Genomic DNA, 144179 nt, shown 5'->3' with positions numbered 1-144179 from the left:
AGGAACGGCTCTTTCAGTTGCAGACATCCCAATGAGCTAGAAGGCTATGGAGAGGCCGGGACATTCTGGCGCACAGGGACGTGTAATAATACTCATATTGGCTAACATTTATGGAGGTTTATTGCAAGCCGGGCGCTGTGCTGAGAACATTACTCATTTGAACTTCACAACAGCCATAGAAAAGCAGGTGCTATTATTATTATCCTCGGTTTGCAGATGTGAAAGCTGAGACCAGGAAAGATGAAGTCATTTATCCAGGTCTTTTAAATGCCAAAGCCCAAGCTGCAGTCAACTATGGTGCTGCCTGAATGAACAGGTACAGTGTCATTGCAATGGGAAGAGGAAAGCTGAGACATGATGCCAAAATATCACTGGATATTTTTATAAATTGTTTGATTGAATCAACCAAATCACCTAGTTCCTTTTTTTTTTTTTAAGTGACTTGCTGGCCTTTTTTTTTTTTTTTTTTTTTTTTGAGGCGGAATCTTGTTCTGTTGCTAGAAAGTAGTGGCAAAATCTCAGCTCACTGCAACCTCCGCCTCCCAGGTTCAAGTGATTCTCCTGCCTCAGCCTCCTGAGTAGCTGGGACCACAGGCCTACACCACCATGCTCAGCTAATGTTTGTATTTTTAGTAGAGACAGGGTTTCACCATCTTGGCCAGGATGGTCTGGATCTCATGACCTTGTAATCCACCTGCCTCGGCCTCCCAAAGTGCTGAGACTACAGACGTGAGCCACCACACCCGGTCTTGCTGGCATTTTAAAAAAATTTTTCAGCTTTTATTTTAGATTCAGGGGGTACCTGTGCAGGTTTGTTACATTGGGTATATTGCATGATGCTGAGATTTGGGGTATGAATGATTCCATCACCCAGGTAGCGAGCATAGTACCAAATAGGTAGTTTTTCAGCCTTTTCCCCTCTTCCTCTCCCTCTCCTCTACTAGTCCCCAATGTCTATTGTTCCCATTTTTATGTCCATGTGTAGCCAATGTTTAACTTCCTGCTTATAAGTGAGAACATGCAATATTTGATTTTCCGTTTTGCATTAATTCACCTAGGATAATAGCTTTCAGCTTCATCCATCTTGCTGCAAAAGACATGATTTCGTCCTTTTTTATGGCTGTGCAGTATTCCATGGAAATCATCCAGTTTCAAGGGCCTCATCTAGACTAGCTTATATTCACTAGATAATCAGAAAACACTAATTTCACATGGCATTCACCTTCTGGACATGCCAATATCAGTGCTTGATAGGAGTGGATGCCAAGTTGGAAAAGAATCTCCAAGACAAATACGAGTTCCCTGTTGCAAGAAGCCTTGGCCTTTCCAAAAAGATCCCATCACTTCCTCAAAAAATCAAAAGTAGAACTACTATAGGATCCAGCGATATTTCTTCTGGGTATGCATATGAAGGAAACGAAGTTAGTATCTCAAAGAGATCTCTGCACCTACCTGTTTATTGTTGCATTATTTACAATAGACAAGATATGGAAGTAACCTAAGTGTCCGTCAATGGATGAATGGATACAATCATGGTCTTAGATATACAATGGAATACCATTCATCCATGAGTGAAATCTGCCATTTGTGACACGATGAGTCTGGAGGGCATTATACTAAGTGAAATAAGCCAGACACAAAAAGACAAACACTGCCTGATCACACTGATATGTGGAATGCAAAAAAGTCAAACTCATAGAAGCCAAGAAGTGGAACAGTGGTTGCCAGGGGCTAGGGTATGGGGGAAAATGGGAAGATGTTGGTCAAAGAGTACAAACTTTCAGTTAAAAGGTGAACAAGTTCTGAGGACCTAATATATAGCTTGGGTGGTGATGAATGTGTTCATTAATTTGATTGTAGTATTCATAACACAATTTATGCATATAAGAAATCATTGGCCAGGTATGGTGGCTCATGCCCCTAATTCCAGCACTTTGGGAAGCCGAGGCGGGCAGATCACCTGGGGTTGAGAGTTCGAGACCAGCCTGACCAACATGGAGAAACCCCATCTCTACTAAAACTATAAAATTAGCTGGGGGTGTTGGCAGATGCCTGTAATCCCAGCTACTGGGGAGGTTGAGGCAGGAGAATTGCTTGAACCCAGGAGGCGGAGGTTACAGTGAGCCAAGATCGCACTGTTGCACTCCAGCCTGAGCAACAAAAGGAAACTCTGTCTTTAAGAAGAGAAAAGAAAATCCTCACATTGTACACCTCGAATATATTCTGTAAGGGAAGAAGGGAAGCTTCTCTCTCAGCCTTGGACGGTTCACTGAAAAATCAACTCACAATTAGGTAGACTAATAAGAAAAAAAAAGCATACACATTTATTTAACCATGCGCGTGAGTCACAGGATGATAATCCAGTTTCCCAATGGGGCTCCAACACTTACAGAACTGAAACCACTTTTGAAAAATTACGACTGAGACAGTAAAAGACATCTAACCTAACCAACTCCATTTTGCCTCTAGCCTCCAAGCTGTCCTTGTTCACTCTTGGGTGTAAGCTGAACTAATTTTGAAAGGAACTTAGTTTACAGTTTGAAACAAAGACAATAACAGCCCTTTCCCAAAAACAAATCTCCTTCTTACCTGGGGACTAGACTGCCTTTGTAGGACTGAGAAATGAGCCACAAGATTAGAAATTACGGTTTAGGCGTCATACAGCTAGAGGCTACAAGATTCTGACCCTTCATGAACTGCTCCTAAGATCAGCGCTGGAGATATTTTGCAGACCCTGCGTCTGATGGGTTAGCTGGCACCACCCAGATCAATTAACTGGATCATCTGATCTTGCGGCCCCCGCCCAGGAACTGACTCAGCACAGGAAGACAGCTTTGACTCCCTAAGAGTTCATCGCTGACCAATCAGCACTCCCGGCTCACTGGCTTCCCCCGATCCACTAAACACTCCTTAAAAACTCTAATCCCCGGAGTTTTTGGGGAGACTGATTTAAGTAATAACAAAACTCTGGTCTCCCACACAGCCGGCTCTGCATGAATTACTCTTTCTCTGTTGCAATTCCTATCTTTATAATTCGCCTCTGTCTAGGCAGCAGGCAAGGTGAACCCACTGGGCAGTTACAGAACCTCCGTTCGAAAGGGTTATTCTGTTGAGGGGCATTAAACGATTAATTAATCATTAAATATTATAACAGATGAGGAATATAGGTAATTCTGTTGAGCGGCATGAAATGATTACCAAGATAAAAATGAATGAGTGTTTGGGAGAATGAATGGAAGTTGGGAAGAGAGATTGACTTGTAAATGGTTCTCTTTGGAAGCTGAATGAACCAGGGAGACAGGCATTATTTTGTAAAATGGTGAGGCCAGGTCTGGCTACATTCTTCCTTTCCTTTCCTGAAATGGATAATGAGATAGCAGAGAAGAGAAGGATAAAGCCATTGTTCTTCTTGGTGGGCCCATCTGATCTTTATGAAGATAAGGGAAAAGTCTTTTCCAAGTCCTGTGGATTTCGAAGGAGTTTTCAAAATTTTCATTACACCAGAAAGCCATGTTTGGGGGTGAAATTCTCAATGCTCCTTCAATTTGATCCTTGTCATTTTTAAAGAGATTCTATCACAACAGGTCGTTGGGGGTCTCAGTCTCAGAAGCTGAGCCTGTTTCCTTGCAAACCCCTTGCTGGCTTTGCCCACAGCTGTGATTCACACTCTTGTTCCTACCGTATTTTGTTTCTGTGCTCTTAAAGCAGTGAACTTGCCTCCCTGTCCAGGGACACCACCTTAATTGAGGTCACCATCATTCTCTCACCTGGATTATTTCTAAAACCCTCTAACAGTTTTCCACTCCAACTCTTGGCCTCTCCATGTTTCTGCCAGTGATCTTTCTACAAGCGGAGCTGCTGGTGTCATTGCCTGGTTAAAGCCCTGCAGAACTTCCCGTTCTTCCCAAGCCTTAGCCCAGGCTCCTCACCAGCTGGGCAAAGACCTCCTGGCTTTGTTCATTCCGGGTATGTGTCTCCCCAAGCCTTGTGCTCCATCCACCGTGAGTCATTAGCATTTCTACAAATGCACTGTAATTTCTTCAGCCACTAATTTCTTCAGCCACTGGACCTTGTGTATTCCATCCTCCTATCTTCTGCCAGATCAAAGTGCCACAATGGGAGGAAACGAGTTCTAAGTGTAAAAAGCAACGTAGAAGTTCCTCTTCAAAGACTTTCCTCCCCATCTAATTAGGAATAAATAGTAACTTCTCTTAGAAAGCGAAATTTATTCAAAGACCTGTGCTAACATTCTTAAATATCTGCTAGCCGTAATAAAGAAATCAATGTACTTTATATTCTTAGCTCTCACAATTTAGCCCTAAATATTTGCCCTGGCATGCCTATACTGGTCCAGGTAAGCATTAGGTCATATAGCCTGTTCCTCTTCCTTATTTGAAGGTGTTTTTACCTTTCTCAGCATTCCACAAGTTACTTCCTCTTTCCTTTGTTCTCCTCTGCCTTTGCCTGTTTTAAAAAGTTCTAAGTTGCTAGCCAATCAGGACAAACACAGAATGTGAGGTCCCGTTCCAACCAACGGAAACTGGTAACAGCAGTAGGGTGGACGCGTCAGGTTATAAATGACTGTCTCCTTTGTTCGGTGTCCTCACGTTGCAAAACTGCTGGTGAGGGTACCTTTTCTGCAGAAAGTAAAAATGGCCTTGCTGAGGAAATTAAATTTGGGTTCAAGTGCTATTTCTTTATGGCACCAAGGAGCAATCATTTCTAACATAAGCAAACTCATGTTCGTTCCCCAGCTCCCAAATCTGCATGTAGACACAAGACCAACTTATTTATTTATTGTGTTAAGAGACAGGATCTCACTATATTGTCCAGGCTGCACTCAAACTCCCAGGTTCAAGTGATCCTCCTCCTGCCTCAGCCTCTTAAGAAGTTGGAGCCACAGGTGCATGACGTCATGCCCTGCTAATCAACTTATTTATCTGAGCAATAAAATATGTGAAACAACTGCCTCTACCTTATGACTGCATAGGAGTTTCAGATACATGTGGCTATCGAAGTCCACAGGGTCACAAACACGTGGAAACAGCTAGCTATCCAAGGGTAAAGTTCACTACCAGGAAACTGTTCACTAACAACACGGAAACCACAGTTACAGTTGAAAGAAATGCTAATGTTGAGTCGCAAGTTGTGGCACTCTGGAACAGTTAACCTAGAATATATTTTATTCATTACCCAACTTTTGCTTCATTCACCCTTTGTGGGGTTTTTTTTCCTGTTTTTATCTGTAAACTTAGCTCAACCTCACTGAAACTGCCTTTGCAAAAATTGTATCAGTTAGAAGGTCTGGTCTGGCCAACCCTCACCTTGCCTTTGGCCTTCAAGCTGCTCTTAATCATTCTTGGATTTAGACCAAGCTAACTTTGGGAGACATTGAGTTTATAGTTTAAATGCTAATAGCCCTTGCCCCAGACTCAACCACTTTCATAAAGCCAGTGAGAGACCACCAGGCTAGGAAGATGAGTGGAGCCTGATTCCTGCTAAAGTATAGACATAAACGATTGCCAGCCATTATTCCAGAGGTCACAAGCTATGCAACCTCCCCAGTTACTCCTGCAGATAACGTCACTATTGCAGAACCTAAGATTGGCCTTTTGAGATATCTTCTCAGATTTTTTGCATTTCTGACTATAGATGGCCCCATCTGGACCCACCAACTCCAACCGCTCCTGTGTCCCCTCCAAGAAGTGACTCCGTATGTAGGAGGACCATTTCCTACACCCCTATGATGACACCTCCACCCAATCAACAGCAAGCACCCATTGCCTAGTCACCCCCAACCTTTCCCCCAAACTACCTTGGAAAAACCATAGCCCCCAAATGCTCAGAAAGATGGATTTTAGCAATAACTCGATTTTTGACATGGAGTAGCTGGGCTTGCGTCAATTAAACTCTTTCTTTCCTGCAATGCTATTGTCAGAGGCATTTGAACCAGAGCAACTCCATCTTGAATAGAAGCTGGATAACATGAGGCTGTGACCTACTGGGCTGCATTCCCAGACAACTAAGGCATTCTAGGTCACAGGATGAGACAGGAGGTTGGCACAAGATACAGGTCACAAAGACCTTGCTGATAAAACAGGTTGCAGTAAAGAAGCTGGCTAAAACCCACCGAAACCAAGATGGCCACAAGAGTAACCTCTGGTCGTTTTTGCTGCTACACTCCCATCAGAGTCATGATAGCTTACAAATGCCGTGGCAACATCAGTAAGTTACCCCATATGGTCTAAAAGGGGGAGGCATGAATAATCCATCCCTTGCTTAGCATATTATCAAGAAATAACCATACAAATGGGCAATCAGCAGCCCTCAGGACTGCTCTGTCTATGGAGTAGCCATTCTTTTATTCCTTTACTTTCCTAATAAACTTGCTTTCACTCTACAGACTTGCCCTGAGTTCTTTTTTTGCATGAGATCCAAGAACCCTCTCTTGGTGTCTGGATTGGTGCCCCTTTGCTGTAGCATTTTGGCTCAGGGATCAAGCAGCCTCTTCCTAAACCCCATCTTCAAAAGCACCAGCTTAAAAAAAAAATGAAAGCAAGATGTGTTTTCTTACATCTAATTTCCTAAAACCTAAATGGCAAGTCAGGAAACAGTGAGGATCTTAAGACATCCTCGACTGTTGGACCTGGAAAGAAGCCCAGAGAGGATTGACGAGGCGGGTGTGAGGCCCTTCCTGGGAAGTGAGAAGCACCCACTCGCCAGCTTCTCTCTGGAGCTCCAGCTTCTCCTCAGGTGGCAGGCAGCTCAGAACTCACTCTCCATCTGTGTGTGTCCAGAGCTTTCCTGGGTCTCGTCATGGGTCTCTGACTTTGCCAACTCATAGTGACATAGTGGCACGTAGGCCCAGGGCACCAACCCTGGTGAAATGCATTCAGATGTTCAGGGGAAGCATGTCTTAGCTTCAAGGAAACACAGAGAGTTCTTTATGCTCATGCTTGAAATGTTCACACAATTAAAATGCTTATGAAGAGATACATGCAGCTTGCATTGAAACATTAGAGATGGCTTTACCCTGGTTCTTTTCTTTTTTCTTTTTTAAATTTACATATATTTTTTATTTTTTATAGAGATCTGGTCTCCCTACATTGCCCAGGCTGGTCTCAAACTCCTGGGCTCAAGGGATCCTCCTGCCTTAGCCTCCCAAAGAGCTAGGATTACAGGCGTGAGCCACCACACCTGGTCCTACCCCGGTTCTTTTCTTTCTTTATTTATTTTTATTTTTAATTTGAGACAGAGTCTTGCTCTGTCACTCAGGCTAGAGTGCAGTGCTGCAGTCATAGCTCACTGCAGGCTTAGACTACTGGGCTCAAGGGATCCTCCTGCCTTGGCCTCCCAAAGTGCTAGGATTATAGGTATGAGCCACTGTACCTGGCCCCACCCTGGTCCTTTTTTAATTCTTTTCTTTTCCTTCTTTCTTCTTTCTTTCTTTCTTTTTTTTTTTTTTTTTTTGAGATGGGGTCTTTCTCTGTTGCCTAGGATGGAGTGCAGTGGTGTGATCATAGCTCACTGCACCCTCAAACTCCTGGGCTCAAGATATCCTCCCTCTTCAGCTTCCCAAATAGAAGGACTAAAGACAGCCATCACTATGCTGGGCTAATTTTTATTTTTTGTAGAGATGTGTTGGTTATGTTGCCCATGATGGTCTCAAACTCCTGGTCTCAAGCCATCCTCCCTCCTTGACTTCCCAAAGTGCTGGTTTTATAGATGTGAGCCACCATGCCCAGCCATGGCTCTTCATTAAAAAAAAAAGAAAAGAAGCCATGCAGATATGCCTCTCAGATCTCTTTCCAAGAATGAATTTGGGCCAGGCGCAGTGGCTCACACTTGTAATCCCAGCACTTTGGGAGGCCGAGGCAGGCAGATCACGAGGCCAAGAGATGGAGACCATCCTGGCCAGCATGGCAAACCCCGTCTTTACTAAAAATACAAAAATTAGCTGGGCGTGGTGGTGCATGCCTGTAATCCCAGCCACTCAGGAGACTGAGGCAGGAGAATCACTTGAACCCAGGAGGCGGAGGTTGTAGTGAGCCAAGATCGCACCACCACTGCACTCCAGCCTGGCCACGGAGCGAGACTCTGGCTCCAAAAAAAAAAAAAAAAAAAAAGAATGAATGAATTTGCCATTTAACTACAAAGACATTCTGACTGCAGCAGTTGAGCTGAGGCCACATACAGTGGCCTCATGAGTCTTCCCATACAGTGCCCAGTCAGTGACTGAGCTTGGAAAGGGCACCACGGCTTGGCCAGTCCCACACAACATGGGACACCTCTCTGGGATGTCTCTCTGCACTAGAGGTCCCCACTCAGCTTGCTTAGATATTCTCATAGTACCACCATCTCAGACTCTTGCTACTCCATCTCCCTTTCTTCCCCTTCTCCTTTCACAGGTACCAGGCTTGTACAATGATCTCAGGGCATTCCCTGCCCTGACAAAAACTTTTCTTGGTCAAACCTCAGTTAGGCCTTCGAATGTTCTGCTAGGCCTATCTGCGCACTTTCTTACACAATCCAGTTTTAGCAAGAACCCTGCTAAGTCAGTTTAGCAAGAACCCCCCTGACATAGTTTGGATATTTGTCCCCTCCAAATCTCATGTTGAAATGTGATACCCAGTGTTGAAGGTGAGGCCTAATGGGAGGTGTTTTGGTCATGGGGGTTGGATCCCTGATGAACCTCTTTGTGCTGTCCCAGCAGCAATGAGCGAATTCTCACTCTGCCAGTTCCTGCGAGTTCTGATTGTTAAAAAGAACCTGGCACCTCCTCTCCTCTCTCTTCCTTTCTCTCTCACCATGTACTGCTAGGGTTGGCTCTCCTTCACCTTCTGCCATGAGTGGAAGATTCCTGAGGCCCTCACCAGAAGCAGATGCTGGCTCCACGCTTCTTGTACACTCTGTGATAAGCTATGATGTTTGTACCACTGCATTCCAGCCTGGGAAACTCCAGCCTACAAAACTGTGAGCCAAATAAACCTCTTTTCTTTATAAATTATCCAGCCTCAATATTTCTTTGTAGCAACACAAACAGACTAAGACACCTTCCATCCTTGATATCTGATAATCCTTGATATGTGACCAGGTTTCTTATCCTCCACCATCCCTCAGGTGTGTCTGATCCTCCTGTCCTGTCTTCAGCAAAACTCCTGTTAGATCAGTTTAGCCAAAACTCCCTTTACCCCTGATGTCTTCTCTTAGTGAGTTTCCATCTACTAACTCACACCTTGCTCCGTGGCTATAAATGTCCACCTGCCCCTACTGGATTTGGAGTTGAGCCCAGTCCCTCTCTTCCATTGCAAGTCCCTGTTGTGGTGGTCTTCATTGCAGGGGACACCATGGTGCCAATTGTTCAGAGTTGAATGATAGCCAGGAAACAGGTGAATGTCCAGCCCTATTGCGATGGTCCTAAATAAAGTCTTTCTTATCATGCTTTAACAAGTAACATGGAATAATTTTTCTTTAACAACCCATACCATAATGGTCTGAAGACTTCACTGCCTCCTTCTCCTATTCCTATTTACCTTTCACATCACAGGTAAAGCTCTTGCATTTCTTTGTTTGTTTTTTGTTTGTTTGTTTGTTTGTTTGAGATGGGGTCTCACTCTGTCACCCAGGCTAGAGTGCAGTGGTATGATCTCAGCTCACTGCAAGCTCCGCCTCCCAGGTTCACGCCATTCTCCTGCCTCAGTCTCCCAAGTAGCTGGGATTACAGATGTGTGCCATCACCTCTGGCTAATTTTTGTATTTTTAGTAGAGATAGGGTTTCTCCATGTTGGTCAGTCTGGTCTCAAACTCCCGGCCTCAAGTGATCCACCTGCCTCAGCATCCCAAAGTGCTGGGATTATAGGCATGAGCCACCATGCCCGACCCAAAGCTCTTGCATTTCTAAATACATCTTGGCACCTGCTTCCCAGAGGACCTGAGCCAATACAGTATCATTCTACAGATTAGGATACTGAGATACAGAGAGACTAAAGAACATGCCATAGCTTGCCATTCAAGATAATAAAGAACAGATAGGATTTATATCTTGAGAGATGAATATCATGGTCTAACGCACAACAGCTCCCTCCTTGCTAGAGGATGAATTCTTTAAGATTCTAGATAAAGATGGTGGATACTGGACCTGGTGTAGTTTGGGCTGAAGAGACATGAAAATCAGAAATATTCAGGCCAGTGCCAGAAATCCACAAGCAGGCAGAAGGCCCAGTCTGTCACCCTGGGATGAGAGAGTCAGTACAGGCATTAGGAGATCACTGGGACTCATTGGGCAAGGAATGGTCTGAAAATTCTCATCCGTAGCGACAGTCTACAAATAAGAAGTAGGAAATAGCAAAATAAGAAAACAGTATTCTTCTAACTGGAAATACTGGCCAGAGTCTTTCTCATCTCATCTCAGGCTGCTTTTGAGAGGCATCCTGCCTGAGCCTGTTCCTACCCCATGACAAAACAAAGGCAAACCTGACAGATGGGACCTGAGAAAAGCCAATTTTCCTCTACCTTAATCCCTTCCAGTTAGAGCAGCAGGATTCAAAAGCACAATGTAGATTACCATTGCTAGGAAGACATTTCTTGGTCGTTTTCCAAGTTGGAGGAATGCTCAGACAAGTGTATCATTTATAGGCTCCTGGACCGTGCAGAGCAGAAAACAGAGACTGGCTTTATTCTTTAAAGAATCTTCAATGTTTCCCAATGTTTCAGAGTATGGTGTGCCCTTCTGATATGATTTGGCTGTGTCCCCACCCAAATCTTATCTTGAATTGTAACTCCCATAATTCCCACATGTTGTGGGAGGGACCCAGGGGGAGGTAATTGAGTCATGGGGGCAGTTACTGCCACACAGTTATCAGTAGTGAATAAGTCTCATGAGATCTGAGAGTTTTATAAGGGATTTCCCCGTTTTGCTTGACTCTCATTCTCCCTTGCCTGCCGCCATGTAAGATGTGCCTTTCACCTACCACTATGATGGTGAGGCCTCCCCAGCCACGTGGAACTGTGAGTCCATTAAACCTGTTTTTCTTAATAAATTACCCAGTTTCGGTTATGCCTTTATCAGCAGTGTGAAAATGGACTAATATACCTTTCTATCATCAAATCCAAAAGACCTTCTCCCCCAAATAGTTGCAATTATACTTTTCAATTTATTTTGGAGGAAGTGAATAACAACTGCTATAAAAAGATACAATCAATGAGGCAATTCCTTAAAATAAAAATGTATGTTATTAATCTCAACATTTTCAAATATTAGAAAATTAATCACACATAGATGTACAAGATGTCTTACCTATTTGGTTCATAAGGCAAGCCTTTTCTAAATGTAATCTTTACACACGTGGTGTCAAGTCCAATCCTGAGAACTGCCATTTGATAGAAGGGTTCTGATATTCCCCTGTTTCCAAGTTCTTTTCACTCTGCCACATTGGCACAATGTAATGTTTTTAACACCTTTCTGATCTCATGTGTAGAAAGAAATAGAATTTCTATTGCCTTAAATTATGTTCTCTGAATTCCTTTTATTTTCTCTCTTCTTTCTTTCTTTTTTTTTTTTTTTTTTTTTTTCATTTTGAGACAGGGTTTTACTCTGTCACCTAGGCTGGAGTGCAGTAGCATCATGGCTCACTGCAGCCTCAATCTCCTGGCCTCAAGGTATCCTCCTGTCTTGGCCTCCTGGGTAGCTGGGAATACAGGTGCACATCAACACACCCAGCTAATTTTTGTGTGTGTGTTTTGTAGAGATGGGGTCTTATTACATTGCCCAGGTGGTCTCAAACTCCTGGCCTCAAGGAATCCTCCCACTTTGACCTCCCAAAGTGCCAGGATTGCAGGAGAAAGACACCATGCCTGATCAACATCGTCTAAAGTCTAAATCAGAAAGTGGTCAATTTCCAAAGAGGAAACAATTCCAAAGCCTCCCCATCAATCTCTCCTACTACCCAAGCTGTGCTGGCTGCCTGCTGCTGAGTGCCTTTCTCTGTCTGTGTTTCCACGGAGCTCAGACTTCTGTGTAAGCCCCAGTGTGAGCTCCCAAAGGCTAGCAACAGTGACCTGTTTCGCTACATACCCTTAGTGTCTAGCGCAGAATAAGAACTCAATAAATGCATCTTGACTGTGAAATAAATAAGTCTGAGGAATAAAGTCAAGAGAAACTTTCCATGGAAGGGGACAAACATACAGTGTTCCAAGGGGACAAACGTGTGGAGTAAATCTTAGACATTAATTAAAGAAACCAAGTAAGAAACTCCTGCAGTTTGCTAAGACAGAAACCAGGAGACCAAGCAAAAGAATCCAGTACCGGCTAGGCACGGTGGCTCATGCCTGTAACTCCAGCATTTTGGGAGGCCGAAGTGGGAAGATCACCTGAGGTGGGGAGTTCGAGACCAGCCTGACCAACATGGAGAAACCCCATCTCTACTAAAAATACAAAATTAGCTGGCGTGGTGGTGCATGCCTAAAATCCCAGCTACTCAAGAAGCTGAGGCAGGAGAATCACTTGAACCCGGGAGGCAGAGGTTGCCGTAAGCCGAGATCACGCCATTGCACTAGGAGACAAGAGTGAAACTCTGTCTCAAAAAAAAAAAAAAAAAAAAAAAAATCCAGTCCCTGGCTCTGTGAATTGATCAAGTGACAGTAAGACAAGAACCCAATCTCACTGTGGTCAAAACCGCAGCAGATTTTGTTCTACATACAACAGCGGCACCAATTTTTAAAAAATGATTTCCAAACCCCCTGCAATACTGGGCTATGCCTACCAAATGCCAAGCAATAAATAACAAAATAGAGGGGGAGAAACATCAAACAAATGGGTGTTTGAGCACCATATAGAAAAAGTAATTAGATCCAGCCATATCCATCCGTGCATCGAGACACACCAACCTGTCCTGTGCTTTCATTCTGAGCAGAGGATGCTGATAAATTGCCAGGTTCTCAAGCTCTTTAAAGTCTGTTTTTAAACTCAAAGGTCTGACATTTTAAAACATGGATGTTGTGGGTTTTACGCATCATGGCCTGGTGTGTTTGTCGTGCACCAATTCCAGACACATCAGCAATCCCCCACAAAAGGTAAAAGTGGAAGGGATGGTTTTCTAGCCAAATGATTCCGCATTCATGTCCTTGCCTTTGGATTGGATATACCCTTTGCTGGAGGGTTTGGGGAAGGTGAAGCCACATGATCCCCTGTTTAGGAGGACACAGAGGCACCTGGGCTGCCACCTGGTCCCTGAAAAAAACATGGCGGCTGGGGTTCACTTCTCTTTACATTGTCGTCTTGTCTTCCTGGGAACTGAGTCCTAGGTGGGGGACTCTGGGCCCCCAGCAAAACAGAAGCTACAGTTCTCTCAAGACTAGTTGTCATGAGGAAAGATGTTCACTTTCAATGCCACAAAGAGATTTCATGGGGATTACAATTAAAAGATTCCATCCAGTGTGGATCTGCTTCCCTTTAGCTGTAAAGCTTCCATGCCCACTCTAACTGACACGCAAATTCGAGTGACTGTAACTTTATAGAAATAGAGCAGCCAGTTACACTGATAATAAAAATAGCTGACATTTACTGGGCACTTACCAACTACTGAATTCCTTCCACAATCTCTCAGCTACATGTAGTCCAGAAAACAGAGCCCGTGTCAAGGAGTGTGATCATGGGAATTAAATAAAGGGAAACTATATAGGAAGATGTGGAAACAGGGAGATGAGCTGTCCCGGAGACTAGAGACAGCAAGAAGATGCTGCTCCCTCCGACTTTTTCATTCAACCCCTCCAGCCACACTCACAGTAACTCAGGCCAATGGTAATATTGCCAGCTATGATCTTTTTGCAGTTTGCTGTTCATTACCTTCATAGTCCTGGCTGCCCCTTCTCCATCTGGAGAAATTCCACTCATTTGGGTTCCCCATCTCCTGCTTTCTTACATTGACTTAGTTTGTTTTCTGTCTGTGCTACCAAAATTCCCAGAGTTAAAATTCAGCATGCGGTCTTCCCACCAGAATAGAAGCTCCTTGAAGGTAAGTGCCTTGAATAAGTTATCTCTGGTTCCTTGAAGAGTGTTGCTTTGTTCAAATCAGGTGCTCAGTAAATACTACTTGAATGAATTGATGAACTATTGGCTATGGTATGTGACTTTACTGCTTATTTTAGATGTAGAAAAAAACATTCCTCTGAAACATTTTTTAAGCTCCAAAGCAATGCATAATTACAGGCTAATAAAAATTTAAATGATTGCAATAATGCCATATTAAATAATTTTTCTTCTTTGTGCCTTTCATCTATTTATTTTATTTTATCTTATTTTATTTTGAGGAGTCTCACTCTGTCACCCAGGCTAGAGTGCAGTGGCATGATCTCAGCTCACTGCAACCTCCGCCTCCCGGGTTCAAGCAATTCTACTGCCTCAGCCTCCTGAGTAACTGGGACTTCAGATGCACACCGCCACACTCAGCTGATTTTTTGTCTTTTAGTAGAGACAGGATTTCGCCGTGTTGCCCAGGCTGGTCTCAAACTCCTGAGCTCAGGCAGTCTGCCCACCTTGGCCTCCCAGAGTGCTAGGATTACAGGCGTAAGCCACGGCACCCGGCCTCTCTTCCTCTTTAGGGTGTGAGAAGATGCAACTCAACAACTACTTAATATATCAAATTTCTCCTTGGTATTCTTTTTCTTACCTTTGCTAATATCCTGGCTATTCATCCACATAAATTTATTTGAAAATTCCAGAATTCACTGAAATAAGCTAACAGCAAATAACCAGATAATAATGGCTGTTAGTAGTCATTGAAAGAGAAACTATATTTTTGGGGGTACTATTTGAAACTACTATTTGGCTTTTTGGGTTGTTTTAAATTTTTTTAGTTTTTTAGAGAATGGTCTCACTATGTTGCCCAGGCTGGTCTCAAACTCCTGGGCTCAAGTGATCTTTCTGCCTCAGCTTCCCAAAGTGCTGGGATTACAGACATGAGCCACCATGCCCACAAAAGGAAGCCATTGTTAAGCCAGTTTTAGTTCAGATTTTGTTGGGTTTCCTTGTTGTTTGAGGAGGCGGTCTGTACATATGTATGACCTCTATAATTATTCTCAAATGCAATTACATTTCCAAAGGGAAATTCTTCTCTAGCTTCAGCATCTGGACCAGCAAGTTCATGGAACACTGGGTGAGAAGGTCAAGAACTGGTTTCCATCACACTGATGACTGTGCAGCGAACATATGTTCCAAAATGTTAATTGTAGCAGGATTAGAGCTAAGCATTTTTTGTGTGTTTGTCTAAATTTTCCACTTTGCATGTTGTACTATCTTGATTGCAGATTTGATCATAGATTATACTACAGATACAGTATCCATTAGTGTATTATAGATACACTATGTACATAGATTTGGTTACAGATTTTACTGTACTATGGGTTATACTATGTATTTTGTAATTTAAAACATTCTTTGTAACCGGGTGCAGTGACTCATGCCTGAAACCCAGCACCTTGGGAGGCCAAGGTGGGAGGATTGCTTGAGACCAGGAGGTAGAGGCTGCAGTGAGTTATGATCATGCCACTGCACTCCAACCTGGGCAACAGAGTGAGACCCTGTCTCAAAAAAGAGAAATTAAAATTAAAATTAAATAAAAATTATTTGTCAAATGAAGAATTACACTTAAAAACATCATTTTTCTTTTTGTCTGAAGCAAGCGTTTTTCAAGTGTAGGTAAGAAAGACAAACCAGAGTCAAAACATAAAATAAATCCAGGACTGAATCTTAAACAAACACGCAGACCCCCAGAGACCGTGCATGTGCTCTGAGTAGACCATATATTTGACTCTAAGGTTTCAGCAGCCAAGTGAAAAAAAGGATACCTGAGTAGTTCCACAGCTCCAACCATCAGACAGAAACAGACCAATTATCCCAGAGAGGTATAGTATTTCTTGACTCTGGGCCCAGACAGAAACTTATCTTATAAACTCTCAGAAGAAGGCAGATTCTGCTAGGAGCAAGTTGCATTGTTCAAATCGGCTGAGCTTACAGGCCAAGTTGCTCAGACATCATCTCACCATTGTGCCTCTTGGGTTTGCCAAATCAAGGCCTAGTTGCTACAGGGGCCACCTTCTCCATCACTTGTACCCCACCCTGTTTTGCTGCTGTCTTTATGCTGACACTTGATCCTCCTCCTGGCTCTCTCCTGCCCAGTCCTCCCAGTTCCATCCAACGTTTAGCTACTTTCCCAGCTCCACGTGGTAGATTTGTTTCTCTGAACTCAGTGGAGCCTTTTCTCATCATAGTAGCAGCTCTGAAAACAACCAGCCTTCAAACTGCTGTACCTGTTTATGGCCTTCATGCTGGCTCACCCTAGGCGTGGCCCTGCTCCCTCTGCCCTCTTGACCTTCTAACCTGTCACCCATGGGTGAAATCAGAGAAAGCAAACAGCTACTGCCCGGCATAAGCAGACAGCATCTAGACCAGTGCCCCTCACAGCTGGTGTCAGTCCAAAATTGCTTGTTATTGGCCCACAAAGCAAAGAGCAGAAACTAATGGCAAGCATGTCAAACTGTGATGGCATTGCCAGCACAGCCGAGTGCAGAAACACCGGACTTGTCTTACTGTGCGAGGTATTGACAATTTCAGGTATGGCTGACTCAAGGTGAGTCACGTGTGGGCTGAGCTACCTCCCAGTTGTATCCGGGAGGACCACTTATCAGTGACTGATGGATTGGAGGTCCTTTTCCAAGTTGGCTTGGGAAACGTCACCTAGAGCCCTGCAATCACAGACAATCTCTTGTCTCACCATAATAGCTCTATTAATTATTGCCTTCTCATTGCTCTCCAGGCATTGTGCTAGACAAATTGCATATGTCCTCTCATGTAATTACACCAACTCTCCAAGATAAATGCTGTTGAAAACCCCACTTCATGATTAACACAATGGAGTCCCAGGGAAGTGCCGTAGGTTACCCTAGATCTTGCAGATGGCAATGTTGGTGAATCAGGTATTCAGACCCAAGAGTGTGTTTGAATCCAAAACTCATGCATTTACTATGGTCCTTCACAGAGAGGCACAGCGGCATCTGCCCAATATATGGAATTGGCAGGAAACCCCAGGCTGTTTTCTCCTAATGGGGAGGAATTGTGGGGTAGCTGTCGCCCCCACCTTCTCCACCTTAGCTCTTAACAGTTAGAGACTGTTATTCCTGATTTTAAAACAATTGTTCCCATGGCAACACCCTAGCAGTTTCTCTTAGCAACCATGGCTATCTTTCACAATTTTAACAAAGTTGGTTCCAATTGAAAATTGCATTTAGAAAGAATTGGCAGAGGCAAAACTGAAATGACCAGTTAACCAGCACTTAACTTTTTATACCTCTTAAGAAATTCATAGCGAAGTTTGAAAACAACTAGAAAGCAGTTCTGCCAACCTGTATGAGGCATGAAAAGGGAAAAGTCCAGGCTTGCAGAGTCCGGGAGAGTTTTAAATCTAAAATGCAATAGTATGGAAGCTTTAAAATGTGAATTGACAAAAGATTCACGAAAAGAGCATATTTAAGGTAGGTTTGTTCATTTGTTTGTTTTAAGACGGAGTCTCTCTCTGTTGCCCAGGCTGGAGCGCAGTGGCGTGATCTTGGCTCACTGCAAGCTCTGCCTCCTGGGTTCAAGCGATTCTCCCGCCTCAGTCTCCCAAGTAGCTGGGATTACAGGGCACCTGCCAACACGCCGGGCTCATTTTTTGTACTTTTAGTAGAGATGGGGTTTCATCGTATTGGCCAGGCTGGTCTCAAACTCCTGACCTCAGGTGCTCTACCCACCTAGGCCTCCCAAAGTGCTGGGTTTACAGGTGTGAACCACCGTGCCCAGCCAATTGTGCTGGTTTTCTATTGCTGTTGTGACAAATTGTCACAATTTAGTGGCTTAAAAAAATACCAGTTTATCATACAATTCTGTAGATCGAAAGTCTGCCTTGCAACTCACTGGGCTAAGATCAAGGTGTTGGCAGGGTGCAGTGATTTCTGGAAGCTCTCAGGAGGAGTCCTTTTTCTTGTCTTTTCGAGTTTCTAGAAGTAGCCAGCTTTCCTTACCTCACGGCCCCCACCTCCCTCTTCAAAGCAAGCAATGTTTAGCTGAGTCCTCAAACTGCCACCTCTTTGATAGCTCATCTGATTCCCTCTTCTATTGTCAAGGATAATCTATTTTATTTTATTTTTTATTTTTATTTATTTATTTATTTATTTATTTATTTATTTTTTAATTTATTTTTTTGAGACGGAGTCTCGCTCTGTTGCCCAGGCTGGAGTGCAGTGGCACGATCTCGGCTCACTGCAGGCTCGGCCTCCCAGGTTCACACCCTTCTCCTGCCTCAGCCTCCTGAGTAGCTGGGACTACAGGCGCAAGCCACCACGCCTGGCTAATTTTTTTTTGTATTTTTAGTAGAGACGGGGTTTCACCGTGTTAGCCAGGATGATCTCGATCTCCTGACCTCATGATCCACCCGCCTCCGCCTCCTAAAGTGCTGGGATTACAGGCGTGAGCCACCAGGCCCGGCCTAATCTCTCTATTTTAAAGGCAGCTATTGGCAGTCTGAAACCCATCTGTACTCTTAATTCCTCTTGGCCACGTAACCTATCATAGTCCCAAGTTCCAGCAGATGTTAAGATGGGGTTTTTTTGTGTGTTTTTGTTTTTGTTTTTGTTTTTGAGATAGAGTCTTGCTTTGTCACCTAGGCTGCGGTGCAGTGGTGCGAACTCAGCTCCCTGCACCCTCTGCCTCATGGGTTCAAGTGATTCTTCTGCCTCAGCCTCCCAAGTAGCTGGGACTACAGGCACCTGCCACCACGCCTGGCTAATTTTTGTACTTTTAGTAGAGATGGGGTTTTTCCATGTTGGCCAGGCTGGCCTCGAACTCCTGACCTCAGGCAATCCACCTGCCTTGACCTCCCAAAGTGCTGAGATTACAGGTGTGAGCCACCGTGCGTGGCCAATGTGCAATTACTTTTAATGGCAAAAACCGTAATTCCTTTTGCACCAACCTAATAGAATATGTCTGTCTTGGTGGAGCTGTTATTCCCCTGACCACAGTAGATACAGCAGCATAGGCAGATTGTTCCAATGAGGAAGATAATAGTGAGGTTTCTCCTATCATTTCTCCAGCTCATGTCCAGGAGCATAGCATGTCATCACCCTGAGGTACCATGTCTATTTGGTGTCTTCGTTTTGCCTGTTCTGGCTATTGGCTAAAGTCCATCCTCATGAAGAAAAACAAACAAACGTATGACCCGGAATCTTTTCCCCAATCTTTGCCCCAATTTAGTGCAGAGGAGGGTCTGTAGAATAAGGTTCAGCCACGTGAGGGATTGTTACAAGGAGACGGGGGGTTCTGATGTTAGGGAGACTGGCCTAGACAATCACATTCTTGTGGAAGAACAAGGATGCACTTGTCTGCCAGTGTGGGATGAGCCTGGGTGGATCACAATGGACTCAGAGCTGCTGATGTTTAACTGAAGAAAAGGGAGATGGAGGCCAAACAAAACAAAGGGCAGCTTTCTCCAAGAAGTGCCAACCTTCTCTATAACACTGCCCCAATTATTCCACAAAGACATTTATATAGAAGGACAGGAAACAAATCCCCGCGGTAATCATTTTATTGGCCCAAAGCCATCACTTACCAGGGAAATGGCTTCCAATGCTGGTTCCTTAAAGAATGAACAAGCACATCCTTGAATCCTGTGGCCAGCTATCTATGGGAACACCCTGGAGGGCATGATGAGAAAAAGAACCCTTATGAGCCTCATGCCCTAGCTGGAGAGGAGAGAAATGCACTCCCCAACAAAGTGAATTTACAATTGCAGACACGCTCTGTCATAGGCCAAATAATTGTGAGCTCCTTTCTTTTTCTTTTCTTTTCTTTCTTTCTCTTTCTTTTTCTTTTTTTTTTTTTTTTTTTCCTTTTTTGAGATGGAGTCTCCTGCTGCCCAGGCTGGAGTGCAGCAGCACCATCTCAGCTCACTGCAACCTCCACCTCCTGGGTTCTGCCTCAAGCTATTCAGTCTCAGCCTCCCGAGTAGCTGGGATTACAGGCACCTGTCATCACGCCGGCTAATTTTTGTCTTTTTAGTAGAGACCGGTTTCACCATGTTGGCCGGGCTGGTCTTGAACTCCTGACCTCAAGTGATCCACTCACCTTGGCCTCCCAAATTTTTTTTGTTGTTTTTCATTTTATTTTATTTTTGAGACAGAGTTTACTCTGTCACCCAGGCCAGGGCACAGTAATATAGATCACAGCTCACTGCAGCCTTGAACTCCTGGGCTCAAGCCATCTTCCTGCCTTAGACTCCCTGGTAGCTGGGACTACAGGCATGTGCCATCAAGCTGGGCTAATTTTTAAATATTTTTGTTAGAGATGGGGGTCTCACTGTATTGCCCATGCTGGAGTGCAATGGTACAATCAGAGCTCACTGCAGGCTTAAACTCCTGAGCTCAAGCCATCTTCCTGCCTCAGCCTCCCAAGTAGCTGGGACCAGAGGCATGTGCCATCAAACTGGGCTAATTTTTAAATATTTTTATTAGAAATGGCGATCTCACTATATTACCTATGCTGGAGTGCAATGGTATGATCATAGTTCACTGCAGCCTTGAACTCCTGGGCAGAAGCAATCCTGCCTCAGCCTCCCAGTGTGAAATGCTTTTTAAAAAGCTAGAGGAGTTTGGAAGAAGGCAGGGGTCCCTGTGGCCTGGGGAGAGAGGGAGAGAGGTCAGCAGAGATGGGTGAGAAAGCAGTAACGCATTGGGGGTAGGCTCGGCACTCACCAGCTGGGTGACTCTGGACAAGTGACTTAACTTCGTGTGCCTCAGTTTCCCTCTCTGTGGAAAGGCAAGGATGTTAGGACTCGGGTGATAGCTGTGAAGCAAGCCCTGTGCACAGTACCAGGAACATGTCAAGCATACTCCATGTCAGCTCCTAAGCTGCCGTTGTCACTCTGAGGACACTGAAGTCTTTGTGGAAAGAATGGCCTTGAAGCTAGAACTTAAAGGGTTGGCCAGGCAGGGATGAAAGCAAAGGTCATGACAAGGCATGAGACGTATTTAGGCTCAAGAACAGCCCAGCTGGCATATGTGGAAGAGCCTCAGAGCTTCTGTTAAACAAGGAGGCTGGGGTCAGATTTTACAGTGGTCCTAACGGCTGCCTAAAAATCCCCCAGAGAGTCTCCAAATGAATGGGATCAAAAGAGAGACCGCAGGCCATTTGCAGCTTGCAGGGATATTCTGGAATGTGCTGTTTTCTAGAAACAGGTCAGAGATCCTGGGTCCAAATCATGCCTTGACGACCCTCTGAGCCTATTTCCTCATTTTTAATAGAAGGGTGACAGTCACCTTCCTCCAAGAGAAGTGAGGAGCAAATAAGGGAATGACTTTGAAGTGCTCAGCACAGCGTCTGGGTACAGTAAGTGCTCAAAAGGTATTGCTATTACTATTCCAAAGAATGCATCTCATCTTGCTAGTGGTTTTCCAAACGTGTTTCTGATGGTTTTAGCAGATAAACATTTTTTTCTTAAAGAAACCTCATATGGTAAAAGAGGCAGGGCTGGTGGACTTAAGGGTTCAAAACCCAGAATCCTTTTTTCTTAGGCCTCTTGCTCCTCTGTGTTAAAAGAAAAAACTTAGCCAAATTAAATGCAACAGAGTTTAGTTGAGCAAAGAATGATTCAGGAATCAGGCAGCATCTCAAGCCAGAGTAGGCTGATAGAGGCTGCAATGCAGCCACGTGGTGGGAGATTTATGGACAGAAAAGGGAAAGTGATGTACAGAAAACAGAAGTGAGGTACAGAAACAGCTGGATTGGTTACAGCTTGGCGTTTGCCTTATTTGAACACCATTTGAGCCATCGGCTGCATTTGATTGGCCAAAACTCATTGATTGGCACAAGAGTAAGTTATAGTCTGTTTACACCTCCATCTAGGTGATAGTTCACTATGTACAGAGAAACTTTTAGGCCAAACTTAAAATATGTAAGGAGGCAGCTTTGGGCTAAACCTAACAAAACAAAACAATATTCTAAGCACCCCCTAGCTGACTGAACAGACCCCTTCTGGGCCAAGGGGACTGCAGAGAAACCTGAAAAACTGAATCCCCAGCCATGATGGGCAGATTGGACACAATTCATTACACCCCCTCCCTTTGGAGTTTAGGTAAAACTGTCCTGCATTAACATTAAAATAGAGATCATAAGACTGACAAAATGGACTCTTTATGGCAATAAGATACCAAATTCCAACTTGATTCTGGTATAGTATCACAGACCCTGAAGGAAATAAAACTATTTTACCCCAAAATATATTTCTTTGACATATTTTGAAATAGCCATGCAGAGCTGTCTTTGGTGGGGGAAATTTGCATTTGTAGAGAATCTCCATTAATGCAACCAAGTCTTTCCTGGGTCTAGGAGACATTAACTAAAATCCTGACACCTTTTTAAGTAAAAAAAATAGACATTTACCATCCATTCTCTCCAAAGCCTGCTACCTGGAGGCTTCATCTACATAGCAAGAACCTTGATCTCCACAACCTCCCTTATCTTAATGCAAACATTTCTTTCCACCGACTTCAAGACTTCAGATAAATCGTAACTCATCAAACAATATCTTGGAATCTACCTATAACCTCAAGCCTCTGCTTAGATGTTCTGCCTTTTCAGGCCTGAACCAATGTAAATTTTCCCTGTGTTGATTTATGTATTTTCCTGTAACTTCTATCTCCCTAAAATGTATAAAACAAAAGTGTAACACAACTGCCTTGGGCACACATTCTCAGGACCTTTTGAGACTGTTCCCTGGAGCCATGGTCACTCATATTGGCTCAGAATAAACCTCTTTAAATATTTCGTGGAGTTTAGATTATCCATCAACAACCTCAAGGAGCCTCCCTGGAGAAGGGTCTTTCAGTGGTCTTCCAACCTGGTCTAGTTCCTCCACTGTGGAGGCTCTCAGAGGAGGATGACTTGGCTAGAGCCACATCTTGTAGCCTCTTCACCTGGGACTAAGTCTGGTTTCTGAACCACCAGTTCAACAAACAGCCACTTCACTAAGTCAGTTCGATGAAAATCACTGCACTTTACATTAGTCATCAAATGACTAATATCTGAGTTTTCCAAATCATCAATAACTTGCTATTTAAACTCGATTAGGTTTGCCACAATTCATGTTGGACCCATGGACAGAAATGTGGGGAGCCTGCACTCAGTCCAGATACCTATAGTGACCCAGTGGGTTCGTTTGCCTGCTGCCCAGATGAAGCCAATTTGTCAAGATAGGAGAATTGCAATAGAGAAAGAGTTTAATTCATGCAGAGGGGGCTGAACAGAAGACTGGAGTTTTATTATTACTCAAATCAGTTGCCTTCAAAATTTGGAGACTAGGGTTTCTCAAAGATAGTTTGGTGGGCAGGGGACCAGTGAGTGGGGCATGCTGATTGGTTGGGCAGAGATGAAATCATAGGCAGTCAAAGCTGTCCTCTTGCACTGAATCGATTCCTGGGTGGGAGCCGCAGTACTGGTTGGTGAGTCCGGGTGGAGCCATTAGTCACCAGAAATGCAAAAACCTGAAAAGTCATCTCAAAAGGCCAATCTTAGTTTCTGCAATAGTGATGTTATCTGCAGGAATAATTGGGCAAGTTGTAATATCTTGTGATTTCTGGAGTAATGACTGGTAATCACCTAACTGTACTTATACCTTAGAGAATTGAGGCCCTTCTCATCCTCCTAACTTAGTGGCCTTTCATTAGTTTTACAATGGCAGTTTAGTTTGGGGAAAGGGCTATTTTATAAACTATAAACTAAGTTTATCCCAAAGTTAGCTTGGCCCATGCCCAGGAATGAGCAAAGATGGCCAACCTGTGAGACTAGAAGCAAGATGAAGTCAGCCATGTCGGATTTTGCTTACTGTCATAATTTTACAAAGATGGTTTCATACCTTCACATCCTCAGCATATCCCTTGGGTCTCCCTCTCACTGCCCCTAGTCCCACCCATTCTACCATTAGTGTCCCCATCCCTCAGTATCTTCCTCTACCATGAAAGTGCTGGGCTCCTCATTCTCTCCTCCAGCTCTATACTCTCCATTTACCCTGCCCCAGCCTGTGATACTGTGATATAATCAAAAATAGATATTTGGTCTTTGTCTTTGGTTCTTGGCACAGATCTTCTAAAACCCTTAGGATTTTCTGAGTGATGAGGCTGGGAGGAGCAACTTTTGTTATTCTTAGCAAGCCCTTCAATCGTACCTGAGTTTATGCTAATGAGGTGACTGTCAGATCATGGGAGCTGGTTGTCAGAGAAACCACCTATGTGATTGGAAGATTGGAACTTTTAGCCCCACTCCCCGATATTCCCCCAAATCATCATTAACTTGCTATCGGAAGTGGAGAATGTCTGGAGATTGAGTTCAATCACCAATGGCCAATAACTTAAGCAACCATGCCCACATAATGAAACTGTTACAGGACCACCAGATTCTGATGCACACTGCACAATAACAGATCAATACACTGAGACAGAAGGGTTTGCAGCAGAGAAAGAGTTTAATGATCACGGGGAAGCCAATGAGAAGATGGGAGGAACTTTCAAATCCATCTCTCCAAGGAGTTCTGGGCTGGTAATTTTGAGGGGACCATGGCAGGCAAGAGGCTGGAAAATTGGTGTCATTGACTGGTTGAGGAAAGGGGGATGAAATCATCAGGAAGTGGAAACCGCATTCTTTGGTGAGTCAGTTCCTTGTGGGATCCTTCAGATCAGCTGATATCAGTAGTTTCATTGGTATGCAGGATCTGAAGGAATATCTCAGAGGGAAAACGCAATGTTTCAGAATGCTTACGTTGTTATCTATAGAGCTGTTAAGAAGAGCTATAATCTGGTGACAGGGTCTGTGTGATTCTGGGGCAAGAGTCACCAAGCAATTATGAGGAAGCAGGTCAGAGAGCAAGGTGACCTAATGATGAATGCCAAAGGTGCTACCAACTTGGTTTATTTTCACTTGTACCCCTGTCTTCTTTCCTGATTAATGTTATAAAATGTATAGGGATGGTTTCAGAACTTCCATAAAAAACCTCAATGAACAGGATTCAGACAGCTTCTGGGCTGGTGAACTCATTGTGGTGCTGGAGGGTGGTGTGCCCAGACAGGGTATCGAAGCTCTGCAAACCTTCCCCATACCTTCCTCTGTGCACCTCTGCATCTGCCTGTTTATTGATATCCTTAATAATCAACCATTATATGTAAGTAAAGTGTTTTCCTAAAGTCCGTGAGCCTTTATAGCAAAGTTTCAAAACTGAGGAGAGGGCTGTAGGACCTCAATTTGTAGCCAGGTCAGATTGGAGATCCATTACTTGCCATTGGCATCTGAAGTAGGGGTAATCTTGTGGGACTGAGCCCTTAACCAATGGCGTCTGCACTAACTAAAGGTAGTCAGTGTCAGAATTCAATTAACTATAGGATACCAGTTGGTGTCTGGAGAGTTGGAGGCTTGGTTGGTATGGGAGGGAAAATCTACACATTTGGTGTCAGATGTATGTGCAGAGGTCGGGTGTGGTGGCTCACGCCCGTAATCCCAGCACTTTGGGAGGTCGAGGCAGGTGGATCACCTGAGGCCAGGAGTTCGAGACCAGCCTGGCCAACATGATGAAACCCCATTTCTACTAAAAGTACAAAAATTAGCCAGGCATAGTGGAGCACACCTGTAATCCCAGCTATTTGGGAAGCTGAGGCAGGAGAATCACTTGAACCTGGGAGGTGGAGGTGGCAGGAAGCCAAGATCATGCCACTAAACTCCAGTCTGGGCAACAGAGTGAGATTCTATCTCAAACGAACAAACAAGCAAACAAAAAAAAAAAAAAAAAAAAAAAAAAGAAGAAGAAAAGAAAAGAAAAGAAAAAGAGAAAAGGAAGAAGAAGAAACGTATGCAAAGAAAAAGCTTTCTTTGGAAGCATTGTCTCTGCTTACTCTCTGCTTTCTGCTCTTTAGTGACTTCCTTACTGGATCAGCAGCCAGGCTGTGTTCTCAGCTAACCATATTCTCTGTCTTCCTCTATCAGAGGATCCCCTCTCTGATCCTGGCTCACTAAGCTCCAGCCATGGGGAGGTAGGATGAAGGCAAGACGAATGGTCCTTAAAAGCTTATTCTGAAGGCAAAATGAATGCTGATCACCTAAAATGTCACTGAAATGTTCTAAAGCGTTAGAAAGAAAAAAAAAAACTTTTGGCCAGGTATGGTGGCTCACACCTGTAATTCCAGCACTTTGGGAGGCTGAGGAGGGCAGATCACCTGAGGTCAGGAGTTCGAGACCAACCTGGCCAACATGGTGAAATCCCATCTCTACTAAAAAATACAAAAATTAGCTGGGCTTGGTGGCAGGTGCCTGTAATCCCAGCTACTCAGGAGGCTGAAGCAGAGAACTGCTTGAACCAGGGAGGCGGAGGTGCAGTGAACTAAGATCATACCACTGTACTCCAGCCTGGGTGGCAGAGCAAGACTCTGTCTCAAAAAAAAAATTATCTAAGGACTGTGAGCCCCTTTAAATGATCAGGCCCAGAGCTGCATTTAAAATATAACAGCAATCACTGCCACATCACACTGCCCCTTGTGCTAAATAATTACTTCTTAAAGCCACTTGCTCTGTGGTCTCTGAACTAACTCATGCCTACTAGCCACACAATGTGGTAAACTAGACACTATAAAACTTACCCTATAGTTCAACAATATATAGCTCATCAGGAATCAATGTTCTTTCTGTAAACCGATGAGAATTCCTGTTAAACAGCTTTTGTAATCACCCCCTCTCCTGAATTGTCCTTTTATCTCTAAAGATTTGAGTCTCTCTTTTGTTCACTGGAACACTCCCCCAGGCAAATTGGAAGTGTGTCCCGGGCTGCAGTCCCTAAACTTGGCCCAAATAAACTCACTATATTCATTTTCCATTAGCATCTTCCTTTAGGTGGATATAATGTTAAAAAAAAAAATCATTTTGGCCTGGCGCAGTGACTCACTCTTGTAATCCCAGCACTTTGGGAGGCCGAGGTGGGGGCATCACAAGGTCAGGAGATCGAGACCATCGTGGCTAACATGGTGAAACCCCGTCTCTACTAAAAGTACAAAAAACTAGCCGGGCGTGGTGGCGGGAGCCTGTCGTCCCAGCTACTCGGGAGGCTGAGGCAGGAGAATGGCATGAACCCAGGAGGCAGAGCTTGCAGTGAGCTGAGATCATACCAAAGCACTCCAGCCTGGGCGACAGAGTGAGACTCCGTCTCAAAAAAAAAGAAAAGAAAAAGAAAAAAAAAAAACATTTTATCCAATAGTTTAAAATAAATACTATTTTTTTGTAAATTTAATAAATACTTTACATTTATTTGGCAAGTTGACCATATAGTGACTCACCCGACAGCAAATTGGTTATGGAAAACTGACCCAGAACTGGAACTCAGACCCTAGATTTCTAATCCAACTTACTTTCTTTGAAATATTTCTCAGCATTTCATTGTAAGCCAAGTATGCCTTTCATAGGATGGTTACATTTGGTTTCTCTTCTCTCTTTATTTTTGGCAACTTTTTTCCCCAAAAATTAAAAAAAAAAATTTCACTCTCCCAATTTTTTGCAAACTTGCTTTCTTTTTAAAAATGCAGTGTATTTAAGATGTTAATGGCCTCATTTTAATTTGCATATATTCTTGTTAACGATGAAATCTACTTAATGTGAGTTGAAACTAAAAGCCTGTCAGGGTAATTCACAAACATTTAAAAACTCTGTAGCAATTCTAGGAGGATTCCCTGTGATTATTCTTAAGGACTTTCAATGGATTTATTAAGTAGGCCTTGGTATTAACAGAAATAGCAAACAAATTAAAATTGGACTCTCGGTAACAATTGGGAGAAATGAATATTCACACACTTCAGCATGAAATTGAATCTAGTTGTCCTGGTGCCTCTTGCTCATTCAAGGAGAACATCTTTATTGAAGAACCATCATGTTAAGTGTCACTTAAGACTAGTATGGAGTCACCTGACTTCAGTACATTTCTTTCAGAAATGCGCAAGAGGACAACATCTATCAAATTTAAAATAATGCAGCAGGGCGTGGTGGCTCACTCCTGTAATCCCAGCACTTTGGGAGGCCAAAGCAAGCAGATCACCTGAGGTCAGGAGTTCGAAACTAGCCTGGCCAACATGGTGAAATCCCATCTCTACTAAAAATGCAAAAAAAATTAGCCAAGTATGGGGGCGTGCACCTGTAATCCCAGCTACTCGGAGGCTGAGGTAGGAGAATCGCTTGAACCCGGAAGGCAGAGGTTCAGTGAGCCAAGATGGCACCACTGTACTTCAGTCTGGGCAATAGAGCAAGACTCTGTCTCAAAAAAAAAATAAAATAACAAAATAAATAAAATAACACAACCCTTGTTTGCCATTGATGTTACCAGCAATCTCTGTTTGGAGTGTGTAGCACATTTTCATGTGGGCAATGTAATTTACAGGAATATACATTTTATTGTAATTCCAGCCCAGGAGACATCTCAAAATCCATTCTCAGGCCTTTGAGACTGTCCTGACGATCCATGAGTAATGTCTAAATGATCCCCCCATTTCCACAGTGGATTACAACTTCAAGAACAGTGCCTATCACTGTAAGGATAAATCCCTCTTCAGGTTTAATCTCTTTGAGAATTCAGTTTGTAGCAAAAGAAAAACACTTCCTTATGTATTTATGCATTAAAAAAATAAGACTGAAAGTGGAGCTTTAATAAGTGATCTCATTTAATCTTAACAATCTTTGGCAGTGGGTATCATAATCTCCACTCAGAGATGAGGGATCTGAAAGCTCAGAGAGGAAAAGTGATATTTCTAAGTCCACACAGCTAATGAAAGAGAGACAGGCATTACATTTGTCTCCAGGCTCTAAGACAATAATCAATAAGCTAAAGCAACAAACACGCATCACTCATCATATACAGAGACCCTTGCTGATTGGAATTTCTGGGGGGAAATGGGAGCTACACTGACTGACATTGATTTGACACCTCATCTATTACCTGAATCATTTCAAGTATTCTCTAATATATCGCCTTCCCTAAACCATCTTATTCACCCTTGGTGCCACATCAATCTCTATGAAACGTTCATGTCACACCCCTGCCTAAAATCCCTTAAAAGAATCCCAGCCATCCTTAAGAATAAAGTCAGTTGTCCCAACAGGACGTCCAAAGCCATTTGAAATCTACCCCCAGCCTCACACCCTTCCTACTCCTAAACCCCCTAGCGTTCTGCCAGGTCTGGTTTCTTCTACCTGAGGTGGTCTTTCACCCAAGGCCAACTCAACAGTTCTCTCTGCAAAACACCCAAGGCCAACTCACAGCTCTCTCTGCAAAGAACTGAAGGCCAACTCACAACACCCAAGGCCAACTCACAGTTCTGTCCATGAAGCTTTCCCCGATATCTCACTCATGGTCTCAGGCAGAATGTGTCCTCCCTCTCCTGAGTGACCACCTGTTATAGCATAGTCACACTGCTTTATAACCAGGTCTATTGTCCATCTCTCCAACAGCACCCTGAGCTTCCAGCTAAATAAATCAATAATTTAATTCATTTTTAGCATGTATGAGTATGCTCTCTTCCTACCAACCCATAACCCACTTGTTTCTTGGTATGCTAGAACAGAGGTCAATAAACTACACTCCATGTGCCAAATCTGTCCTGATGCCTGTTTTTGCAAAGTATTTTGTGTTGGAACACAGCCATGCTTACCTGTTTACATATTGTCTATGGCTGTTTTGCACCACAAGCCCAGAATTGGATAATTGCACGGAAACTACAGAGCCTGAAAACCTGAATGTATTTATGATGTAGATCTTTACAGAAAAAGTTTACCAATCTCTGTGGTGGAAATAACGTCAAGAATTAAAGTAAATATGTAGCACTCTTGAGTGGAGGAAAATAAAGACAAAATGGAGGTACTGGAGACTTGAGCTCTAATCTACGTTCTGGCACAGGCTTACTCTTTTATATTGGATAAATCATTTTCCCTATCTGGATCTCTGTTTCCCCATCTGTAAGGTAAGAAAGTTAGATGAGACCAGCGGTTTTTAAACTTTGTTTTGTTTTGTTTTTAGCCCAGAATTTTTTCCCCAAAAGTAGACTATGGCAAGCTCTATGCGTAAAGCAGATAAAGAAAGAGCTATTCTGATAAGGGACGGATGGGAGATGTATTAATCTGTTCTCAAGCTGCTAATGAAGACATACCCGAGACTGGGCAATTTATAAAGGAAAAAGGTTTAATGGACTCACAGTTCCCCATGGCTGGGAGGCCTCCCAATCATGGCTGAAGGCGAATTAGGAGCAAAGTCATGTCTTACATGGCAGCAGGCAAAAGAGCTTGTGCAGGGGAATTCCCCTTTATAAAACTATCAGATCTCGTGAGACTTATTCACTGTCATGAGAACAGCACAGGAAAAACCTGTCCCTATGATTCAATTACCTCCTGCTGGGTCCCTCCCATGACATGTGGGAATTATGGGAGCTACAATTCAAGATGAGATTTGGGTGGGGACACAGCCAAACCATATCAAGAGGCATGGGCCCTGCCCCACCATCTCTCACTCTGTTCCTTGCTTCGCAGGGGATCTTGGAGGAGTCCTTTAGATTCCCCGACAGTTTCAAGTATAAAGGCCACTGATCTAATCCCTTTCTCTGGTTCCTTCCACAGCATGGCCCACGTTTCTGTCTAAAGCACCATGTAAACTTCCAAGATTCAAAACCATCCAAAATCAAATCCATCTTTTAGAATGACCGATCGACCTGGAAAAAGTTAAATATTATCAGACATTTCCCCCATGTATTCACAGGAGAGCCTAAAGTATAGCAGAAGGTTGCTGGAATGAACTGGCGCTTTCTGTGATCTATCCTGAGCGTTTTAAAACACAAACACAGTGTGTCAGATTCTGGGAGATGTACAACATGAGGGACTGTCACTCCAGTGACGGAGCGCTCCTGGGAACAGTGCTGCTTCAAAAAGCATCAGGCAAGCAATGACATTGTGAGTTATTTGTTGCCAGAGCAGGGAATATTTTGAGTGACTCAGGAGTGCATTGGGGCAGCATCAAAGAAGATTTGGGTCCCTAGGTGGGAGGCTTCCAAAAAACAACAGCTGGTCAGAGGTCCTCAGCGTTTCATACTCTGGGCCAGGAGTCATGGCCTTTGGACAGTCTTCCCTTTGACACCCTGTGTGCCTGTGACAAGTTCCCTGGGTTCTCTGGGGTCTGGTTTCGTTGTCTGTAAAATGATTAGGTTGTACTAGATAATGAATGAACACTTACTGTGCATGAGGCTCTGTGCCTAGGGGCTTTGCAGACAATAAGTCAGTTGATACTTATACACTCTACACATAGAGTCTCCATTTTATGAAAAATGTAGATGCTAAGTCTCAGAGACATTGAGTTACCCAGAATCACACAGCTAGTTAATAGGACAGCAAGGCTTTAAACTAGCTATAGAAAGAGACTTTCAAAATGATTAAGGTATGGCTCTTTATTTTATTTTATTTTGTATTTTATTATTATTATTTTTTTGAGACAGAGTCTTGCTCTGTCTCCCAGGCTGGAGTGCAGTGACTATGATCTCAACTCACTGCAAGCTCTGCCTCCCGGGTTCACACCGTTCTCCTGCTTCAGCCTCCCAAGTAGCTGGGACTACAGGTGCCGGCCACCACACCCGGCTAATTTTTTTTTTAGTTTTAGTAGAGACGGGGTTTCACCATATTAGCAAGGGTGGTCTCGATCTCCTGACCTCGCAATCTGCTCACCTTAGCCTCCCAAAGTGAGGTATGGCTCTTAAGTCAAATAGCTTCTGTTTACATCTTGGTTCTGCCTCTGACAGGGTATGACACTAGTCAATTTGTTTCAATGCTTTAAGTTCAATTTCTTTATCTATAAAATGGGTATGATGGCACTGCCTCTACTTACTTCATAGAGTTGTTTGCAATCTACCCCCCTCATAGATGAGACAGTTTTCATAAAACACGTGGTAGATTCTGAGTCATAATTAAGGGTAACTATTATTGTCAACTGGCTAAATCCAAAACCCATGTTATTAGCCACTCTGTAAAAACCAGGCTTTCCCCTAATCTTTACTCTGTTAGAATTCCTGTCAATGTCAACGATGACCTATATCAGACCAAAGCCAGTGGTTGTCTTTTTTGTTTTTTTTTTTTTTCTTTTTTTGTCTTCATCATATCCCTTAATCCGTCAGTAGCATTTAACAGTGCTGAGCACCTCTCCTTGAAACATTTTCGTCTCTAGGCTTTGGGACATCACATTTTCCTGGTTTTTCTCCTATCTGCTCCTTTGCTAGGTTCTTCTCCTTCCCTAGACTCCTAAAAGTAGGCAATCCCAAGGTTCTATTCTGATGCCCTTCTTTTCCCCATCAGTACTCTTTTCGTACATCATATGTTTTGCCTTACAACTTCCAGTGAACTAACTCTCAAATTTCTTTCCCCACCTTGAACTTGCCTCTGAGCTTCAGACGTCCTAATGTGAAAACATGAATGACTCAAAGGTTTTTCAAATGTAACACATCCCAGGCAGAATGACTGGCTTCCTCTCTGTGCATATTGCTCTCTTCTTTCCAACTCTCATCCATAAATAGCACCACCATTTACCCAGTTACTCAGGCCACAAACCTAGGTGTCATCTCCTATTTCACACTCCATTTCAAATTCATCAATAAGTTATTTCTGCTCTGTACTTTTTTTTTTTTTTTTTTTTTTTTTTTTTTTTTTTTTTTGAAGACAGGGTCTCACTCTATTGCCCAGGCTGGAGTGCAATGGTGTGATCATAGTAGCCTTGAACTCCCAGGCTTAAGTGACCCTCCTGAGTAGCTGGAACTACAGGTATGTGCCATCATGACCGCCTAATTATTTTATATTTTTGCAGAGATAGGGTCTCGCCTTGTTGCCCAGGCTACTCTCAAATTTCTGGGCTCAAGCAATCCTCCTACCTAGGCCTCCCAAAGTGCTGGGATTTACAGGCATGAGACATCATACTCAGCCTGTAAAATATATATTGACTCTAAAATGTGTATTGACTCTGACATTTTTCGCCATGCTCACTGCTACAACCCTAGTACAAGTCACTATCCCCTACTGCCTGGATGACTCTAGCAGTCGACTCCCAACCCGGCTATGCCTACTTTTAAGTATTTAAATACAATTTTGTTTGTTTCCAAAAAGTGTACTGGATTTTAACCTAAGTTTCTTTAAGGGCTCAAGAACCCTTGAGTCGATATAGTTAAGCTGCCACTTTATTTTTCTGTTGGGTTTTTTTTTTTTTTTTTGAGATGGAGTCTCTCTCTGTTGCCCAGGCTAGAGTGCAGTGATGCCATCTCAGTTCACCACAACCTCCGCCTCCTGGGTTCATGTGATTCTCCTGCTTCAGCCTCCTGAGTAACTGGGACTACAGGCATGCACCACCATGCCTGGCTAATTTTTGTATTTTTAGTAGAGATGGGGTTTCACTATGTTGGCCAGGCTGGTCTTGAACTCCTGACCTCATGATCCATCCACCTCGGCCTCCTGAAGTGTGGGGATTACAGGCGTGAGCCACTGTGCCCGGCCACTTTATTTTTCTATATTAAAAATGGAACAAGTCATGAATGAGGTGACTTTGTCACTTTTTTTTCAAACTAGAGGATAATTTGAGTTCAGCTGCGATTCCATCTACCTCCTCCTCACTCTGCCTTAACTGCCTGAACTTAATGAACCAAGTTACATGTTGAGCTTTCCTAGATTTGTTGCCATTTGGCTGGTCCTAAATGATGCAGTCATGATAGGCCATGATAGAGGCTGTGGCCCAGAAAAAAATATGAGTGAATTGTATTTAAGCAAAAACTAAGTCAAGACAAAGAAATGGACCCAAGTGGAAGCAGAGCCAACAAAACATCATGTCCAATGAGGTATGACAAACTCAATTCTTTTTTTTTTTTTTTTTTTTTGAGAGAGAGTCTTGCTCTGTCACCCAGACTGGAGTGCAATGATGCAATCTCAACTTACTGTAACCTCTGCCTCCTGGGTTCAAGCAAGCAACTCTCAGGCCTCAGCCTCTGGAATAGCTGGGACTACAGGTGCATGCCACCACACCCAGCTAATTTTTATATTTTTTAGTAGAGACAGGTTTCACTATGTTGGCCAGACTGGTCTCGAACTCCTGGCCTCAAGTGATTCACCTGCCTGGGCCTTCCAAAGTGCTGGGATTACAGGCATGAGCCACTGCTCCCAGCCAACAGACTCAATTCTAAACTAAGAGAATGTGAAGAACCAGGGGTCCTATCAGAAAGGCTGGGAGCATAATGATTCTGGACTTTCAGCAGCAGGTGATTCTCTGTGTTGATGCTCATTCAACAGGTATGTTTAGGATTTACTATAGTTCTTTTGAAATGAAACTGAACTTAAAATATCTGAGATAGGTCTCAACCAATTTAGAAAGTTTATTCTGCCAAAGTTAAGGACACATCCATGACAAAGCCTCAGGAGCTCCTGATGATATGTGCCCAAGGTGGTCTGGGTATAATTTGCTTGTATACATTTTAGGGGGACATGAGACATCAATAAATATGTGTAAGATGTATATTTGTTCAGTATGGTAAGGCAAGACAACTTGAATTGGGGGCTTCCCGGTTATAGGTAGGTAAGAGACAAAAGGCTGCATTCTTCTGAGTCCTTGATCAGCCTTTCCCTGAATACACACCATTTAATCTGACTCAGTGAATCTACATTTTTACATAAACAATAGGACAGAGGAAGCAATCAGATATGTGCTTGTCCCAGGTGAGCAGAGGGATGACTTTCTGTTCTGCTCCTGTGAAGATAAGTTATTAGTTACATTGCCAGGATGAAATTCAACAGAACTGTTTTAGGGTAAAGATCTCACCCTAGAGGTAAGATTACCCTTCAGGGTCCCAAAGAATTTCCTTGTGGGCAAATTGTGAGGGAGGTATGTAGCTCTTCTATCCTTTTAGTTATCTTATTTAGGAATTAAAATGGGAGTCAGGTTTGCCTGATGTAGTTCCCACCTTGACTTTTCTCTCATCTTAGTGATTTAGAGGTCCTGAGATTTGTTTTCATTTCAAAAAACCATTTTCATCTCTAGTTGAAACAAGAGTATGTATATTGCAGAATCAAGCCATATCAGGCTGAGAGAAGATAAGTATCAAACCACATCAAAGATCTCATTTTGAGGCCCAGATCTCTAGTTGATCTGTGAATTATTTTTTAATACATCTCATAAAAACATAGCCAAACCTATGCAATGACTGTTGCAAAAGCTAACTGGTTTAAATTTCTTTACTTTTGTCTGCAGTTGCATCAATTCAGTTATATATCACTGATCACATTGGGATCCCTTACTCTATTTCTGAGATTAACAAAAATAAAAGGCAAATATTTATTTATATTAAAGCATAATTTTCAAAAATGTTAAGTCACAATTCATGCAAATATAAAAGTAAAAACTTGTCAATGATTTTCTTTTTCTATTCACTAATTGCTGAGGGCACCAGTAAGATGTTACAAGTGGTTCAAAGAACATTCATGGAACAGGGTCTTTATAGGTAACTTAATAAAGGGCTGTTAGGATAAAACTTCTGGACTAGATACAAAACTCTTTAATGTCCAGTAGAGCAATAAACTGTAAACCTCAGATTTACATATTCCATCAGACAGAAATTATTTACATCTCTCCTGGACAAAACTCTATAAAAGTTATGTAACTTCACTAAGCCTGAGGGATTTAATCAATTGTAAACAGTGAGTTAACAAGATAAAGCCCTCTAAAATGGAATGTGCCTGTGTTTCTGAAGGACAGTAAAAGAGTATGTCATCCCCCTTTTGCCTATTTCAAAATTTTAGATAATTCACCAGTTTCTTTACCACACTTCTGGAATTATAAATAACCTATTGTAAAGTCTGGTATCAGTATGTTTGTCCTGATTATGTAGATATGTGTAAAAAGTGTTTATTAACCATGTATGTCTCATTATTTTTGCTCTGAAAATTGACAGTCCTATATAATATTGAGCAAGTTCTGTGCAGACATTTTCATAAAGAATCTTGGATTGGACTTTTGAAAGCCTGTATTATTTGCTCTTCTATCCTAAGGCTAGGAAACCAAGCACAAGACACTCTCCACCAGATTTTACCTGGTAGTATATGTACCTATATTTAAGAATGAATTCTCCTTTTCTTGGGGTCCCCCCAATTTGCAAAGGTCTCTGGCGTAGAAGGAGGTGAGCTTCTCTACCAACTGTGACACTGGAATGCTGCAAACCAGATATCAAGCTAGTGTCCTTAGGAGGAATTTGTAGGCATTAGCTCCACATGAATTGTCAGTAATTGTATTAGTCAGGGTTCTCCAGAAAAACAGAACCCATAGGATATATTATAAGGAATCGGCTCACATGATTAAGGAGGCTGAGAAAGCCCACCATTTGCTATCTGCAAGCTGGAGACCAAGGAAAATGTGGTGTTCTAATTTAGTCTGAGCTCAAAGTCCTGAGAACTAGGGGAGCTGATGATATAAATCCCAGCAAGCAGAAGAATATCAATGTCCAAGTTCAAGCAGGCAGTCAGGAGCATAAGGTGCAAATTCCTTCTTCCTCCACAGTTTTATCTACTTAGGCCCTCAAAGGATTGCATGATGTCTACCTACAGTGGGAAGGAACATCCAGTTGAATGGAAATACCTTCCCAGTTACATCTAGAAATAATGTTTAATCTGGGCACTGCCTGGGACAGTCACGTTGACACAAAAAATTAACCTGTACAGTAATTTTCCTTAATAATGGGCTTGTCATACTTAGCTATTAGATGAGAAATCTTCTCAAATATGGGACTTCAGGTCTGGCCTTAACTGCACAATGGACTTGTCCAATTATATTTTGGTTAAAAAAAGAGGACAGATTCTTATGAACCTGTGAAAAAACTATATTGAAATAAAAAATGAGACAGTAAAGTTATTTATTTCTGAATTCAGGAGGATCTGGAGAGAATCAGGTACCTTTAAAAGTTTCACTACAGTTTAAAAGGAGAAGTTACTAAATTGAGGGTTACAGAAGAAGAAAGGGAGAAGACCTCTCACATTTTATATGTCCATAAGAATATAGAGCATTAAAAAAGATTAACAATATTCCAAATGATATAGTTTGGATATTTGTCCCCTTCAAATCTGATGTTGCAATTTGGTTCCCAGTGTTGAAGGTGGTGCCTGATGGGTGGTGCTTGGGTCCTGGGGGTAGTTCTCTCATGAATGGGTTGGTTCCATCCTCAAAGTAATGAGAGAGTTCTCACTCTATTAGCTCCCTCAAGAGTTGATTGTTGAAAAGATCCTGACACTTCTTCCCCTCTCTCTCTTGCTTCCTTCCTCTTACCATGTGGTGCCAGCTCTCCTCTGTCCCCCGCCTTCATTGGATACTTCCTGGAGTCCTCAACAGAAGCGCATGCTGGCACTATGCTTCTTGTATAGCCTGCAGAACTGTGGGTCAAATAAACTTCTTTTCTTTATAAACTATCCAGCCTCAGAAATCTCTTTATTGCAACACAAATGGACTAATTGACTAATACATCTCTTTATTGCAACACAAATGGACACCAACAAATAACCAGAATTAACTTTCCCTCACCTTCTCCCAGGTGAACAGAGGGATGACTTTCTGTTCTGCTCCTGTGAAGATAAGCCATTAGTTTACATTGCCAGGATGAGATTCAACAGAACTGTTTTAGGGTAAAGATCTTACCCTAAATGTAAGATTACCCTTGAGGGCCCCAAGGAATTTCCTTGTGGGCAAATTGTGAGGGAGGTATGTAGCTAATCAATTAATCAATTCAGTCCTACATAATTAATTCTCATTCTGCTGGGTTTGGGGAGCCATCTGATTTCATGATGTAGACTAAAAAGAATTACTGAAATGCCGACTCTGTCTACTGATGCAAATTGAAAGTTGTTTAAGCTCTGTCAGCTCAGAAGCTGGTACCCAAGAGTTTATTCTTAGACATAACAATAGTTTAGAGTAGTTGGTGCTGATGGGATTATAGGAAACATTACCCTTTGGCATACTGAGTATTGTACGCTGAAGGAAAGATCACTCTGACCTTCTCCTTTTCTGACCTTCTCCCCTGAGGCCATAAAAATAATTCTCTGACCCACCTCCCCTGAAAGTAAGCCATAAGAACTTTATTCCCGAGGAGTCTTACTCTTTACTCAGGAAAAATGGGATGTCGTAAAGTGACACAGAAAAGAATCTGAACAAACAGGCCTTGCTAATTTCCCGTCCCCCTGCCACCAAGTTTACTACCATTACATCATACACCTTTTTGTCTAATCATGCTTCTCCACAGTTACATGCTTCTTTCATCATCCTTAACATAAAAAATACAGTTTCCGCTGGGTCTCTAGGTCTTTATTTCTGAAGGCTCCCGGGTCATGTAAAACAAAGGAAATACATTTGTTATGCTTTTCTCTTATTAATCTGTCTTTTGTTATAGGAGTGTCAGGCACGAACGCTGAGATTGGTGAGAAAAAGACATTACTTTTCCTACCCTTCAGTGCCATCCTTTTCCAAGAGGATCTGAGGCTGACCTTCCTGTTGTAGATGAATTCTAGCCTGTGGGACCTACAGGCTAACAAACCGGAAACTTATTTTATTATGAAACTGAATGTCTGTGGTTCATTTGTAAAATAATCAATAATATCAGAAAGAAGAAGAAAATTTTATATTGCAGTAGAGTGCATGACTACTCCATCAGAGTTTGATCACTGTTCTCCCTGAGGGTGAGAACCTATTATACTAACCTGTGGATAGCATGGTAATGACCAGTCTCCAGAGGCATTTCTGGAACATGTACAATTTCTGAAATGCTTAAATTAATAACATTTCAACTAAAGAAGCCTAACCTAGGAAAAACTGAACATCTCTTTTGCTTTGACAATTTTTCCCGTGGAGCTATTATAATAATGCTGAGTTAATTTGGAGATACGAAGAAAAATGAAAGAAAAAACTAGTTGTTTCTGGCGTATGTGTTTTTATAAGGTGAAACAGCAATCATTATGATAATCAGGGGACCCCTTGAAAATCTAAAATACTGTTTTAGGTGTATGAAATATTCTGAAAAAGTTGTTTTATTTTTCTTAATTTTGGATCCAAATTTGGGCAAAATCAAAAGAGTTATCAAAGCCGGTTTGGTCACGTAATTAACAGAGAATCAGGAATGCCTCAGGAAAACTAATTGGTTGTGTAGTTCATTAAAGTGACAATAAAATATTATAAAATGTTTTAAAGGCAACATGACTGTAAGAAATCTGAGCTTGTTTACAGTGACGATCTTTTATTCTTTGTTGTTATTTTTAAATAATCAAAGATGTGACAAAGTCAACATAAAGACCAGAAAATTATTTTAGTGAGACACAGACCCTACTATCTAGGCGAGAAGAACTGTAAACACAATTTATCATTTTAACAGAGAGAAAGCCAAATTCGAGTTTTGAGTTAAAATAACTGTTAGCAAAAAAGGTTTCATGAGTTTTTTTTTTTTCTTTTTTTACATAATCTTGTGAAAAAGTCCATCAAATTCAGTAAACTTTGCCAGAATGTTAACACATTTTGTATCTTCTTTTCAGACTCTGGTGTTATGAACCCAAACGAATAAATTTCATTTCCTTCAAATCCTCTGTATCCTGTTGTACATACTTACTAAGCCCTTGTATTCTGGAACAAATACCTTTCAGGACAAATCAACTCTATTTTTCTTGAAAAACAAAATCTAATCCCATCATCTCGCATATGTTCTTGTATTTCTTTATCACTATAGCTCCTTATATAGCTTTGAAAACCAATATTATTTTATTGAGGTATAATTTACATATAGTTAAATTCACCCTTTTTTAGTGGACAGTCCTGGAGTTTGGGCATATGCATTCAATCAGATAACCACCACCACAATGAAGGCATAAAACATTCTTTAGGCTACAACTTCAAAATTCCCTAATTCAGCGGTTTCCAACCTTTTTGGCACCAGGAACCAGTTTGTGGAAGACAATTTTTCCACAAAACAGGAGTTGGGGGATGGTTTGGGGATGATTCAAGCGCATTCCGTTTCTTGTGCACTTTAGTTCTATTATTATTACATTATAATACACAAAGAAATAATTATACAACTCACCATCATGTAGAATCAGTAGGACCCCTGAGATTGTTTTCCCACAAATAGACCATCCCATCTGGGGATGATGGGAGACAGTGACAGATCATCAGACATTAGATTCTCATAAGAAGTGTGCAACCTAGATCCCTCGCATGCGCTGTTCACAGTAGGGTTCGTGGTTCTAAGAGAATCTAATGCCTCTGCTGATCTGACAAGAGGCAGAGCTCAGGCAGTAATGTGAGTGATGGGGTGCGGCTGTAAATACAGATGAACCTTCACTCTCACCTGCTGTTCACCTCCGGCTGTGCAGCCAGCCCAGTTCCTAGCATGCCATAGACCAATACCAGTCCACAGCCTCAGGTGTGGGGACCCCTCCCCTAATTGCCTTTTTTCAATCACCTCTTTACCCCACTCCCAGACCTTGCAACCACTGATCTGTTTTCTACCCCATATTGGTCTGTTCTTGTGTTACTATAAAGAAATGCCTGAGACTGGGTCATTTATAAAGAAAGGTGGTGTTATTTGGCTCACAGTTCTGAAGGCTGCAGGCTGTACAGAAAGCATGGTGCTGGCATTTGGAAGCTACAATCGTGGCAGAAGGGAAGGGGAACTGGTGTATCACTTGGTGAGAGCAGGAGCGAGAGAGAGAGGGGAAGCACCACACACTTTTAAACAACCAGATCTCACCAGAACTCACTCACTATCATGAGGACAGCACCAGCACATCCATGAGGGATGAGGGATCCACCCCCATGACCAAAACACCTCTCACCAGGTCCCACCTCCAACACTGCAGATTACATTTCATCATAAGATTTGGAGGGAACACACATCCAAACTTTATCATTCTGCCCCTGGCCCCTCACATCTCATGTTCTTCTTTCATTATAAAATGCAATCATCCCTTCTCAATAGTTCCCCAAAGTCTTAACTTGTTCCAGCCCCAACTCAAAAGTCACAAGTCCCAAGTCCAAAGTCTCATCATCAGAGACTCGAGGCAAGTTCCTTCTCCTTGTGAGTCTGTATTTACTCTTAAGTTATAATGAGTTATTTACGCCTAAGACACAAACAGTAGTGCAGGCATTGAGTAAAACATTGCCATTCCAAAAGAAAGAAACTGGCCAAAAGGAAAGGGACAATAAGCATGCAAGTCTGAAACCCAGCAGGGCAGTCATTCAATCTTAAAGCTCCAAAATAATCTCCTTTGAATCCATGTCTTGCATCCAGGGCAGTGGTGCAAGGAGTGGGCTCCCAAGGCCTTGGGCAGCTCTGCGCCTGTGGCTTTGAAGAGTATAGGCCCTGTGGCTGCTGTCATGAGTTGAAGCTGAGTGCCTGCAGCTTTTCCAGTTGCAAGGTGCAAGCTGCTGCTGGGTCTACTACTCTGGGGTCTGGAGGGCAGCAGGTCCCTTCCCGCAGCTCCACTAGGCAGTGCCCCAGTGAGGATTCTACAGGGGTCTCCAACACCACATTTTCCCTTGGCACTACCAGAGTAGAGGTTCTCTGCGAAGACTCTGCCTCTGCAGCAGGCTTCTGCCTCAGCACCTAGGCTTTTCCAGAAACACTCTGAAATCTAGGTAGATGCTGCCAAGCCTCCTTCTCTCTTGCATTCTATGTGCCCAAAGGCTTAATACCATGTGGAAGCCACCAAGGCTTATGGCTAATGTCCTCTGGAGCAGCAGCCTGAGTTGTACCTGGGGCCATTTGAGCCACAGTTATACCTGGGGCAGCCGAGATGTGGGAGCAATGGCCTGAGGCTGAGCAGGGCAGCAGCATCCCAAACCTGGCCCCTCAAACAGACTGGCCTGGCTGTCTGTTTCTCAGCTGCATCCCTGAGGCCTGGCCCCTCCAACACTTCTGCAATGCCTATGGGGCCTTTTTCCCATTGGAAATTAGTATTTGGCTCCTTTTTAGTCATGCGAGTCTCTCTAGCAAGTGGTTGCTCCGCAGCCTGTTTGGATTCTTTCTCTACCGCATGGCCAACCTGCAACTTTTTCAACCTTTGATGTTCTACTTCCCTTTTAAATACAAGTTCCAACTTTAAATCATTTCTTTGCTGTCATATCTGATCTTAGGCTCTTACAAGAAGTCAAGTCATCTGTTGCATGCTTTGATGCTTAGAAATTTCCTCTGCCAGGTACCTTTTAAGTCATGACCCCGAAATTCAAACTTCTACAGATCCCTAGGATATGAACACAATGCAGCCAAGTTCTTTGCTAGAGCATAATAGGGCTGACCTTTATTCCAGTTCCCCATAACTTCTTCATTTCCATCTCAGACCTCATCAGCCTAGCCTTCACTGTACATATTTCTATTAGTATTTCGGTAACAACCATTTAACAAGTCTCTAAGAAGTTCCAAACTTTCCCTCATTTTCCTGTCTTCTTTTGAGCCTCCAAACTCTTCCAACCTATGCCTGTTTCCTAGTTTCAAAGCCACTTCCACATTTTTGGGTATCTTTATAGCAACACCCTGCTCCCAGTACCAACTTTCTGTTTGTTCATTTTTGCATTGCTATAAAGGAATACCTAAGGCTGGATAATTCATAAAGAAAAGAGGTTGAATTGCCTCATGGTTCTGCAGGCAGTGTAAGCGTGGTGCTGGCCTCTGCTCGGCTTCTGGTAAGGCCTCAGGGAGTTTTTACTCATGGCAGAAGGCAAAACAGGAGCGGGCATGTCACATGGTGAGAGTGGGAGCAAAAGAGAGAGTGAGGAGGTGCCATGCCGTTTAAAACAACCAGATCTCATGACAACTCACTTACCACCAGAGGATGATGTGAAACCATTCATGAGGAATCCATCCCCTTGATCCAGTCACCTTCCACCAGGCCCCACTTCCAACACTGGGAATCACATTTCAAAGTGAGATTTGGAGAGGACAGATATCCAAACCATATTATGTCCCTCTAGTATTGACTATTCTATAATGTCATCTAAAAAGAATTGTACAATATATAGCCTTTTGAGTCTGGCTCCCATCACTTGATATAATACATATGAGATTCTTTTGTCTAGTTGAGTGTCAATAGATGGTTCCTTTCTTTTGCTGAGTAGTATTCCATTGTAGGGATGTACATGCTTTTTTATCAATTCGCACATTGAAGAACATTTGGATTGTTTCCATTTTTGAGCAATTATGAATGAAGACTCTGTAGACATTTCTGGATAGGCTTTTGTACAAATATATTTCCATTTCACTTCGGCATATCTAGAAATGAGGTTGCTGTGTCTTATGGTAAGTTAGTGTTTTACTGCCAAACTATCTCCAGTGTGATCGTACTAGTTTGCATCATCACTAGCAACATATGAAGGTTCCAGATGCTTCACATCCTCACAGGCACTTGGTATTGTTAGATTTTTGTTAGTGGTGGTGGTGGTGGTGGTAGTGGTGGTGGTGGTGGTTTTTAGCTATTCCAGTAAGTATATAGTGATATCTTATTATGGTTTTAATTTATATTTCCTCAATGAATAATGTGATGAGCATATTTTCATAAGCTTATTTGCATTCCTCCCCCTTTAATTTTAGACACAGGGCCTTGCTCTATAACCCATGCCAGAGTGCAGTTGCACAACCATAGTTCACTGTAATCTTGAGCTCCTAAGCTCAAGCAATTCTCCCACCTCAGTCTCCCAAAGTGCTGGAAATACAGGCTTGAGTCACCACACCTGGCACTTGCACTCCGTATGCCTTCTTTAGTAAAATTTCCTCTCAAATCTTGTAACTGTTTTGTAATTGAGCTGTTTGTTTTCCTTTGTTGAGTTTCGGGAGTTCTTTATGTATTCTAGATGCGAGACCTTTATCTAATATGTGTTTTACAAGCATTTTTTGCCAATCTGTGGCTTGTCTTTTCATTCTTTTAATACTGTCTTTTGAAAGCAAGAGTCTTTAATTCTGATAAAGTATAATTTATCTTTTTTTTCCCTCTTCTAGGCATTGTGGTTTCAGTGTCATATCTAAGAAATTATTGCCTCACTCAAGATGACAAAATTATTCCATGTTTTCTTCTAGAAGTTTTGTAGTTTGGTCTTTACATGTAGTTTTATAATCTATTTTTGTGTATGGTATAAGGTATGAATTACAATTCATTCTTTTGCATGTGGATATCCAACTGTTCTAGCATTTATTGGAAGTACTATAATTCATTATTGTCCTTGCATCTTTCTGCAAAATCAACCGGTCATATACGTCAGAGTCTACACCTGGACCTGCTATTCAGTTCCATTGATCTACAGGTCTATTCTTTTGCCAATACCACACTATTTTGATTAGTGAAGACTTATAAGATGTTGAAATTAGGTAGGGCAAGTCCTCCTACTTGGTTCCTTTTAAAAAATGTTTTAACTATTCTATATTTATTTCCTTTTTTTATATCAATTTTAGAATCAGTGTGACAATTTCTACAGAAATCCCACTGAGATTTGATTGGCATTCCATTGAATTTATAGATCAGCTTGGGAAGAATTAACATCTTGACATATTGAGTCCTCCAATCCATGAATATATCTCCATTTATTTAGAACTTATTTTACTGATCATTTTTGTGCAGTTGTCAGCATACAGATGTTGCAAATAATTTAGTAGATTTATATCTAAATAGCTCACTGTTTTGGTCCCATTATCAATGGTACTAGGTTTTTAAGTTTTCATTTCCAAATGTTCATGGCATATATATGTGCAATACATACATATAGCATATGTGTATATATGCAATACATATATATAACATATGTGTATATATGCAATACATACATATAACAGTTGATTTTTATATATTGACCATATATATTCTGTTCTATCTTTCTTTCTTTCTTTTCTTAAGACATAGTCTTGCTCTGTTGCCCAGGCTGGAGTGCAGTAGCACAATCTTGGCTCACTACAACCTCCCTGTCCCGGATTCATTCAATCAATTCTCCTGCCTCAGCCTCCCGAGTAACTGGAATTACGGGTGTGTGCCACCACACCTGGCTAATTTTTATATTTTTAGTAGAGACGGGGTTTCACCGTATTGGCCAGGCTGGTCTCAAACTCCTGACCTCATGATCCACCTGCCTCAGCCCCCCAAAGTGCTAGGATTATAGGCATGAGCCACCGTGCCCAGCCTGTATTCCATTATTTCTAAACTTACTTATCAGTTCTAACACTCTCTTTGCATGTTCTTTGGGCTCTTCTAGGTAGACACCCGTGCCATCTGAGAGTAGTGATACATTTCTTTCCAATCCACATAGCTTTTATTTCTTTTTGTTGCTTTTTTTCCTTACTGGGCTGACCAGGACATCCAGGATAATGTCAAATAGAAGTGGTAGAACATCCACCGCAAAACTAATCATAACTTTTAGCCAGAATAAATCACTTCTTTTTCACAGAGAAAACTGGAAAGAAAGTAGTTGAAAACACACTGTCATACACAAACATTTTACTAGACTACCAAAATTCATGAATACACATAACAGAATTTCCTTTTTTAAAAATTTTATTTTACTTTAAGTTCTGGGATACATGTGCAGAACGTGCAGGTTTGTTACCTAGGTATACATGTGCCATTGTGACTTGCTGCACCCGTCAACCCATCATCTAGATTTTAAACCCCACATGCATTAGGTATTTGTCCTAATGCTCTCCTTCCCCTTGCCCCTTGCTCCCCAACAGGCCCTGTTGTGTGATGTTCCCCTCCCTGTGTCCATGTGTTCTCATTGTTCAACTCCCACTCATGAGTGAGAACACGCAATGTTTGGTTTTCTGTTCCTGTGTTAGTTTGCTGAGAATGATGGTTTCCAGCTGCATCCATGTCCCTCCAAAGGACAGGAACTCATTTTTTTTTATGGCTGCATAGTATTCCATAGTATTCCACATTTTCTTTATCCAGTCTATCATTGATGGGCGTTTGGGTTGGTTCCAAGTTGATATTATAAATAGTGCTGCATTAAACATACGTGTGCCTGTGTCTTTATAGTAGAATGATTTATAATCTTTTGGGTATATACCCAGTAATGGGATGGCTGGGTCAAATGATACTTCTGGTTGTAGATCCTTGAGGTCTCACCACAGTGACTTCCACAATGGTTGAACTAACTTACACTCCCACCAACAGCGTAAAAGCGTTCCGATTTCTCCACAGCTTCACCAGCATCTTATAACAGAATTTTCTGTAACACCACACTTCTTCTCACCTTCTAATGTAGTAAAATGAACAAGTTTCCTTAATAGTAACAAGTTCCCAAACGTATAGCCACTCCATAGCATATAAAAATAATAAGTCAAGTATAGTGTTTTAATCAATGTTTCATTATTCATTCTTTTTCAGAAATTACCTGGGTTATCAATAATTATCAATTAATCAACTCAATTTAATATGAACTCAAGGGTTCAAATTACCTGAGGATGTTGGAAATTACCTACTAACAAAGCTAACATACTACAAGGCATACATACTGCTATAAAAACATTTTTCAGAATTATTCAATTTAGCTGAAATTTACGTTTTTCATAATCTCTAATGCTATGTAAGAATATTAGTTTATTTGAATGAATATGAAACCAATATGAAAAAGATGGGAATTTTATGAGCAATGAAACCAAAATCTTCACACTAATAAACTCAAATGGAAAGACATACAGCAGTTACTTATGTTTTAAACCAAAATTATTGACCCAGTTTTTCCAAAGATTTACCTTAACTATGTGAACTTGAATTCTTATGTTAATATTTCTAAGCTAACATTTTTAGTAAGAGGAATTTTTTTAAACCTTGCATTTTAAAGTGGTAGTTTCCTTATTTTCTGTAAATTTGAGAAATATGAGATTTATATAAATATCAACTTCTGAAAACTCATCAGATCACTGCTCCTTTAAGATATTTAATAATACAATCTGGAGGTAATAAAACATTTCATATTTGTACAATGAGATATCAAGGGGGTTTCTGAATTACAGGCACATAGCTCTCCAGACACAGAAAGCTCATAGCTTCAGTCTCAAGTTAAAAATAATCCCAGAAACATCTAAAAAAAAAAAAAAAAATCACTGGTTTAGATCTCAAAGGGCTGTCCTTCTAGGGAACATAAAATTCGTAATTGATTCGTGCTCACAAATAGACAAACATACAAACAATAAAAAAAGACTATCAAACCAGAATCTCTGTCTCACCCAGCAGAGAATAGACCTGTTTTCCACCTATGGGAGATCACCAAATAGTTAGACCATAAAACCAAATCCCCAATTATTACTAACACCTATTAGATTAACAAACCAAGAACAAAACAAAAATACAAAATCTGTAGACATGAAAAAAAAAAAAGAATCCGGAGAAATAGAGAACTGGCAAAGTTAGAACTCTTATTACCACCTGGGATTCTCTCTTGGTGTGAGCTTAAGCTGCCCATAAAATGCATTTTCTTCTGTCACCCAGGCTGGAGTGCAGTGGCGCGATCTCGGCTCACTGCAACCTCTGCCTCCTGGGTTCAAGCGATTCTACTGCCTCAGCCTCCTGAGTAGCTGGGATTACATGTATGTCCCACCATGCCCGGCTAATTTTTGTGGTTTTTTTTTTTTTTTTTTTTTTTTTGAGACAGAGTCTCGCTCTGTCGCCCAGGCTGGAGTGCAGTGACCAGATCTCAGCTCACGGCAAGCTCCGCCTCCCGGGTTTATGCCATTCTCCTGCCTTAGCCTCCCGAGTAGCTGGGACTACAGGCGCCCGCCACCTCACCCGGCTAGTTTTTTGTATTTTTTAGTAGAGACGGGGTTTCCTCATGTTGGCCTGGCTGGTCTTGAACTCCTGACCTCAGGTGATCCGCCCACCTCAGCCTCCCAAAGTGCTGGGATTACAGGCAAGTGAGCCACCGAGCTGGTCAAAATGCATTTCTTAAGCAAAACAGTTTAATTGTCTCCTTCAGGTTAGTCCCCTTGGGCATCTCTGTAGAACAAACCACAGAAAGCACAATTTCCAAAAAGATAAAATTTTGACTCTCATGTAAATATAAAATAAGTACATATCAGAAGTTTTATTCAATTCATTTATTAATGAGGGAAACAGTAATACGTTAAGACTGGTTCAAAGAACATTTAAAAAGCTAGGTATTTAAAGACAATTTATGGCTCACACCTGTAATCCCAGCACTTTGGGAGGCTAAAGTGGGAAGAGTTCTTGAGGCCAGGAGTTGGAAATTAGCCTGGGCAACATAGTGAGACCCCATCTCTACAAAAAATAAAACATTAGCTGGGCATGGTGGCCTATGCCCATAGTCCCAACTACTGGGGAGGCTCAGGGGGGAGAATTGCTTGATCCCAGGAGGTCGAGGCTGCCGTGAGCCACAATCATGCCACTGCACACTAGCCTGGGCAACAGAGCGAGACCCTACCCCAAAACAAATAAATAACAAAGACAATTTACCAAAGAGATATTAGGATATGATGTATGGATTAGATACAAAACCACTTAAAGTTCAACAGGGCAATAAACTGTAACCTTTGCGGTTATCAGTTCTATCAGAGACAAATTACTTTTATCTCTATTGGGCAAAACTCTTCAAGTTAACATGTCATCTCACATTATCTGGACCTGTAACACATAGTAAGCAAACAACTGAATAAAATATATTCCCCTTGTTTGGGTGGGTCTGGATCAGTATATGACATTGAAAGCACATGCCACTCACCAATTTGTCTTATTTCCAAGGTCTAGATCATTTGTAAGTTTTTTGGGGGTTTTGGGTTTTGGTTTCTGGTTTTTGGTCCTTTTTAAGATGGTGTTTCACTCTTGTCACCCAGGCTGGAGTGCTGTGGCATGATCTTGACTCACTGTAACCTCCGCCCTTCCCAGGTTCAAGTGATTCTCAGCCTCCTGAGTAGCTGGGACTGTAGGTATGTATCACCATGCCCAGCTAATTTTTGTGTTTTTGGTAGAGACGGAGTTTCAGCATGTTGGCAAGGCCAGTCTCGAACTCCTAACCTCAAGTGATCCACCCACCTCGGCCTCCCAAAGTGCTCGGATTACAAGCGTGAGCCACAACACCTGGCCTTGGATCGTTTTTCCAAACAATAAAAAAATAAATAACGTCGTCCTCCATGGGAGATAAAAGCTTCACACCCTTGTACCCTTGTGCCCTTGGAGAGCAGAAATAGTAAAATCAGTTGGTCTTGATGGATGAAAAGGCATTCCCTTCCTCGTGCTCAAGACTACAAAGCTATTTCAGGTCAGGGCCAAGACTAGCACCTCAGATTTCAACTCCCGCCATGCTACGGGCGTTCTTTGAAACACCGTTTTCTATAAAAGGTCTGGATTCTTTAAAGACAGGATCAAGGCAGTTCAAATTAATAAAATAGATATGGAGTGTTCACTAACACACAGGCACCTGTTAGAGAAAACGGACACCTCTGGGGAAGTCACAGGAGAGTACCACTTTCTGAGAGGGTGGATAGATATTCAACGTTTGACCTTCACAACAGTGAAATGCCCTGTGCAGCTCCCTCTCCCTGATCACCCCCTCCAGTGTCTCTTTTTGAAATGGCTCCTTCCACAGACACTGTGGACCCCTGCCTGAAGGAGTTCTCACCTGGCCAGGTCCCGTCCTGTCTGGTGACTCAGGAAGGCCACCAGTGAGGAACAGACTTGGCTCTGAAAACAAGACTTACGGATTGTTTGACTCTTCATTTCTCCCCACTCCCGCTCTGCAGCGTGGCCAGAGGGTTAGCTTTGTGACTTCTGCTTCTTATGGTCCTCCCCAGTGACTTGGGGACTTTAATTTAAACTGCTCCCTGCTCAAAAACAAAATAAAGAAGGCCAGGTGTGGTGGCTCATGCCTGCAATCCCAGCACTTTGGGAGGCAGAGGCGGGTGGACTGCTTGAGGTCAGGAGTTCAAGGACATCCAGACCAACCTGGTGAAACCCTGTCTCTTACTAAAAATACAAAAATTAGTTGGGCATGATGGCAGGCACCTGTAATCCCAGCTACTCAGGAGGCTGAGGCAGGAGAATCACTTGAAGCCAGGAGGCGGAGGCTGCAGTGAGCCGAGATCACACAACCGCACTCCAGCCTGGGCGACAGAGACTACACCTCAAAAAATAATAATAATAAATAAAGAGCCAGTTGCGATGACTCATGCCTTAATTCCAGCACTTTGGGAGGCCAAGGCAGGAGAATCACTGGAGCTCAGGAGTTCAAAACCAGCCTCGGCAACATAGCAAGACCTTGTCTGTACTAAAAATAAAAAATATTATATAAGTAAATAAAATAACAAAAAATAAATAAATAAATAAAGGTGATCAAGAAGCTATGATACAACTCATTTGGGTTCCCACCTCCTAGGACAATATTTTGCAAACTGCTGGAATATATATTGTTTAACCGTTATACAGAAAAATAAAGCATAGGGACATGGAATCGTATAACCACTTGGTGACTTCTTACAAGGTGAACATCCTTATAACCCCCACCCAAGCCAAGAACTAGAACTTGGCCCAGCTAGTCCAGAAATCCACTTCCTTTCTCCAAAAGTTACCAGCTAAATCACAGTTTAAGTGGAGCAGAGTCAAACATATCAGCGGGCATCAAACGGAGCCAACAATGGTTGTAATCTGGCATTTTTCATCCATACTAACTTGTATGTTAATGTGTGCCTGTGTGTGTATTTGTTCACATGTTACCGAGTCACAATTTCTCACTGTTGGTCACAATCAAAAAAGTTTAATAGGCCGGGTGCGGTGGCTCATGCCTGTAACCCCAACACTTTGGGAGGCCAAGGCAGGTGGAACATGAGGTAAGGAGTTCAAGACCAGCCTGGCCAACATGGCAAAACCCCGTCTCTAACTAAAAATACAAAAATTAGCCAGGCGTGGTAGCGTGCACCTGTAGTCCCAGCTACTTGGGGGCTGAGACAGGAGAATTGCTTGAACCTGGGAGGCAGAGGTTGCAGTGAGCTGAGATTGCGCCACTGCACTCTAGCCTGGGTGGCAGAGTGAGACTCCATCTTAAGAAAAAAAAAAAAAATTTAATAGCCACTGCACCAAACTGAATCGTGGGGGAGGGGAAATGGGAGAAAACTCCGTGATTTTGTTTGTTCCCTAAAAATGGGCAGACTCAGGCTGACTGTCCCATGTTTCCCACTTTGTAATGACTACAGCAGCTTCCCTTCTCACCTATCAGAACATTTTAGAAAACATAAAATATTTTTGAAGAAGATGAAATATCTGTCTATATTATGCAAAAAAATGAATATGGACTATTATAAAGAAAGCAATTAATCCACACTTAAAACTAATTGCCTAACCCAGTGGGTCTTTAAATTATTCATTAGTGCTATTTAAAAATAATTGCAGTTTATGAGGAAAACCCATTATGAATTTCTTTTAAGAACTAAAAAGAAAGGGTTTCCATTTTTATTATTTACCAACTGCTTAGGGCTCTTGAAACCAGACCCATTTTTAGACCAGCTTAATACGCTCATTATCCTGCTGCTCCAATCAAATCATCTTTAACATTAATCACATCAACATTTCATGAGGTTCTCTGTAATGGATTCTGAACTCACAGAGAGGACAAAGGTATTGTCCAAAAAGAACATAACCAGCTACACAGGAGGTTGAGACGGGAGGATCACCTGAGCCTGGAAGGTCCAAGCTGCAGTGAACTGCAGTCATGTCATTGCACTCCAACCTGGACAACAGAGCAAGACTCTGTATCGAAAAAAAAAAAAAAAAAAGAAACGTATGTTGAAAAAGAAAAAAAAAAATAAGACTTTCAGAGAACAAAGCAAGAACCCACTACCAAAATGTAAGAATTTCCTCAGATTAACATCATGCTTGTTCCTCCATTTCCAACTGAGTAACCTGCGATTTCCTCTGAGTTTTGCTCAAATTAGTTAAGACTTCTGAATTATCTTGCTGCTACATTCATTTACTTCATGCCACCAGAAACCAAAACTGAAAAAAAGAAAATAAATAAAAGACACATGGACAAGTTCACATGAAATAGGACAGAAGGGTTCACAACCAAATTTATCAGAACCAAAGCCCATGTGATTTTATTTTTTTTTTATTTGTTTATTTTTAGAAATGGGGTCTTGCTCTGTTGCCCAAGCTGGAGTGCAGGAACACAATCATACCTTACTGCAGCCTGGAACTCCTGGGCCCAAGTGGTCCTCCTACCTCAGCCTCCCAAATAGTGGGGACTATACGGGGGCACCACCATGCCTGGCAAATTTTTAAATGTTTGTAGAGTAGGGATCTTGCTGTGTTGTCAAGGTTTAGGCTTCAACTCATGGGCTCAAGCAATTCTGCTGCCTTGGACTTCCAAATTGCTGGGACTACAAGTCTGCACCAACATGCTGGGCTAATGTAAAGCTCGTGTCGCCTTCTTTGTTTCTCTACTTTTTTTTTTTTTTTTTTTTTCTGGAGACAGAGTCTCACTTTGTCATGTAGGCTAAAGCGCAGTAGCCTGATCTCAGCTCACTGCAACCTTCACATCCTGGGTTCAAGTGATTCTCCCGCCTCAGCCTCCCAAGTAGCTGGGACTACAGGCGTGTGCCACCATGCCCCGCTAATTTTTGTATTCTTATTAGAGACAGGGTTTCACCATGTTGGCCAGGCTGGTCTCGAACTCCTGGCCTCAAGGGATTAACCCGCCTTGGCCTCCCAAAGTACTGGGATTATAAGCGTGAGCCACCATGCACAGCCACTTTATCTACTTCTTTGGTTTCTTCAAAGAATACTCAGAATCGTAGCCATGAAATGGTAGAACCTAAAAGGACTTCTGTCTAGTTTAGCGGTTTTCTACTTTCGCGGTTTTCAAACTGTGTCCACAGGCACGCAGGAGCTCCCCAGTGTGACTGAATTGATGAACTGGCAGGCTTGGGGTCCCCAGCTCCACCTCAATGCCTATCCCCAAGTCTCCATCACCAGAGCCTACTTTGAACCTTTTTAAGATTTCATTTGGGCTGGGTGCGGTGGCTCACACCTGTAATCCTAGCCACTCGGGAGGCAGAGGCAGGAGAATCGCTTGAACCAGGGAGGCAGAGGTTGCAGTGAGCCGAGAATGTGCCACTGCACTCCAGCCTGGGCGACAGAGTGAGACTTTATCTCAAATGAAAAAAAAAAAAAAAAAAAAGATTTCATTTGAAAAAGGCATTCTTCCCCTAAAAACAAAATTCAAAATTTACTCTCATGATGTAGATAAGAACACCAAGGCTTTACCCTCTAACTCTAGGGTGGAACCTTATTAGCTGACACCAATAGACTGTGTCCCCTACCTCTGACCACAGCAATTGGTTCTGTGATGGGGACCGCACTCAGTTGAGGCCAGGAAAGCAAACAGATGTTGGCTGAAACTACTGAGAAAAGTCATCTCTCTTCAGCTGACTCTGATCTTTCTTTTAAATCTTTCCCTTAACCCTCCCCCACAAATCTTTGCTAAAAATCTTTTCTAATTGATTGATCACAGATTTTTTTGCATCAGTTTTGTTTTTTTACATATAGCATCAGAGTATCATTTACGCTTTTTATTTAATTTTTTAATTTTTAAAATTTATATTTATTCATTTTGGGGGGGGAGGTGGGGGGAGGGGCAAGAGCTCCCTCTGTCATTCAGGCTGGAGTGCAGTGAGTGGAATGATCTTAGCTCCCTGCAGCCTCCAGCTCCTGGGCTCAAGCAATCCCCCTGCCTCAGCCTCCCCGGTAGCTAGGACTATAGACATGTGCCGCCATGCCTAGCTAATTCTTTCAATTTAATTTTTTGTAGAGATGGGGGTCTTGCTACATCTTCAGGTTGATGTCAGACTCCTGCACTCCGGCAATACACCCATCTCCACACCTCAGCTTCCCAAAGTGCTAGGATTACAGGCCTGAGTCATCCCACCTGGCCAAAATATTATTTGTCTTGAGGTGTTTTTGGCAGCTCTCCTCTCAAATTTTGCATCTCAGACAAGTGCCTCAATCCCCTAGGCTTAGTCCCTGCCCTGTGGGGATGTGGAGCCTACAGTTGCCACACCTTTTTTTTTTTTTTTCACTTTGAGTAGACACTTTGGAGTTGATATGGAACCACCACATAGAGCTTTCAGAGGAAGTCGTCATTACAGAAGACCAAGAGAAACCAGGTCCTAGTTATTTGAGCTACTGGATCAAGCCTTGCCTGAAGCTGCCATACAACTTGACAATTTACAAGAATTGGTGAATTCTCTTTACTCTGTAAGCCAACTTGAATTGTTTTATTTGATCTATAACCAAACTAATGCAAACTGACACAATGGCCAGTTACACGGGGTTAGCCCTTGAATGTAGTGTTGCTTTCAGCCTGTGGTCAATTAAACAGAGCCAATATATCCTTGATGGCTATAGTCAACTTTCAACAGTTTTCACTGTAGAGTAAAATTTTATTCTATTATTTTTTAGGGCCCTTTTATGCACCAGGCACTGTGATAAACACTCCATATATATTTTATGAAATATTGAACTCCCATCAAAAAATATATATATCAACTGGGCCAAGCACAGTGGCTCATGCCTGTAATCCTAACACTTTAGGAGGTGGAGGTGGGCTCATGGCTTGAGCTCAGGAGTTACAGACCAGCCTGGACACCATGGGGAAACCCTGCCTCTACAAACAAACAAACAAACAAACAAACAAAAATTAACCAGGTATGGTGGTGCACACCTGTGGTCCCAGCTACTTGGGAGGCTGAGGTGAGAGAATCACCTGAACCCAGGAGGTTGAGGCTGTAGTAAGCCACAATCACACTACTGCACTTCAGCCTGGGGATTGGAGTTACACCCTGTATCAAGAAAGAGAAAAAAAGATGTCAGCTAGTAGTATCATTACCCACATTTTAGAGGAAGGGAAATGAATGAAGAAAGAAAAGAACAACATGTACAAGGTCACTTGAGCAGTTACAGAGCAGGAATTCACAGCCAAAATTGTCTGAACCAAAAACAAAGTCTGTGTTCTTAGTGACTCACACAATCTGGTCTCAAGATTTTAGCTATAGACCAGGTGCAGTGGCTCACACCTGTAATCCCAGCACTTTGGAAGGCCGAGGTGGGCGGATCACTTGAGGTCAGAAGTTCAAGACCAGCCTGGCCTACATGGTGAAACCCCATTCCTACTAAAAATACAAAAATTAGCTGGGCATGGAGACATGCACCTGTAATCTCAGTTACTTGGGAGGCTGAGGCAGGACAATCACTTGAACCTGGGAGGTGGAGGCTGCAGTGAGCTGAGATCACACCACTGCACTCCAGCCTGGGTGACAAAGTGAGACTCCATCTCAAAAGAAAAGAAAGGCTGGGCGCAGTGGCTCACACCTGTAATCCCAGAACTTTGGGAGGCCGAGGTGGGTAGATCACGAGGTCAGGAGATCGAGACCATCCTGGCTAACACGGTGAAACCCCGTCTGTACTCAAAATACAAAAAAATTGGCTGGGTGTGGTGGCAGGAGCCTGTAGTCCCAGCTACTCGGGAGGCCGAGGCAGGAGAATGGCGTGAACCCGGAAGGCAGAGCTTGCAGTGAGCCGAGATGGTGCCACTGCACTCCACCCTGGGCAACAGAGCAAGACTCCATCTCAGAAAAAAAAAAGAAAAGAAAAGAAAAAGAAATTAGTTATCGATAGAAGAGAATACCTGCTATATGATAGATGCTCAATAGGTATCTGAGGAATGAATGAGTGAGTGAATGAATGAATGAAGTCTATTAATTAATTGAAAGGTGAAGTGTTAGGCATTTTGATATGCATTCATTTCATTTGCATTGACCTCTCTCTATAAATAGGGTGCAAAAACGCAGCCTCTTTAGGTTAAGTTTCAGTTAATACAGGTGTTTCTATTAAAGGACATGGTTCTCAGGGGTGCACATTACCAACATGGTTGAATACAAATTTTTGAAAAAAAAAACCAAAAAGACCACACAGATAGAATAATAGCTATCCATCTGAAAAAGTCCCATGGTAAATCAGGTCTCCTGACTTCAAAGGGCTTGGGAAGGAATCAAACCAGGTCAAGGACTTGAAAATGTTTTGCAAAATAGAAGGCAATCCACAACTGATTATTAGTATGCTTTTAGATTTATTGTCTTCATTCAAAGACTTACCATACAAAAAGCCTACGTTGAATGCTAAATTTCTTTTCCTCTAAGACCTGCAGCGATCGCTTGATGAGTATGTCTGTAAGACAAAATCAATACGATGTTAAGCCATAAATTTATCCGACAAAGGTAAATATCACAGTACAGAGTTCTAGGTTTTTAGCATTCTTACCCAAAGCAATAAATAAACAGACTCCTCCCAAAGTAAAGATGGAAATGTCATTATTCAGTCTCTTCATGTTAGATTTGCCCAGAAATTGAAATATTGTTAGCAAACACAGATTTAAATTTTGTGCTCCAATGAATTGGTAGATCTCTTAGTTTATTGTTTTGATTTCTCTACATTCTACCACAGGGAAATTATGCAGAATCTTAGAGTACATGAAAAGAATACTGATAATTATGGAATTTGCTGCTTAGCTTCAAGATAATTTCAGGAAACTCTTCTGACCTATTGGCATGGTGGCCCGTGTGTGGTTGTATAGCCGCTGTTCTTAAGACCTGTGATCTGGTGGATGTTCTCAGTGTGTCTGAAACTCTGCAATGCCAAGCTAATTATTCAATTCAGCAAACAAAGTCAGCCCAGACAGTTTAGCCTACGGGGCTGGTTGTTTAACAGATTTAAGTCATCCTATAGTCCAAGACTGGGGGTCACAACACAGTCTGCTCCCAATCCCACTGGCAGGACCAAAGTGCCTGGAAAGCTTCATCAAATGGAAACCCCAGGGGTCCACCCCAGATCTGTAGGATAAGGATAGGAATCAGGGCATCTCTATTTAAATAAGCCCTTCAGGTGCCTCTCTTGCACGGCCAGGTGAAGAAAACACTTCTATGTTCATAACAGCACAGAATCCGGTAGGGACCAAGATGATTCCGTCCTTTGTTTTGTCCGCATGATGCTCTACGTAACTGCTTTCATTTTATATTTTGTTTATTTTTTACAAAACCCGTCGGACCCCCTGGCTGCTATAATGCCACAGAGCGACAGGCTCAGAGGCTTTGCTTCAATCTGGAAAAACGAGCATGCTTAGGATCTGAGAGAATTGTATGTATCACAGAGTCTTAGAGCGTGTCTGTTTCAGGCAGCTCCTCTGCACTCCCTGTAGTTCTTCCCCACTGAGGTTCAAAGTTGTCTCTCTGTTAAAAATAATAACCCTTCAATTTTAGGAAGACAGTAAATCTCTCAGTGAAAGGTTAAACACCTCTTTCCACCTGACCATCCAGACCAAAAAAAAAAAAAAAAAACTAATGGAGGGCAATGGAAAAGTATACAGTTCTATAAAAATAGAACTACCGTTTGATCCAGCAATCTCACTACTGGGTATCTACCCAGAGGAAAAGAAGTCATTATACAAAAAAAGATATTTGCACACGCATGTTTATAGCCGCACAATTCGCAGCTGCAAAAATGTGGAACCAGCCCAAATGCCCATCAATCAACAAGTGGATAAAGAAACTGATACATATATATATATGTATAATATACATATGTATGTATATTATATGTATTATAATATGTATGTATTATAATGTATTATATGTATGTATAATAATATATGTGTATGTATGATATATATGTATAAATGATGGAATATTACTCAGTCATTAAAAGGAATGAGTTAATAACATTCACAGCAACTTGGACAGAATTGGATACTATTATTCTAATGGGAATAACTCAGAAATGGAAAATCAAATATTGTATGTTCTCACTCATACGTGGGAGCTAAGCTATGAGGATGCAAAGGCATAAGAATGATACAATGGACTTTGGGGACTTTTAAGGAAAGGGTAAGAAGGGGGTGAGGGATAAAAGACTACAAATTGGGTGCAGTGTATACTGTTCAGGTGATGAGCGCACCAAAACCTCACAAATCACCACTGAAGAACTTACTCATGTAACTAAATACCACCTGTTTCTCAATAACCTATGGAAATAATTAAAAAAAAAAAAAAAAAAAAAAAAGAACGTGCACACTCTTTTAATCCTGCACTTACTAGCTGGTAGATTTTGGGCCCATGATGAAAATTAAATAAAATAATCCACATAAAATATATGCACTAGATAAACAGTAGCTATTATGATCATCAGTATTACTAAGTGATGTTTTCTGGGACTCTGAACACTCTTCATGTGGTCGGATCTACCATTTTCTTACAGCAAGTGTGAATATACCTTCAGATATGATTTGGCCAGAGAAGAGCTAAATTAACATATTATGTGGGGTTTTTTAAATTTATTTTTGTTTTTCTTTATTTTATTTTTGTTTAAGATTGTGGAGGTTGGCCGGGCGCCATGGCTCACGCCTGTAACCCCAGCACTTTGGGAGGCCGAGGCAGTCAAATCACAAGGTCAGGAGATCGAGACCATCCTGGCCAACATGGCGAAACCCCATCTCTACTAAAAATACAAAAAATTAGCCAGGTGTGGTGGCGCACGCCTGTAATCCCAGCTAGGTGGGAGTCTGAGGCAGGAGAATCACTTGAACCTGGGAGGTGGAGGTTGCAGTGAGCCGAGATCATGCCATTGCACTCCAACCTGGGCAACAGAGCAAGACTCTATCTAAAAAAAAGAAAAAAAAAATTGGGGAGGTCATACTCTCAAAAGTATACTACTTTTCTCTAGTAAAGCAACACCTGGAATTTTGAGATTATTTCTAGACACCCCACTTCATGTATGTATGTATGAGTTTATTTATTTATTTTTGAGAAAGGGTCTCACTCTGTGGCCCAGACTGGAGGACTGCAGTGGCACAATCAAGACTCCCTACAGCCTTGACCTCCCAGGCTCAAGGGACCCTCCTGCCTCAGTCCCCAAGTAGCTGGGACTGCAGGTATATATCACCACGCCTGGCTAATTTTTGTAGTTTTTTTTTTTTTTTTTTTTTGTAGCAATGGGTTTTTCTCCATGTTGCCCAGGCTGCTCTAGAACTCCTAGACTCAAGCAATTCACCTGACCTCGGCCTCCCGAAGTGTTGGGATTACAGGCGTGAGCCACCATGCCTGGCCAACACCCTACTTGAAGAAGAATGCAAGGAACCTTCGAGAAAAGTGAGCAGGGAAGTTCTGAAAACCAACACAATATCATATGAGAAATTGTTTTAGAATCTGGGGTTCTCATGGTTCTTATGGCCGAATGGGGTCGCTCATGTGCATAATCCCAGAATTTTGGGAGACTGAGGCAGAAGGATCATTTGAAGTCAGGAGTTGGAGACCAGCCTGCAGTGTTTCTACAAAAAAGGAAAAAAAGAAAAGAAAGAAACAGGCATTCTCAGCTAGGAAAAGAAAAGTCATAGGCGAAGGTAAGACAGTGGTCTTCAGATATCTGAACAGCTGTTGCACTGATGTAGAATATGACTTACGGAGATGGCCTCAAGTAACGTAATTAGAACAAAGGCACTGGAGATGAACTATAAGATCTCCCAGCACTAATGATCTAAGGTGATTGGAGTCCAGGACTTTCCTGAACTGAGCACTCTGCTTCTACTCAGACTGACAAGAAATGTGTGTTAATTTTTAAACAGTCATAGTACAGTGCTGTTCTTTCTGAATATTCAAATGTGGCTCGGACTCTTGCTGGAAATGGGTAGCCTGCAAATTGGAGAGGAACTGCTGTAATTCACGTGAGAAAAACAACCCCAAAGAAAACGACACACGAGTAGCAACAAGCCGGCTGCCTCAGTAAATTATTTAAAGGGGTCTAAAAAGCACCATTTTCAGGCATCAGGCTCCGCACAGTCTGCTGAGAGCTTTTACCCTGCATATCATGATTATCAGTAAGATGCAGGGGCGATCCACACACAAATGGCCCCGGATGCTCCACAAACCCCTGGTCCACAAACTGAAATCCAGTCCAGGGCAAAGCAGGGATTTTCCTTACTCCAAAAAGCAGACATGCCGGGCGCAGTGGCTCATGCCGTAATCCCAGCAAGATGGGAGGCTGAGGCAGGAGGATCCCTGGAGGCTGGGAGTTCAAGACTGGACCAGGAGCCCAGGTTTGACTGGCTTTTTGGCCACCATTGCCTAATAGCACTCCTTCAGACATTTGGCTGCCTCAGGAGGAGGAGAAGCAGGTTGGAGTTTCAGTGCCACCTCTGGCACTTTTACCCAGACCAGCCTGGGCAACATAGTGAGACACCATCTTTACAAAAAAAAAAAAGAAAAATACAAAAAGCAGACAACTGTTTAACTAACAGCAACTCAACTTTTTATTAAACTTGATTTTCGTGATGCATGATGCAGTAGATTGGGAACCCTGAAATCTCTAAGCTTATTCCATAGATATAAAACAATTTGTGTTTTGCTTGGTACTAATGCCACTGCATTAAAACACAGCTTTTCTGAGGAAAGCAAAGTCTAACAAAATATTTTTTATCTCATACTCCAAAAATAAACAAGTGGGTTCATGTATTTACAAGGAATGTAAAAGAATTTACACATAAATTTATGACTCTGTGACTGATTTTTCTTTTTCTTTTTTTTTTTTTTTGAGACGGAGTCTCACTCACTCTGTCACCCAGGCTGGAGTGCAATGGCGCGATCTTGACTCACTGCAACCAATGCCTCCTGGGTTCAAGCAATTCTCCTGCCTCAATCACCCAAGTAGCTGGGATTAAAGGTGCATGCCACCACGCCCGACCAATTTTTCTGTTTTTAGGAGAGATGGAGTTTTGCCATGTTGTCCAACGGAGTCGGGAACTCCTGACCTCAAATGATTCTGCCCATCCCGGCCTCCTAAAGTGCTGGGATTACAGGCGTGAGTCACTGCACCTGGCCTCATTTCATTTATTTTCTAATCGCAAACCATTTGGGGGAGTGCCCTTTTTCTGGAGGAAAATAGTGGGCCGCAGAGGCGTTACACTCCTTGCCTGAATCACGCAATAAAAGTGGCAGAGGTGGCACTGAAACTCCAACCTGCTTCCCCTCCTCCTGAGGCAGCCAAATATCTAAAGGAGTGCTATTAGGCAGTAGTGGCCAAAATGCCAATCAAACCTGGGCCAAACCAAGGCAACAGAATAAACTCGAGGAAGGTAGCACGTTAAGAACCAGGCTGGACATGGTGGCCCACACCTGTAATCTCAATGCTTTGGGAGGCTGAGGCTGGAGGTTCACTTGAGGCCAGGAGTTTGAGACCAGCCTAGGCAACATAATGAGACCCAATCTCTACAAAAATAAAACGATTAGCCAGGTGTAGTATCACTCACCTGAAATTCCAACTACTTGGGAAACTGAAGTGGGAGGATCCCTTGAGGCCAGGAGTTGGAAACCGCAGTGAGCTATGATCGTGCCACTGCACTTCAGCCCGGGCAACAGAGTGAGACCTTGTCTCCATAGGAAAGAAAAAAAGAGCTAAGATTAGATGGAATAGTGCCAATACTGAAAACACCAAAATTAAGGCGTAAGCTGTGATAAAGGCTGTTTGGAAAATCAGTGATGCTCCAGGTACTAATCAGAGCATTAATCTTGGCATTTGCAGAGTTAACCTTGGTTTCCCAATCTTGTGCATAACCTGGAAGGTCCACAGCAAGGTCACCAATTAGACCCCCACACAGAGGGGTAGCCCCACCAGTTTGCACAACTCCTAGGAGCATGATTGACATAGACTGCAGTATGGGTAGTACCTTCCCGAGTCATATGGTGCGATAGACCTGTAGGAGTGGTTGGCATATTAACAGATGCCATAGTTAATGAACAGACTAGCTCACTTCCTAGCGTCTGTATCTCAATGTGGACTTGTTGCTTTCTCTATTTAATCCAAATATGCCACGGTGCTTGCAATGTATGAGGTATCTCATATCTTTTTTTTTTGCTTTTGAGATTGGATCTTGCTCCATTGCCCAGGCAAGAGTACAGTGCCGCGACCATGGCTCACTGTGCCCTTGACCTCCTGGGCTCAAGCAATCCTCCCACCTCAGCCTCCCAGAGAGTACCTGGGACTACAGGCACACACCACCATGCCCAGTTAGTTTGTTAAATTTTTTGTAGAGATGAGGTTTCCATGTGTTGCCCAGGCTGGTCTCAAACTACTGAGCTCAAGCAATTCCCCGACTTCAACCTCCAAAAGCACAGGCATGAGCCACCACGCTGGGCCCTCGTGTCTTTCCAGGGGGAAAAAAAAAAAGACCCCATTTACAATTGCAAATATGAATAATAGGAATAAAAAGAAAGTGAAGTGTTAGATAAATCCAAGGGTAAAATATCAAATTTGGTAATTGCTTGAAGCCACCAAATACTCCATAAGGAATCAAGGGAGAGTAATTTCCGAAACTGTTCAATGAGTGTTTCAGCAAGAATTTATTTTAATTGCTTCATAAATTGCTTTAATCCTATATTTAGGGAATCATTCGGGGCCTGAAAGGGTCACTTAAAATTTTCACTTATGCTTAACTAAATTTTATGGAGAAAATTACATGTTTTAATAGTATTCACAGAATTGTGGGCCTGCAAAGGTCTCAAGATTTGTCCTTCTAAAATAGCAAAGGTCTGTGACTCAGTATCATTTAATTTTCGCAAGAGCCCCATGAAGGAACTATAATTATTCTCACATTACAGACGAGGCAGCTGACCCTCCAGGAGTTGGAATTATTTGCCAAGTAAGCAATTCGAAGGAAAGATCCTGCCTTCTTCACCTTTCCATTCCTGGGGTCTGGCAGAGGACAGATATCCCAGATGCTACTTCAGGGCTTCTCAAAGTCTGCTCTCTGGCTGGGTGTTGTGGTTCACGCCTAGAATTTCAGGTCTTTGGGAGGCTGAGGCAGGAGGATTGCTTGAGCCCAGGAGTTTGAGACCAGCCTGGGCAATGTAGCCAGACCTTATCTCTAAAAAAATATATATATATATTTTTTTTAATTGTTGTCCCCTGACTAGCCGCATCACCATTACCTGGGAACTTACTAGAAAGGCAAATTCTCGGGCTCACTCCAGACCTCCTGATTCAGACATTCTGGGTACAAGAGGACGTATTTGGTTTTTTTTTTTCTTTTTCTTTTTCTTTTCCTTTTTTTTTTTTTTTTTTTTTTTTGAGATGGAGTCTCACTCTGTCACCCAGGCTGGAGTGCAGTGGCACAATCTCTGCTCACTGCAACCTCAACCTGCCTCAGCCTCCTGAGTAGCTGGGACTACAGGTGCCCACCACCACACCTGGCTAATTTTCATATTTTCAGTAGACACATGGTTTGTCTCTACTGTTGACCAGGCTGGGCTTGAACTCCTGACCTCAGATGATCTGCTTGCCTCCGTCTCCCAAAGTGCTGGGATTGCAGGTGTGAGCCACTGTGCTCAGCCTTGTTTTTTCTTGTTGTTGTTGTTGTTGTTTTAAACAGAGTCTCGCTCTGTTGCACAGCCTGAAGGGCAGTAGTGCAATCGTACCTCACTACAACCTCAAACTCCCAGGCTCAAGTGATTTCTCAGCCTCCCTGAGTAGCTGGGACTACAGGTGTGCACCACCACACCTAGCTAATTTATTGTATTTTATTTTTTGTAGAGCTAGGGTCTCACTAGATTGCCCAGGCTGGTTTCAAACTCCTGGCCTCATTGGCTAGCCATAAGTAGAAAGCTGAAACTGGATCCTTTCCTTACTCCTTATACGAAAATTAATTCAAGATGGATTAGAGACTTAAATGTTAGACCTAATACCATAAAAATCCTAGAGGAAAACCTAGGTAGTACCATTCAGGACATAGGCATGGGCAAAGACTTCATGTCTAAAACACCAAAAGCAACGGCAGCAAAAGCCAAAACTGACAAATGGGATCTCATTAAACTAAAGAGCTTCTGCACAGCAAAAGAAACTACCATCAGAGTGAACAGGCAACCTACAGAATGGGAGAAAATTTTTGCAATCTACTCATCTAACAAAGGGCTAATATCCAGAACCTACAAAGAACTCAAACAAATTTACAAGAAAAAAACAAACAACCCCATCAAAAAGTGGGCAAAGGATATGAACAGACATTTCTCAAAAGAAGACATTCATACAGCCAACAGACACATGAAAAAATGCTCATCATCACTGGCCATCAGAGAAATGCAAATCAAAACCACAATGAGATACCATCTCACACCAGTTAGAATGGCGATCATTCAAAAGTCAGGAAACAACAGGTGCTGGAGAGGATGTGGAGAAATAGGAACACTTTTACACTGTTGGTGGGATTGTAAACTAGTTCAACCATTATGGAAAACAGCATGGCGATTCCTCAAGGATCTAGAACTAGATGTACCATATGACCCAGCCATCCCATTACTAGGTATATACCCAAAGGATTATAAATTATGCTGCTATAAAGACACATGCACACGTATGTTTATTGCAGCACTATTCACAATAGCAAAGACTTGGAATCAACCCAAATGTCCATCAGTGACAGATTGGATTAAGAAAATGTGGCACATATACACCATGGAATACTATGCAGTCATAAAAAAGGATGAGTTTGTGTCCTTTGTAGGGACATGGATGCAGCTGGAAACCATCATTCTTAGCAAACTATCACAAGAACAGAAAACCAAACACCACATGTTCTCACTCATAGGCGGGAACTGAACAATGAGATCACTTGGACTCGGGAAGGGGAACATCACACACCGGGGCCTATCATGGGGAGGGGGGAGGGGGGAGGGATTGCATTGGGAGTTATACCTGATGTAAATGACGAGTTGATGGGTGCAGCACACCAACATGGCACAAGTATACATATGTAGCAAACCTGTACGTTGTGCACATGTACCCTACAACTTGAAGTTTAATAATAATAAATAAATTAAAAAAAAAAAAAAAATCCTCCCATCTCAGCCTCCCAAGTAGCCAAGACTACAAATGCATGCTATCATAACTGACTAATTTTTTATTCTTTTGAGTTTTTTGTAAAGACAAGAGTCTTACTCTGTTGCACAGGCTGGTCTCTAACTCCTGGCCTCAAATGAACCTCCCATCTCAGCCTCTCAAAGCTCTGAGATTGCAGGTGTGAACCATCTCACCCAGTCAACAAGATATGTTTTAACAAGCCCTCCAGGAGACTGATGCATACAAAATTTAGTTTTAGTAATGCATACTAGATTTAATGGTGTACACTAAAGTATACAGGAACCCGTGTGTTAAATGAATGTTGAATGTAGATCATGAAAGTAGGAAGAGGTAGATTCAGGATTCTTGGAGCCCAGAAGCCAAAGTCAAAAGGAAGGTCTAGGAAAGTAACGTCCCAGCTATGGACTGACCTTTAATGGAGTCTCCTCATGGCTCAGTTTTTAAAGGAGCTGTTTGTCCTCAAGCCACTGTATGCCCGGATCTGTACACCTCTGAGTGCCACGCCATGCCTCTCTGTCAACAGTGTGTATGGAATCTTGGTCTCTCTCCTGCAATGAATATAATTAGTTAAGTTTCTATTTTGCTTCCTTCCTCCAAAACCCCTCATAGCAAGGGCCACCTGAGGAAAGAAAATTTCATCTTGCATAAAACCAGATTTATCTTCATTCTTTGCCCAACAATACAATGAAAGCCCAAATGATTTTTCCACATTTGGTAGCACTTAGAAGCTTTTCATCAGTGCAAGAATAAAGAGGAGAACTATTTTCCTCATTTCTGTTTACTGCAGTGATACAGCTGAAAGAAAACAATTTGAATCTATAAACCACTGAGATGTTTTTGATTTAAAACAAGCACCAAAGTCTCAGTCGTTTATCCAGAATCACAGCCTCCCTGAGATGAAAGGAGCCTAGGAGACCATCAAGTCGGTGCAACCTGATTTGCAAGGGTACTAGCTATCGTTTCTTTTAAAGAGTTATGTACATGGGTTTTTCGTTTGTTTGTTTGTTTGTTTTATTTTTGAGAAAGAGTCTCATTCTGTCACCCAGGCTGCAGTGGAGTGGTGCAATCATGGCTTACTGCAACCTCTGCCTCCCAGGTTCAAGCCATTCTCTTGCCTTAGCCTCCCGAGCCGCTGGAATTACAGGTGTGCACCACCACACCTGGCTAATTTTTTGTATTTTTAATAGTAGACAGGGTTACACAATGTTGGCCAGACTGGTCTCAAAACTCCTGACCTCAGGTGATCTGCCTGCCTCGGCCTCCCAAAGTGCTGGGATTACAGGCATGAGCCACTGTGCCAGGCCTGTTTGTTTGTTTGTGTTTGTTTGTTTGTTTTGAGACAGAGTCTCACTTTGTTGCCCAGGCTGGAGTGCAGTGGTACCATTTCAGCTCACTGCAACCTCCACCTCCCAGGTTCAAGCAATTCTCCTGCATCAGCCTCCCAAGTAGCTGAGATTACAGGTGTGTGCCACTATGCCAAGCTAATTTTTGTATTTTTAGTAGAGACAGCATTTTGCCATGTTGGCCAGGATAGTCTCGAACTCCTGACCTCAAGTGATTTGCCCGTCTCAGACTCCCAAAGTGCTGGGATTACAGGCGTGAGTCACCACACTTGGCCTGTATGTGTTTTAATATGTATTAGGATAAGGTATTACTTTCATACCAAACCCAGGATTTCTTGTATATCACTGCTTAGGATAATGCTATAGTCATTTGTAAAAAACAAAAGTGAGGTGACTTCAGAAAAAGTAAGTAAATAAGCAACAGCCAGGTGTCACGCAGATATGACAAAAATCATGAAAGTGATACATGAAGATTGGTCATTAGCTATCACTACTGTCAGGGTGCTGGCAGGAAAGAGAATTCACTCTCTCCCTCCCCACTTCCAATGGTTCAAGTGAAGAGACTTCAATGAAGGCAATATTTAGGGAGTTGTGGGCAAGGATAAGAAAACCAAACAAGATGGTGCAGCACCCAAAGACTTGCTAAAGGAGGGAGCTGTTACTACTCCTAAGGCTGAAGGGGCAAAAGAAGGAAATAGTGTGAGCAGAAAGCTGTAGAAGAGAGGTGGCCTGGTAAGAACCCAGGCAGAGCACTGGGGAGAAGGAGCAGGGAAGAAATCGCTCAGCCTCTCCTCCTGCCCTCCCAGCTTCCACCTGTTCTTCCCATTGGCCAAACCTAAGCAGAAAACAGAGACAAAGGAACCAGGCAAGCCCATTGATAGGAACGAGCCTCCAGCAGTGCACTGCTTACTGCCTTCCATTCTCCAAATCTAGCAGAAAGGTAGCTTGCAAGGGAGCCTGGGAAATGTAGTTTTCAAGGGCCAGTCCCTTGTTACCCAGACCAGAGCATGGGAAGGGTGGGAAGTAAACTGGAAAGCAAATAGTCAAAAGACCTTCACATTGCCCACTCTTGCTCATCCTTCAGTCTTCAGTGTACCTGTCACCTCCACAGGGAGGCCTTCCTCTGAAACTCTAGAGAAGTCATCCCAGTCCTCTATCACACCACCTCCTTGTTATTTTCCTGAATACTGTTTAACAGTGATAAATACATTTACTGTTGCCTTTTAAATTTTTCCCTGTGTCTCCCTGGCTGACACACTTCTCTATTGTAGAATACATACTCAATAAGTATTTATTGTAAGTAAAAGGAAGATAAAAAAGGAACAGGTACAAAAATGCATCTGAGGACAAAAAGTTCAATAGAAAATTTTATGCTCAAAGTATAAAAAATTCATCAAAGCATGATGCCACAGAGAATGAAAGACAAAAGCTAGCATTTTTGTTTTTTCCCATCTCAAGCCCAGTGAGGAGGATTTTGAACTATCCAATCTAAAGCTGCATCCAAATTCTGGTATTATTCTAAGGAAGGCAGTGAACAGTCTGAACACCTAAAAGTCCATGTTTCCACACACACAAAAAAAATATGAGAGAGTCGTTATTTTCCTCCACCTCCACTGCCAATATAAATTTTCTAAAAAATAAGAATTGAACTCAAGGAGATAGAGAGTAGAAGGATGACTGCCAGAGGTTGGGAAGGGTAGTGGGGAGGATGGGGGAAAGTAGGGATGGTTAATGGGCATAAAAATACAGATAGAATGAATAAGGTCTAGTATGTGATAGCACAACAGGTGACTACAGTCAACAATCATCTATTGTACATTTTAAAATAATCAAAGGAGCATCAGTGGAATGTTTGTAATACAAAGAAATGATAAATGCTTGAGATGATGGATACCCCATCTACCGTGATGTGATTATTAGACTCTGTATGCCTGTATCAAAATATCTCTTGTACCCTATAAATATGTATACACCTACTGTGTACTCATAACAAAGAAATATTAAAAATTAACAAAAAAGCATACTTTAAAAAACAAAATATGTACCCCAAGTTCTAGCCATTTGTCATCTGGTGTTTGAACATTCATCTTCTGGCTGGTTCTAGCACATGAAGGTTAGGTGCCACATTAGGGAGGTATCATCAGCAAGTACTTCATGTCCTAAGATCAAGGTCATTCTTGGCAGTATGTCCTGATTACGACTGAACAGCTGGAATGAGTAAGAGCTCACTTTTTTATTACTATTTCAAGCATTTTTGCATGACCTGAAAGCTATAATCAAAGGATAACTCCAGATGAATAAGCAAAATGTGTCCCTCATAGAGTTTAACGTAGTGTTATCCTATGTCCCAGCAATTCCACTCCTGGGTATATGCCCAAGAGAACTAAAAATGTTATGTCCACATAGAAATTTGTACACGAATGTTCATGACAGCCAAAAAGTGGAAATGGACACGAATGTCCATCAAACAATGAATAGATAAACAAAATGTGGTATATCTATACAATGGAATATTAGTCAGCCATAAAAAGGAATGAAATATTGGCATGTGCTACAACATAGATGAACCCTGAAAACATTATACTAAGTGAAAGAAGCCAGCCACAAAATGTTACATGTTATATAATTCCATTTCTATGAAAATGTAAATTGTACTTTTGATGATGAATTTTATGGTATGTGAATTATATTTCAACTTAAAAATCTTTAAGAAATAAACAACATGTATAACACATCTTTGGATTAATGCACTGAGCCAATTTCCATCATTCATAACATGATTTTTCATGATCTCCATCAATGAAGAGGATAGATGTTAACCTAGCAGTTCATAATATGGTCACTCAGTATACTGAGGCAAGGAACCCAAAGAGCTTATTATCATTTATTTGTAGTTCTTCTTGTAACAATGATTACTATGTATTGAGCAGAGACTATGATCCTGGGGCTGCTTTTTAAATCTCCCATGCTTAAAACACACTAAATTTTCACAAGAACTCTGATTAGCATGAGTATTGTTATCTCTATTTTGAAAATGAGGAAAAAATGACACAAGGAGGTTATACGTCCCAAATCATAGAGCCAGGACAGATCAAGGCGGAACAGAACCAGGTAAGTCTGGATCCAAGGTCTCTGCTTTTACCATCACACTGGACTGCCTTTCAATACAATATATGCTGCTACTATTATTATTCTACTAATGTTTTAAATTTGAAGAGTGCTTCACAGTTCACAGAATATTTTACCATAAATAAAGGAATACTTTATTGAATTCAATGTTGAAATAGCATCAAATTCAGATTCAACAGGCATTTATACACTCCCTAACTCATTTGAATGTTTTCCCTCACCTATAATTCCACATATACCACTCAAGACAATGAGTGTGCTCCACTGTTTTGAATAAAAGGAAGAATGGAAAAGGTGTTCATAGTAACACCCACTTCACTCCATCCTTTATTATTTTCAAAAATCTCCACATATATTATCATATTGGGTCTCTACAAAACTCACTGAAGTAGAAAAAAATAGAAACAATTATTCCTGTATTTCAGATGATCAAACCAAGGCTCCAAAAAGTTGAGACAGAACTTGAACGATGGTCTCCTGGCTTGTAATCTTCTACACAACGTGCCATCAGTTGGATCATTTGGGGGTGATATATTCAAAAGAATTGGGCCAAGTTGGCAAATGCTGGTTTTTGCGTGTGTGTGTGTGTGTTTTTAATCTCTATTGTAGAAGTCAGCATGACATTTTCCCCCATCTAGCAAGCACCAATGTCTATCAATAGCCTGCTTGAGTGCTAACTGTCATCATGTCCAGTGTTGAAGCAAAACATTGATGTGACTGGTTTTATGTACTATACACTCACAACCAAGGCGGGAAATGAAACCTGATTGTCCTGACACTCTTCTTTTTACTGGGGGAGTTGGAATGGCCATATTCATGGGGTGAATCACTGGACTGTCTCCCTTTATCCGGAAAACAGCACACTTAAGGCCAGTCACTCTGGGAGCTGCTCTCCTCCTCATTTGGAATTACAGGAAGGAAAGAGTTTTCAGATTTCTTGTGGGCAATCCCGTCTCAAAGATCATATTTCCCTTTGTGTTTTCACAGCCAGGAAATCCTTCCTCAAATCCAAGTAAATCCCTCTTTCTCTTCTCTAAGCCCTTGTCTTGTTCTGTTTTCTGTGAGCAGGGAGAACAGCTGGTTGTTTCCGGGAGAAGAAGTAACCCCTGAAAACGGCCCACTCCAGCAGGCTGTGGGATTCCACATATTTTAGCATCACACATCTGAGTGTTAATTACCTTAACGTGGCTCCCACATGGATGCTGATGGGTGCAAAGCCAAGCCGGCCAAGGTAAGCACTACTGGAAGAGAAAGCAGAAAGCAGGCTAAGGCCTCCCCCGGGGGTCCTAACCTCACAGCACAGATTCTCACACATGGCTCTTACCACTTCGCCCCCCACCCTAGTGCACTGCGCCCTCCCACTTCCCCATGCAGACACCCACGCAGGCACAGACACACAAACAGAAACCCTTGGGGTCTGCCCTTATCTCCACTTTCTCAGCTCTCCCCTGACCTATCGCACCCCACCCATGATCCATTTATTTTCTCTTGGGTGGTGGAATGTTCTGGCCTCCCTTAGTCCAAAACTAAAGCTTCTTGGTTACGACCACATTTCTTACTTATTCCCTTGCCCTTAGCCAGGGCTTCTCAGGACAGCTCTGCACAATAAATTCTTTCTCACGCAGTCCTTGGTATTTTTCCATGGTTTTGAATGACTGGGAGAAGCAGAGTCTGTATCACTCATTATTGATGAGAAGACCCAGCAAAGCTGGGGGAGTAAGAAACACAGAACAAGCCTTCCATGTAGGTTTGGTACACCATGACCAGGATGCAAAAGAAAGCCTGGAGAGCCAGCCTGGTCACTGTGGCTGTTTTCACAAAATCCGCCTTGAGTGGGAGGGCAATTATCTAGAGCTGGATCATAAATGTGATTACAGCTGGAGGTAAAAGAAGTAAAAGGAAATAAAAGAAAATCTCGGAGCTGACTTGTCATCAGCCTCTCACAGACCGACCCTCGGGCACAAGGATGTTGAACTGGCATTGGGTCACCAGATAGCACCAAATAGTTCTGTTGCATGTGTTAGCCAGGGCTGGATTCCCTATAGCATGTTGTTAAGAACTTGTGGCCAGGCACAGTGGCTCACGCCTGTAATCCCAGCTACATGTAATTTTCTCCATAAAATTTAGTGGATCACCTGAGGTCAGGAGTTCAAGACCAGCCTGACCAACATGGAGAAACCCTGTCTCTACTAAAAGTACAAAATTAGTTGGGTGTGGTGGCACATGCCTGTAATCCCAGCTACTCGGGAGGCTGAGGCGGGAGAATCACTTGAACCCAGGAGGCGGAGGTTGTGGTGAGCTGAGATTGTGCCATTGCACTCCAGCCAGGGCAATAAGAGCGAAAACTCCATCTCAGAAAGAAAGAAAGAAAGAAAGAAAGAAAGAAAGAAAGAAAGAAAGAAGGAAGAAAGGAAGGAAGGAAGGAAGGAAGGAAGGAAGGAAGGAAGGAAGGAAGGAAGGAAGGAAGGAAGGAGGGAAGGAAGGACGAACTTGTAGTACCAGTCAGGTGCAGTAGCTCACGCCTGTAATCATAATGCTTTGGGAGGCCTAGGCAGGATGATCTCTTGAGGCTAAGAGTTGGAGACCAGCTTGGGCAACATAGCAAGACCCTTTCTCACAAAAATAAAAATAAAATATTAGCTAGGTGTCGTGGTGCATGCCTGTCATCCCAGCTACTCAGAAGGCTGAGATATGGGAGGATCGCTGGACCCAGGAATTCGAGGCTGCTGGACCCAGGAATTCGAGGCTGCTGTGAGTTACAATTGTGCTACCGCACATCAGCCTGGACCACAGCACAAAACTCTGTCTCAACAAAATGTGATCATAATAATGTAAATATATAGTAAATATGTGAGCTAATTGTGTAATAAGTATAATGCTCTAATAGATAAAGACTGTAAGTACCAAAAGCTAGATCATTCAAAAAGCAGTCCAGTTAACCGGAGATAGTTCTGGGCTGTGGCTACTATTACCACTGGGGGGGCGAGGGTCTCTTGAGAACCTAAATTTATCCTGGTCCCCATGGTATTCTTGGATCCTTTGTGAATCTTTAAAAATCTCCACTCAGCTCCTTCTTCTGCAAATGAAACACCATTAATAGCACCAGTTCCGTCTCCAGGCCACGTCACCTGGTTCTTTGCACGCTCTCGATAAGGGGTCTAGAGCTAGAGACCCACAAAAAGGACTTCTAATAAGATTTCAGCCGTTGCGTAGAATAGAGGAGGCATCACCTTCCCATCTCGTACACACGAACTCTTAATGAACAGCGAATTCCCCAGTGGGCCACCAAAACCTTTCTGTATCACCAACTTGAGCAATTACTTACTGTTTCACAATTAAATTCACTCAGGAAAATAGAACCATTACTGTAAGGAGTAGCTAACCAGCAAAGGGTGAAACTGTGCTTTCAGCGATATGGAAGGCAATTCCCAATGATGTCAACAGAAAATTGCACATGAGTAACGGGGAGGCCAGATGCATCCCTGGGAGAGGCTCTGAAGTTTTACTGTCATAAAGGGAAATGGTAAAGTGCAGGAACAAAGCATGGCTGTGTAAAGCCATCATTTTCATGCAAACATGGACAGAGTTTCTGAATCAAGTTGACCAACACTAGACAGGTACAGCTTATTCCTCCATTCTTTTTAAATCAGTATATTAATAATTTGTGGGGAAATTTTTAAATATTAAAAATGAAGACTAAAGTTGAAATAAGGAATAAGAGCATTGTTTTCAGCTATCTAATAAAATGTCTAGTGTCTGGAATTAAAATCGAGCTGAGGGTGTCCTCCCACCCCCTCCTCCACACACGCACACGCTCTCAACATACCGTCAGAAAAGATTTCCATCATCAATTTCCATTCTGCCCACATTGGGAGGGAGAGAGAGAGTAGTCTCAGCTGCTCGGGAGGCTGAGGCAGGAGGATTGCTTGAGCCCAGGAGTTCGAGGCTGCAGTGAGCTATGATCACGCCACTGCACTCCAGCCTGGGCAACAGAATGAGAACCTGTCTCAAAACAAACAAGCAAAAAAACTTGCGGAATCCGAAAGTATCTTTTTATCTTCATCTTTATCCAAAATAAATAATCTTTTTGCAAAATGCTTCATTTTTCAGGGGTTTTTTTTTGTACATTGAGATTCTGTACATAAGAGACATGCAGTTAAATATGTTTTGAGTTAGTGAATACAGATCTTCAGCATGTTGAAAATCATGCAGAAAAATGCTTAAGGTCTAAAATGTGAAATCTACCATATGTTTATGTTAGAAGTTTCTTCTTTCTTTTTTTTTTTTTTTTTTTTTTTTTGAGATGGAGTCTCACTCTGCTGCCTAGGCTGGAGTACAGTGGCACAATCTCGGCTTACTACAAACTCCACCTCTTGGGTTCAAGCAATTCTCCTGTTTCAGCCTCCCAAGTAGCTGGTACTACAGGCACACACCACCACGCCCAGCTAATTTTTGTATTTTTGGTAGAGACAGGGTTTCACCATGTTGGACAGGCTGGTCTTGAACTCCTGACCTCAGGTGATCTGCCCGCCTCAGCCTCCCGAAGTGCTGGGAGCTGGCTGGTCTTGAGCTCCTGACCTCAGGTGATCTGCCCGCCTCTGCCTCCCAAAGTGCTGGGATTACAGGCATGAGCCACCACACCTGGCCTAGGTTACTGATAAGATGGAGAAGTAGCATATTGAAAGCAACAAGCACAGAGTACATCTTCAGAGTGTTGTCACTTCTTCAACAAGGAGGTAAAAGAAAATCTCAGAGCTGGCCTCGTCATCAGCCTCTCACAGACAGACCCTCAGGCACGAGGGCATTGAATTGGCATTGGATCACCAGATAGCACCAAACAGTTCTGTTGCACGTGCTGTCCAGGGCTGGATTCCCTATAGCACATTGTTAAGAACTTATAGTCCCTGCTGGGCATGGTCACTCACACCTATAATCCCTATGCTTTGGGAGGCTGAGGTGGGAGGACTGCAGAAGTTTGAGACTAGCCTGGGCAATATCGCAAGACCCCATCTTTACAAGAAATTTAAAAAATTAGCCAGGTGTGTTGGCATGTGCCTGTAGGCTTAGCTACTTGGGAGGCTAAGGTGGGAGGATCACTTAAGCCCCCAAGTTGGAGGCTGCAGTGAGCTATGATCACAGCACTGCACTCCAACTTGGGCAGCAGAGCAAGATGCTATCTCAAAAAACAAACAACAAGAACCTTGCAGTATCCAAAACGTATAAAAGTGATCACTTCTATGTCAAAACAATTCCTCTTTTCATTCATCTGGGTGAAATAAAGCCCCACTCTAGGTGTTTGCTTTACAAAGGCTGAGGATGGATTGCAAATACAGAGAAAAAAGACATTGCATCTTGCTTTGATTTTACTCCTATAAACTCACTGTATTAGTCTGTTTTCATGCTGCTGATAAAGATGTACCCAAGACTGGGTAAATTAGAAAGAAAAGGAGATTTAATGGACTCACAGTTCCACGTGGGTGGGGAGGCCTCACAATCAGGGCAGAAGGTGACAGGCACATCTTACATGGCAGCAGGCAAGAGAGAGAATGAGAGCCAAGCAAAAGCAGAAATCTCTTATAAAACCATCAGATCTTGTGAGACTTATTCACTACCAGGAGAACAGTATGGGGGAAACCGCCCCCATGATTCAATTATCTCTTACCCGGTCCCTCCCACAACACGTGGGAATTATAGTAGCTACAATTCAAGATGAGATTTGGTACTTTGGGAGGCCGAGGCAGGCAGATCACAAGGTCAGGAGATTGAGACCATCCTGGCTAACATGGTGAAACTCCATCGCTACTAAAAATACAAAAAATTAGCTGGGCATGGTGGCGGGCACCTGTAGTCTCAGCTACTTGGGAGGCTGAGGCAGGAGAATGGCATGAACCCAGGAGGCGGAGCTTGCAGTAAGCCAGGATCGTGTCACTGCACTTGAGCCTGGGCAACCAGCGAGACTCCATCTCAAAAAAAAAAAAATTAAAAAAACAATGAGATTTGGGTGGGGGCACAGCCAAACCATATCACTTACTATGCAATTGCTTGATCAATTCCATAAGAAGGAAGGATGTCAATGAGAAAGCAAGCACAAGAGAGCACAGAGTTATTTGAGAAAAGGTGGGAGGCTCAGGAGAATCATTCACTAGTTTCACCACAGAGTTGTTTGCTAGGAGGATAACAAACCAAACTAGGGTGATGCCTGTAGAAAGAATAATCACAACAATAAAAAATATTAATAGCTAAGACAGACAGTGCTTCCATGTGCAGATACTCAGCTAAACATTTTGCATGTGGAATCTTACTGCATCCTTTCAGTTATCCCATGTGAACTTTAACCTCCCAGCTTCCCTGTATGGTAGGAACTGTTGTTATTCTTATTTCACAGATGAGGAAATCAAGGTTAAATAATGTAGTAGAGGAGCTATAAAGTGACAGGATTCATTAGGAAGGGATGCAATTGGACAGGAACGATGAGGCATGGTCATTGGATGAGTAGGGAAATCTGGCCCAAACTCTTCGTCTAGGAGTCAAGGGGATAAGCCCACAAGGTCAACTAAGGCAGATGGCAGTAGGCAGGCACCAACGATTTCAGCAGGCAGGCAGAGCCCAAAGTTTGGAATATGACTGAAGGCTTGTGGTCCTTGTTAGTGAGCTCTAGTGAGGGCCACAGAAAACACGTTTGCTCAGCAAAGACTCTTTGATAGTTGCCACCAGATTTGAGTCTCATGACAACTCTGATATACAAATCCTGGGACAGAGGTTCAGAAAGCAACGTGCCTGAAACTGCATCACTGGGAATCGGTAGAGCATCATTACTCAAGTCTCCACTAAAGCACCAGGATGTGTCTGTTAAGCTCAGAGGTCTCCCAGAGCACATGGGCCTGCCTAACCCCCACCCTGGTTCACACTGTTCTTAAAATGTTCATGTTCTGATCACCTTGAACATAAACCACAGTCCCAGAGCCTGGCACAGAGGTCAGATGAATGTGTCAGTATTGAGGTTGCCCCACTGGTAATTTGTACTCAGGAGAGGGATGGCCGTATCTACAATAGCTGGACTAGTACTTCTAGTGAGTGACCTGTGGTGGGAGGAAAGAGCAGGTTCACCCAGGATCAAAGGAATCAGTCTAGAGGACAAGACAGCAGTCAAGTCATAAAACCAAAGGGAGTGAGCCAGGAGCACGCCAGGCCTGTGCCCAGTCACAAAAGACCATTGTAAATCAGTAAGTTGGAATGAAACAAAGACCCTTCAGTTGACCCAAGGCATCCATGAAAGGCCTCAACTGACCTGCAGCCTGGAATTGTGCTGTAAGCAATTTGCTAGCAAGAAGCTGCACTGTGGGTAGAAAGGAAGGAGCTCTGGGCCAGGCACTATGGCTCATGCCTATAATCCCAGCACTTTGGGTGGGCACAGAGGGTGGATCACTTGAGGTCAGGAGTTCGAGACCAGCCTGGCCAAAATGACAAAACCCCCTCTCTACTAAAAATGTAAAAATTAGCTGAGCATGGTGGTGCGTGCTGGTAACTCTAGCTACTCAGGGAGCTGAGGCATGAGAATTGCTGGAACCCGGGTGGCAGAGGTTGTAGTGAGCCGAGATGGCACCACTACACTCCAGCCTGGACAACAAAGCGAGACTCCATCTCAAAAATGGCAGGTAGGTAGGTAGGTAGGTAGGAAGGAAGGAAGGAAGGAAGGAAGGAAGGAAAGAAGGAAGGAAGGAGCTCCTTATAATGCCAGAAATCAGGGACACAAGTGGTTGCTCATGCCTGTAATCCCAGCCCTTTGGGAGGCTGAGGCAGGAGAATGGCTTGAGCCAGGAATTCAAGATCACCCTAGGCAACAAAGGGAGATCCCATCTGTACAAAATTTTCTCTAAAAATTAGCTGGATATGGGGGCATGTACCCGTAATCCCAACAACTTGGGGGACTAAGGAGGGAGGATCTACTTGAGTCCAGGAGTTCAAGGATACAGTAAGCTATGATTGTGCCACTGCTCTTCAGTCTGGGTGACAGAGCAAGACCCTTGTCTCTAAAAACTGAAAATAAATGCTCTCCTGGGTGTTCCAAATACTGAGATTGTAGATGACAAAACTGAGCCTCCCCGAACTCTTACCCATTTGGACAGTCAAGGTTCACTTTGGCATCTTTTTCCTCCGATACTATCACTACACTTAATCTTATTTGAATAATTCCAAGGCCTTATTCAAATATTCCTTTGTGACTTTTGGGAGGTGGTGGTTTATTTGTATTTCTTTATTTATTTTTACCCTTTTTTTAGGCTCAGGGGTATATGTGCAGGTTTCTTATAAAGTCAAATTCATGTCATGGGAGTTTGTTGTACAGATTGTTAAGCCTAGTACCCATTAGTTACTTTTCCTGATCCCCTCCCTCCTCTCACCTTCCACCCTCCCATGGGCCCAGTGTGTGTTGTTCCCCTCTATGTCCACGAGTTCTCGTCATTTAGCTCCCACTTACAAGTGAGAAAATGCAATATTAGGTGGTCTGTTCCTGCATTAGTTTGCTAAGAATAATGGCCTTTAGCTCCATCCCTGCAAAGCACATGATCTCATTCTTTTGTATAGCTGCATCGTATTCCATACTGTATATGGACCACATTTTCTTTATCCAGTCTACCACTGATGGGCATTTAGGTTGATTCCATGTCTTTGCTATTGTGAATAATGCTGTCATCCATCAATATCACTGATCCTTAGAGAAATGCAAATCAAAACCACAATGAGATACCATCTCACACCACTCAGATGGCTATTATTAAAAAGTCAAAAAATAACAGATGTTGGCGAGGGTGTGGAGAAAAGAGCATGCTTAGACACTGTTAGTGGGAGGGTGAATTAGCTCAACCATGTGGAAAGCAGCGTGGTGATTTTTCAAAGAACTAAAAACAGACCTACAGTTTGACCCAGCAATTCCATTAATGGGTATATACCCAAAGGAATACAAGTCGTTCTATCATAAAGACACGTGCACATGAATATTCCTTTTAATTTACTTCAACATCTTTTCCTGGGAGTCAGTCACTTTAAAACAGGTCCAAAGATCTGGAGCGCTGTGTTGGGAAAAGCTTCCTCCCAGCAGTATGTCCCCACACCGCCAGGGGCTTCCTGCCTCTGTCTCACCTGAGATACAGTTAGACGCCTCTTGTTGAACTGTCGGGATTAATTAACAGTTCACTTCCTAACCCTTTGACCAATTAGGAGAAGATCTTCATTCCAGCTCCTTTTTACTTGCTTGCTTCCGTTCTCTCTTTTTGGCTAAAAGAGAGATTAAGGTGTAACAACATTTCAGTGCCAATAAGTAGGAGAAAGCCCTTTGATTAATTTTTCTAAAGATAAGAAAGAAACACTCCTCTCAAACAAGGGAACAGAAAGGTTTTCCAGAGGTAGCAGCTGGAAAGGTGACAACTAAATTGGAAAACAGGCGCCCGCAGCAACTCCACTGCGCAGCCTGCAACTAGGTAGGTCCCTTTGAAGCCAGGTCTTCTGAAAGCATTGGTTTCTTTACAGGAACAGAATGTTTGAAAACCAAAATTAAACAAGGATTTTGACCATATGGTTAAGCGAAGTTTGTGATATTAGAATACAGAGCTTGGTTTAAAATGAGAAGAGAGCAACGACTGCTACCATAAACCTTGTTGGGGAATTAGAAATTTCCATTAATAAAAGTGTCTTTTTTAATAAAGAATGGACACATGCAATAAATGGATGCTCAATTTTCAAATAATTTGCCTCTTTTTAAAATGCACTTATTCAAATCGTACTTAACCTAATTTAATCATGTGTTGGTGTTTCAAAAGGCACTTCAGAATCTAGCATGGCTCAAGATCTTTACTCTGAGTTAGAATTCTAATTCCACAATAAATTTGTGCTTTTGTCTCTCCACAGTGCTTCTTCAATCCAGCAGCCAGAGTGGTCCTTCTGAAACGTGATAGCTTACAGCATTCTGGGCTCAAAAACCTCCAAAGGTCTCCCTTTATCAGTCAAAGCGAAGTCACATGTCCTGATTCTGACTTCCTGGGTTACTCAATCTCTCTCTCTCTCTCTCTCTCTCTCTCTCTCTCTCTCTCCCCTCTCACACCAGCCATTTTGAAATTTACAGTTGCTGAAAAAAACTCACCACCCATTGTACTTGCATCACTAGTCCTTCTGCAGAGAGACCTAAACACAAATATCCCCCTTATCAGTGAGGCCTTCTTTACCTACCCTACTTAAAACATCAAACTTCTCCCTGCAACACGCAAGTACATACATACACACATATGCATATGCATTCCTTATCTCCTTGGTCCTGCTTTGTTTCCTCCATAACATATACCAAACATTGTATTCTTTTACAGTTTATTCATTCCATGAATTCCCCCCACAAAGACAGGAGCTTTGTGTCCATCAGCTTTGTTAGTTGCTGAATTCTCCAGGACCTATGACAGTGCCTGGAACATGGTTGGTGCTACCAAAAACTTCTTGAATCGTGAATGAATATGCCTGGCACATTCCAGTTGCTTGGAAAACTCAAGTTCTAACTTACTTGTCCAGGCTGATTGACTCAGGGTCTGGAAATAGTCTGTCTGGCTCAGCTGAAAGGATAGACGGTTCTAGTCACCAAACAGCCACCAGGTAGCTGCATAAACTTCAGAGCCCAGTCTCTCTCCTGCTATAAGCATGAGCCACTTCAGATTTTATTTGTTTTACTCCTCACTCCTCCTTAAGATAATGAGTTCTGGTTGGGCACGGTGGCTGACACCTGTAATCCTAGCACTTGGGGAGGCCGAGGTGGGCAGATCGCTTGAGGTCAGGAGCCGACCTGGCCAACATGGTGAAACTCCATCTCTACTAAAAATACAAAAATTAGCTGGGCATGGTGGTGGGTGCCTGTAATCCCAGATACTCGGGAGGCTGATGCAGGAGAATCACTTGAACTCAGGAGGCAGAGGTTGCAGTGAGCCAAGATTGCAACACTGCATTACAATCCAGGTGACAGAAGAAGACTCTGTCTCAAAAAAAATAAATAAATAAAAATAAAAAATAAATAAAAAAAAAAGATAACGAGTTCTCTGGTGGCAAGAGTTGTATTATTCATATTCAACATACATTTGATAAATAGTTACCATGTATCAAGCACTAAGATACAGTGTTGACCCAAGCAGCTGCACACATTTGGGCAGGTTGATCCACTCACATAACATTGTGCAGTGCACAACTTGCACAGTGGTACTTAACAACCCTGTAATAATCATCAATCAATTACTAATTCCAATTGATCATACCTTCCAATGTCTCTCATATCCTTTTGCTGCACTGCTGGTGACCTAGTTTATGTCTAGTTAGTCTGATTAAATCAACTTCCTGGATGATTGTTTTACACTTCTGTGACAGCCATGAGAAGGTACCTTACAGACTTCCAACTACAATGAGTGTAATTGACCAAGGGCCTTGACTACCATGCCCTGAAATCCATTGCCCAGTCTGGGCTCCCCACCAGTGACAGAATGTGGCAGTGTTAGTTACTAAGGCAGGCCCCTTTTTAGGAGATGCACATTCCTCTGATGGCCGGCTGTGGCTGGAAAACAATTGACTGCCTTCCCAAACCTTCTTTAGACTACACAGAAGTCTAGGATGTTGCCACTTGACTTCCTTCCCTCTCTCCTTCACCCATGGTCAGGCTTGCATTGCTGTCTGATGGACCTCCCAACCATCCTCAGCTCCCTCCCCAGAAACTCACAAATTTTTTTTTCCGATAAAATCCTTCCATGCTTAATCCTGTCTTGGCTTCTGTTTCTTGGAGAACCTCAACCAATATACCTTCTTCCTAAACTCCCAACTCTAGCTTCCATTCCCTACAGCATGTCTTCTCAAAGGGAGTGAAAAATCAGATCCTGCTTCTCATTTTCTCAACATTCTTTGCTGAATATCGCCACTCCTAGGATAAAATCTAACCTGCTTCGTGTTACATGTGTATAGGAGGACCTTCATGCTCTAGTCTTTGTGGATTTTTCCAGCTTCCTCCCTGGCCTTTACTGCCTTGCATTTTATGCCTTGGCAGCTCCAAATGATCACAATTTGCAGAAGGGCCATGCTCCTCTAAGTCGCTTTATTTTCAGCAGGTTTTCCCCTCTTCCTGGAAAGTCACTCTATCTCAGCCTTCCACTGCCCTTACACACATGCGCATGAGCACACGCACACACACACACACACACATGCATGCATGCATTTGCATCCCATCTCTTTTCCAGTGGAGACCCAGCCCCAGTGGAGACCCAGCCCCAGTGGGGTTTGCCCCCATAGAGCTCTCTGCACACCTCTCAATCTGCCCCAGGTTCTTGTACCTGGAAAGCCTTTCCAGAATTCTTTACAGTACAGCATTTAGAGGCTTACTTTTCACTCTACTTCCAGACAAACTTATTGAAGGCAGCAACTATGAAGAGGACCCTAATGGACTATCTGCCCTGCCCCCCTTTCCTAAAAGCTTCTCCGCCATCCGGGTCCATGGAATAACTTTCCTGGGCCCTGGACAGTCATATTATTCAATGTGACGGGGCTCACCTCACCACAGTTGAGTGGACCAGTTTTAAGTATGTAACATTTGAGCCAGTTACAGTTTCCTCTCTAGGAATTTGGATTTCAAACCAAGAGAAAGTCAGGCTATCTTTGGGCAGCTGAATCTGTGATATCACCTCCCACCATTTTGCAAACAACAGAAAACAAAGCCAATAGACAGGAAGAAGCAGAGATGAAAGGTGGTTCTTGCAAATTAAGGGGCAGATAAAAAGAAAAAAAAATCTGAAGAAGAAGGAGGAGGAGGAGAAAAAAGTGGTTCTAATTCCTCACTACTTTCATCTTCTCCCTTGCTATGGTGAGGCAATCTAATATCCTTGTAAGAAACTTCTATTTCCTGTTAAGCTAGCTTGTAAAAGACAGGCCATCTTTTTCATCTCCATATCCAAAGTGCGTATAGATCCTCAACAAATATTTAGACTAGAATGAATAAAGGAAGGAAGGACTTAGCGAATGAGTGAGGAAGGAAGGAATTAGCGAATGAGTGAGCGGGAAGCTCGTGGTGGAGGGCAATGATGTGGTGTCCATCATCAATAGACCAGGGTACCTTGGCTGAAAGACATGTGAAAACAGTTTTCTGTGATAAGACAGTGGTGCTGGTATTAGGAGACCCAGAGAGAGGCTTAGGGTAAATATGATAATAACAGCAATCCATGCATGTGTGAGAGGAGAATCTGCAGTTAAATCTCATCAGTCAATACAGGCAGTCTCTGTCTGACTTGTGATGGTTCAACTTACAATTTTTCAGCTTATCCCCATCCTAAGTTGTAATCTCATCCTAAGTTGAGGAGCATTTGTAATAACTGCCAGCTCTGCCTGGATGTCCGTGAAGCCAGTCATGCTACCAGCTTGAAGGTGCTTGGACTACTGCACTGAGTCAATAAGCCCTGACTGACCGCAGGGTTTCCCAAAGAAGTATGTCCTGAATTTCTATGCCTTCAAATTCAGTAACATGGTCCTTCTGGGGATGAGTGCCTTAGCGCCAGAAGCGAACTGTACCTAAAGTTGGGAAATCTCCTCCTAGCCCTTAGGTGTACTTTGTGGTAATACATCAGCCCCATAATGTGAGTGATGTGCACAGTACATGAGGTACTACTTGCAAAGTACTTTGTGCAAACCCTGGCTCCTAACAGGTGCTCAGTGAAAAGTATATAACCCGTCTCAGTCTCATTTTCCTCTCTGAAGACTTAATTAAATTGGATCAGATGTTTCATAAGTTTTTTTTTTTTACATTCTAAATATCTTTTATCAGTCATAGCACGGTTTAGGGACATCACCTTGGGGCATTCTCCGTGTCACCCAATCAAGCCTGCACCCAAATGAAAACCTGCCAAGGAAACAAGCATCCCATGAGGACTGAAGGAGCAATATCAGGAATAGTGACAGGGATGGCAATGTTCTTTTGCAGAGTTCATGGTTGTTAGATGGTCTCAGAGGGTTCCCAGGATGCCTCTGCTGCTAATTAGGAAGAAGGCAGTGATAGGTCTTCTGGTCCCTGGGGCTCCTTCTTCATAATTTCTCAGGACTCCTACTTCTTTGTGAGTGATGCTCCATCCCATTAGTGCAGGATGCTCTCCTTATCTCTGATTGATGGAAATAAAGTAAGACAAAGGCAGCCAGAGGAGCCAGCAAGCCTGGGTCCCCAGGCAATGCCTCAAGTGCCTTCCCTGAGACGTGAAGGCTTATCACTGGAAATCTCTGAGTAGAATCTAGACACTCATGTGGAGCCCTGAACTTGGCCCGCCTGCCTTCCATCCATATTGATAAAGAGCCTCTCTATGTGCCAGGCATGTATAACCAGACACCAAACTATTAACAAGCAATTAATGCAACCCATAGATCTGCAGCTCATTGAAAGCACCTGACTCCACTTGACAAAGTCACAGAGGTGGAAATTTCTGGTCAGGGCCAAACAGTCTGCCTGAGCACTTGACCAAGGCCAGCCCATGTCTAACTTCAATTTCCCAGTCCATATCTCAGCTTCTTTTTTCCCTGCAGTTTCCATAAACAGAGGTTCCCAGATGCCTAGCATCTGAATAGGTAATAATTATGTGTTGGTTTTTCTCCATTTCCCCATCTAGATCCACTTTCTCCCTTCTTCCAGCTCCCATCTCAGTTTGTAGGAGACTGGCCACTTTGGACTTCATCAATAGGTCCTCTGGCTCCCTTGAGTTTGGACCAATAGGAAGCACCAGAAGGATATTGATGGTGTGAACAGCAAAAATCTGAGACTGGTCTCAGTTAATTTAGAAAGTCTATTTTGCCAAAGTTGAGGACACAAGCCTGTGACACAGCCTCAGGAAGTCCTGACATCATGTGCCCAAGATAGTCGGGGCACAACTTGGTTTTATACATTTTAGGGAGACATGAGACATCAATCAATACACGTAAGAAGTACATTGTTTCTGTCCAGAAAGGCAGGGACACGTCGAAGCAGGGAGGGGGCTTCTAGGTTACAGGTAGGTTTGAGATACATGGTTGCATTCTTTTGAGTTTCTGATAAACCTTTCCCAAGGAGGCAGTCAGAATAGACATCCATCTCAGTGAGCAGAAGGATGACTTTGAATAGAATGGGGGCAGATTTGCCCTGGGCAGATCCCAGCTTGAATTTTCCCTTTAGCTCAGTGATTTTGGGAGCCCCAAGATATTTTCCTTTCACAAAGGGCAGGAGGAGAGAGAAGGAGAGTATTCACCCCTAACGCCAGCTCCTTCCCTGGACTACAGTACAGTGAGGCTCTATTCTTCCCCCACAGAACCACACTCTTATGGAGTAGCTCTCCCTATGGCATTCTTCCTATAGCTCTTCCTTGTAGAGTTGATGAAACCACTCCCTTCCCTTGAGCCTTCAAGCCCAGGGATGGAATCAGCCCAGGGCACTTAACTACCTCGAATTGGCTCCGCTTAACTCAGCCCACCTCCCGGTAAATAGTCACTACACTCTCTTCAGCCTCTCCTTTGGAGTGCACCATCTGCCTCCTGCTGGGACCCTGCCTGAGACAGATGTTTACACAAATACTTTGAGACTAAAGGATTTAGATCAATCCCAGAATTATTTCCCTAGTGAGCACAATATTTTATGGAGGGTCTCATTTGTAGACTTAAGAAAGAATGGTATAAGTGAATATGTAAGAAATCCTTTTTCACTATCTTTTTCCCTCTAGGAGGATTTCAGAAAGCTTAAAATCCCCTGGAATTGGATCCTCCTGGATTTCTGGTTTGGAATCACTGCTCAGCAATTATTTAGTAACTGCACATCCCTCAGAACGAGGAATGAAAGATTCACCAAGACATCCAGAGCTCACTGCAATTTGGTACTGAGCTGCCCCTCCATTCTCTCCTTCCAGTCTGTGCCTCTATAATCACAGCCACCAGAGCACTTCCTCACCCCTAAGTTCATTCTGGTTCCTTCGACTGGCATGTCCTGCTCCTTCCAAATACATCCATCTCCCATTTCTCCCTTTATTGAAGTCCTAGTCGTTCCTCAAGTCTCAGTTCAAATCCTCGCTTCCCTCTCAGTCTTACCGGATTCCCTACTCCTTTGGACCATCAATTCAGCTCCTGTTCTTTCCCTTCTTTGAGTTCCCAGAATCATTCTATTTTTTAAATTAACAGTTAATAAAATTGGCTTTCTGGGGGCCATAAAATTCTGTAAATTTTAGCATGTGTATAAAATCATGTAAACACTACCATAAACAGGAAACAAACAATTCCATCAACCACAAAAACTTTCTCATGCTATCACTTTGGAGTCATGTATATATGTGTGTGTATACACATGTGTGTGTGTATATACATACATATATATTTATATAATATAATATTTTTGTCAGCAAAGCAAGTTGACACATAAAATTAGCCATCACAAGCATATAAATATTTATATGAATATATGTATGTATTTATATATACACTATCTATAAAGATAGACAGATAGATAGATAGATAGATAGATAGATAGATAGATAGATAGATTTATTGCAAGGAATTGGCTCACATGATTATGGAGGCTAACCAATCCCAAGATATTCAGGGTGAGTCAATGACCTGGAGACCCAGGAGAGAGGAAGATAAAGCCCAGTTCAAGTTTGAAGGCCCGAGACCCAGAACTGATCATGAGTTCGTGTCCAAAGGCCTACATGCTGAAGACTCAGGAAAAGCCTATGTTTCAGTTTGAGTTCAAAGGCAGGAAAAGATGATGTCTCCGGTTCAAGTAGTCAGGCAGGAGGAAGCCTCTCATACTCAGAGGAAGATCAGTCTTTTGTTCTATTCAGGTCTTCAGCTGATTGGATGAGGCCCACTCACCTTAGGGAGGATGATCTGCTTTACTCAGTCTACCAATTTAAACGTTAATTTCATCAATGTCAACACCCAGAATAATGTTCCACCAAATATCTGGGCAGCCTCTGGCCCAGGCAAGTTGACACATAAAATTAGCCATCACAAGCATATAAATGGGATCATAGAATATGTAAGCTGTTAAGAATGACTCCTTTCGCTTCATAAATGCATTTGTGATACATTCAAGTTATTGTGTGTATCAATAGTTTTGCTCTATGGAAACACCATTAAGAAAATACAAAGACAAGCTACAGACTGGGAGAAAATATTTGCAAATCACATAGCTCATAGTTCGTTCTGTTTTTTTTTTCTTTCTTTTGCAGAGTAGTATTCATTGTGGGGACTCACCACATAGTTTGTTTATTGATATCCATTCACTCATTGAATAGTATTTGTATCATTTCCAGCTTTGAAACGATGAATAGAGCTATTATAAACATTGGTGTATAGGTTTTTGTGTGAACATAAGTTTTAATGCCTCTAGGATAGCCTAGAAGTAGGATTATTGGGATCATTTAACTTTACAAGTAAATTTTATAAGAAACTGTCAAAATGTTTTCCACAATGTCTTGACTACTTTGTATTCCTACCAGCCATGCACAAGTGTTTCCGGTTGTTTCACATTGGAAGCACTGGCATTTTTAATAATGTCCTCTTTTGTTTTTCTCTGGGCTTTTTTTTTTTTTTTTTGGCATCCTAATGGTACATAGTCATATCTCATTGTGACTTTAATTGGCATTCCCCTAATGGCAAATGATTTTAAACATCTTATACTACACTAATTTGACTTCCATATATGGTCTTTGGTCTTTTTCTGTTCAAGTCTTTTACCCATTTTCTAATGAGGTTTGTTTATTTTCTTACTGTTGAGTTTCGAGAGCTGTTTTAACACTCCTGAGACAAATCATTTGTCAGCTATATGATTTATAAATATTTCCTCCCAGTTTGTGGCTTGTCTTTTTATTTTCTTCATGGTATTTTCATAGAGCAAAACTTTTAATGTTAATGAACTCAGGCTTTGCTTCCATGTGAAGAATTCTTGCCACTCAAGCGATGGGTGCACCACGATCTCACAAATCACCACTAAAGAACTTACTCATGTAATCAAAGCACATGTTTCCCAAAAACCTATAGATTAAAAAAAAAAAAAAACTTGAAAAATGAACTCTTGCCAAATCTCATGTTACAAAGATTTTCTCCCATATTTTTTCTAAAAGATTCATAGTTCTACCTTTTACTTTAAATTGATGACCTTCTATTTTGAGTTACTTTTTTGTATAAGGTGTACAATTTAGATTGAGATTCATGTTCTGCCATACAGATGTCCACTTGTCCCAAAATTATTTGTTGAGAAGCCTATGCGTGTTCACCGAATTGCCTATGAACAGATGCCAAAAATCAATTAACCATATTTGTGTGAATTTATTTCTGGAATCTTCATTATTTTCTATTGACCTATGCATTGATTCCTTCACTTTCTTGATTATTGTAGCCTTGTAGCAAGTCATTAAATTGAGTAGTGTGATTTCTTCCATTTCATTCTTCTTTTTTGACATTGTTTCAGTTGTTGTGTCTTTTTTTTTTTTTTGCCTTTCCACATAAATTTGAGAATAAGTTTGTCTATATGTACCAAAGAAAAACTTGCTTCAATTTTTATTGCAATTGCATTAAATGTATAGATCAGTGTGGGGAGAAGCTTGCCTGGTATGACTCTCCTTTTATTTAGATTTATTTTGATATCATTCATCACTGTTTTGCAATTTTTAGCATGCAGATTCTATACATGTTTTTTAAGCATATATCTAATATTTTCATTATTTGGAGCTATTGTAAATTGTACTTTTTGGTTACCAGTTGTCCATTGCTACTATGTAAGAAAGAATAAGACAGATTACTTTTTAATGTTGACCTTGTTCCCTCATTTATTAGTTCCAGGATGTTTCTTGTAGATGTCTTGGGATTTTCTATATACAAAATCAAGTCATTTGTAAATAGAGAAAGTTTTTAATATTTATTTCCCATCTGTATTCATTGTATTTCTTTTTCCTATCTCATTGAACTGACTGGGTCTTCTAGTATAATATTGTATTAGATTGGTGAAAGTGGACAACCTTGAATTGCTTTAATTCTTAGGGGAAAACATTTAGTCTTTCACCATTAAGTATGATGTAGGCTAACTTTTGTAGGTACCCTTTATCAGATTAAGGAAGTTCTCTCTTATTTTTAGTTTGCTGACAATTTTTACCATAAATAGAGGTTGAATTTTGTCAACATCTTTCTCTGTATTAATTGGTATCATGTGTTTTTTTCCTCTTTACACTAATATGGTGGATTACCTTGATAGATTCTGAGTATTGAACTAGCTTTGCATTCCAAGGAAAAACTCCACTTGATCATTATGTATTTCTCTTTTAATATATTACTAGATCTGATTCACTAATATTTTAGAAGGACTTTTACACCTGTACTCAGGAAGGATAATGGCTTAGAATGTTCTTGATTTACACTGTCTTTATCCGGTAATTTGGGCCTCATAAAACAAATTGACAAGTGTTCCCTTCTGTCTTTTTTCTGGAAGAGATTGTATCAAATTTGTGTTATTTCTTATGAAATAATTGGTAGTATTCAGCAGTGAAAGAAATCTTCTGATGCCAGAGATTTCTTTTTCAGGAGATTTTTAATCATGAATTCAATCTTTTTAATAATTAAAAGTTCTAGTTATCTCTTACATTTTGGTTGAGTGTTGCTAGTTTGTGATTTTTTTGAGGAATTGGTGCATTTTATCTAAGTTGTAGTGTTTACAGGTATATAGTTACCCAGAGTCTGCCCTTATTTATTCCTGATATTAATTTGTCTTCTCTATTTTCTTCTTTGTCAGTCCTGCTGGGTCCATAGCATCAGATGGTTCCTCTCACAGTTTCATGTTTCCACCTCACATTTTTGCACTATTACAGTGTTGTTTCCAAGTACTTTTTATGTGTTTTCCCTTCCCAAGTTTCTCGGGATCTAGAACAGAGACTCACACACTGAAGAGATGGCATTTTTTTTCTTTTAACTAAGAGAAGTACCCACAAGCTGGTTTGTAGGTCCTCTCCTCTCCAAAGGCAGTTCTGACTTCCTGAGCTAGACTTTTTTCTTTTTCTTTCAGTAGTTTTGGGGATACAGGTAGTTTTTGGTTACATGGATGAGTTATTTAGTAGTGAATTCTGAGATTTTTGTTCACCTGTCACCTGAGCAGTGTACATCATAACCAATATGTTGTCTTTTATCTCTCACCCTCTTCCCAACTTCCCCGTTCCAAGTCCTCAAAGTTCATTATATCACTCTGTATGTTTTTGTGTCCTCATAGCTTAGCTCCCACTCATAAGTGAGAATATATAGTATTTGGTGTTCCATTCCTGAGTTACTTCACTTAGAAAAATAGCCTCAGCTCCATTCAAGTTGCTGAGCTAGTTGTTGATAACACCTTGGTCTGTTGCAGCCACATTTACCTGGTGAGAAGCAGCAGCGCCCACTACTGGCTCCTAGGGGGAGCTCATCACACCTCTAGCACCACAGGCCGCCTCCTCTGGGCAGGAGTTCTCAAGTGCATTGGCCAAGCGCAAGGACGTTCACTGCATCATCAGCCTAGGGGTGTAGATTTTCCTTCTCTTTTGCCTTTGGTATTGCTTTGGGGTTTTTTTTCCCCCTCTTACTTCATTAAGTCTGGGGAGGAAAGTGGGGTTATAGAAAGCTTCTATTTAGGAATCACTCAGTCCTGTGGTTTCTGTGTGTCTATCTCTTTCTGGACTTTTTTGGGCCATCTCTCATGCTCACTCTCTCTCTCTCTCTCTTTCTCTCTGCAGAATGAGAGGTCTGTTCTGCTCTCAGCATTAGGGCAAATACTCTTCAATGATTTTCTACTGTTTCCTTAAATTGCCAGATCTTCAGTTGTAACAATGATAGAATATGGAGGCTCAAAACTTGAGTAGTACAAACTCAGAAGAAGAGTGGAAGAGGCGATCCAGTCTGCCATGGCTCTATGTCTTGAGTTTGTCTCAAAGTCAGAAAGAAAGACTCCATGTGATCCAGTCTACCTCTTTAGGAGACATGGAAAGTGTTTTGGAGCAAAAATTTCTTGGTATGAAAGAGTGTGTTTTTGCCTGGCTTTTAGCTCTATGTGTAAATTTCATTCAGGTACCTTGCACAGGGACTTGGGGGAAGCTGTGGCAGGGAAAGTTTTGGAAATCCAGCTGCTGAGCCCTCAGCCATCATTCTAGACTTACATGGGACTGTGGTTCAGCTGATAATCAAGAGGCCACTACAGTCGGGCACAGTGGCTCATGCCTGTAACCTCAGCACTTTGGGAAGCTGAGACAAGAGGATCCCTTGAGGTCAGAAGTTTGAGACCCCTGGGCAACATAGTGAGACCCCCCCCCATCTCAACAATTACAAAAAAAAAAAAACTATTCAGATGCCAGGCATGGTGGTGCACACCTGTAGTCCCAGCTACTCAGGAGGCTGAGGTAGGAGAATTGTTTGAGCCCAGGAGCTCAAGGCTGCAGTGAGCTATGATCATGCCATTGCACTCCAGCCTGGGCAACAGAGCAAGACTCTGTCTCAGAAAAAAAAAAAAGACCACCACACAGACTCTGTAGCCTTTCAAAAAAGACCATGATCCAGGTAACTCTGCAGCCAGAGGCATCCCTGATGACAGACTGGTTTGTCATCACACCATGGCTTGGTTCTTTGTCCTCACCCAAATCTCATCTCGAATTGTAATCCTCATGTGTCAAGGGAAGGACTAGTAGGAAGTGACTGGATCATGGAGGCAGTTTCCTCTATGCTGTTTTCATGATAGTGAGTGAGTTCTCATGAGATCTGATGGTTTATAAGTGTGGCACTTCCTCTCTCTCTCTGTCTCTCTCTCTCTCTGTCTCTCTGTCTCTCTCTCTCTTTCCCTGCCACCATGTAAGACATATCTTGCTTCCCTTTTGCTTTCCGCCATGATTGTAAGTTTCCTGAGGCCTTCCCAGCCATGTGGAACTGTGAGTCAATCAAATCTCCTTTCTTTATAAATTACCAAGTCTCAGGTAGTATCTTTATAACAGTATGAGAATAGACTAATACACAGCCCCTTTGGCATAATTAAAACTCAATTCTCTTCAACTAAAGACCAAATCAGCTGAAAATGTTTTAGGGGCTCCCAGCAGTTTACTCCATCTACTAAGTAGGCTTTCTGCTCATTGAGCCTATTCGATTTCTGTATAATGTCAAAATCTTCAGACCCTGGTGGATCTCTGACTCAGATCCCATCCTCCTCCATCTCACTAGCTTGTGCCAAAGCTTAAACCCATTCGTACAAGCCAACCACAAACACTTCAGTGATTCCCCCAAATCACATTAATTGCAAGAGCTGTCATAAAATGATCAACAGAATCCAAAAGCATCATTTGAAGTCACTTCTCATCATAAACTCCATTCAGTATTTTTGAAGGAGAGAAATTAAGTTGAAAGCGAAGAAAGAGTCTTAGAAAGCATCCCCACAGTGCCCTTTTTCAAAGACTTAATCAAGATTTATTAAGTTTTAATTACATGCGAAGCACATAACTAGATACTCTGATGAATACAAAGCAAGTATTAAGCATGGTCAACCTTGAGAGCAACAGCTCTGGTAGAAAGACAATTAGATTTCAGACCAGAGCTTAAAATCCGTATCTCTTACTTACTTACTATGTGATTCAGACTCTAGACTTGTGACAAGTTATTAAGAAATCTAGGGCTCAAAGAAGAACCAATGAAACTATAGCGATAACCCCCAGGGGTGTTTTGTGAGGAATAAAATTAAATAACCAGGTTGGGCATGGTGGCCCATGCCTATAAACACCAACACTGTGGGAGGCCGAGAACAGTGCTTGAGCCCAGGAGTTCAAGACCAGCCTGAGCAACCTAACAAGGTCCTATCTCTACAAAATTAAAAACAACAACAACAACAACAACAACAACAAAAACCCACTGTGGTGGCATGCACCTGTTATTCAAGCTACTTGGGAGCTGAGATGGGAGGATCTCACTTGAGCCCAGGCGTTTGAGGCTACAGTGAGCTATGACTGCACCACTGTACTCTAGCCTAGGCAACAGAGTGAAGACAATCTCTAAAATAAAATAAAACAAAACAACACAACTGGTGGGCACTTGGTCAATATCGGCTGGCCAAATGGTTACAAGGATGCATCTATGAGGTTACTATCTAGTTAGAACACCAAGAAAAATACAAATAAAATAATGAGAGAAGAACCATAAGTTATGCACTGGTGGTAATACAAACTGCATACTTACATTATGAGTGAAAGAAAGAAAAAAAAAAAAAAAGATCACTTGTGGAGTGAATTTGGCCAAGAAACACTTTGGGAAGGAAGGAAGATGTCTGTCAATCGGCCCTGGAAAAATGGGCATGCTTGGGATCAGCAGAGAGAGACAGCAGCAGGCAGTGGAAACCCTGTGAATTGAGCAAACCAGGACGGGTATGTACAGCTTCCAACATCCACATGTAAGCCTTCAGATGCCCTCACAAACCAAACAAAATGAAAACATTGTGCAAAAGCTACGTACTACTTGGCCTCCAGCTATGCCTTTCACTACTAAGCTCCATGCCCCATCACACCAGAAATGACACATACTCACGATTTCTAGGTTCAGTCTCTCTGCCAAAACCTCTCCAGGATTTCTGGCAGAGAAACAAGCCTTAAGATACAGTCAGCAGGTGTCTACATGAGGATGTCTTCCTTAAGCATGAGCTTCCTCATATCTCAATCGCTTATGTTCTCCGAAAGAAAAATTGTTTTTCTCTTCTTTGAAATAGATAAGATCAAGACTCCATGGAAGGTGATGGAGGGCGACGCAAAGACACTCCCTCAGGCTTCTGTAGACCCCAGAAAACACCCCCGTTAGCACATTTGTTGTAATGTTTGTTTACATGTGCGAGTACCACACTACTTAGGGTGGTGGGAGGATGTCAGACAAAATCTTGATACATTCTAGTCATCAAGCTAGAAAATCTATTTCCTTCAGCCTAGAAGAAATGTCTTATATTTGAAAGGGGAGCAGAAAAGATCAAACATTTTCAAGAGCAGATTCTCAACATTCTGCACCAGATAGCACGCTAGACACTCTGCGTATTACCTCCCTTGGTAATTGCAATGACTTGAGGACGTTGGTAAACGTCGCCTTAATTTACAAGTATTATTCCACTTACAGAGATGAGGTAACTTGCTGAAGATCACAAAGCTGGAAAATGGTAAAATTGGAATTTGAAGTTAGGCTTGTTTGGCTCAAAAGCCTCTTCTGAAAGCATTAAACATGAGGTGGATTAGGTGGCCTGAGAAGGTGGAAGTCACATTGCCCTGTCCCTCTTCCATCTGTGTCCATGGAAGTTAGAGTAGTGATTTGTAAGAAATGAAGGCAAATAAATAAATGAAAATTAGGTGCAAATGGAAAGGCAGAGAAGCGTGGAGGGAAAGAATTCGATACACACAAGAGATTGGGGACAGGGTTGTGGGATATCATTACTTAACGTCATTATAGTTCATTACAGATGCTTCACAGTCCTAAATTTTATATTTACTTGCAGCTTCTTCTTGAAACACAGTCTCTTTTTGATATGAGAGTCATGCTGACAAAACAAGATTGATTAAAGTTTCTAATTATCTGTCATCACAGCATGACCAGTGGCAAATGAAATGCATTTTCTTGTTTCTTCCAGCAAAGATAGAGAGTTCACTAATGCAAGACAGAAAGCTCTTCTGGTTCACTTCAGTACTCAGTAAAAACCTGCACAGCAAGGCAATAAGTCGAGTGGGTGAAATCACACAGCCTCTCAGCAATGCTGATTTTCCATTAAAAAAAAAAAAAAACAATTAGCCAGGGCTGAAAGTAAGGACTCCAGGACGAGTTGTCAATGCAGACATCTTATAGAATGATTATTATCTTCCTGACTTTAATTTTGGTCCCACATGCAACCAGGTTATATCTGCAACTCGTTATATCTTCATATGGTAGCCACTAAACAATCCTATTGAAATTCCATATGAGTAGATTATTTAGAGCAATGCTAGCTGCTGTAACAAATAAATCCTTAAATTATCAGTGGCTTCACACAAAAGACATGTATTTCTTGTTCAAGTAACAGTCCAGGGCAGGTATTCCTGATTGGCCAGCAGCCTTCCACGAGGTGATTCAGGGATCCAGGCTCTTTCTGTCTCGTGGTTGCCCCATCCTGTCAGGCCTCAGAGCCTTCTCAATCCAGCCAGTGTATGAGCCAAAAGAGGAAGAAGAAGGCACCACCACTTTTGAACCTCTTTAGTCTTTAAAAGGCACTTAACTTTTACTTTATGGACAAGAACAAGTCACCTAGATGGCAGAAAGACTGGACAAACATTTCCAAGTAAAACTCTCTCCCCTGGAACAGGACAGACTTTGGTGGGCAGTTAGTGATCCTGCTACTGTTGTTTCTTTCAGCCTCCAACATCCGTATTAACCTTTATTAATTTTTTTTCTTTTGAAACAGGGTGTCTCTCTGTTACCCCAGCTGTGGTGTAGTGGTGCTATCACAGCTCACTGCAGCCTCTGCCTCCCAGGCTCAAGTGATCCTTCCACCTCAGCCTCTGAGTAGCTGGGACTACAGGCACATACCATCACGCCTGGATTTTTAAATTTTTTGTAAAGACAGACTCTCGCTATGTTGCCCATACCGGTCTCAATCTCCTGGGCTCGAGGGATCCTCCTACTTGGTCCCCAGAAGTGCTGGGATTACAGGCATGAGCTACTGCACCCGGTTCATATGCATAGTTTTTTCTACACATCTCCTCCTTAAGAGAGACCACCCAAAGTCTCACCTGAAACTACATCTGTGCAAAGCATGGGAGCTCAGAAAGACAACAGCCATTTCCCCAGTTTTTATGAAGCACGTCAAGATATGATCAGTTGTACACATAAAAAACAAGAAATCATCTGCCCGCCATACATTTAATATACACAGTGGTGATAAAACGAGGACCAGAAAACCATAAAACAACAACAACAAAAAGCCCTCCCAGTCTTCTCTGTTGAGGAGGAATTCCACACACGCCAGTGACATCTTGTTTTCTGACCTCTTCCACCAGAGCGGCAGCCTTAGATCTATTCAGTCTGCCTTCCAAGTTATGCTAGACAATATTTTCCTTTCTTCCTCTTCTTTTTTTTTTTTTTTTTTTTTTTTGACCAAGTCTCGCTCTGTCACCAGGCTGGAGTGCAATGGCATGATCTGGGCTCCCTGCAATCTCCGCCTGCCGGGTTCAAGCGATTCTCCTGCCTCAGTCTCCCGAGTAGGGGGAATATAGGAATGCACCACCATGCCCAGCTAATTTTTGTATTTTTAGTAGAGACAGGGTTTCACCATGTCAGCCAGGATGGTCTCGATCTCTTGACCTCATGATCTGCCAGGCTCGGCCTCCCAAAGTGCTGGGATTACAGGTGTGAACTGCCATGCCCGGCCAACAATACTTTTTAAATTGACAAGTTATAATTGTATCTGTTTATGGGGTGAAATTGATGCTCGGATACATAGGCACAGCACAGAATGATTGAATCAAGCTAATTAACCTATCTACCACCTCAAACACTTATTATACGATCCCTCCTGTCTAACGGAACCTCTGTGTCCTTTGACCAATGCCTCTCCATTGCCCCCACCCCCAGCCTGTAGTAAGCACTGTGTTCTCTGCTTCAGTGAGTTCGATTGCTTTAGATTTCACCTATAAATGAGAACATGCACTATTTGTCTTTCTGTGTCTGGTTTGTTTCACTTACCATAATGTTCTCCAGGTTCATCCACATCAGACAATACTTTTTTGTTTATCTGTTGTGTAACATGGGCCTGTACCTTCTCAGTTTCTGATATCAGTATCCTCAAAGCCCACCACCCAAACACCAAACCAATATCACATGTTTTATGCTTTTTCTGATGGGAGCATCCTTCATCATGAAGGGGCTAAAAGTGAGAATCCTACTGAAAAAAAAAAAACCCTCCATTCTTTTACTCTCGGCGGAATTCAGAAAATGCCCCCAAATCAACATTAGAACAACATCATCCTAGGGATGTTACGTGTATTTGGCAGGCTAAGTTTAAAGATTTTTGTAGAGTTTTTTTTTTTTTTTTTAATTAACTTCTCAGAAACGAAGCTATGAAATATCACCTTCTTTCCTTCAATCTATGGTTTGATAATTTTACTTGTGTTCAAGGACTCTCTATAAATAAATGCGATCAATTGGGTAACAAATCTCTCAGGTTATATATGTTTGTATCATCCCTTCAAAGTAGCCTTATAAAGAGTCAATACTGGCTGGGCGCGGTGGCTCACGCCTGTAATCCCAGCACTTTGGGAGGCCAAGGCAGGCGGATCACGAGGTCAGGAGATCGAAACAATCCTGGCTAACACAGTGAAACCCCATCTCTACTAAAAATACAAAAAATTAGCCAGGCATGGTTGCATGCACCTGTAGTCCCAGCTACACGGGAGACTGAGGCAGGAGAATCGCTTGAAACTGGGAGGCAGAGGTAGCAGTGAGCCGAGATCGCACCACTGCACTCCAGCCTGGGCAACAAAGCGAGACTCTGTCTCAAAAAAAAAAAGTCAATATTTGCGTTCCTCCTTACAAACCATTTTCAGAGCCTTCAATACCTTCTTTTTGACCTTCTCCATTGTGCCAAGATTTTGTCAGTAGGCCATTTCCAAACATATAATTTATTTTCAAAGGTATCTATTATTAAGTCCGATTATTGAAATAAATGGTCGAGTACTACCACAGGGAGTCAAATACATGGGGTATATTTCAGCAGGAATACAGCAATAATTTGTGTATCAGGATCACAGGTGGAGTTTGGTAAATTGAAGCACCCCTAGGTGGGAATTGGGAGAGATAGACATGTATCGCTTTTCATATTGCGAAAGGTTTGAGGAATAATGTAACATATACTTGTGAACTCACCACCCAGTTTAAGAAAGGAAGTCTTGCACATACATTTGAAGCATCCCCCGCACCACCGGTGGCATTATCGACTCCCCAACAACCTACCCTCACCCAGTCACGATGTTCTTTCCCTGGATTTATGTCTTTTTATAGGTGTCTTTATGGTTCATTATACGTTGATCACATATGCATCAAAATGACCCATCACATTATTGTGCAAATTCTTGAATCATAAACAAATAATATGCTACATTCATTCCTGTACAACTTCCTTTTTTATTTGTCTTTTATTTGTAAGATTTCTCCATATTGATAAATATAACTCTAGTTCATCCATTTTTCATGTTCCTTTGGCGATCCACTATACAAATCCACCACAATTGACTTCTCTGTTCCCCTGCCATTGGACATTGAGCTTGTTTCTCATTTGTCAGAATCACATACATGTCTGCTGTGACCATTTTTGCAGCTGCTTCCTTTTGCATTTTTGAAGAGTTTTGCACGTGTTCTGCTTATCCAGCTAGGGTCAAGAACTGGTTTTCTAGTCCAGTGCTTTTCAAAACGTGGTCCCTGGACCAGAAGCATTGACATCTTCTTGGGAACGTTCCAGAAAAGCAAAGCACAAGATCCTACCCAAACTTAATCAGAAACTGGACTGGGTGGTGGGTTCCTGGGGGAGTGATTTGTGTGGTAACAAGCTTTCCAGTTTTTAACAAGATTCTGGGGCTCACAAACATTTAAATACTACTCTTCTAGTTTAGTAGGATAATATCCTTCAGGCTGGGCATGGTGGCTCACACCTGCAATCCCAGCACTTTGGAAGGCTGAGGCAGGTGGATCATTTGAAGTCAGGAGTTTGAGACCAACCTGGCCAACATGGTGAAACTCCGTCTCTACTAAAAATGCAAATATTAGCTGGGCACGGTGGCACATGCCTGTAATTCCAGCTACTTGGGAGGCTGAGACAGGACAATGGCTTAAACCCGAGAAGTGGAGGTTGCAGTGAGCTGAGATCATATCACTGCACTCCAGCCTGGGTAACAGAGTGAGACTCTATCTCAAAAAAAAAAAAAAAAAAAAAAAAAGAATAATGCCCTTCATTTTGCATGTCTTTTAACCCAAATCAAATCAATATTTCCAAAATGTTTTGCAATAGCTGCAACATTGGAAAAAATCCAGAAACTCCCATGGACTGCTTCAAAACACAGTACGCATTTTCATGAAATATACTAAGCTGTAAGAAAGAGCTTTGAAAATCACAAAGCATAATATGAACAAATAATAACCAACATGGTAAATTTATTTTAAAACACAGTTGTGTTGCATTATAAGTCACGACTCATGGATCTAAAGACAGCCAGAGAAAAGAAAAACACAGGGGCATAAAGTCATTTTAGTCAACTGTAAGTGTTAAGAAAACATTTGAGAACATCCCAGGCATTAAATATATTTCTGAATGAGTTTCAGTATCATCTCCCATATGGCATGGAATTGTTTTCCTCTGTTTTTCTATGTGTGTTCTTGCTTGCATTTTTGCTGTCTGGACTACTTAAGATTCTAGGCTCTTGAAACAAATGAACAAGCAAACAAATACAAAGTCGTATCTCAGGATGTGTTGGTCAAGCATGGCAGCCTTCTGGAGTAAAACAGAGCAGTGAGGGAACAGGGTAAACATTTTCCAACCCTAGGCACTGAGGAAAGGGTACCAGCCAGGTTAACAGCAGAAGGTCAGCAACAGGCACGGGGCAGTACCTAGGAACTTGGCAATTGCTCATCACAAGGCAAGAAAACATTCACTATCACAGGTCTTCGGTGTCATTGGAGAGCCCCAAGAGGTAAATAAGCAGGGCTTTAGGTCAGATACACAGAACTCTGTGTATCTGGAAAAATCCAAGAATCACCAAGAGTTTTCATCTGGGATAGGGTCTTGTCAAAGAGCAGAGAGGAAACAGTCAAGAATAAAAAGTGTCCCCATTTTTGTTGAGGGACTTAGGTTGCTAGAAGGACTGAGGATGAGAAACAGTGGAAGCTGAAGTCCAGGGAAAGGGGTAAAGGAAATCACACACAGGAACTCAGTCAGCAAAAACAGGGAAGGTGGTCAGGCTCATGCCTATAATCCCAGCAGTTTGGGAGGCCAAGGTGGGCAGATCGCCTGAGGTCAGGAGTTCGAGACCATCCTGGCCAACATGATGAAACCTGGTTTCTACTAAAAATACAAAAATTAGCCAAGCGTGGTAGAATAATGCCCTTCAGACTGGATGTAGTGGCTCACACCTGTAATCCCAGCACTTTGAGAGGCCAAGGCAGGCAGATCAATTGAGGTCAGGAGTTTGAGACCAGCCTGGCCAACATGGTAAAACTCCGTCTCTACTAAAAATGCAAATATTAGCCTACCACAGTGGCGTATGCCTGTAATCCCAGCTACTCTGGAGGCTGAGGCAGGAGAATCGCTTGAACCGGGGAGGTGGTGGTTGCAGTGAGCCAAGATCATGCCACTACACTCTAGCCTGGGCAACAAGAGCGAGACTTCATCTCAAAAAAAAAAAAAAAAAAAAAAAAAAAGGAAGGTGTGACCTAGGGATCATCCTGGAGCAGCCTTTTGGGGATCAGGGCTCCCTGAAGAATGACTCAAAAGCAAGTCCTTGGATGGAGAAATTGAGCCATGGATGTACTTTTGGTTTCAATCAAGCTAGGCTAGGAATATGTACAACTGAGAAGTGAACTAAGGATGTGTGAGGAACATCGCTAAGGCCAGAGGTACGGAGCTGGGAAGACAGATCTTGGGGAAATGAACAGAAAGTCCATAAAAGAAAGGAGAAGAAGAAACAAGTCCCGGCTGAGTTCCGTGGCTCATGCCTGTAATCCCAGCACTTTGGGAGGCTGAGGCGGGCAGATCACTTGAGGCCAGGAATTCAAGACCAGCCTGGCCAATGTGGCGAAACCCCGTCTCTACTAAAAATACAAAAATTAGCTGGGTGTGGTGGTGCGTGCCTGTAGTCCCAGCTACTCAGACGGCTGAGGCAGGAGAATCACTTGAACCCGGGAGGTAGAATTTGCAGCGAGCTGAGATTGTACCACTGCACTCCAGCCTGGGCGACAGAGCCAGACTCCATCTCAAAAAAAGAAAAGAAAACAAGTCCAGTGCTTGATCTGCTTGCCTATGCCTCTCTTTTCCCAAGGGATTTATTAATGAATGGTGCAATTCCCCATTCTTGAGGGAATGAGGCAGGTGCAGGAGGGGTGGGCTAACTGGCTTCCTGAACTCAGGTGGACACTGTGGGGAGGGTGACTGGAGTCAGAGAGCATGTATCCCAATTCCCGTCAAACTAGGGATGTCAGAGTCAGACCCAGGAGCATCATTTAGTTCACATTAAATCTTTTTTTGTTTGTTTGTTTTGAGACGGAGTCTCACTCCGTCATCCAGGCTGGAGTGCAGTGGCATGATCTCGGCTCACTGCCCTCCCCACCCCCGCCCCCCAATTTTTTGTATTTTTAGTTTTTTTGTATTTTTAGTAGGGATGGGGTTTCACCGTGTTGGCCAGGATGGTCTCGATCTCCTGACCTCGTGATCCACCCGCCTCAGCCTCCCAAAGTACTGGGACTACAGGTGCAAGCCACCCCTCCTGGCCCCCCGCCACCCTTCTTTTTTTTTTTTTTTTTTTTTTTAAAGAGACAAGGTCTCACTCTGTTGCACAGGCTGAAGTGCAGTGGTGTGATCACAGCCCACTGTAACCTCTAACTCCTGGACTCCAAGACTCAACTCCAACTCCTGGGCTCAAGCGATCCTCCCACCTCAGCCTCCTGAGCAGCTACTACTACAGGCACGCAGAACATCCAGCTAATTTCAAAAAAATGTTTTGTAGAGACGGGATCTCGCTATGTTGCCCAGGCTGGTCTCAAACTCCTGGGCTCAAGCGATCCATCCTCCTGCCTCAGCTTCCCAAGTAGCTGGGAGTACAGGCATGAGCCCCTGCACCTGGCCCATACTGAATCATTAAGCAAGGTGATTAGGGGGAAAAAATGGTGCCAAAAAAGATGGAGGAGAGGAGGGGGAATGGGTTAAGTATACTGGAGCGCCAGGAGGAAGAACAAGTCAGAAAGACAAGCTAAGGACATTCTGGATAAACCCCAGACAGCAGGGCCAGCACCCATAATGTGAAAGCTGAGTTCACTCAATGGAGCCAAACAGGATGGACGACACCCTCCTAAATTACATGCAATCAAAACAGAAGGAATAGGCTTGCTGATAAAAATCCTGGACTCAGAGAAATGAAGAGAATCAAGAGTCCTTATAAGAAGCCTTCTGCCCTCTGGGTAGACTGTGGCTCCAGGCAAGTAACCCAGACAGATATTGGACCTAGAAAATTGGATACTGCTGAGAAGTTTGACAAGGCTCAAAATGCCAGGGCTTCTTTTCACGGAGTCCTAAATAAACAAAGGTTTCACTCACAAAGCAGGCGCTCTCGCTTATTTGCAAGTCTAATTTATGCAAAACCACCAGTGGCCAGAGGTAGATTTTCTTACCCAACCCAAACCACTTTTCACTGCGACAACGCTAGAATCTTTGGACTGCTTTGTGTTTGTTGAACTGAAATGAACCCACAGTTGTGGCCAAATGTTTGTGGAGAGCTTTCCGAGTGCCAGGTCACGGGTTCAGTTGAGTGAGACCTAGTTCCTTCCACATCGAAAGAGAAAAATGCATTCAAACTCCTGTGGTTAATTACGTCAAGATTGGGGTCTTTTCTCTCCCTTACTCCTCACTTAAAAGGAGCTTCTGATTCTGGAATGATTTCACCAAAATGTCATACAGACATTTGAAATCAGAGCAATTGCAAAAGCACTATTTATTACTACATTGAAGTTTTATAGAATACTATTTGCTTAAAAACAAAACTGATCATTAAGTTAGACCCATTGTGGGCTGCATTTAGTACATGAAATACTAAGTGGACAGTTAAACAATGGTATTTTACCCTGAGCTCTCAGCTGGCTACTTTATATTCTTTTTCTCTAATCTGCTCCATCATACTCAGATTATCAGTGTGGATCCAGCAACGGGAACACATTTTGTTCTTGAATTAACAAAAAAATCGATTCAGTTCTGTCAATTCACGACATTTTTGTTTTGTTTTGTGTTAGAGACAGGGTCTTACTCTGTCGCCCAGGCTGGAGTGCAGTGGCACAATCATGGCTCACTGCAGCCTTGAACTCCTGAGCTCAAGCAATCCTCCTGCCTCAGCCTCCCAAGTAGCTGTCACTACAACCATGGGCCACCACACCCCTCTAATTTTTTTATTGTTTTTATTTTTATGGATATGAGATCGTGCTATATTGCCCAAGCTGGTCTCAAACTCCTGGCCTCAAGCAATCCTTCCACCTCAGCCTCCCAAAATGCTGGGATTGCAGGTGTGAGCCCCTGTGCCTGGCTACGACATTCTCTTTGGTGTAATTCTCTAAAAGCATGTTTAAATTAAACAGCTTTGCTATTTATCAGGCCGAATGTATGCCTGGTAACTGGCACCAAAGTATTTCCCACGTACATTGCCTGAGTCTCTTGCTGATAGGAAATTGTAGTAAGAACCAGGCCCACTGGGAGTGAAAGGCCATTGAACGGGAAGCGATGCCATACTTGTGCTGTCATTTGACTTATTAATAAAATAAGTACGTTGAAAACCACGTACAAATGACAAACACCCTGAGGTCGTATTTCCGTGCTTCCAAAGGTAGAATTACAATTTGGCTTCTCCTCTAACTCTGGAGAGAAATGTATGATATATGCGCAGGGGCAGCCCTGGGCAAATCTTGCCTGGCTGACCTCCAAGCAAGGCAAATAGAACCAAGGGTGGGCACAGAATCGTCTCCAGAGACTACTGTAACAGATTACCACACCATTCATTATCTCAACGTTCTGGAGGCCAGAGGTCCACAGTTAATACTCCCAAGGGACACCAATTCCTGTTCGGTGTTGGACATCGACCATGGGAAGCCTTGGGAGAATGGCCCTGTTTCAGGAACAGGAACTCTCCTGTTCCTAACCCAAAATCTCGGGTCTTCTCTTTGACCATTCCCCTTCCATACCAACTTCTCACTGCGTCTCAAACGTAGACACTGTGCATTAACCCACCTCGGTTCCTTTGCTCCTGCTTCCTGTAGAACGCCGTCTTCTCCAGTGAAAACCTCCCCACCCATCAAGGCTCAGGAGAATGGAGCCCCTTCTGACCCTCACGCAGCCAACGGCTTCCTCTGCTGACAGGCAGCACGTGGCTTATATACCCTCAGCACACACACATCCTGTGTTGGGCTGTGTGTATGCAAGAAATGCATCTCAAAATGTGCTCTTAGAACCAACAGCATCTGCATCTCCTGGGAGCTTGTTTAAGGGGCAGTTTCTCAGGTCCCACTCCAGACCTACTGGATCAGAGAGTCTGACAGTGGGGCCCAGTAATCTGGGTTTTAATCAGCCCTCCAGACTCAGTGGGGCACTCAGTTGAGAAATCACAAATGCAGGCTATGTCTATCCTACAGGCAGTGCTTGGTGCACAGAGAGAAATGATGTGTTAGATCAGATTACTCTGGTAGCTTTGAAAAAACTACTGCGTGGACTTTATTTGCCCCCTCTGGAGGCTCTGGGCAAGACCCATTCCTTGCTTCCTTCAGTTTCTGATAGGCACTGGCATTCCTTGGCTTGTGGCTGCATCATTCTGATCTCCACCTCCACCTTCACACTGTCTTTTCCTTTCTCTATGTTGTTTGTTTGTTTGTTTGTTTGTTTTTGAGACAGAGTCTCACTTTGTCACCCAGGCTGGAGCTCAGTGGCGTGATCTCGGCTCACTGCAACCTCTGCTTCCCAGGTTCAAGCAATTCTCCTGCCTCAGCCTCCTGAGTAGCTGGGATTACAGGCGTGTGTCACCACACTCGGCTAATTTTTGTATTTTTAGTAGAGATGGGGCTTCCCCGTGTTGGCCAGGCTGGTCTCAAAGTCCAGACCTCAGGTGATCTGTCCACCTCGGCCTCCCACAGTGCTGGGATTACAGGTGTGAGCCACCATGCCCGCCACGCCCCCAACCCCCGTATGTTGAATCTCACTCTGCCTCTCTCTTATAAGGACACTTGTGTCTGCATTTAGGCTGCACCCAGATAATCCAGGATCATGTCCCCTTCTCAAGACCTTTCCTTTAATGACATCTGCAAAGACCGTATTTCCAAGGAAGGTAACTGTTGCAGGTTCCAGAGATTAAGGCCTGAAGTCTGTGGGGGTGCCATTATTCTATCTACCTCACTAGGGTTCCCTCCATGAGATGAGGCTGATGATGGAACTTCACCAGAAATTAGACCCTCCTTGCTTGGCCTCTTCCGTTTTCCTATCCTGCATCCGCGCACCCCCCACCCCCCAATCAGTTTCTCCTGGGAGTACATCCTCAGAAAATTGCTTCCTTCTCTCAGAGTGTATTCTTGGACAACCTGACCTAAGATGAAATTATGGAAAAGGAAGGTAATACATTTGTACTGTACCGTATTGTTTTGTTTTGTTTTGTTTTTGGGTTTTTGTTTTTGTTTTGCTTTTGTTTTCATTTTGAGATGGAGTCTCGCTCTGTCCCCCAGGCCGGAGTGCAATGGCACAATCTCGGCTCACTGCAACCTCTGCCTCCCAGGTTCAAGCAATTCTCCTGCCTCAGCCTCCTGAGCAGCTGAGATTATAGGCACCTGACACCACCACCACACCCGGCAAATTTTTATATTTTTAGTAGAGATGGGGTTTTGTCATGTTGTCCAGGTTGGTCTCAAACTCCTGACCTCAGGTGATCTGCCTGCCTAGGCCTCTCAAAGTGCTGGGATTACAGACATAAGCCACCATGCCCGGCCTGTACTGTGTTGTTTTTAAGCTACCAGATTTATGGCAATTTGTTACAGCAGCAATTTGAAACTAATACCCACGGAGCATAACTTAGTCCACAGGGTTTGTTCTGCCTCAAGACATCGACAAAAGGAATCCTTGGGAGAATGTAAACTCCCAGGTACTTTTGGGGCTGGTGCCTCTGGATAAAGCCACGGTGGCCCCAGGATAATCTGCTGAAGAAGGTGGCAGGTGTGCACAGTTAGGAGGGAGGCTTGCGAAATCTAGAGAAAGCCACCGAGCCAGAAAAAGGAATCTTGGGAGAGAACACACAACATCAGCTACAGGTGCAGTGGATTCACACCCAGGACCCAGGTCTACCTCAGTCTATGAATATAGAAAATTCAGGACTCGGCCAGGTGCGGTGGCTCACGCCTGTAATCCCAGCACTTTGGGAGGCTGCGATGGGTGGATCACCTGAGGTCAGGAGTTCGAGACCATCCTGGTCAGCATGGTGAAATCCCCTCTCTAATAAAAATACAAAAATTAGCTAGGAGTGGTGGTGGGTGCCTGTAATTCCAGCTACTCAGGAGGCTGAGGTAGAAGAATCACTTGAACCCAGGAGACAGAGGTTGCAGTGAGTGGAGATTGTGCCATTACACTCTATCCTGGGTGACAAGAGTGATACTCTGTCTCAAAAAAAAGAAAAAAGAAAAAGAAAAAGAAAGAAAATTCAGGATTCCGGGACTCAGCAGCATGTATCCCTCTGCATCAAGACCTTCTACTCCAAGTATGTGGGTCCCTGCCTTATGACATAGTACTTGTCTCCCTAGACCCAGCACCTGGCTAGGTTCTTGCCATCTTTCCAGTTGACCCTGTTTCAGGAACAGGAATTGGTCAGGCTGCTACCTGTATTAGTTTTCTAGGACTGTTATAAGAAAGTGCCATAAAGTATGCTGCTTTAACAGTAGACATTTTTTGTCTCACAGTTCTGCAGGCTGGGAATCCAAGATCAAGGTGCTGGCAGGGTTAGTTCCTTCTGAGGGCTGTGAGGGAGGATCTGCTCCAGGCCTGTCCCTTAGTCGCTGGCGGCTTTGCAGGCAATCTTTGCTGTCTCTTGGCTTGTAGATCTCTACTCTCAGGATTTTCTCTCTGTGTGTGGTCTATGTTCAAATTTTCTCCTTTTTTTTTTTTTTAGAGATAGAGTCTAGCTCTGTCTCCCAGGTTGGAGTGCAATGGCAGGACAAGAGCTCACTGCAGCCTCCAACCCCTGGTTCTCAAATGATCCTCCCACGTCAGCCTCCTGAGTAGCTAGGCTACAGGCATGAGCCACCAGGCCTAGTGAACTCTTTAATCATTTTTTGTAGAGACAGTTTTTGCTTTGTTGACCAGCCTGGTCTTGAACTCCTGGCCTCAAGTGATCCTCCTCCTTTGGCCTCCCAAAGTTCTGGCCTCCCAAACTCCTGGCCTCAAACGATCCTCCCCCTTCGGCCTCCCAAAGTTACAGGTGCAAACATCCACTCCTAGCTCCTTTTTCTAGTAAGGACCCTGATCATATTATAGTATGATCATCTTAACTAAGGACGTTTACAATATACCTATTCCTAAATAAGGTCACATTTGGAGACACTGGGGGCCGGGACTTCAACACAGGAATTTTAGGGGGGTACAATTCAACTCAGAACAGTGCCCAAGGGCTCACTACCTTCTTGTAGACTTCTCTGATGCTATCTGCCTTGATTTCTATTCATTCCCAGCTCCTGGACACACTCTGTCTTGTTGACCAAGTGCAGCCTTGCCATTTGGTGCTGGGTAGACAAGAGGACTGCTTTGCTGGCTTGTCACCAACTATCACCTTACCCTTTGGATACTTTGTTTTGACTATTGACCTGGAAATCTTCCTAGCACTTAAAAGTTAGCAAGCTGGGCCGGGCATGGTGGCTCACGCCTGTAATCCCAGCACTTTGGGAGGCCAAGGCAGGTGGATCACAAGGTCAGGAGTTCAAGACCAGCCTGGCCAATATGCTGAAACCCTGTCTCTGCTAAAAAATACAAAAATTAGCTGGGCGTGGTGGCAGGTGACTGTAGTCCCAGTTACTCGGGAGACTGAGGCAGGAGAATTGCTTGAACCCGGCAGGCGGAGGTTGCAGTGAGCCCAGATTGCGCCACTGCACTCCAGCCTGGGAAACAGAGTGAGATTCCATCTCAAAATAATAATGATAATAATAATAATGAGTAAATAAATAAAAGTTACCAAGCTGGTATAGTAGTGGCATTCAATAAGGAGTCATTGAATGGATTAATTGATTAATCACCATCGAGCCGGTAGGATGTACTTTCTAGATTCCAATCTACACAGGCTGGTGGAGGTATTTTCATTTACTTAAGCCATGCTCAACTACATCTTCAGACACGACATTATCTATCAATGATGAATGACTAAGAATCCATACTTCTGTAACTCCTACACTACAGACTCAGGTTATATACATGGTGTGTCAAAGGAAAAGAAGCACATAGCTTTCTGATGAGTCAATAAAGGAAGGCCAGGCACAGTGTCTTATGTCTGTAATCCCGGCACTTTGGGAGACTGAGGCGGGAGGATCGCTTGAGGCCCAGAGTTTGAGACTAAGCTAGGCAACATAGCAAGACCCTGTCTCTACAAAAAATAAAAAAAATTAACAGTGCATGGTGGTGCGTGCCTGTAGTCCCAGCTACTTGGGACACTGGGGCAAGGAGATTGTTTGAACCCAGGAGTAAAATGTTGCAATGAGCTATGATCATGCCACTGCACTGCAGCCTCAGTGACAGAGCGAGACCCTGTCTCTTTGTGGCTTCAAAGGCGTAGAATGTAAATGCTATGGAACTTGAGGTACTGTTATTAGGTATAGCTTCCCTCAGGCATTCAGGTTGAGTTCAGCTCCATAGTTGTCTAGACGGGCATGACCATCTCCCCCTCCCACCTGCTTTCCACTTTTTGGGTGAAGATAAAAAGATTATTATCCATTTTTGAGGTATTGATGTATACCAAAGGCCATGAGCCAATCAAAGATAGGAAAGCTGAGTGCAATTTCATTTCCTCCTCTTCCATAAAGTTCACTATTTCATCTTATTTTTTAAATTAAATATTAAATATAGACATAAGAATGTTTACAACTTGAAGTTTAATAATAATAAATAAATTAAAAAAAAAAAAAAAGAATGTTTCCAACTTATGTCAAGGTTACAAAGAAAATCTCTGACAAATAGGAAGGTCCAAAAACCTAGATCTAAATAATTTCAGTGACTCAAAACTAATATTGTATTGAAGTCCATAGCTGATTTTCTCCATAAATCACTTACCTCAGGGGAAGGTACAAAAGACAGAAAATATCCCACACCTGCACACTTGATCTGGTGACCTTAAGTCAGTCCAAGTTTATATTCCATGAATTACAGCCAACAAGACACACCATTTCCTCCCAACAATTGTCTTAGATCCCTTTTGCTTTGTGCATACTTCCTGTCAGTTTTTACTCAGCTCCCACCCCCTTGAACCATATCTTCTACATTCAGCTTTGAATCCACACTTTGCATTTATTGACTGCTCATAAGAGATTTAACTGCAGCAAGGTTTTGGCTTGAACCCACCTCCCTAGAACTTTTCCTAAACTGTTTTCATGACTTCCAATATCTTTTGGGGAGTTAGCCAAAAATTTTTTGCTGAGACTGATGACAAGAAGGGTATTTCCTAAGTTGTCTTTCAGGATTTTTAGAGTTTGAAGTCTTATATTTAAATATTTAATCCATTTTGAGTTAATTTTTGTATATGGTAAAACATACGAGTCCAACTTTGTATGGTAAAACATACGAGTCCAACTTCAATCTTCTGCACATGGCTAGCCAGTTATCCCAGCACCGTTTGTCGAATAAGGAGCCTTTTCCCCATTGTTTGTTTTTGTCAGCCTTGTTGCAGATCACATGATGGTAGGTGTATGGCTTTATTTCTGAGTTTTCTATTCTGTTCCATTGGTCTAAGTGTCTGTTTTTGTACCAGTACCAAGCTGTTTTGGTTACTGTAGCTTTATAGTATAGTTTGAAGTCAGGTTGTGTGAGGTCCCTGGCTTTGTTCCTTTTGCTTAGGATTGCTTTGTCTATTCAGGCTCTTTTTTGGTTCCATATTAATTTTAGAACAGTTTTCTCTAATTCTCAGAAGAATGTCATTGGTAGTTTCATAAGAATAGCATTGATTCTGTAAATTCCTTTGGACAACATGGCCATTTTTACAAATTTAATTCTTCCAAATCATGAGCATGGAATGTTTTTCCCTCTATTTGTGTTGTCCCTGATTTCTTTCAACAGCATTTTGTAATTGTTGTTGTAGAGAGCTTTCACCCAAATATCTAAATCTTCAAATATCTAAAATTCCAAATAGCTGAATTCTTCTGTCTGTCATATCTACAAGACCCAGAGGACCTGACCCCCACCCTGGCTTCCTTAGCTCACATGGCAGCTAAGCCCAGCCCCACTTAAAAGGGGATTTAGAAAATACCACCTTCTAAAACTCACCTATTCAATCCACCTGTGGGTGGTTATTATTATTGTTTTATTTGAATGGGCATGGCTGTGCTCCAATCAAACTTTATTCACAAAGACAGTCAGTGGGCTAGATTTGACTCATGGGCCATAATTTGACAATCCATTTTTTTTAATAGCATTATTGTGTTTTTATTAATCCTTCACATATTTATTTTAAGATATGTAATGTACAGCATGAGTTATATGTAGCCTTTTGAAGAGTGACACAGGAAACAGTCAGGGGATGGGAGCAAGGGGAGGGAGAGTATTAGGACAAATACTTAATGCATGTGGGGCTTAAAACCTAGATGACGGGTTGATAGGTGCAGCAAACCACCATGGCACATATATACCTATGTAACAAATCTGCACGTTCTGCACACGTATCCCAGAAATTAAAGTAAAACAAAAAGATAGGGCGGTTATTTACAAAAAGAGTTATATAGCAAAACCCAATTGAGGGATAATTTAATCTTATCTTCCTAGGGGCAGGGGCTACTCAAATAAATGTAGACTGCAGTAAGTCCTCAATTAATGTCCTCAACAGGTTCTTGGAAACTGCGGCTTTAAGTGAAACAATATACAACAAAACCACTTTTACCACAGGCAAATTGATATAAACAAGAGTTCAGTTCCCTCGGCATGCCTCTGGTCACAAAAAACATCACCAAACTTCTAGACCCAAAATGCTGCTAGTATTAAACATTGAAAGAAGTGTGCGTTATAAATATAGTCAAGAAAGATTAGGCCTGGCATGGTGGCTCATGCCTGTAATCACAGCACTTTGGAAGACTGAGGCAAGTCAACCACTTGAGTCCAGGAGTCCGAGACCAGCCTGGGTAACATAGGGAGACCTCGTCTCTACCAAAAATACAAAAATTGGCCCATCTCGTAATCTGGTCTCAAAATAAATAAATAAATAAGTAAATAAATAGATAAATATGTAAAATAATTGATTAAGAGAAACAATTAATTGTTTATCCAATTTTTGGTGAATCAGTGAGTGACATAGTCCTCATGGTGGTGATAGATTAAGGAATAAATGTTTGCAAAGTGAGAATTGTAAGATACGCTTCCTGCCACCACGCGGTTCAATAGCCCTCACAAATGTGCCAGCCCCACTGAACTCTTGCGTATCACATCATTTATTGTCTAGCATTTGTGTGATTATCATATACTTCACAAAATTTTATTTGACAAGAATTTGTATTTATTTATTTCCTCACTCGCCAACCCACTCATTTCAGCTCAGGGTTGCAGGTGGTCAGAGCCTATCCTAGCATCTCGGGACACAAGGCAAGAACTAGCCTTGGCCAAGACACCATATTGCATCACAGAGTACACTCCTACACACACCCATCTTCATGCAGACTTGGAGAACGTAGACATGCCAGCTCACCTAACTCACACTTCCGTGGGATGTGGGAGAAAATCCAAGTACCTGAAGAAAACCCAGACAGGCAAGGGGAAAACATACAAACTCCACACAGACAATGGCCCCAGCCAGGAATCTGTTTGTTTGTTTGTTTTCTCATCACCGTTATAATAAAACAACATTGAACAAAACGACGTTATTCAAAGACCCACTGTGTATCACTTCTGAGTAGTAAGGAGAACATGTGTGGTCAACCAGGCAACAGTTCTCTTTCTTCGATGCTCTTCAAAAACATCCATGGTAAATGCTCCACTGTTAATAGGGCAGCTAGACATGCAAATGGGTTGCTGTCACACAGCATGGTAAAGGGGGTACCCACAAGGGGTTCAATCGGTTTCTGAGAAGAGGCACCTCATCTATCCCTGTGAAGACAGGATACAGAAGGACCAGGGAGCCCTTTCAGAGGAGGTGATAGCAAATCTGAGTCATAAAAGAGTAGATATTCTGTCTCTTGTGCCACTTTTTAAAATTTTCACCCAGTATGAGCTTTCCCTTCTGTGATGGATAATTTCATGTGTCAACTTGATTAAGCTTATGGCGCTCAGATGTTTGGTGGAATACCAGTCTAGATGTTGCTGTGAAGGGTTTTTTTGATGTGATTAACCCTCAATCCACCCATGGGTGGTTATTCACAATAAAGAGTTAAATCGCAGAATCCAATGGAGGGATATTTTAACTCTATCTTCCACAAAGGTGGGGGCACTCCAATAAATGTAAATATAGATTACAGTACATCCTCTTGGTAAACTCTGAATAAAGCAGATAATTGTCTCTAATGTGATGGGCCTCATCCAATCAGTTGAAGGCCTTACAGGCAAAGAATAAGGTTCCCTGAAGGAGAAGGGATTCTGTCCCAAGGCTGCAACATGGAAGCCCTGCCTGAGTTTCCCACCTGCTGCCCTGTGAAATTCAGCCTCAATTCTGCCATATCAACGCTCACCCAGATATTCAGCCTGCTGACCTCTCCTGTAGATTCTGGACTTGCCATTCCCACAATCACATAAGCTAATTTCTTAAAATAGATGACGTATGGATGAATGGATGGAGAGACAGATGATAGATAGATAGATAGATAGATAGATAGATAGATAGATAGATAGATGATAGAGGACATAGCTAGGGATATAGGGAGAAAGATAATAGAGATAGATGGAGAGATAAGTAGGGAGACAGAGATACAGACAGATAAGTAGGGAGATAGAGATACAGACACATGACAGAGAGATAGATTACAGAGATAGATGGATGATAGATAGATAGATAGATAGATAGATAATAGATAGATAGATAGGTAAGATAGGTAGGAAGATAGGGAGAGAGGTAATAGAGATTGATGGAGAGATAGAGAGATAACTAGGTAGATAGAGATATAGACACATGACAGAGAAATGTATAACAGAGATAGATAGATGATAGATAGACAGATATAGACACACAGAGAAAGAGAGAGAGGCTGGGCATGGTGGCTCTCACCTGTAATCCCAGCACTTTGGGAGGCCAAGGCAGGTGGATCACCTGAGGTCAGGAGTTCGAGACCAGCCTGACCAACACGGTGAAATCCTGTCTCTACAAAAAAAAAAAAAATACAAAAATTAGCTTAGCGTGGTGGCACATGCTTGTAATTCCAGCTACTTGGGAGGCTGAGGCAGGAGAATTGCTTGAACCTGGGAGGCAGAGGTTGCAGTGAGCCCAGATCGCACCATTGCACTCCAGCCTGGGTGACAAGAGAGGAACTCCATTTCAGAAAAAAAGAAACTCCGTTTCAGAAAAAAAAAAAGAAAAAGAGATAGATAGATAGATAGATAGATAGATAGATAGATAGATAGACTAGAGATAGATGATAGAGATGGGTAGGTAGATATACAAGTAGAGAGAGTGAGATGATAGATGATAGATAGATATAGATAGACAGATACATACATACATAAAATGAATGAATGAATGAATGAGAGGTAGATAGAAGATAGATAGATAGATAGATAGATAGATAGATAGATAGATAGATAGATGATGGATGGAAGATAGAGAGATAGATATAATAGATGATGGAAGATGATAGATAGATAGATAGATAGATAGATAGATAGATACATACATACATACATACATACATACATACATAGATTAGATACCTAGATATCCTATTCATTCTGGTTCTTTGAAGAGCCCTCATTACCCACACAATGGGTGGGTTTAATTGCTTGGTGGGTGACTGTCCAATGACCAAAACCAAGGAGAATTTCACAAGGGGATTTTGTAATATTACATGCACCACGTAAGGAGAACACTGGGGATAGTTCCCGAAGCTCCCCTAACAAAGGTGAACACAGGGCTTGTATTAGAAGGGTATATGTGTATTGTATACCATTCTATGGTATTGTATTAGAATGTATTCAATGACTCAGTCATTGAATGTTCGGGTGGAGTCAGAGCAGTGCAGACACAGTCACAATCATGCTTCTACACACATAGTACTTGTGGAAAATGGTGAGTAAGTTCCCCCCACCTCGGCGAGGTTTTCAGTACGACAATGAGGAGTGTTTCCCAAAGTTCATCTCCAACTCAGGCATCTCTGGATCCAACCAGGTTTTGGTTTTTTTTTCTGGAGCTGAACTTCTTCCTGCAACTTTTCGAAACAAGAAATCAAGGTGCAGCTTTTTCACAGTGTGGACCAGAAAACCCAGGAACTCTGAGTCCACCTAATACACCTCCTAAATCACAAATCTCTAGGGGGAGTGAGCTCTGATAGAGCTAATTCAGGACCAGAGACAGCAGCAACCACTCCATGAGACCTGGGTAGGGGGCGAGTGTGAACCTAAAAGTCAGGCCTTCCATGAGGTGGCTGCAACACCACCAAAAACCGGAGCTACTTCCCTGGCAGCTTAGACAGTCCTCTCCTGAAAGAGCAAGAAATTCCTGGGGCCAGTCCGTTGTGGGGATGCAGAGATGTGCTGCTAAGTGCCGGCACCCCGGGGAAGGTGCTCAGAGGAAGGTCCTCTGGGATCTCTATTCTCTTATTCAAGGGACTGGGCAAGCCACCAGGACTTGGAACGACAGTAGGCAAGAGACTCAGGAACAGGGCAAGGGTGGTGGGGAGAAGGAAGAGAATTTACAAAGGCTACAAGTGCAGCAAGAAAAAAATCCACTGCCAACAGGTGGGTCTCTGAATTCTCATGCATTCCCTCTGCTGTCCTCTGCCCCCAGATGGAATCTGAAACTCATGGTTCTAAAATTCTGTAGGTGATTCTCTCCATGCCTCATGGTACTCCACAAACTGGACGCTTGTTTGATGAGGGTTTACCTACACCGATCGAATGTTCCTGGTCTCAGGAGCTTGGTTCTCAAAAAGGAGCTGAGACAAACAGCTCCAAAACCCCAGAAGCAGCCCCCAGGACGCTTGAGAGTTGACTCAAACTTCCAGGAAACATGGTAATAAAGGGAAGGCAAAAACTGTTCTCAAAAGGAGCTCACAGAACAGAGAGGTGGGGACAGGGCGCAGTGGTTCTTAGGCCTGTAATCCCAGAGCTTTGGGAGACAAGGTGGGAAGATTGCATAAGCCCAGGAGTTTGAGGTCAGCCTGGACAACATAGCAATACCCCATTTCTTTCTTTCTTTTTTTTTTTTAAACAGTTAAAAATTAGCTGAGTGTGGTGGCACATGCTTGTAGTCCCAGCTACTCAGGAGGTTGAGGTAGAAGGATCACTTGAGCTTGGAATTTGGAGGCTGCAGTGAGCTCTCATGGCACCGCTGCACTCCAGCCTGAGCATCAGAGCAAGACCCTATCTCTATAAATACATGAATAAGTATATAAATATATAAAGAAAGAAATGAATGAAGATGAGTGATTGAGGTGGATGGAAAAGTCAGGAAAGTCTTCCTTAGTCATGCTTTGAAGAAAGGTTCCAATTTGGTAGCTGAGCACTGTGATAAAGGATACATCTTAAAGAATCAAAGTTTGTAGGGGAAGGACAGGAGCAGAGAGAAGACCCACCTGTGCTAGATAGATTGTGCAACTCAGGTCTGGAAGTTGAAGGGAAGGAAGGAAGGAAGGAGGGAAGGAAGGAAGGAAGGAAGGAAGGAAGGAAGGAAGGAAGGAAGGAAGGAAGGAAGGAAGGAAGGAAGGAAGGGATGGGAGGGGACGGGAGAGGAGGGGAGGGGAGGGAGGAAGGAAGGAAGGAAGGAAGGAAAGAAGGAAGGAAGGAAAAGAAAGAGAAGGAAGGAGAGAAAGAAAGAGAGAAAGAAGGAAAGAAGGAAAGAAGGAAGGAAGGAAGGAAGGAAGGAAGGAAGGAAGGAAGGAAGGAAGGAAGGAAGGAAGGAAGGTGGAAGGGAGGGAGGGAAGGAAGGAAGGAAAGGAAGGAAAGAAGAGAGGCAGGGAGGGAGAGAGGGAGGGGAGGAAAGAAAGAAGTACAAAGAAAGGCAAGTGAGGCTGTACCTTGGCTTTTGGCTTACCTATGAGCCCCACCCTAAAAGTGCAAGACACTCTACAGGCAGCATTTCTTCTGAAATTCTCCCTGACTCTGTCCTCATACCTGATTCTGGTCCTCTCAGAGCCAACCCTGCTGACTGTCCCAGGCTCCAGCCTCACTGTGACACTTGGCATGGTTGTCCCACCCCCAAGTCCCAGTTGTTCTTAATAAAAATCCTGGTTTGTCACACCGTTAATTGGCCTCTGTCGGCCTTGAAATGCCCCCTCTGGTTTGACTTGGCTCCTCAAACAGTCTCCCCTCAGTCCCGCCATGAGCAAGGAGCAGGCCTCCAGGTCACATCACCCCTCGCTGTGTCACTTTCTTCTCCACTCGACATTTTTCTGAGTCCCCATCATCAACAGTTGTCATTGCAGCTCCCATTTTAAATGCTCATTATTTGCCATTTTTAATAGAGATGCAAATCCAGATTATAAAAAGCACTTGTAAAAATAGAACATCTTTGCTTATAGAATAAAGCAGTTTGTGTGCACACGCACCCACACAAACACACAAAACCAACCATTCGTGAAACGCCTGTTTGCAAAATAAAGCCACATTCTCCAAGCTGTGAATCACACTGTCCCCAGAAAACAGTGCCACTTGGCTGTGACCGCGGGACAGGGTCAGTGAGTCAGGCTGCTACAAGCCAACTGAGGAATTGCAACCTTGTAGGATGCATTCAATGGTCATTTCTACCTGTCACTAATTTTCCTCTCTGGATGAGCAGCAGCTCTGTTAATCAGAAAAGACCTTGATGGATACAGCTTTCCTATCTCCAGATGCAGGTACACTGTGGGTAGCTTGCAGAGCATGACACGGGCACCAGCCTTGCCAGGCCGCTCGCCACTGCCTGCATGGGTCAGTAAATCTGATTACAGTGTTGCTTGGTCCAAAGTGTCTCGCTCTGGGTTTTTTTTTTTTCCCCCTCTCCCTAAAGAGTGGTGTGATTACTTTATGCCAAACCACTCAAGGATAATTCATACTGTCAGGAAACCCTGTGTCTGCCCATTATCCGACAGTTTTCGGCTCACCTCATATTCCAGAGTGGCATGACATAATGTAACACATTTTGAAATACTGTAAGGCAATAACCAAAGTAACACAGTTTGACATCTTGAATCTCAGAGGAGGTAGGCACACTCTGGCTACACCGTATTTCCACTTACCCAGTATCTGCTACTGATACTATTTGACTTTTTACAGCATTGTGTGTTTTTAAATGTAATTAGAAGAGTGAGGTGTTAGCATAAAAAAAAAATTCTCAGGCTTAAGAAGAACAGTCAGTGGCATATCCATCCTCAAATTGAGACCCCTCCAGTGGGACTCCGTGAGCCCACACATATGAAACACTGTAGATTTTAAAGAATCAGTGCACAGCCGGGCGCAGTGGCTCATGCCTGTAATCCCAGCACTTTGGGATTCCAAGGCAGCCAGGTCATGAGGTCAGGAGTTCGAGACCAGCCTGGCCAACAGGATGAAACCCCATCTCTACTAAAAATACAAAAATTAGCCAGGCATGCTGGCACATGCCTGTAATTCCAGCTACTCGGGAGTCTGAGGCAGGAGAACCACTTGAACCCAGGAGGGGGAGGTTGCAGTGAGTTGAGATGGTGCCATTGCATGCCAGCCTGGGTGATGGAGTGAGACTCTATCTAAAAAAAAAAAAAAAAGAATCAGTGCACACCCCATACGCCATATCACATGATGAGACACTGCCGTCTTATTTACAGGAACCTCAAAGCCCTGTGTACATCAAACCTATCCAACTGAACCACAGCTATTCACTGTGCACCTACTATGTGCAAGGCTTTAAAAGGAAATAGTTGGTAAGTGGATTGGAAATCAGGAGGGTCATGATGAGGTGCACCTGTCATCTTAGAGTAAATATGGAAAGTTTTCTGGATCAAGTACCAGACCTGCTTGCCCAATTGATTTGAATGTTCTTTACATGAGCCAAAAGGAAAGGTCTGGGCCAAGTGGAGAGTCTTGTGATGCTGTCTCAGCCTCAGCATCGCAAAGTTCCAAAACGCCAATAAAATCCACAACTCCAGCACTAAGGTCCAGACTTGGCACAGAGTCCATTCTAAAGAAAACAAGCAAATTCTTGCAAACAAAGAAACTCCTCATAGTCCTTCCTCCTTCTCAAATTATTACCCAATCCATCTTTTCTTTCACTGCAAACATTTTATTTTATTATTTTACTTTATTTTTTGAGATAGAGAATTGCTCTGTCCCTCAGGCTGGAGTGCAGCAGTGCAATCTTGGCTCACTGCAACCTCCGCCTCCTGGATTTAAGCAATTCTCACATTTAAGCCTCCTGAGTAGCTGGGATAACAGGTGTGTGCCACCAAGCCCGGCTAATTTTTTGTGTTTTTAGTAGAGATGAGGTTTCACCATGTTGGCCAGGCTGGTCTCGAACGCCTGATCTCAAACGATTTGCCCGCTTTGGCCTCCCAAAGTGCTGGGATTACAGGCATGAGCCGCCACACCCAGCCTCACTGCAAACATTTTAGAACAGCAGCTCCCGATGGCTGAATCCGTTTTCTTTCCTCGTGTGCTCATGCCAGCCCCCTGCAATTCAACTTCCCATCTCATCATTCCAGGGTGTCTCCAACTGCTTGGTCTTCCTCTCCCCTGCGCTTGAGCTCTGAGCTGCACCACACACATGGGGCACCTGTCCTTCCTAACACAGTCCCTTCTCACGGCCTGCCTTTCTTGCTTTCCTTCCCGTCTCTCAGATTGCTCATTCTTGGCCTCTGAGGCTTGTCCATTCTCTCATGAGTTTCTGTGCTTGGTTCTCTTCTCTTTTCACACCATATACAGTGATAAATGCATCTGTCTCCGCCTTGACATCAGCTGCTGCACTGGTAATTTATGACTCCCAAATCCTTACTTCTAACCCAAACCCCATTCCCAATTTCCAGGCTTGGAGTTCCAGTTACCTGCTGGGCAACCCTAGGTATGAGGCCTCTTCCTCTCCTTCCAATCAACATAAATGCTGGAGGCCTCCAATGTTCATTTTGAGGCTGGCCACACTCTTTCAGCTCTTCTGATTCGGTAACTGGTGACTTCTTTGAGAAACTTACATATGCCAAGCCCTTTCCCAGCTCCTGGTTTTTCAACTTTGAGTTCCCTCCTCCTGAAACGCCCCTCCCGCAAATCTTCACATCCTGGGTGGGGCACAGTGGCTCACATCTGTAGTCCCAGTACTTTGGGAAGCTGAGGCAGAAGGGTTGCTTGAGGCCAGAAGTTCAAGACCAGCATGGGCAACAGAGCAAGACCCTGACTCTACTAAAAAATAAAAAATAATACCCCAGCATGGTGGCGTGCACCTGTGGTCCCAGGTACTCGGGAGGTTGATGTGGGAGCATCAATCGAGCCCAGGAGCTATGATTGCACCACTGCACTCCAACCTGGACAACAGAATAAGACTCTGTCTCTTTAAAAAATTAATTTTAAAAAATTCACATCCTATCCTCAAATATCCCCTCCTCAGAAGGGCCTTCCCTGCTCAAAGCATCTGCAAATCCTTCATACTTACTCTATCTCATCACTTATCAAATGCAGCCATCATTTTATTTATTTACTTCTTCGTTGTCTCTCTCCATTGCTAGAAGGTAAACTGCGTGAGGGCAGGCACTTTGTCTTACGGACTGATTTATTTCCAGTACCTATTAGGGAATACTGAATGCTCCATAAATATTGCTAAAGGAATGACTACTTCTGACCCTCACAATTTAACTTCAGCACAGATTTTTTTCTTGGAACATCAAGTGGATATGCCTACTGCCTCGTGATGTCTCACAGAAAATCCAAACACATCACATCTAACCCCAGATCCTTGATTTTCTGTTGTTCCTCCTCTACCTTCAGGACAGTATTTGGATGGTGCTAGTTACTGGTTGTGCAGGATACAAATCCGGGAGTTGTTCTTGATTCCTCCCACTCATATCCAATTCATGATGAAGTGCTATGAGTACCGCCTCCAGAACAGAGCTCCAATCTTCTCTCCAGCCCAGCCCCATGCTACATTCCCGATATGGTTTGGCTGTGTCCTCAACCCAAAATCTCATCTTCAGTTGTAATCCGCATTATCCCCATGTGTCAAGGGAGAGACCCAGTGGAGGTGATTGGATCATGGGGCCGGTTTCCCCCATGCTGTTCTCGTGATAGTGAGTGAGTTCTCACGAGATCTGATGGTTTTATTGGCAGTTCCTCCTGCGTCATTCTCCCCACTGCCATCTTGTGAAGAAGGTGTATTTTTTTATTTTTAGTACAGACAGGGTTTCACCAGGTAGGCCAGGCTGGTCTCAAACTCCTGACCTCAGGCAATCCACCCCCATTGCCCTCCCAAAGTGCTGCAATGACAGGTGTGAGCCACCATGACCAGCCTCCAGTGGTAAATATTTCAAAGTAGCTGGAAGAGAGAATTTTGAATGTTCTCACCACAAAGAAAGGATAAATGTTTGAGATGATGGATATGCCAATTATCTTGATTTGATAATTACACAATATATACATGTATCAAAACATCACACTGTACCCCATAAATATGTGCAATTATCATGTGTCCATGAAAAATAAAATAAAACTTAAAAAAAAACAGAGGTATGATGTCACATCTCTTGAAAATCTTTCACTGTTCTCAATTGACTCAGGAATTGTTTGGCATGACTTTCAGAACTCTGAGATTCCAGCTATATTCTATATTTTCTGTCTTATCTCCAGGGAACAGTCCCCAACCTTTTTGGCCCCAGGGACAGGTTTTCTGGAAGACAATTTTTCCACAAGACGGGGTAGCAGGGAGACATGGTTTTGGGATGAAACTGTTCCACCTCAGATCATCAGGTATTAGATTCTCATAAGGAGTGTACAACGTAGATCCATTGTATGCACAGTTCACAATAGAGTTCACACTCCTATGAGAATCTAATGCCGCTGCTGATTGTGGCAGGTGGAGCTCAGGTGAGAATACACACCTGCCCGCGGCTCACCTTCCTGGTTCCTAACAGGCCACAGACTGGTAAAACCTGTGCCAACGGATGCTAGAGATTATTTCACTCCCATTCTACAGGAAACATATCATCCCCAATCATATTTATGTTGCCAATCTTTGTCTTTCCATCCCTTCAATCTAGAATTCTTTGCAACCCCTTTCCTGTCTACAAGACCCCAACTTATTTCCAAGTCCGTTGTCAATGTCGTCTTCCCATGAATTCAGTAAAAGTTAAGCATTTTTATCGAACCTTCAAATCAGTTATTGGATTTCCTTTATGTTTTGTAACACATGAGCAACTACATTGTCTCTTCTCTGAGCACTTACCATGTGCTAGCCTTTGTATATTCAGCCTTCACACACTCTATGTATTAGGCTGTTCTTGCATTGTTATAAAGAAATGCCTGAGATTGGGTAGTTTATGAATAAAAGAGGTTTAATTGGCTCTTGGTTCTGCAGGCTGTACAGGAAGCATGACACTGGTATCTGCTCAGCTTCTGAGGAGGCGTCTGAGAGCTTTTACTCATGGTGGAAAGGGAGGTGGGAGCAGACACATCACAGGGCAAAGGCAGAAGCAAGAGAAAGGGTTGCTGGGAGAAGTGTCAGCCATTGTTAAACGACCAGATCTTGTGAGAACTCACTCACTATCACAAGGACAGCGCCAAGGGGATGGTGCTAAACCATTCATGAGAAATCTGCTTCCATAATCCAATCACCTCCCACCAAGCTCCACTTCCCACACTGGGAATTGGGCTGGGACAAATATCCAAGCTATGTCACGCTGCAACATAGATACTGCTATTACCTCTACTTTTACAGAGCAAGAAACCAAATTTAATTAAAAGGGTTTAGACTTTCCTCAGGTCATACAGCAAACAGGAAATCTAGGAATCTAACCCAGATCGACCGACACCAGAGCCTGTTTTTATTTAAAACACTGTCTGGTACACCCTCAAAAGACAGAGGTCTCGTTTAATTTATCTTTAATGCTCCGTATCTAGGCTGCAGTCGGTGATCAATAAATGTCTGTTGATTGAAGGAGAGAGAGTAGAATATCATCAGACTTCCCCAAGGTTCACCAGGGAAACCACGAGACTCCTTTGTAATTTGGCTGAAGTAACTATTCAGTCAACATTGAATCAAATGTGAATTGAATTGAGTTACCCCAAGTAATAGAGCTAGATATGTCTCACGAATTGAAGACAGAGAACTCCCTTCTATATGAGTTTGCAACTCATCACTGTCAGAAAGACTGGGCAGGGAGAGCTGGGCTCAAGCCGGCATACACAGAAGAGTCTAAAAAATAATCAATTGAATTCAAACCTCCATACATCATGGATGTTTAGACCCAGAGAAGACCTGGGAGATCATCTGCTTCTCTTCTTTCACGTCACAGAAGAAGAAAATAAGGGCTAGTAGAGAATATAGCTCCAGCAAAATCACCCAGGTTGGTGGAACCACATCCCTTGCGGCCAGAATGCCTGCCAACATTATTCTCTTTCTTTCTATATATTGTTCATTGTTATTGCCTTGGGTACCAATTTAGAATTTTTACTTATTCTTTAATTAATGAATATACTGGGTTTCTTGTGGTTGTTATTGCTTTTTGGGGAGTCTTTCTGAGGCAGGGTCTCACTCGGTTACCCAGACTGCAGTGCAGCAGCACAATTGAGGCTCACCGCAGCCTCACCTGCCTAGGCTCAAGAGATCCCCCAACCTCAGCCTCCCAAATAGCTGTGATCACAGATGTGTGCCACCGCACCCAGCTTATTTCTTTATTATTTGAGGAGATCGGGTCTCCCTGTGTTGCCCAGGCATGTCTCAAATTCCTGGGCTCAAGCAATTCTCCTGCCTCTGCCTCCCAGACTGCTGGGATTACAGGCATGAGCCACCACACCCAGCCTTTACTGTTTTATTTTAAAGGATTGTCTGCTTAAATGTTCTGTTTCCATTTTTCACCCCCATAAAAGGGTAATTTATAGCATCAGCCACCAAATAAAAGCCATATGTCTATGAAACTTCCACTTTTAGATATGGAATGTGACCTTTCTAACCATCAGTCCAGCAAACGATTTTATAGACCCTCACGGTTGAGATAAATGAGACCAAGTCAAACCAATGGGGGACAAGGCAGGGGTCAGAAGGCAGGAGAACGGTGTTAAAATACTTAGGAGTCGCAGCGCTCTCAACTGCAATGCACAAAAAAACACCACTCAAATAATAAAGGGAATGCACGTCCGCTCTTGCAACCGAAAAGTCCACAGGGAAGGTTGGCATCAGGTAAGGCTTGTTCTGGTCACACATATAGTACATTCATGACTCAATTTCACCTGCTTTGCAACTGAGGTTGCCAAGGTGAAAAAAAAAAAAAATCATAGTTTTCCACCCTCAAGGAGCTCCCTGCCTATTGAGGGAGACAAATAGATTATAGCCATCTCCTAAATACAGTCATCTGGGTATGCTGAATCCACTTCCTCACCACCTATTCAGCCCTGAGCCCATGGTGAGTACATGCAGGCCACTTGAGAACATAGCAAGGGGTACTTCCCCAGCCCAGGCAGTCACTCAAACTCCTCCTCAGAGTGGCCAGGAGGTACTGTCTGCATCCTTAAAGAACTCAATACAATGAGTCTGGGAAGAAACATAAGCACAGGGGCAAAAAATAATTCTGGGTCACCATAGGAAATTATGGACTATTAAGTGGTGGCAGAGAGCAATTCAGAAAGAGAAAGGGAGGAGAAGAAGCAGCAGGAAGCCCCAGATCACAGAAAGCCTTTTATATAGGGTGGAGCGATGCCATAGACAGGAGGCATTGCCTTTAAGGACTCACAACAAAAGTAGATTTTGGGGTTGCTGGCATAGAGGACTGGCCAGCCTGAGCTACAGAGTATGGCCCTGTATTAAAAACAAAAAAACAAAGCCATGTCCATGATGGGGACAACAGTGGGGAGACAAAGGCCTTACAATAACGGGCTAAAAAGTGAACAAGAGTTGGAGAAGTAGAGCCAGGATACCCAGAAACTCCTTCCAGAAGTTTGATCATAGAAACAGGGGAAAGATTGGACAGAAACTAGAAATGAATATTGCAATGTAAAGGGGACAGAGAGTCAATCCTCTTCGTGGCTAGAATTAAGTGAAGTAAGTACTGGAAGAATAAGTCAGAAATTTTTTTGTAGGCCCAGAACTCTGGGAAAACCTTTCTCAGATGCCCAAGTAAGGGTTGCTAGTGTGCAAGCTATTGATCTACCAGGCCAACATGTTCTGGCCACGTGCAGTGAACCCTGTGACTGCAGTGTGCTTACTATATCACACTGGCTGGGCGTGGTGGTTCACGCCTATAATCCCAGCACTTTGGGAGGCCAAGAAGGGAGGATCACTTGAGGCCAGGAGTTTGAGACCAGCCTGGGCAACATAGCAAGATCCCATCTGTACAAATAATTTGTAAATTATCCCAGTGAGGTTGTGCACACCTGTGGTCCCGGCTACCCAGGAGGCTGAGGCAAAAGGATCACCTGAGCCCAGGAGGTCAAGGCTGCAATGAGTCATGATCATGCCACTGCACTTCAGCCTGGGTGACACAGCAAGACGCTGTCTCAAAAAAAAAAAAAAAAAAAAGCTTAAGAACTTCAAAGACATATTCTTACATTAGCTGAAGAACCAGCAGAATTCTCTACCCGGGGTCCACTGGAAAATTGCCCTAAGGCACCCACTGTACCGATTTAAATCCTCTTCTTTTTATGTTTTGTTTGTTTTGTTGTTTTATTTTGTTTTGTTCGATACAGGGTCTTACTCTATCGCCCAGGCTTGACTGCAGTGGTGCAATCAGGGCTCACTGCAGCCTTGACCTCCTGCCTCAGCCACTCAAGTAGCTGGGACTACAGGTGCACACCACCATGCCTGGCTAAGTTTTGTTTTGTTTTGTTTTTAAGTAAAGACAGGGTCTCGGTATGTTACCAGGCTGGTCTTGAACTCCTGGGCTCAAGCAATCCTCCTGCCCCAGCCTCCCAAAGTGTTGGAATTACAGGTGTGAGCCACCGCACCCCACCGAAATTCTCTTCTGGTTCATTTCAAAAGGTTTGAGTTATGTTCTATTCTTACGCGAATAGAGAAAAACAGTTACTCAAGTCCGTTTCTGGGTTCTGTGACTGAGATGAGGAGCCTGGCTGGGGATAACTATGTGACAGCTTACTATTTATTTTACCGCATTCTGACTCTTTTTAAAGAAAAAAAAACAAAAAACAAAACTAGTTGTTTGGCAAGTAAGCATAGGTTAGCCCAAATACTTAATTTAGGAAAATAAGCATCATACCAGTGTAAATGTATGTGGGACTACATGAATGCTACGACTCTCTTCAATGGTAGGAATTTTTGCAGATGTTTTCTTTTATCTGAAATGGGCAAATAGGACTTTTTCAGGCTTACAGAAAATGCAATGTGGGGCCAGGTGCGGTGGCTCAAGCCTGTAATCCCAGCACTTTTGGGGGCCGAGGTGGGCAGATCACCTGAAGTCAGGAGTTCAAGACCAGCCTGGCCAACATGGTGAAACCCCCTCTCTACTAAAAATACAAAAATTAGCTGGGCATGGTGGTGCACGCCTGTAGTCCCAGCTACTCAGGAGGCTTAGGCAGGAGAACTGCTTGAGCCCGGGAGGCAGAGGTTACAGCGAGCTGAGATCACGCCATTGCACTCCAGCCTGGGCGATAGAGAAAGACTTTATCTAAAAAAAAAAAGAAGCAATGGGCGGGGAGTTCCAGAAGGTACAGCAGCAGGCCCCATCATGCTGGTAACAGGGACTAGGGTTTCTTGACCCCTAATGGAATCTTCTCTCCTGTCCTCTGCTTTTTGTCTGTTGGAAGAGTGTTTTCTGATTATTTTCCATTAAATGCATCATTTACATTCACTCTCATGAGAGCACTTTTGAAGCATCTTCATTCTTTTACGCAATCACTTAGCATGGTTGCTCTGTGAAATCTGTGGTTTGGAAACCTTCATGCTGCCCCTAATCACATGCTTTTCAGTTCTCCTCTCCCCTTCCTTGAATTCCTAGGATGTGTGCACCTGATAATCAAGACTTATTCATTGGAAGTCTTCATTGCATTTGATGTGGATAATACAAATTTTACTCGTGAAATGCTACTCAGGGTCTCACTTATTGAATGAAGACGTTGATTTACTTACATTTTCAGAACACACACAATAGGCAGAGAATTAAAATAATGGACAACAACTCATAGAAAACAGGTGTGACTCTAAAACTTAAATGGTGCATTTCCCGGTCTTGGAGAAGCACTGGGAGAAGAATGTTTACCATACAATAACAGAGACAGCAAAAAATAAAATGAAACAAACAATACATTCACATTGAATGAGTGTGGCTTTCCAGCTGGGGCCCATTTCAGCATCTAGCAGCGCAACCAAAAATGAATAGACAAAGATGGCTAAACTGGGTTGGTGTTATCCCCCTAGACACCGGGAAGAAGATGGTAAGAGTGTAATTTGATTTCAGTAAAATATTTTCTAAACAAGTTCGGGGACCGTATCACCTGGGTTGACAAATTGAATACCAGGTCTGAAGTTTTCCTAATAAGGTAGATGCAGTGACTTCATAAGACGAACTCATCCATCAAATCCACACTTGAGGGCCGGGTGCGGTGGCTCACACCTGTAATCCCGGCATGTTGGGAGGCTGAGGTGGGCGGATCACCTGAGGTCACAAGTTCGAGACCAGCCTGGGCAACATGGTGAAATCCTGTCTCTACTAAAAATACAAGTGAGCCAGGAATGGCAGTGTGCACCTGTAATTCCAGCTACTCGGGAGGCTGAGGCAGGAGAATTGTTTGAACCTGAGAGGCAGAGGTTATAGTGAGCCAAGATCATGCCACTGTACTCCAGCCTGGGCAACAGAGCAGGACTTTGTTTTAAAAACAAACAAACAAACAAAACAAACAAACACAAAACAAATCTGCAACTGAGAAGGCAGCAACATTTAAGGGAAATACAAAAAAGCACCAGAGGCCAAGCCTTCAGACTAGCTCCTGATGTATGACAAGGGAGGGTTTAATCTGCTGACCTGCAATCCACAGGAGAACTTGAAAGTGAAATGGACTAATGTGTGTGGTTATTTCTTCTTTTCTTTTGTTTTGGTTTTTGTCTTTTAGAAACAGGATCTTGACATGTCACCCATGCTGGACTGCCATGGTACAATCATAGCTCACTGCAGCCTTGAACTTCTGGGCTCAAGTCATCCTCCTGCCTCAAACTCCCTAGTAGTAGCTGGGACTCAAGGCATGTACCACCACTCCTGACTTTTTTTCTGTAGATATGGGATCTTGCTATGCTGTCCAGGCTGACCTGGACGTCCTGGGCTCAAGGGATCCTTCTGCCTCAACCTCCCAAAGTGTTGAGATTATAGGCATGGTCTGCATGGTTATTTCTGCCATCCTGTGCCTACTCATGCTGTAACACTGAATTCGCTCCACTGGCCAGTTTTGGCTGAATGGCATCGTGTTTAAAGCACCTCTTTTCCTCCTATTCTAAGCTCTGAATTACACTCTGCCAAATTAGCCTGACTCCATACCCAGGGCATTTCTGGAGATGTCATTGCTTAGAGAAGGATCCATGTCACTTAAGAGAACTGAGAAGGGACCAAAAAACTGTCGTTTTTCTTGTCTTTTCTTTTTCTTTCTTTCTTTTTTTTTTTTTTTTTTTTTTAAGACAGAGTCTCACTCTGTTGCCCAGGCTACACTCTGTGCTACCAAGCTCACTACAACCTCCACCTCCTGGGTTCAAGTGATTCTCTTGCCTCAGTAGCCAGGATTACAGGCAAGCACCACCACACCAGGCTAATTTTTTTTTTTTTTTTTTAGTAGAGACAGGGATTCTCCATGTTGGCCGGGCTGGTCTCGAACTCCTGACCTAAGGTGATCCACCGACCTTGGTCTCCCAAACTGCTGGGATTACAGGCGTGAGCCACTGCGCCCAGTCAATAAACCAGAAAGCATTCATTCCATAAGCTGGGGTTTGAACTCAGGCCACTATTTGTGTATTTGTGTGAAGGAGCAGAGCTTTAGCAACTGAGCTAATGCACAGAGTCATTTTTGTTTTGGACACTGACCACCTGGAAAATCTAGGTAGGTAAGAGGAGAGAAGAACTGGAAAGCTTGTGTGACAGGAAAAAAAAAAAAAACAGGCCTTATAAACACGGATGATCAAGAAAGACACCTGTAGACCCTATTCACATCTTCCATTCATGATAGCTTCCTTCTTCCTTTAAAGTGTCCTGCGGGCCAGGCACAGTGACTTGGGCCTGTATCCCAGTGCTCTGGGAGGCCAAGGCAGGAGGTTCACTTGAGGCCAGGAGTTAGAGGCCAGCCTAGGCAACAGAGCGAGACCCTGTCTCTACAGAAAAATCTAAAACTTAGCCAGGCGTGGTGGTGCACGCCTGTAATCCCAACAACTTGGAAGGCTGAGGCAGAAGAATCGCTTGAGCCCAGGAGTTAGAGACCAGCCTGGGCAACAGAGCAAGACCCTGTCTCTACAAAAAAAAGTCTAAAAATTAGCCAGGTGGAGTGCTGCGTGCCTGTAGTCCCAGCAACTCAGAAGACGGAGGTGCGAGGATCACACGAGGCCTGGAGTTTGAGGCTGCAGTGAGCTATGACTGTGCCACCGAACTCCAGCCTGGGTCTGGCTCCAGACAGAGCAAGATCCCATTCTGCAACCCTGCCACCCCCCAAAAGGTGTCTGGCCATAGCTCCTCAGATTGTCTTTTATAGACAGTAAGAGCTGAAAGTTTGGAAAAAACCTTAGAGAAGTCATCTAGTCCAACTCTCCATTGAAGGCAGTGTCTACTATGGCCATGACTCTCAAATTTCATGAGAAACTTGTTCAAAATACATATGCCTGAATCTTTCCCAAAAATGTTCTGATTCAGTGGATCTAAGGCTGGACCCAAGAATCTTCATTATTAACAAGCTCCCAGATGACCCCGATGCTGGAAATCTGCAGGATGCACTTGGAGAAATGCTATATCCTAAGTTTCCATGTGACACCAACGCTTCAAAACCTCTAAGGCTGTGGTTTTCATGTCCAAGCAGGCAGCCAGCACTCAGGCAGAATCTATTATTAAAAAGGAGACCAAGGGGCTGAGCATGGTGGCTCATGCCTGTAGTCCCTGCACCTTGGGAGGCTGAGGCAGGCAGATCGTTTGAGCCAAGGAGTTCAAGGCCAGCCTGGGTAACATGGTAAAACCCTATCCCTACAAAAAATACAAAAATTAGATGGGCAAGGTAGTGCATACCTATAGTCCCAGCTACTCAGGAAGCTTAGGTGGGTGGATTGCTTGAACCCAGGAGGCGGAGGTTGCAATGAACTGAGATAGCACCCCTGCACCCCAGCCTGGGCAACAGAACAAGACCCTATCTCAAAAAAAAAAAAAAAAAAAAAAGTGAGACCAAGGCAGGAGGATTGCTTGAGCCCAGGAGTCTGAGACCAGCCTGGGCAACATAGCCAGACCCTACATCTACAAAACATAAAAAATTAGCAGGTTGTGCCTGTGGTCTCAGCTACTCAGGAGGCTAAGGCAGGAGGATCACTTGAGCCCAGGAGTTTGAGGCTTCAGTGAGTTATGATCCCACCACTGCACTCCAGCCTGGGCAACAGAGTGAGATCCTGTCTCAAAATAAATAAATAATTTTAAAGGACTTGCTTGTTCATTAGCCCACTGGTGCCAGCTCTACATTCCGGAGCTGCCTGCAGCAATTCTTCCTCCTAGAACGACCCTCAGAGATTGGAAGACCCCCGTTGGCCCTTCCCCCAGACATTTCCCTTTTCCTTTCAGTTTCTTTCAATGGTTCCCTTTCCTGATTTAGAATCAAGTTCAAATGCATGGAGCTGTGAGATCCACCATGACCTGACTGACTCACACCTGTCTCTGCCCAGCCCCATGGTTCCTCAGTGCTTGCTTCACACGTGAGATTTTCACAAAACCCAAGAGCGGTTGTCCATACACATTACTGCCGTAGGTTTCCATGTCTCAGCTCATGGTTTCTTAGTTTTGTTTTATTTTCGCTTTTTTTTTTTTTTTTTTAATGCAAAATGTGTTTCCCTGACTCCTCTTTTCTTCTCCATCATCTTCTTGAGGTGGTAGAACTTCAAGACTCACTCAGGCCGGGTGGCCTCTAAGAAACCTTCATCACACCAGAGATCAAACCCCATGCGATTTCTGTGTGCTTCGTTTCACCCCAGCCTTCCCCTACTGTGGCATCAATCACCATGTTATTCAAATTACCTGTATTCTAGCTGGGCATGATGACACTTACCTGTAGTCCCAGCTACTTGGGAGGACTAGGCAGGAGGATCACTTGAGTCCAGGAGTTCGAGACTAACCTAGGCAATATAGCAAGAACCTGTCTCTACCAAAAGATAAACAATTTGAGCACGTGGTGGCATGCATCTCTCTTCCCAGCTCCTCCGGAAGCCCAGGCAGTAGGATTGCTTGAGCCTCAAAGTTGAGACTGCAGTGAGCTATGATCACGTCACTGTACTCAAGCCTGGGTGACAAAGCAAGTCTCAAAAAAAAATATTATAAAAGATGCAAATAAATGAAACAGCCACATATAAAGATATAGGTCAGGGTATGGGAAAAGGGTGCAGAGCTCTGAAACCCTCTCTGGGCACACCACCCTCCCAGCATCTCAATGTGTCCTCCCACTCAAAAGCTCGCTGAGTCCCATCCTTTACAGTTTTTATGGAAGTTCCATGATGTAGGAACGACTGATTAAGTCACCTGCCATTAGAGATTCAATCTCCAGCCCCTCACCTCTCCCTGGAGGTCAGGGGGTGGGGCTGAAAGTTCCAGCCCTCTGACCCCATGGTTGGTTCCTCCGGCAACCATCTCCCTTCCTCCAGGAGTTACCTCATCAGCATAAACTCAAGTGTGGATGAAGGGAGCTTATTATGAATAACAAAAGATGCTCCTGTGTCAGATGGGAGTTTCGTTTTAAGTTCTTTGAGAAATCACCAAACTGCTTTCCACAACAGCTAAACGAATTTACACTCTCACTAGTAGTGTATAAGCATTCCCTTGTCTAGGCAACCTCGCCAGCATCTTTTATATTTTGACTTTTTAATAATAGCCGTCTTCACTGGTGTGAGATGGTATCTCATTGTGGTTTTGATTTGCATTTCTCTAATGATTCGTGATGTTGAGCATTTTTCCATGTTTGTTGGCCATGTGTATGTCTTCTTTCGGTAAGTGTCTATTCATGGCCTTTGCCCACTTTTTAATGGGGTTGTTTGTTTTTTCTTGTTAATATGTTTAGGTTTCTTATAGATTCTAGGTAATTGTCCTTGGTTGGATGCATAGTTTGCAAATATTTCCTCCTATTCTGTAGGTTTTCTGTTTACTCTGTTGATAGTTTGTTTTGCTGTGTAAAAGCACTTTGGTTTAATTAGGTTACATTTGTCAATTTTTGTTTTGGCTGCAATTGCTTTTGGTGAAAAACTACCTGTGCTTATTACCTGAGTGACAAAATAATCTGCACACCAAACCCCCGTGACACGCAATTTACCTATATAATAAGCCTGCACTTCAGGTCAACTGCAGAGAGCCACCCACTCTTGGTCACACCACAAAGGTGTAAACCAAAAATAGAATTCCTAGGCCCCAACCAACTGAGTGAACTCCTTTCTTGAACAAGGCGATCCGAAAAAAAAAAACAAAAAACTAAAAAACTAGTTCAGGCCATGACAGAAAGAGGGGTACATGTCTCAATATACCCCTTCCCTTTGGAGTTTAGGCACAACTAACCAGCGTTAACATTAAAATAGAGATCATAAGACCACAGAACAGACATTTTGTAGCAATAATGTCAGAGGCGTTTGAACCCGAGTGACCAGAATGATTTCATCTGGAACAGGGGCAGGAGAATGGCGTGAACCCGGGAGGCGGAGCTTGTAGTGAGCCGAGATCGCACCACTGCACTCTAGCCTGGGTGACAGAGCGGGACTCTGTCTCAAAAAAAAAAAAAAAGATCCTAAAAGAGGCATTTACCATTCATTCTCTCTGAAGCTTGTTACCTAGAGGCTTCATCTACATAAAATCCAACCTCCTTATCTTAACTTAAGCATTTATTTCTGCTAACTTCAACTCTTTAGGCAAAGCTAACTTCTTCAACCACTTGTCAATCAGAAAATCTTTAAATTTACCTAATGACATGTAAGCTCCACCTTCAAGATGGGCTGTGTTTCAGGGCTGAACCAATATATACTTTCTATGAAGATATTACTCAAAAGGCGTCCCAATCCAGACCCCAAGAGAAGGTTCTTAGACCTTGCACAAGAAAGAATTTGGGGCAAGTCCATAGAGTAAAATGAAAACAAGTTTATTAAGAAAGTAAAGGAATAAAAGATTGGTTACTCCATAGGCAGAGCAGCGGCATGGGCTGCCCTACTGAGTATACGTATGCTTACTTCTTGATTATATGCTAAACAAGGGATAGATTATTCATGAGTTTTCCAGGAAAGGAGTGGGCAGTTCCTGGAAATGAGGGTTCTTCCCCTTTTTAGCTATTATAGGGTAACTTCCGGGTGTTACCATAGCATTTGTAAACTGTGTTGGTGCTGGTGTGTCTCTCAGCATGCTAATGCATTCTAATTAACATACAATGAGCAGTGAGGATGATCAGACATCACTTTTGTGGCCGTTTTGGTTTTGGTCTGTTTGGTTTCTTTTTTTTTTTTTTTTTTCTTTTGAGATGGAGTTTCACTCTTGTTGCCCGGGGTGGAGTGCAATGTCACAATAGTAGCTCACCACAACCTCTGCCTCCCGGGTTCAAGCAATTCTCCTGCCTTAGCCTCCCGAGCAGCTGGGATTACAGGCATGTGCTACCATGCCCAGCTAATTTTGTGTTTTTAATAGAGACGGGGTTTCTCCATGTTGATCAGGCTGGTCTCAAGCTTCTGACTTCAGGTGATCTGCCTGTCTTGGCCTCCCAAAGTCTTGGGATTGCAGGCGTGAGCCACAATGCCCATTGGCTGGCTTCTTTACTGTTTTATCAGCAAGGTGTTCGTGACCTGTATCTTGTGCCAACCTCCTATCTCATCCTGTGACTAAGAATTCCTAACTTACTGGCAATGCAGCCCAGGAGGTTCCAGCCTTATTTTACCCAGCCCCTATTCAAGATGGAGTTGCTCTGGTTTAAACATCTCTAACATATTTTGACAAATTGGTTTACATCTTTACCTGTAACTTCTGTCTCCCTAAAATGCATAAAACCAAGCTGTCACCCCACCACCTTGGGCACATGTTCTCAAGACCTCCTGAGGCTGTGTCATGGGCCATGGGCACTCTTATTGGCTCAGAATAAACCTCTTCAAATGTTTGACAGAGTTTGGCTTTTGTTGTCAACAGCAGTAACCAACATCTAAGTCACATCCTGATCCTGAATGTGGTGGGAATTGAAAGGCTGGGATGTTTTTGCTCGTCTTGGGACACTCCAGGGGCTAATCCTGATCCAAGCTCCTGCTTCATTGGCTGAAGATTTGTGGATTCTGCTTCAGTTCCCCATCTTTCTCAGTTCAGTCCTGTTTCCTTCCTGCTTCCTTTCCCCATAAACATCCTACACCCCAACTTTTGTCTAAAATCTGCTCCCAGAAAGCCCAGCCTGTGATACCCCAGTCTCTTGACTACAAACCCACTGTTTACTTCCATAAGAATGACAGATACATATTTTTTGAAGCTTGAAAAACAAACCCTCGACACATCTATGCCTGAGGCAAAGCAGGACAGAAGATCACAGGGTTTCTGTTATGCCAAAATCTCTCCTAGGTAAACGCTGCGTGCAGGCATCTAAGCCCCTGGAGGTGCTTCAATTTATATTTCATGTGTAAGGAAGGCTGCGTGTGGAAGCCAGATCAAAACATTTATCCTCACTGTGTCTTGGAAAAAACATATTAGCTGGCTGTATACAGATACTGAAGAGAAACAGGAAAATGGAGGGAAACAACCACCACCACCAAAAAAAAAAAAAAATCTGTCGCTACTAGTTAAATAAAGAAGGCTGGTAGCAACAGATTTTTTGGAGAGCCAGGGCTGCAGGTTGCTACTGTAATATATTGTTATGCATTGCCACCAGAGCCCTTGTAAAGCAACCGCAGACCATGTCTGACATTGCCTTCGCTGACCTTTTCAATATTGCCCCAGAGCGTTGGAGCTGGTGTTTCTAGAAGAATTCAAATCGAATGTACTCAGGCAGAAAGGATTTGGCTGTGGGCAAACCCTATCAGTCTCTTCACGTTTCGCCTTGTCATTCTCATGTAAATTGCAATTCTTTATTAGCATGGCCAGTCTTCTACCCAGGTGCAAGATGCGCCCGTCTAAATGTTAGTGAGGCCACATCTGCCCGCTCAGAGCAGCAGGGCTCCCCGGAGACTGCCAGGGCCCCACTTGAAAGTACAATAGGAATGTGAAGTTCAAAAAGAAAGGGGAGCTGGGTATGGTGGTGCAGGCCTGAAGTCCCAGCTACCTGGAAGTCTGAGGTGAGGGGATCGCTGGAGCCCAGGAGGACGAAGCTGCAGTGAGCTATGATTGCGCCACTGCACTCCAGCCTGAGTGGCAAAGAGAGACCCCATCTCTAAAAAAGGAGAAGAAACAAAGGGGAGAGCAAACCTTGTCATTTAGTCAATCCTTTGATTTGTTTCTTTTTACTTATTTATTTATCATTTTGGAGACAGGCTCTCCCTCTGTTGCCCAGGCAGGACTGCAGCAATGCAATCATAGGTCACTGCAGCCTCAAACTCCTGGGCTCTTGCAATCCTCCTGCCTCAGCCTCCTGAGCAGCTGGGACTACAGGCATGTGCCACCACACCCAGTTAATTTTTTAAATTTTTTGTAGAGATGGGGGTCTCACTATATTGCCCAGGTTGGCCTTGAACTCCTGTGCTCAAGTGATTCTTCCACCTTGGCCTCCCAAAGTGCTGGGCACTGTGCCTGCCCTGCTTTTTTTTTTTTTTTTTCATTTGAGATAGAGTCTTGCTCTGTCGCCCAGGTTGGAGTGCAGTGACGCGATCTCAGCTAGCTGCAAGCTCCGCCTCCCGGGTTCACGCCATTCTCCTGCCTCAGCCTCCCGAGTAGCTGGGACTACAGGCACCCACCACCACGCCCGGCTAATTTTCTGTATTTTCAGTAGAGGCGGGATTTCACCGTGTTAGCCAGGATGGTCTCAATCTGCTGACCTCGTGATCCGCACGCCTCAGCCTCCCAAAGTGCTGGGATTACAGGCGTGAGCCACGGTGCCTAACCTCTTCATGTCTCACCACCACACAGTCATTGGCAGAGGAGACTCAGGGGAGAGCTGCCTTAGGAGACAGAGGGAGCCTTAGAGAGGTTTAGAGTGCAAGGTGGTAACACTGTGGATTATATAATCTTTCACTGCTTTCTCTGCTGCTAAGAGCATTACCAGGAGCACTAGGGAGGCCAGGTTGGTAGCAATCATTTAAGGCCCCATGGCTGCCCATGGTAGTTCTCCAAGGCCCCATAAGGACAGGCTCAGCGATCAGGATCTCCTGCCAAAGTGTTTCTCTTATTCCTATTCATTGCTTCCCTTCCTTGCACACAGCCACAGTTCTCAAAGTGTTATCTGCATAGCAGAAGCATCGGTAGCACCTGGGAAGCTGTCAGAAATGCAAACCCCCAGGCGCCATCCTAGATTTACTGAGTCAGACAGTCTGGGGTGGGGCCTAGCAAACCGAGTTTTGGCAAGTTTTTCAGATGATTCTGATCCACACCAAAGTGTAAAAGCTCCTGCTCTGATAGAAGCCTTTGTCTGCCTCTCTAGCCTAATCTGCATCTAACTCAGGGACTTTTAATCACTTGAGGGGAGAGTACTGTATTAGTCCATTTTCACACTGCTATAAAGATACTACCTGCAACTGGGTAATTTCAAACAAAAGGAGGTTTAATTGACTTACAGTTCCGCATGACTGGGAAGGCCTCAGGAAACTTACAATCATGGTGGAAGGTAAAGGGGAAAGCATAACACGTTTTACATGGCTATAGGAGCAAGAGTGGGGCAAGGGAACGGTCACACGCCTTTAAACCGTTAGCTTCATGAGAACTCATACTATCACGAGAACGGCATAGGGGAAATCCATCCACATGATCCAATTACCTGCCACCGGCTCCCTCCCTCGACACATGGGGATTACAATTTGAGATGACACAGAGCCATACTACCTCAGGGACAGTAGATTTATCTGACCACGGTCACCTCCTTAGAGGCATATCTAAGGAGGAGAAACTTGTGTGCCTGGGAAAGCAGTCAACAATTTAATGTTCCAGAAACATGGAGCCAATGAATTAGAAGAGAATAGACTGACTTCTCCAGTGGCTGAAGGTCAGTAATGTGGGGAAAACTAGAACTATCCCTTCCCTGGCATTTTTGGGGGCAGGTGAACCTCCCGGAGATGTAGCCATGCAAGTGAATCTAAGAACTGTGATGTTAGGCCAAACTCGGTGGCTCATACCTATAATCCCAACACTTTGGGAGGCTGTGACAGGAAGATCCCTTGAGGCCAGGAGTTCGAGGCCAGCCTGAAGAACAAAGGGAGTTCTTATCTCTACTAAAAATTAGTGAGGCATAGTGATGTACACCTGTAGTGCTAGGTACTTGGGAAACTGAAGCAGAAGGATCGCTTGAGCCCAGGATTTCGAGGCTACAGCGAGCTGTGATCGTACCACTGCACTCCAGCCTGGAGGACAGAGTGAGACTCCCCACTTGAAATAAAAGAGGAAGAACTGTGATGTTGAGAACCCAGGTCTGATTTCACATGGCACCTTCTCAGCTGGGCTATCAGTCCACATACAACAGGAAACTGGTCATTAGCGAGAGATGGAGAGCAGCACCCAGGCACTTACAGGATTAGATCAGGAGCCATCAGGCTGCACCCTGCACTGGGAGCAAGGACTTAATCCCAGCAAGCGGCAAAAAATACCTGGCAGGAGAACCGAGGCAGCAGCCCAGTATGGGGACAAGATACAGAGGAAGATGGTTCTCGACCCAGATAGCAAGTTGATGGCAGCACAGGCATCTCCAGCTGGCTAAGGTCTGACTTACGCATCCTGCCCCAGTTAAGGTTGGCTCAGGAGCTGGGGAGCCTCATTCTGACAGGAAAAGGATCAAAACAGCCTTGTGAGAAAGGCTAGAAAGACAAGGGCAGATGGATCCAATCCAAACTTACAGGTTTGAGAGTTTAAATAAATTCAAGGACTTTTTTCCCCTCAAGCAAGGGATCTGAGGAGTTCATTGAGGCAAATACAACAGACGCTCTGTGCAAAAAAAAAAAGAGCTTATAAAGAAGGCGGAAAAGGCTTCCATCACATCAAAAAGCTCTGAGAAAATAATATTTTGTCAAGTTAAGTGTAAAATAATCAAAAACATGTGGATAATGTCTCTAAAAATATACACAGCTCTGAAAATCAAGGTGGAGAAGAAGCTGATAAAATCTGTTTTGGTTTTGGCAGAATTCAATATGTTTAGGAGCGAGGTGCATCTCTTCAGGAAACAGGTTTTTCCTATTATTTTTCTTTCTCTCCACTCATAATCCTTGGGATTCAAGGAGTTTTAGAGGGAAAAGACCTTAAAAATCATCTCCTGGACTCCCTCATTTAACGCACACTGAGGCTTCAGAAGGTTCAGTTATATATAGAATTTCATAAATAAACAATGATAAACCTTAGATCACTGGAAAACTAGTGCTTAGACCAGAGATTATTTTACTAAATAGAATTTCCTCTCTTATCCTTGTCTTCAAGTGACACATCCAGGAGCCATTCAAGACCAAGTGATTCACATACTCCGTGGATCTTCTTGGGTGTATTCACTCCTTTTCACACTGCTATAAAGAAATACCTGAGACTTGGTAATTTATAAAGGAAAGAGATTTAATTGACTCACAGTTCCCTATGGCTGGAGAGGCCTCAGGAAACTTACTATCATGGTGGAAGGGGAAGCAGGCACGTCTTACGTGGCAGCAGGCAAGAGAGAACATGTGAAGGAGGAACTGTCAAACACTTATAAAACCATCAGAGCTCATGAGAATGAACTCTATCACAAGAACAGCATGTGGGAAACCTCCCTCATCATCCAATCACCTCCCATCAGGTCCCTTCTCAACACATGGGGATTATGGGGATTAAAAGTCAAGATAAGATTTGGTGGGGACACGGCCAAACCATATCATTGGATAAAGACAAATTTGATAGATACGTCCTGGTCTTGGGCCTTGCCAAACTTGGGAGCTAAGCCAGGAGAGGTGTCCCAGGTCTGCAGAGTTGTGCCTTCTCACTTATGTTAGTTTGTAATCCAAAAACCAAAGCGTATTAGTCCTTTCTTATATTGCTATAAAAAAATTACCCGAGACTGGGTAATTTAGGAAGAAAAGAGGTTTCATTGACTCACAGTTTCACAGGCTGTACAGGATGCATGGCTGGCAAAACTCAGGAAACTTACAGTCATGGTGGAAGGTGAAGGGGAAGCAAGCACATCTTACACGGCAGGAGCAGGAGGAAGAGAGAGAAGGGGGATGTGCTACACACATTTAAACAACCAGATCTCATAAGAGCTCACTCACTATCACAAGAACAGCAAGATAATTACTGGAAGAGATTGCCTAGAATGTAGCGCAAAGAGATGAGGAAAGGAACTTCGGTCTAATATACACCTAATCAAAGTTCCAATAGAAGAAAGTGTACAGAACACAGAAGAGAACATATTAAGAGAAGTAATCTCTGATAATTTTTTTAAAATAGTGGAAAATGTAAATCTTCAGATTTCGATACCACAAAAAACATAAAGCAGGAGCCATAAAAAGACCATTGTATTAGTCCATTCTCATGTTGCTATAAAGAACTACCCGAGACTGGGTAATTTGTGAAGAAAAGAGGTTTAACTGGCTCATGGTTCTGCATACTGTATAGGAAGAATGGCTGGGAGGCCTCAGGAAACTTACAATCATGGCAGAAGGCAAAGGGAAAGCAAGCACATTTGCACATGTCAGATCTGGAGAGAGAGCAAAGGGGAAGTGCTACATACTTTTAAACAACTAGATCTTGTGAGAACTCACTATCATGAAAACAGCAAGGGGGAAATTTGTCCCGGTGATCCAATCACCGCCCACCACGCCCCTCCTCCAACACTGGGGATTACAGTTCAACATAAGATTTGGATAGGGACACAGAGCCAAACCATATCACAAAGTCAAGGTGTGGGAGTGAGGATCATTAAAAAGTGACTGAGAAGCCCGGCAGTGAGATGCTAAGGTTCATCATTCATTGAGAGACATGTACATAATTACATAATGATAAAAGGGTCAATTTTCCAAGAAGACATAACACTTCCAAACACACATATGCCAAACAACAGAGCCTTAAAATATATCAATCAAAACTGATAGAGCTGAACAGAGAAATAGACCAATCCACAACTGGAGACTTCAACACTCTATTCTCAGCCATTGATGGAACTACTAAACAGAAAACCAGTATGAATACAGAAGAATTGAGTAACATGATCAACCAACAAGAGCTAATTGAAATATGTACAACACCCTACCCAATATCAGCAGAATCTGCATTTTTTTAATAAAGGGCCCATGTAACATTTACCAAGATTTGTGTTTAATGTGTGTGGTTACATTTAAGTCTATCACCTCCCATTTGTTTTCTACTTGTCCTTCTGTTCTTTGTGTCATTTATCATCTTTTATCTTCTTTATTTGCTTATAAGCTATAAGATACATTCTGGTCTTGGGCCTTGCCAAACTTGGGAGCTAAGCCAGGAGAGATGACCCTGCATCTCTGCAGGGTTGTGCCTTCTCACTTATCTTAGTTTGTGTTCTTTATTTTGGTGGATTTTTTCCATTTTTTTTTTTCAATTTCTCACAATTTACTCTCAAATGACATATTTCACACGTAAGAAACTTATAATGATATACTTTCATTTATCTCTTGATTTTGTGCTAATGATGCCATACCTTTTACTTATACCTATTTTATAAACCCCAAAATATTGCATTATTTTGGTTTAAATAGTTGATTATCTTTTAAGGATTTAAATAGTAAGAAAACTTCTTACATGATATGATAGTTACCAGTTCTGATGCTCTCCATTTCTTATGAAGATCCATATTTCAAACTGGTGTGATTTTCCTTCTGCCTGATGGACTTCCTTTAATATTTCTTATAGTGTGAATGTGCTGGTGATTAATTGTTTCAGCTCTGGTATCTCTGGAAGAACCTTTATTTCATCTTAGTTTGGAAAGATTTTCATTTGGTATAAAATTGTAGGTGAACAAGTTTTTCTTTCAGTACTTAAAAAATATTCCTCCATTATCTTCTCTCTTCCATTGTTTCTGATGAGAAATCTGATGTCATTCTTCTTTTTATTTCTTGATACATACATAGCATATCCTTTTGCTCCACCTGCTTTTAAGATATTTTATCAACAGATTGAATAATTTGATTATACTGCATCATGGTGTAGGGCTTTTGAATGTTTCTTGTGCTTAGGGTTCATTAAACTTCTTAGGTCTGTGGGAATATAATTTTCACCAAATTTGAAATGTATTTGATCATTATTTATTATAATTTTATCCCCTCCCTCTCTCTCCCCTAGAAGCTCCAATAATGCTTACATTAGGCTACTTGAAGTTGTCTCACAGTTTGCTGGTGTGCCGTTCATTTTTTTCTTTAATATTCTTTTTATGATTCATTTTGGTAAAAAGCAAAAGATTTACACAGTCTGAAGAGAAACCGGAGTCTGTGTGATTCATTTTGGATCATTTCTATTGTTGCGTCTTCAAGCTTGTGAGTCATTTTTTCTACCATGTCTAATTTTTGTTAATCCCATACGCTTTTTATGTCAGACATTATAGGTTTTACCTCTACGACTCTGATTTAGAATTGTTTATGTATTCAATGATTATGCTTAACCTTTTGAATACATGGAAGATATTCATAAAATATATTTTGATGTCCTTGTCTGCTCTCTTCATCATAGACTATATTGTCAGATTTCTTTGCATACCTGCCAGTCTTATACTGGATGGTGGACTATGTCAGTTTTTCCTTACTGGGTATTAGATTGTTTGAATTCCTGTGATATTTTTGAAATAACTGTATTATTAGGATTTTCATAACATTTTTGAGTCCGTGGTTGCAGTTAAATTATTTGGGAATAGTTTGATCTTTTGGGCCGATCTGAAGCCCTGTCCAATCCAGAGCAAATTATCTCCAAATACTGAGGCAAGACCTTGTTGAGTATTCTACCCAATGTCCCACGAATTATAAGTTTTTCCAGTCTGGCTGGTGGAAACAGGTGTTTTTCCTGATGCTATGTGAGCTCTGGGAACTGTTTTCTAATCTTTTTGCTTCCCTTGCATCCATGCAATCACCAGCATTTTGCTGGCACTTGAGGGAGCATCTTTGCAAATCTTCAGAGTTCTCTCTCCTTGTAGCTCTCTCCTCTCCAGTACTCTGCCTTATGAACTCCAGTCACCGTGGTCTCCCTGGACTCTCAGCTCCATCTTTTCAACTAAGAGAGTCTGCTGGGCTCTTTTTGAGTTCTGTCTCCCTGTGCCACAGCCTAGAAACTCAAGACAGTAAGCTGAGACTGTAGTAGGACTCACCTCATTTTTTTCTTGGGCAACATGGCACAACCCCATCTTTACAAAAAAAAAAAAAAAAAAAAATACAAACATTGGCCTGGTGGTGTGCACCTGTAGTGCCAGCTCCTTGAGAGGCTGAGATGGGAGGATCGCTTGAGCCCAGGAGGTTGAGGCTGCAGTGAGCGGTGATCATACCATTGCACTCCAGCCTGGGTGGCAGAGCAAGACCTCATCTCAAAAAAGAGATTGTTTTATACATTTTGTCAGAGTATTTTTTATTGTTTCTGGCAGGATGGAAAATCTCCTCTCAGTCATTTCATCTCGGGTGAAAGCAAAAGTCCTATAGGAGCTTAATCTGGAGCCAGAGCCCAGCCACAGGATCTCAGCAGAGGCCAAAGCTGGGGATTCATCATACAGCATCCAGCAGGAATGTTGTCTGTCTGGGTCCCACAGTCAGCAATCTCATTCGTCAATTTTAATCCCAGTGCTGGTCTCAAATGCACAACAATGCCTTCTCTTTGTACTCATACTGGCTAAACGGGGGAAAGGAAAGAGAAGTTCAAAGTGAGTTTTATTTAACACAGACTTTGTTGAATTTTTTTAAATTGAAAACAGCTCATTGACCCAATGTTTTTAAATTGCAATTTAAATTTAATTTATTTTGGCTGGGCACAGTGGCTCACGCCTATAATCTCAGCACTTTGGGAGGCTGAGGCAGGCAGATCACTTGAGGTCAGGAGTTTGAGACCAGCCTGACCAACATGGTGAAACCCTGTCTCCACTAAAAACACAAAATTAGTCAGACGTGGTGCTGCGTGCCTGTAATCCCAGGTACTCAGGAGGCTGAGGCGGGAGAATTGTTTGAGCCCAGGAGGCAGAGGTTGCAGTGAGCCGAGATTGCACCACTGTACTCCCAGTCTGGGCCACAGAGCCAGACTCTTTCTCAAAAATAAATAAATACATACCTATATTTAATTTGTTTTAAGTATGATGTAATAAAATCATAACATCATGGCTTTCAAAACAACTTTTAAAATAATGGTATTAAAAATCACTGCAACTCTGTAGCTCTTATAATTTATAAAGCAATTTCATATGCACTATCATTGTAAACTGTTTTCAACCTCTTTAGTACAGATACCTATACTAAGGCTTTTAATGGTTATTTGACCCCATATTTGTCAGCTACAGCTGAGACTCAAATTCAGATTATTATTTAACTCTGATGTACAATGTCTAAGTAATTATAGACTCTTAACTTCAAAAAGTTGATGTCATGGGGGGAAAAAGTTGGAGTCTGTTCTGAGTTAAAGGAGTCCAGAGAGACAAAAATAACAAAAATCAAAGCATTGCTCTTGATTCGATTCTGGTTCAAAAAACAAACCAAAATTACAAAAGACATTTAAGGATAAAATTTGAATATGGATGGGATTAGATCTTATCAGAGAATGGTCCTAAATGTCACAAGTGTGATCATGATAGTGTCATTTGCAGGGGAATGTTTTTATTCCTAGGACATAAGTAGGGAAAAATTTGGGGGTTAAATATCATAATCTTTACAACTTACAAGTGGTTTAGGATCAACTATATGTATACTCATACACGTATGTAAGTAAAGCAAATATGATAAAATGCTATCAACTGTTGAGTCTAAGCAGTGGGCGTACAGGCATTTAATGTATGATTCATTCAATCTTTCTGTATGTTTGAAAGTTTTAACAACAAAAAAGATAGGGGGTACCGGGTGCCGTGCATGCCTGTAATCCCAGCACTTTGGGAGGTTGAAGTGGGCAGATCACTTGAGGTCAGGAGTTCAAGACCAGCCTGGCCAACATGGTAAAACCCTGTCTCTACTAAAAATACAAAACTTAGCCAGGAGTGGTGGTGGGCATCTGCAATCCCAGCTACTCGAAAGGCTGAGGCAGAAGGAATGCTTGAACCTGGGAGGTTGAGGTTACAGTGAACTGAGACCGTACCACTGTACTCCAGCCTGAGTGACAGAGCAAAACTCCATTTCAAAAAAGAAAGAAGGAGAAGGAGGAGGAGGAGGAGGAGGAGAATGAGAAGGAGAAGGAGAAGGAGAAGGAGAAGAGGAAGAGGAAGAGGAAGAAGAAGAAGAAGAAGAAGAAGAAGAAGAAGAAGAAGAAGAAGAAGAAGAAGAAGAAGAAGAAGAAGGAGGAGGAGGAGGAGGAGGAGGAGGAGGAGGAGGAGGAGGAGGAGGAGGAGGAGGAGAAGAAGGAGAAGAAGAAGGAGGAGGAGGAGAAGGAGGAGGAGAAGGAGGAGGAGAAGAAGGAGGAGAAGAAGGAGGAGAAGAAGGAGGAGAAGAAGGAGGAGAAGAAGGAGGAGAAGGAGGAGAAGGAGGAGAAGGAGGAGAAGAAGAAGAAGAAGAAGAAGAAGAAGAAGAAGAAGAAGAAGAAGAAGAAGAAGAAGAAGAAGAAGAAGAAGAAGAGGAGGAGGAGGAGGAGGAGGAGGAGGAGGAGGAGGAGGAGGAGGGAGGGAGGGAGGGAATAACCACATTAGCTTCTAAAACAAAACAACAAAAAGAATCTGCAGATAGACAAGGGATGGCTGTAATGCTGTAACCCTATTCTTGCAGAAAATAAAGAATCCCAGGACTGGGAATTTTCCTTCCCGACATTGACCATGCATATAATCTTAGAGGCAGATAAGTAAAATGTGAAATGCATTACTTGAAACCAAAAACCTATTTGGATTAAAGTAGTGTGGAAGTGAGTAAGCTACAATTTATGCAAATATTTCAGAATGCTTTAGGCCCTCCTTGTTATAACTCAGACACTTTTTATCATAGAAACCT

This window comes from Chlorocebus sabaeus, chromosome 28 (genome assembly GCF_047675955.1).
Source record: "Chlorocebus sabaeus isolate Y175 chromosome 28, mChlSab1.0.hap1, whole genome shotgun sequence".
NCBI lineage: Eukaryota > Metazoa > Chordata > Mammalia > Primates > Cercopithecidae > Chlorocebus > Chlorocebus sabaeus.
The sequence above is the reverse complement of the archived record's forward strand: the minus strand, read 5'-3'. Positions refer to the sequence as shown.